The sequence below is a fragment of the Muscardinus avellanarius genome (genome assembly GCF_963383645.1).
Source record: "Muscardinus avellanarius genome assembly, chromosome: 3".
Lineage (NCBI taxonomy): Eukaryota > Metazoa > Chordata > Mammalia > Rodentia > Gliridae > Muscardinus > Muscardinus avellanarius.
In genome coordinates, this window is record NC_137788.1 from 33,540,551 (window position 1) to 33,642,818 (window position 102,268).

A 102,268-nucleotide genomic window follows, 5' to 3' on the forward strand; every position below is an offset into this window, starting at 1 on the left:
AGGGGCATTCCACCTTTGAGACACACCCTCAGATCTATTTTATTCTTTATTTTAAACAGGATCTCATTAAGTTGTGGAGGCCTCACTAAGTTGCTTAGGCTAGTCTCAAAGCTGAGATCCTCCTATCTCATCCAGAATTACAGGTGTGCACCACCACCACGCCTGGCTGTAATTAACTGAATGAATTCCCTGGGTGGTAACTGTAGGCAGATGGGGTGTGGCTAGAGGAAGTAGGTCATTGGAGGTGTGACCTTGGGAACTACATCTGTCCCTGGTCCCTTCTCTCTTTCTATGTCCTGACTTTGTTTTGTACCCTGCCACCATGATGTTCCTGCATTTGGAGTCTGCAGGTCATGGACTGATGCCTCTGAAACCATGAGCCAAATAAGCTTTTCCTCCTCTAAGTTGTGCTCATCAGGTATTTTAGTCACAACAATGAGACACTTACTAACACATTAACTCATATCCTACTGGTAAGAGATTTTGGAAAGTGCAGATCCTAAACTTCCAGTCCTTGTGATATGGGAGAACATAGAAGAGGGTTAAATGGTATGAATTGGCAACAGACAACCAGATGCAGACATGCAGACATTCACCAAAGGAATAACCATAACCCAGTCTCGTGTGTGTGTGTGTGTGTGTGTGTGTGTGTGTGTGTGTGTGTGTTACTGGGGATGGAACCTAGGGACATTCTGGGTTCCATCCACGCCTGGCTCCAGAAAATCTTTTTTTTTTTTTTTTTTTTGGTGGTACTGTGCGTGGAACCCAGGGGGTTTTCTACCTCCGGGCTATACTCCCAGACCTATTTTATACTTTATTTGGAAACAGGGTCTCACTAAGTTCCTGAGAGCCTCACTAAGTAGCTGAGGCTGGCTTCGAACCTGTGCGATCCTCCTGTCTCAGCCTCCCAAGTGATGGGATTAGAAGCATGTGCCACCATGCCCGGTCAGAAAATCTTTAAAAGAAAGAGAAATCAAACCAACATTTACCTAGGTATGGTGGCACACACTTATAATCCCAGCATTTGGGAGGCTGAGATAGGAGGATCCGGGCTCTCGACCAGCCTCAGATACTTAGTGAGGCCCTTTGCAACTCAGTAAGACCCTGTTTCAAAATAAAGAATAAAAAATAGGGCTGGGGGGTAGCTTGGAGATAGAATGGCCAGTTTCATCCCCAGTACCGCAAAAAATTAAATTAAATAAAAATTAAATAAAAAAATTTCAAGCCGGGTGTAGTGATGCACCTTGTAATCCCAGTACTTGAAAGGCTGAGACAGGAGAATCATGCAGGTTTTAAGCCAGCCCCAGCTACTTAGTGAGCCTCTCAGCAATTTAGTGAGACCCTGTTTCCAAACAAAATATAAAATAGGTCTGGGAGTGTATGCAGTCTTGTGGTAGAAGGTCCCTGGGTTTCATCTCAGTACCACAAAAAAATAAAAATAAAAATAAAAATTTTCTGGCTGGGCATTGCCTGACTTCCAGGGACTCACCTAGTACCCACATCTATGTGATCTTCAGGCTAGGCGTGGCAGCAACCTTCAGTTATCTCCCCACAGGCCCTCCTAACTTTTCACTGTCTTATGTTCTTCATTCAGCTCCTGGTGTGCACCTGCATCTTGTAGTGATTTCCTTAGGCTGCAGAGCTGCCAGGCTTGCTAAAAATATAATGAGACGCTGTTTCAAAATTAAAAGTGCTGGCGATATAGCTCAGAGTTAGCATGCCTCTGATTTTAATCCCCAGTACTACAAATAATATATATATATTTTTTTAATGGAACGGGCCAAGCTGTGCATGGTGGTGCATGCTTGTAATCTCAGCATTCTGGAGGCTAAGACCGAAGGACAGCAGTTCGTGGACAGCCTCAACTACTTAGTGAGGTCCTTTGCAACTCAGTGAGACCCTGTTTTAAAATAAAAAATAAGGCTGGGGGTGTAGCTTGGAGGTAGAATGTCCCTGGGTTCAATCCCCAGTACCACAAAAAAAGAAAAGAAAAGAAACTGGCCATAGTGATGCATGCCTATAATCCCAGTATTGTGAGGCTGAGACAAGAGGATCACAGGTATGAGATCAGCCCCCACAATTTAGCAAGACCCTGTTTCAAAATAAAACCATGGGGGTATAGCTCAGAGGTATAATGCCTCTGGATTCGATTCTCAGTACCAAAAAAAAAAAAAAGTTGACCAGTCTTCAAGGCTATGAAATTAAAAATAACACATGTGGAGCAGAAGGCTGGGAAGCCAGCTCAGCCTTCTGTGACTATACATTAGCAGAAATACCAAAAACCCAGAGCCAGACAAGACAAGGTCACTAAAATCAAATCCACTGATATATAACAAGAGGCTGCTCTGTTCTAAAAACAATATTAGAAACTCTCCCAGATGATAAGGGGCAGATTCCGGGTGGCAGGAATAAACACATGCATAAAGGACTCACTAAAGCATCCTGTAGAGAGTTAGAAGCTAAAGAGACAAAACATACACCTCACAGAGAGGCAGGATGGAGAAGAGCAGGAACGGCTAAAACACCACTTCTACCTGTGAGGATACAGAGAGACTGGGTCCCTGCCAACCCTGTAAGTGCCATCAAAGCTGTACACCTGTGCCCTTTGTTTCAGTCAGCCTGAGATTTCTGTCTCCCACATTCTAGCCCCCTCAGCCCGTGTGTGGGAGCCTGTAATTGTAGTAATTGAAAGGCTTAAACTGGAGGTTCACAGCCAGCTTCAGCAATTAGGGAGGCCCTCTGCAACTTAGTGAGACCCTGTTTCAAAAGAAAAAAATAGGAGTAGGGGTGTAGCTCAGAGGTAGAATGTCTCTGGATTCAATCTCCAGTAACACACACGCACGCACGCACGCACGCACGCACGCACGCACGCACAGAGAATAAAGAGTCTTAGCCAGGTGCAGTGGCTCAAGGCTGTGATCCCAGTACTTGGGAGGCTAAAACAGGAGGATTGCAGTTCAAGGCCAGCCTCATTAAGTTAGCGAGACTCTGTTTCAAAATAAAACATAAATCAAAATCTGCTTCAAAATAAAAATTAAAAAAAAAAAGGTCTGGGGAGATAGAATGCCCCTGCCTTCAATCCTCAGTACCAAAGGAGGGGGAATAGAAGAGTATTTTTTCAAGCCAGGCGTGGTGGCACACACTTGTCATCCCAGCATTTGGGAGATTGACACAAGATCACAGTTCACTGACAGCCTCAGCTGCTTAGTGAGGCACTTTGCAAGTTAGGGAGAGCCTGTTTCAAAAATAAAGAATAAAAAATAGGGCTGAGGGTGTAGCTCAGAGGTAGAATGTCTCTGTTCCATCCCCAGTACCACACACACAAAAAAAGTATTTTTCCTCTCTCAGTTGTGCTGCCTCTTCCTCCTCCTCCTCCTCCTCCTCCTCCTCCTCCTCCTCCTCCTCCTCCTCCTCTTTACCCCAGGTTTATTATAGCATAGCAAACAACTCAGATGGCTCCACGCGGTACTTTGATTTTCATCCCATGGAGAGGCTCCCAAAGTCCAAAAGCTTCAACATATTCTTAGTGTCAAGATCTTCTTCAAGGATCTCCTGATCCAGAGCTGAGACCTCAGGACCAGAGTCATCTCTCCTCTCTGTCTCTCTCCTCCTGAATTGGAGGGCTCGCAGGCCTTCTCTGAATCCTCTTCCTCAGATGTGTGACACAGCCTGCGATCTTGTAGCTCAGCTTCTTGCTGGGGATAATGGCGTTTTCCTCACACATGTGCTCCTTGGTGTGGAAGTCATTGCCCAGGCATGTGTAACACTTCTCCATGATGACCCAGGCCGCCTTCTTCACAGTCTTGGTGTGCACCGACCCTGCACACCTCGCTGTGGCTAAGTCAGGAGGCCACAGCGAGGGTGGCAGGTGGGGATCCGCCTCCACCCTGCAGGACTTCATGCCTGCCCGGCCTGCCCTTTCTGATCCTCCTGATAGCGTGAGGACCCATGGAGTGGGTGACAAGGAGGTTTCAGCAGTCCACAGTCATTTGAAGAGCCCCAGGTGTAGGGACTGGCTCAGCCCTGGGAGCAAGGCAAGCGACCATTTTGGGGGGTCAGATGGTGCAGAGGCAGGGGCTCTGCTGGTTTATTCATTCAGTGAGCAACCAGTATACTCTGCTGTAGAACCTCAAAAATGTCTTCCTTGTCTCTACAGGCTCTACTACTTTCTTTTTTCTTATTTTTTCTTATTTTTTTCTTTTCAGATGGATAGTTTGTTAGATGAATTCGGTTCTTATTTCAGATCCCCCCCCATAAGCTAAATCTCCTGAAAGGCCCTGGTCTGACCAGTTAAGCTACCATCCCCCTCTGACTGCACCTGGTCACTTACCTGGGAGACCTGCCCCCTCCTGGTGCCCTTGGCCAATCAGTGAAAGGGACATTCCCCGCTGACCCCAAGCCAATTACCTGGCCGCACGACCCCCTCCCATGGGACTCTAGCCAGTTAGTTCAAAGGGCATTTCTCCTATCCTATTGGCCCCCAATCTGTAACCCCAAGCCCCTATATAACCCTGATCCCAGCACATGCTCTCTCTCTTCCCGGATTCTTCTTTCTCTCTCCCCCTCTGTCTGTCTGTCTGTCTGTCTGTCTGTCTCTCTCTCTTTCTCTCTCTCTCTTCCTTTCATACTGGCCCCTCCAATAAATCTCTTGGCTACAAGGTGGTCCCTGGGTGATCAAACTTTGTCCTTTCATAGTTGACATACCATAATTTATTAAACCTTTTCTGTATTGGATTATTAAGCATTTAAGTCAGACCCACTATCAGACCCACCATCAGATATTAAAGATTTCTAAAATGAACTCTTCCTGCATTAATCTTTTTACTTCCATTGTCTTATTTCTTTGTAGGATAGTGGTTTTGAGTGTAGATTCTGGAAAGATAATTTTTTTAATATATTGGGGATTGAACCTAGGGGCATTCTACCTCTGAGCTACTCCCCAGCCCTATTTTTAAATTTTTATTGTTGAAACAGGGTCTCACTAGGTTGAAGAGAGTCTCACTACTTCCTGAGGCTGTCTTTGAACCTTTATTCTCCTATCCTAGCCTTCCAAATACTGGGATTACAGGCATGCAGCACCACACCCAGTTGAATGTCTGTTTTTTAATACTAGCTTTATGACTAGTTACCTCTCTGTGATAGTTTGGGCAAATTACCTAACTTCTCTATTTCTCAGTATTTTATTTGTAACATAGGGTCATAAAACCACCTTCCTCATAGGAGAGAGTATGTGTGTGTGTGTGTGTGTGTGTGTGTGTGTGTGTGTGTGTATGGATTTTAAATTAAAAGTTTGATTCAATACCCTCAAACATGATACTTAAGGAAGAGTAGAGCTAGCTGCAGTGGTGCATACCTGTTATCCCCATACTTGGGAGGCTGAGATAGGAGGATAAGGGATTTGAGAACAACCTCAGCAACTTAGTGAGACACTGTTTTAAAACAAAACAAGCCGGGCATGGTGGCACACACTTGTAATCTCAGCATTCGGGAGGCTGATGAAAGGAAATAGGCAGCTAGGGAAGAGGCCTCCGTAGAAAAAACTTAATTTCCTGAGGGGTGAGGAATATCAGCTCTTCCAAGGATCAGAGATAAGAAGGACCAAAGCTTCACAAAACCATCTGTTTACTAATCAACAAACCCAGGAGACATCACGGGAGCAAGTCTGACACTCCAACTGAAAGGAGACCCTTCAAAGGACATGCAAATGACACTCCTACTGAAAGGAGACCCCCTCAAAGGACATGCAAATGCCCTATGCAAATTTTGAGAGCTGCTTCCCAGACTCCAACCAACAGAGGACATGCAGACATATATAAACCCCTAGAGCAGTCACCAGGATGGTTACCCACTCTGGGAACCCCTCCCTGTTGGGGAGCTTCTCTCTCTTGCAAGTCGAGTTAGCTTTGAGAAAAGGTGGAGTGCAACTGAAGGCACTTGGCCCGGGCTACACTCGGGTAGTGACCTGAAGACAGCTACTGGACACCAGAGCCCCGATAGCCCTTAGGGGTGTTTGGCCACTTTTTCCTATTCCCTGTTGCTTCCAATAAACCTTTTACTCCCCTTCCTGCGGTCTGCAGGTGTCATTCTTCGCTCACCGCAGACAAGAATCCGGTAAGGAAACGCTGAGTTTCTTCTCAAGAAACTCCATTTCATCTTAAGGAAATGCCGGGTTTCTTCTCAAGAAACCAACCCCGTTTCACTGAGACTGGAGGATGATGGTTCGCGGACAGCCTCAGCTACTTAGGCCCTCTGCAACTTAATGAGACCGTGTTTCAAAATAAAGAATAAAAAATAGGGCAGGGATTGTAGCTCGGATGTGTAATAATCCCCAGACATGTAATAATCCCCAGACATGTAATAACAACAACAACAACAACAACAATAATAATAATAATAATAATAGGACTAGCAGGTATAAATCAGAAGTAAAATGAACCTAGTCTGAATCTTCAGTACCACAAAACAAAAAAACTGGATGAACTTTTTAGGTATGAGGTAACAATTCTTTCACCACCAGGTAGCATTACTCCAAGTCATGCAATGAATGACTACTACATTTCTTAATGTTGCCCTTGTTTTTCTAGGTTAGATTTCATGCCTATTTTTTATGGTAGGGTGATATTGGGAATTGAGCCCCAGAGCATTCTGCTCTGAGCTGCACCTCCAGCCCTATTTTATTTTTATTTTGAAACAGGGTCTCGCTAAGCTAGCTATTAAGGATCTTGCTAAATTGTCCAGGCTCACCTCAAACCTATGATCCTCCTATCTCAGCCTCCCACGTAGTGGGATTATAGGTGTGCACCATCATGCCCAGATGCCAATTTCCTGCCTACTTTAAGTCAAGTTATTACTGTGCTTCTGAGCTCAGTTCACCATCTGTTGGTGAGGATACCCAGAAATTCTCTGAGATGCAATGGTGCCTTTGGTTAGCAAGGTATCATCTCAATGTGAAGGTTCTCAGGAAATTTTGAGTTTTCAGAAAAAGTGGCTTAGGCCGGGCATGGTGGTGCACGTTTGTAATCCCCGCGCTTGGGAGGCAGAGACAGGAGGATTGCTCAGGTTTGAAGCCAGCGTGGCTGGCTTAAGAGACCCTATTTCTAAACAAAAATTTAAAATAGGTCTGGGAGTGTAGCCTGGAGGTAGAAGGGTTTCCAGGAACCCCAGTACCACCAAAAGAAAAGAAAAAAGAAAAAAAGAAAGAACAGGAAAAAAAAAAAGAAAAAGTGGCTTAGATGGCTTACAGGCAAGTACAATAACAGAGATGACACAGGACTCTGACAGTACCCTAAGAGAGGTAAATGGAAGTAATTTTCACATAAAATTGGCAAAAATAAGCATCAGTGGCCAAATTCTGGCAAATGTGGGGAGCCATTAAGGTCTTCCCCTTATCTTTATTAAAAGAATACTTCTGACAGTCCTTCTGCCCAGAGTCAACAAGGTTTGGGGTCATGGAGGTTTCAAAGTAATTAAGACTCTCTCAGAACTAATGATGCTATTGTTCTGTCTGAGCTAAGATTAGGTTTGTGTTGTTTGTGTTGCACCAGGGTACTGTTTGACCTGCCCGGACTTTTGGACTTTTCTTTCTCGTCTGGGGTAACCTGAAGCTAAAAACTATAAATACGACAAGAGAATAAGCCCAATGATCGGCCAGTAGAGATATCGACCCGGGAATGGACTGGTGATCCTTCCATGTTAGAAATAAATATTATTTGAATTAAATTCTTAGAGTTATATTCTTTCATCCTCACTCATCTCTTTGGAACCCGTACTTTTGCCAGCAGGCTCCGGCAGGCAAATAGAAAATTACAGGGGTTGTTGTGAGAATTGGAATAAGTAAATTAGGTGGACATGGTGGTGCATAACAGTAATCTCAGTAACTGGGAGGCTGAGACAGGAGGCTTGCAGGTTCAAGACCAGCAACATCAGCTTAGTGAGATTCCCAGCAACCTAGCAAGATCCTCTTTCAAAACAAAAAATATAAAAGGCTGAGGGTAGCCGGGCATGGTGGCGCACACTTGTAATCCCAGCATTTTGGAGGCAGAGACCAGAGGATCTCGGTTCTTGGACAGCCTCAGCTACTTAGCGAGGCCCTTCGCAACTCAGTGAGAACCTGTTTCAAAAAATAAAAAGACTAAAAAAAAAAAAAATAGGGCTGAGAGTGTAGCTTGGAGGTTCCATTCCCAGTAACACACACACACACACACACACACACACACACACGCACAAAAATTACATATAAACTGCTTGGACCTGAGATAGCACTTAATAAGGGATAATTACTAGTATTATTATTGACTCAAGAGTAATTTTAAGGATATAATTATCTTCAAGGCTGTTTCTAGATTGTGATGATGGATGAATAACTCTGTATAATATACTAAAAGTTTATGGCTATTTCCCCCCAAAAAAATATTTCTATTTTCATTCTTATCCTCAGTTCAATTGTGTCACAATCTCATCAGGCTATTCTTTTATTTTGTCTTATTAACTTAATTGTAGTGCTGAGAGTTGGATCATTGATCTACATCCCCAGTTCCTTTTCTATTTTTTATTGTTATTTATCTTTTATGGTGCTGGGATGGAACAAAGGGACAGTCTACCTCTGAGATTTACCCCTAGCCCTATTTTATTTTTTATTTTGAAATAGGGCCTCACTAAGTTGTTGAGACTGGCCTTAAATCTGAAATCCTCCTGTCTCAGCCTCCCAAGTACTGGGGTTACAAACATGCACCACCACACCCAGCTTAGTCTTCCTATCTTAATGCACCTGCAGCATTCTGCCTTCCTAAAGAAAGGTGAAGCCGAGCGTGGTGGCACACGCTTGTAATCTCAGCATTTGGGAGGCTGAGACAGGAGGACTGCAATCTGAGGACAGCCTCAGCTACTTAGTGAGGCCCTTTGCAACTCAAGAAAACCCTGTTTTAAAGTAAAGAATAAAAAATAGGGCTGAGTGTAGCTCAGAGGTAGAATTCCCCTGGGTTCCACCCTTAGGGCCGTAAAAATAATAATAATAATAATAATAATAATAATAATAATAATAATAAGAAGAAGAAGAAGAAGAAGAAGAAAGGCAAAGAAAAAAAAGCTTGGAACACATGCACACTGCTCCTTTTCCCCTGCTCTTTGTATCTGATGATTGCTGAATCCTGCTCTTTGTATTTGTCCTCTGCCCTTCAGGAAAGCGCAAAGCTCCTCAACCATCTTTGAGAGGCCTGCTCCAGAGGACAACTCCACAGCATGTTCACAAGGGGACCTTGGATTGAGAAGACTCCCACTTAGAGACAACTGGAAAGAAGCCATCACTGCTGTTTCCAAACAGGGGAATGTTCATTGAAAATACAGAATTATGTAACTCTTGCAGTTACATAATCAGGAAAATAACTGTAGAAATAATAGAGGTGCTTCGAAAAGAACTCAGAGAGAGCCAAAAAGAGATAAAGGATGCAATTAATGAAGTAAAGGCCTCAATTCAAAGCACAAACAACTGATTAGACCACATGGAGAACAGAATCTCGCTCTTAGAAGATGATCATTCCAAAAATGAACGCATAGTTTCTAATCTAGAAAAAATATCCAACAGCAGGAATCTGACATTGAAGAAATATGGGCCCATTTTAAGAGAGCTAACCTAAGAATAATTGGAATAGAGGAGGGAAAAGAAAGTGAAACCAAAGGGATCAAGCTCTTCAAGGAAGTAATAGCAGAAAATTTTCCAAACATAGAGCAAGAGGTTGTATAGAACTCCCTTTAGACAGGATCGGAGAAGAGGATCCCCACGTCACATAATTGTCAAAATGACCAATGTGGAAGCCAAGCAGAGAATCTTAAAGGCAACAAAAACAAAGGGCCAAGTGACATTCAGAGGCAAACCAATTAGAATCACTCCAGACTTCCCAAACCAAGTCATAAGAGCCAGAAGGGCTTGGAGTAACATATTCCAAACTCTGAAGGAAAACAACTTCCAGCCAAAAATTTCCTACCCAGCAAAACTTTCTATCAAATTAGATGGAGAAATAAGAAGCTTCCATGACAAACAGAAACTGAAGGAATTTATGTCTTCAAAACCAGCACTAGAGAAAATACTCAGAGATTAACTACAAAGAAGAAATAGGTAACACACACCAGAACCAGAGAAATAAGATTTTCCATCCAACAGACAACTAAGATTGGTTATCTGTGGAGATTCATTATTTATGTTAGTCTTTTACCTATCTCTAAATGGTATTGTTTGCCTTTATTGTTGTTAATTTTTAGGATTTCTAGTTGGAATATTAATATACCTTCAGATATAGCATTTGGAAATATTTTATCCCATTCTATTAGTAACTGTTAACTCTGTTTACATTGTCTTTGGATATACAATATTTTTTTTATTTTTTAGGGAGTTTGTATACTCTTCTGTTGCCTGTGCCATTGAAATCATATCCAAGAAATCACTGCCAATTTCAATGTTGTGAGGTTTTATGACCCAGATTTTCTCCTAAAAGTTTATAGTCTTAAGATTTATATTTAGGTCTTTTATCTATTTTGAGTTAATATTTGTATATGGGATTAGGTAAGGGTCCAATTTTATTCTTTTCCATGTAATTATTATTTTTCAAAAATATTTAGTTAAAAGATTATTATTTCCACCACCAAATGTTCGTGAAAACCTTGTCAAAAATAACTTGACAAAATAGGGAAGAATTTAGCTCTAGGCTTTTATTTAACTCCAATGGTTTATATATCTGCCTTTAGAATAGTACTACACTGTTTCAATTATTGTAGCTTTATATGGTTTGAAATCAGAAAATATAGATCTTCTAGCTTTGTTCTTTTTCAAGATCGTTTTGGGTATCTAGAGTCCATATTCCATATTAGGATAGAGTTTTTTTCTGAAAAATAAATATATAAATATATGATAGTTTCACCTAAAAAAATAGAAAAAAAATATTCTCTGGTAAGAAAGAAAGTAAAAAGAAATATTGAAATATTATCTTTAAGTCATCAAAAGCTTGGTATCAGACAAATGAAACTGTTATGTGAGATTATCATTTTTAATATTGGATAAATTTCTATAATACTAGATGTCAACCACTAAGCCAAGCATGGGAGGGAGGGGTGGGGAGAGAATGGGGTGGGGATCGGGTGGGGGCTGACTGGGCGATGTGTGCATGTATGTCTACAAAAGTTTGTATCCCACTATGATGTATGAATACAGTGCACCGATTTAAAAAATAAATAAATAAATAAAAAATAAAGATACTAAAGACATTTAAAAAATAATAATAATAAATCACCACCCTGTTTGGAGGGCTCCATTAAATTGTCTCTTGTGGATGGATAAGGAAAAATTTGAATTTCTTTTCTCTCTAATTCTCCTGCATCACTTGGGAGCCACTCAGAACAAAACATGCCAATTTATTAATAAATATTCTCTTGATAAGAATGCTCTTATCTGCCGAAGAGCAATCTCAAACACTAGTGGTTTAGCCTTGAAAAGCGCTGGGAGGCTGGAAGCTCAGCTTTGTTGGATGTTGGCCAGAAACATTGACTAAACCATCAGAGTAAAAGAATCTATTCGAGTAGACACTACCAGTTATTTGCTTAAAACAAATAAATGTTTACTTCCAAGCAAGACAGAAAATGAAAATAAGATTATTTCACCATAAGAGCAGTTATCAAGACTTGCAGATTGCATAAGGTAATGGAACTACATGCAACTCACCAATCGCTGGCCACTTGCTCGTTACCTCCAGAGCTGTTTTAATACCAGGTGCCAGAATTTCATAACTCAGCTGTTTGTAATAGTTGGAGGATGGCACATCATACTTAAAAAGATAAACTGAAGCCAGGTGTAGTGGGGCACAGCTCAGTTGCAGCTTGAGCAAGGCTTTATTACAAAGGAAGAAATAGAAAAGGAAGAAAAAAGCAGTGTGTGGGAGAGACACCCAGGAGAGCCAGAAAATCTAGGTTACCAAGTCCATGGGCTAGTAACTCATTTTCTCAGGCAGGTGGTATTAAATTGTCTCTGGTCAGTGCACGCGTTAAGTGCAGGTGTCGATAATCTATTTTTCTGCCTCTGCTGTATCGGTTGCCCATTAATTATTGGTGCTTTGAAGTAACATATGGAGCTTACATCCTGTGTACCAAGGCCAGGTCACAGAGAAAAAGGGAGACAGGCAACTAATTGCAACCGGTACAGCTGCATGTAATCTCTAAGAGCAAGGCATAAGGCTCTTGCTATCTTTGTGGCTTGAAGTGTGCCAGGCAGAGCTACTTGTGATCTCAGGGCTTTTAATTGCATATATATATATATATATATATATATATATATATATATATATATATATATACTAATTGCTTTTACATTCATACTATGGGTTAACATGAGGGCAAAAAAGAAGGCAGGGGAAGTTCTGAAGTGTAACAGGCAAAGCTGCAGTCTTTCCCTGTCTGAGTCCTTGCACAGCACCCAGGCTCTGACTGCCTTTTACATTTTTATTGGAAGTCAGTACCAGGGCAATTTCCCAATACCGGCACAACTAGATCACTGAGAGTCTCATTCCATTGCTTAGGCTGTCTTTGAACCTGTGATCCTCCTGGTTCAGCCTCCTAAGTACTGAGATTACAGGTGTATACCACCATGCCTAGCTAGGAGAAAATTTTAAGCTAAGTGTCATAGTGCATGCCTGTAATCCCAGTACATGGGAGGCTTAGACGAGAGAATCACAGGTTCCTGGCCAGCCTCAGCAATTCAGCAGAACAAATTTTGAAATACACCCCCAAGCTGGGGATGTATTTCCCGGATTCAAAGCCAGCATTAGCAACTTAGTAAGACTCAGCAAATTTGTGAGACCCTGTTTTTGTTTTTGTGGTACTGGGGATTGAACCCAGAGGCTTCTAACTCCGAGATATGCCCCCAGCCCTAGTTGTTGTTGTTGTTATTATTATTATTATTATTATTATTATTATTTACTTATTTATTACCTCTGAGCTGCACCCGTGACCCCCCAAAAAATAGGGCCAGGGTTTCAGCTCAGAGGTAGAATGCCCCTGGATCCATCCCCTGTGCTGGAAAAACAACAACAACAACAAAAAAAAAAAACAGGACATGGTAATACCCCCTCTAATTCCAGTATTTGGGAGGCTGAAACAGGATCACAGGTTCAAGGTCAGTCTCTGCAACTTGGAAAAGCTCTAGCAACCTAGGGAGACTCTATTTCCAAATAGAAATAAAAAATTGGGCCGGGGGTATAGCTGAGTTAGTATGCCCCTGGGTTTGATCCCTGTACCATCCTTCCAAAAAGTAGTCGAGCTTAGTTTTACTAAATTCCTCTCCTCTATAGTAATAGTACGAAAATAATCTGCCTTTACCACATGTAGTATCTGGCTTTCTATCCTCAAGAACAATTCTAGGGTCAGTTTATTTTTCAGGTCTGGGGATGGAACCCAGGGGAATTCTACCTCCGAGCTACACCACCTGCCCTATTTTTTATTCTTTATTTTTGAAACAGGGTATCACTGAGTTGCAGAAGGTCTCACTAAGTAGTTGAGGCTGTCTGCGAACTGCAACCCCCCAGTCTCAGCCTCCTAAATGCTGGAATTACAAGCATGCACCACCATGCCAGGCTTCAAATATTTCCCTTCCCCTCTCCGCACAATTTTGAAGGCAGTGTGTGTGTGTGTGTGTGTGTGTGTGTGTGTGTGTGTGTGTGTTACTGGAGATTGAACCTAGAGGCACCCCATCTCTGAGCTACACCCTAGCCCTATTTTATTTTTATTTTTATTTTTGTTTTTTTATTTTTTGGTATTGGAGATTGAACCCAGAGGCATTCTATCTTCAAGCTACTTCCCCAGCCTAATTTTATTTCTTATTTGGAAACAGAGTCTGGCTAGGTTAGTGGGAGTCTCACTACTTACTGAGGCTGTCCTTGAACCTGTGATCCTCCTGTCTCAGCTTCTCAAGTACTGGGATTACAGGCATGTGCCACCATCCCAAATGCTGGATCACACGCATGCGCTGCTATGCCTGGCTATATTATAAAATTTTGAGAAAAGCAAAGTACTGCTTCCAAAAAAGTGCATATTCTTGTTCTAATTCAGTATTAAGAAATAAATTTGTCATGTGCATTGGAAAGCAAAGTGAAAAAGCTGCCTTATTTTTTATAATAATAACAGTTGCTGAGCAATTACTATTCATCAGGCCCTTACATCAATCCATTTTCTCATTTGATCCTTACAACCCTGAAAGGTGAGAACTTTTTTAGCTCTATTTTATGTGTGACTCAGAAATACTACTGCCCTCACCTATGTTTAACACAAATATATCAGACATTTAGCAATATTCTAAAACTCCAAGCTTTGAACAATCCACTGCATACTTAAGTAGTAGTAAAGCAGACTTTCAAACAAGTCCCCTTCCTGGTTCTCAGAAATAATTCAAACTCCCACACTGCCTCTGCTGCTTGGAGACTGCAGGCTGTCGGTATCTGTGCTGCCCTCTTCTGGACCATTGAGCCCTCCCTCCCTCCCTTCTTCCTTCCTTCCTTCCTTCCTTCCTTCCTTCCTTCCTTCCTTCCTTCCTTCGTTTCTTTCCGGTACTGGGAATGGAACCCAGGGGCTTTTCTACCTCTGGGCTACACCCCCAGACCTATTTTATACTTTATTTGGAAACAGAGTCTCACTACGTTGCTGAGCGCCTCACTAAATAGCTGGGGCTGGCTTTGGTGGTACTGGGTTCCTGGAAACCCTTCCACCTCCGGGCTACACTCCCAGACCTATTTTTTATATTATTTTTATTTGGAAACAGGGTCTCTTAAGCCAGCGAGGCTGACTTTGAACCTGTTTGATCCGCCTCCCAAGCGCGGGGATTACAAGCTTGTGCCACCACTCCCGGCCTGAGCCTGGCTTTGAACCTGTGCAATCCTCCTGTCTCAGCCTCCCAAGCGCTGGGATTACAAGCTTGCGCCACCATGCCCGGCACCACTGAGCTTTTTATCTGTTGCCCAGTGTTACCCTGGGACCAACCCACAGGAATGGTCTTCAGCCCTCCTCTGTATCCAGTGTGTCTGAGTAGGTCACAAAGATCCCCAAACTTTCCTGGGACTCAGTTTGTTGTCCCAGAAATAAAATAAAATTTATCTAGAAGGCAGGGTGGATAAACTACTTGTGTCAACCTAACAAGATATCTCCGCCCAAGTTAAAATTCTATTCCCCAGAGCCAGGCGTGGTGGAGCTCGCTTTTAATCCCGGTACTTGGGAGGCTGAGACAAGAGGATCGCAGATTCACATCCAGCCTCAGCTACTTAGTGAGTCCCCTTCTCAAAATAAAGAATAAGTTGGGCGTGGTGGTGCATGCTTGTAATCCCAGCATTTGGGAGGCTGAGACAGGAGGATCATGGTTCTCATACAGCCTCAGCTACTTAATGAGGCCCTTTGAAACTCAGTGAGACCCTGTTCCCAAATAAAAAGAATAAAAAATAGGGCTAGGGGTGTAGCTCAGAGGTAGAATGTCCCTGGTTCCATCCCCAGTACCACAAAAAAAAATAAATTAATAAAAATAAAGACTAAAAAATAGGGCTGGGGCAGGGGATGGCTCGGAAGTAGAATGCCCCTGAGTTAAATTTCCAGTATCAATAAAAAAATTTTTCCTAAAGCCTCACATGGTGGTGCATGTTTGTAATTCATTCCCCATAATGGATGGGCCCCCTAGCTCAGAGAAGTTAAAAAAAAACACACAACTTAGTCAAGATTTCCAACTAGTCAATAGCAGGTTTAGGATTCACTCGCCCTGACTCCAGAATGACTTCAATTTATTCTGTGGGGCTATCTTCCTAAATAGTCATTAGACTGAAGGGACTAGGGCATAGCCAGTAAATAGTAAGTAAATATATGAGCCAGGAGAAGCAGTGTTCTTTGGGGAAGGCCATAATTAAAACAATTGAGACTACAGGGGATTTTGCTGCTGACAGATCCTGACTTCTGTGCATCACAACCCATTCATTCTGCATGTATTCAGAAAATATTCATGCTCACTCTGGCCTGGCACTGTGCTCAGCACTGAAACGGGAGAACAAACAGGCATGAGTGCTGTCTGCAAGCTTAAGGCTAGCAGGGGATTGAACAAGTAAGTGAGTATTTTATAATAACAGAAAGTGTCATGAAGATTTTTTAAAAAAGGACAGGATGCTACAAGATGAAAACTCAAGAAACCAGCTTTATTTATTTGGTGGTACTGAGTGAGGATTGAACTGAAATGGACATTTTCCTCACTAGGGTTCTCATCTGCGAAGTGCAATGACACTCTAGACAACGAAAGGCGAGCAGGAGTTTATTGTGAAGAGAAGGGGAGGGAGGCAGAGCAACCTCTGACAGTGAGGACCCTGGTGTCCAGCAGCTGCCTCTGGACACTACTTGGGAGTAGCCCAAGCCACTCGCTATCAATTGCAAACTGTTTTCCCCCAAAGTCAACGTGATCTACCGAGGAGAGTTGCAGGCCATTACTAGAGGCCTGGGTCACCCTTGATGTCTTCTACTAGGAGTTGCCCTGTCTGAGTGCCTTCAAGACAGGAGAGAGAGAGAATCCAGCTTTCTTTGTGTTTCTTTCCCTCTGTTGGAGTCCCAGATGCTGTTTCCTGGGATCGCTTATCTTATTGGCAGGAACTGTTTTGTAAACATCTGGTCACTCTCCACTCTCAGGAGATTTTTTTTTTTTTAATCTTGTTAGCACTTGACATTCAGAAGGTCCTGCCTTATCTTCCTATTTCTTTCTAACTTCTCAGAACCTAGAGACATTCTATCTCCAAGCCACACTCCTCCCTGGCATGATTTAATTTTTTTCTTTTTTCTTCTTTCTATTTTTTCCCCCTGCGGTTCTAGGGATTGAACCCAGGAGCATCCTACCTCTGAGCTACACCCCCAGTCATTAATTGGTGGTACTGTGGATGGAACCCAGAGGCTTCCTACCTCCGGGCTATACTCCCAGACCTGTTTTATATTTTATTTGGAAACAGGGTCGCACTAAATTGCTGTGAGCCTCACTAAATAGCTGAGGCTGGCTTCGAACCTGTGCGATCCTCCTGTCTCAGCCTCCCAAGTGTGGGGATTACAAGTGTGTGCCACCACGCCCAGCCCCCAGTCCTATTTTTAACTCTTTTTTTTTTCAGTACTGGGGATGGAATCCAGGGGTATTTTACTTCCGATCTGCACTCTCAGCCCTATTTGTTAGTCTTTTTATTTTTGAAACAGGGTCTCACTGAGTTGCGAAGGGCCTCACTAGGTAGCTGAGGCTGTCCACGAACCATGATCCTCCAGTCTCAGCCTCCTGAATGCTGGGATTACAAGAGTGTGCCACCACTCTTTATTTTGGAACAGGGTTTCACTAAATTGCAGAGGGCCTCACTAAGTCATTGAGGCTGTCCTTGAACCCACAATCCTTCTGTCTCAGGCTCCCAAGTACTGGGATTGCAAGTGTACACCATCATGCCCAGCTTCTTTCTTCCTCTTTCTTTCTTTCTTTCTTTCTTTCTTTCTTTCTTTCTTTCTTTCTTTCTTTCTTTCTTTGTACTAGGAATTGAACTCAGGGACATTCTACCTCTAAGTTCCACCCAAGCCCTATTTCATTTTGATTTTGAAACAGGGTCTTGCTAGGTTGATGAGAATCTCACTACTTGCTGAGGCTGTCCTTGAACTTGCAATCCGTCTCAGGGTCCCAAGTACTGGGATTATAGGTAGGGGCCCAGCCAAGGGGCTGAACAATTTTAAGCAATGAAGTTAAATTTAAAAAGATGAATTTCAGGAAGTAAAGCGGATAAACTAGAAAAAAGAATACCTATTAGGAAACCTTTGTCATAGTCCAAGCAAGAAAAGGTCTAATGGGGGTAGTGCAATAAAAGAATCACTTTTCCCCTTAAATCCAACAAATATAAAATCTTCCTGAGGAGCCGATCTTTGTCAGTGAACACTTGTAATCCCAGCACTTGGGAGACTGAGACTAGAGGATCACAGGTTCACGGCCAGTCTCAGCAATTTAGTGAAGCCCTCTGCAACTTAGTGAGGTCCTATTTCAAAATAAAAAACAAAATAGAGATGGGAGTGAAGCTCAGAGGTAGAACACCCCTGGGTTCATTTCCTAGTAACACACACACACACACACACACACGCACGCACGTGGTAGAGTACAGGAGCATCCTCCAGGGAGAGTCTCTGGTGGGGGGGGGCAGGGCTGAAAGAGCATCTGAGATCTGTGAGAGTTTGTCTCCTCCATTGGGGGTTATCTGATTCTGTCTCATCAAAACACAGCAATAAAGCCTTGGAAATGAGGCTCCTGAGGGAAGAAACAATATTTCTGGGGTCCTAGTAAGGTGGCCATAGCAAGCCAGAAGGAGGGATTCTGGGAGGCAGTGGTGACAGTCATGGAGGAGAATATTTTAAACTGGGGTTCTGAGGCATATACTCTCCTTTCCTCACCTAGCAGCTACTCTCTTTCCTCAATACTTCTCTTACCTTTAGAGAACATATTTTCTTATTCCTCAGGCATGAGTAAGTAGAAACGGGTAAGAGAAAAGATACCTGGGAGCTGGGTGTGGTGGCACACGCTATAATTCCAGCACTTGGGAGGCTGAGACAGGAGGATCGCGGTTCATGGACAGCCTCAACTACTTAGTGAGGCCCTCCGCAACTTAGTGAGACCCGGTTTCAAAATTAAGAATAAAAAATAGGGCTGAGGGTGTAGCTCAGAGGTAGAATGTCTCTGGGTTTTACTCCCAGTACCGGAAAAAAAAAAAAAAGATACATGGAAGCAAAATTCCTGAGGGCAAATTGAATTGATAGGACTTGAAATCTAACCAAAGCAGAGTGGTCCACTGTAGCCTGGGAAATTTAGCAAGATCCTGTTTCAAAAGAAAAAAAAAAGATAATAAGACCCTGTTTTAAAATTTAAAATAAAAGGGCTGGGGTGTAGCTTGAAGATAGAATACCCCTGGGTTCAATCCCTAGTATGTATGTATAAACAGATAGATAGATAGATAGATAGATAGATAGATAGATACATACATACATACATACATACATACATACATACATGAGGATGTGGCAGAGAGAGAGAGAGAGAGAGAGAGAGAGAGAGAGAGAGATATCGTTCCTGTGTTCAATCCCCAGTATCACACACACAAGAAAAAGAAAAAAAAATCTAACCTGATCAACCCGATCAGAGAGAGAGGGAGGGAGGGAAGGAGGGAGGGAGGGAGGGAGAGAGAGAGAGAGAGAGAGAGAGAGAGAGAGAGAGAGAGAGAGAGAGAGAGATAACTGTAAGAGCTAGGTGTGGTGATGCATGCTTGTAATCCCAGTACTTGGAAGGCTGAGATAAGAGGATCAACAGGTTAAAGAACAGCCTCAACAAATAGTGAAACTTTCATCAACCTAGAGAGACCCTATTTCAAAATAAAAATAAATAGGGCTTGGGATTTAGCTTGGAGGTAGAATGACCCTGGTTCCACCCCCAGTATAACAAAAATAAAATAAAATAAAATAGGGCTTAGGTGTAGCTCAGAGGTAAAGTGCCTCTAGGCTCAAGTCCCAGTATGAATACATAAATAAGAGAGAAGCCCAGGTAAGGGAACATGGCAATTTAAGATCTTGCTCCTTTACAGATTCTACCCTCCCTAAGCAACCTTCTGGTGCTAATTTTGTTTCCCAGGCTGACTTTTCTTTAGGGATGCCATTATATTTCTTAGGATAAATTAGTAAATTGGACTCTTGTGACTTAATCACTACCTACGTGAAAAGAATGTAGTCCTTGAACTTGCAAATCGGAAATTCTAACCTAATCAGCTCCTTTAATGATCCACGATATGAATTTTTTCCCTGATCATTTTGTCGCTCACAGGACAGTCATGAAAATAGTTGGTTTTCACAGTCAGTATGTGTGGAGCATCTACAATGGGAGAACTAAAGTTATCCTTGAAACTGAACCTTATAGAAGTAATTGTAATAAAATATACTGATGGTTCACCAGATCTGGCCCTGATCTTGGTACTCTGGATATATCTCATTAGATTTCACAACATTCCTATGATCTACATGCTGTTATTATGACCATGTTAACTTAACTAGCATGTAGATCATAGATGTATATCCCCAGTACTGCAAAAAAAAAAAAAAATGAGGATCCACCTGGGTCCCCATCGCACTCCCCAGGGACTCACTGCTTCCTTTCTCTTCTTGTATTTGTAATGATGTCAGCAGAGCAGATGGGGCCTCAAAGTGCAAAAACATCCTACCACATTTGTGGATCTAAGCCAGGCATGTGTCACCATCTGTGATCTACATGCTAGTTAACAGGAGGATCATGGGTTTGAGGCCAGCCTCAGGAATTTAGGGAAGCTCTCAGCAACTTAGGAAGACCTTGTTTCCAAATAAAAAAATAAAATAGATCTGAGAATGTAGCTTGGAGGCAGAATATCCCTGGATTCTATCTCTAGTATCACACACAAAAATAGAAATAAGAAATAAAAGAATAGGCCGGATGTGGTGGAGCACGCTTGTAATCCCAATATTCGGGAGGTGGAGACTGGAGGATTGTAGTTCGTGGACAGCCTCAGCTACTTAGTGAGGCCCTTCACAACTCAGTGAGACTCTGTTTCAAAAATAAAAAGACTAAAAAATAGAGCTGGGGTATAGCTCGGAGGTAGAATGTCCCTGGGTTCCATCTCCAGTAGGGTAAAATAAATAAATAAATAAATAAATAAATAAATAAATAAATAAATAAAATAAAAATAGGGCTAGAGCATAGCTTGGAGGTTGAATGTCTCTGAGTTCAACCCCTGGTACCCAAACAAACATTTTCTCTCTTTATAAATTGATTGCTCAGGAATTTGTTTCAGTGACAAAAAACTAACACACATGGCACTTTTTTTTTTATTTTTGTGGTACTGGTGTTGAACTCACAATTATTCTACCCTTAAGCTACACCTCCAGCCCTACTTTATTTCTTATTTAGAAACAGATTCTCACTGGGTTGCTGATAGTCTAAATAACAAGCCAGTCATGGTGGAGCTCACCTGTAATCTCAGTACTTGGGAGGCTGAGACAGGAGGATAACAGGTTCAAGGACAGCCTCAGCAAGTAGTGAGACTCACCGGCCTAGTGAGATCCTGTTTCATAATTTTTTTTGGTGGTTCTGGGGGTGGAACCCAGAGGCTTTCTACCTCCGGGCTATACTCTCAGACCTTTTTTATATTTTATTTGGAAACAGGGTCTCACTAAGTTGCTGAGAGCCTCACTAAGTAGCTGAGGCTGGCTTCGAACCCGTGCGATCCTCCTGTCTCAGCCTCCCAAGCGCGGGGATTACAAGCATGCACCACCACACCAGGCCTGTTTCATAATTTAAAAAAAAAAAAGTCAGTCGTGGTGAGACAGGAGGATCGCCCTCTGCAATTTAGTGAGACCCTTTTTTAAAATAAAGAATAAAAATAGAGGGGTAGGGGTATAGCTCAGAGGAAGAATAGCTCTAGGTTCAATCCCCAGTACCGGAAAAAAATTTTAAATAGGGCTGGATGTGTAGTTCCAAGGTAGAATGCCCCTGGGCTTAATCAGTACCGCCCCTCCCCCACAAAATCTCACTAAGTTGCTGAGGCTGGCTGCAAACCTGGGATCCTCTTGTCGCAGCCTCCCAAGAACTGGAATTACAAGTGTATGCCATGTTCATCTAGGCCTTGCCATTTTAAAACAAGGCAAAGACATCCCATGAGTTTTGCAGCTGTTGTTCTTTGCCAGAGAAAGGAAAAAGTACTCTTTTCATTTTCAAGGTGTTTAATCCATGTTAACTTTATTTTTGAATATAGTTTGAGATAGAAATCTAACTTTTTTCCTTTTGAAAAAAATGTCTCAGCCGGGCATGGTGGCACACGCTTGTAATCCCCGCGCTTGGGAGGCTGAGACAAGAGGATCACACAGGTTCGAAGCCAGCCTCAGCTACTTAGTGAGGCTCTCAGCAACTCAGTGAGACCCTGTTTCCAAATTTAAAAATATAAAATAGGTCTGGGAGTGTAGCCCAGAGGTAGAACACCCCTGTACCCACCCAGTACCATAAATAAATAAATATCTCAGCGTCATTTATTGAAGTGTCTTATTTCCCCCACTCATTTGTAACACCATCTGCCATAATTCAAGTTTCCCTGGAACTAGTTTTTGCTAGGAAGAGGTTTAGCGACGCGGCTGGACAGCAGAGAAAGCTTTAATTGTAATCTTGGAAGGGACCTTCTCCGGCAGAACAGAAAGAGCCACCTGTACAGTCTAGGATGGACGTTTGTATGTCTTGGGGACGGAGATGGGGTGGGGGTCGGGTCATAGAGGGCCTACTTGAGGACTAGCTAAGTTAGGTACTGATTGGGTAAAACTGCTGCAGTTTTCAGTCCTTCATTAGCAGGTCAGGTTATCAGGTCATTTCTTCTGGTTGGGTCAGTGTGTCAGTAAAAGAGATAATGGCCCTCTGTCTTATCAGGCGTGGCCAGATGGTTGTCTTTGCTGCGGTGGCTTTCTCCTTATTCCTTCAGTTATTTGAGTAAAGTTCCTTCAGTGTTCATCTCGGCCTAACAGCCTTTGCTTCTCATTTCCCTTAGACCCGGGATGCTGTTCTCTAGGCTCCTCCCAGGGGTATCTTCCCTCGTTCTTCAGAGCGCAGCTCGGCTGTCACCTCCTGGACCTCTGCATTGTCTCTAGGAATTTCCGGCTCCGTGGCCGCACTTCTCCGAAGGGTCTGCAAGAACCGAGGTGGACTAGATAGAGCTTCGGCCAGCGGTTGCTAGGCTGTCGCTAGGGCGGCCGCGGAGCGGGCGGAGGAGCGGACCAGCCCTCGGCGCCCCAATGACGGAATCAGGCGGGCGCCGGCGTCGCCAGGCGGTGCGTCACCGCGCGCGGGCGACCGGGGGCGGGGCCGGGCGAGTCACGTGGCTCGGTTGCCTACGCGCTGCTGGGCCGTGGGAAGATGGCGGACGGAAAGGGAGACGCCGCCGCCGCCTCCGGGGCCGGGGCTGAGGCTCCGGCGGGAGCGGGAGCCGGAGACGGAGCCGAGACTGAGTCCATGGCTCGCGGTCATCGCCCTGCATCTCCGGCGCCGGGAGCCTCGGGCTTGCGACCGTGTCTGTGGCAGCTGGAGACAGAGCTGAGGGAGCAGGAGGTGTCGGAGGGCTCATCTTTGAACTACTGCCGGAGCTTCTGCCAGGTGAGGGGCAGGCTGGCTGGCTGAGGGCGGCGGGGTGGGGAGGCCAGGGGAAGAGGCCCCGCATCCCCCCCGGCTGCGCCGAGCCTGGACTGAAAGCCACCACCCCCGTGTCGCGCCGCGCCGCGCCCCCGGCCGGGAAGGCCCAGCCCCGCAGCCCGATCGCGGGCCCCCTCCGCCCAGCCCGGCTCGGGTCACTGTTGGGGCGGGTAGCGCTGGGCGGTACTGAGCCCCAGGAGCGCCTGCGGCTCCCGGGAAGGGCCGTGCCCGATTGGCGTTGCCCGTGTCCTGGCCGGGCGGTGGAAGCGCCACTGCCCCCTGAGGGACTGACTGATCGTTTCTGCCCGGAGGTGCTTCTTTGAGTGGTGTGTCGATCTCCGAACCGGAAAGCCCAGGTTTTCCTGAATAATCCCGAGAGGTGTATTGGGGGCAGAGACTTTCCTTTGGAGTCAACGACCCCTGGCCCCTAAAAGATATGGTAGTTGGCGTTCAAAGGCATTTAGGGCTTTCTGGTTGTGGGTCCGTTTGGTTGGTTGGTTTTTGCCCCTTTTGGAGAGGGAGGAACATGTTTACGCCGTTCTTTAACCCCTTTTGAATTCGTTTGAGGATCGTGCTTCCAGGAACGAGGCTGGGGAGCCTTGTGGTGGTGATTAAAATCTTTGAGTAGAAGAGGATTGGAAGAGAGAGATGTGGTGTGGTCTCTTTTGGCAGTCGTTTGATCCATCATTTCTTTGCCATGTTGGGCCCAACCTATGATTACATATTTTTGGGATGTGTTTAGTTTGAGCTCCACGATCAAGATTTTTCTGTGTGTTCAAGTCTCTTTACAAATATAAATATTTGCCTTTGTTATTTCTACTTCTGGTCTTTGTCCTATCAGGTTACAGCCCATTGCTCCTCACCTGTTATACCTTAGAGAATACAAAATAGCCGTAGTACATTGGTACTTGAACTCTTAATAAGCAGTGGAGTGGGCTGAATAAATTGTGGCATTCTAAAGTTATAATTTAGCGGGATGGTTTTTTGCTGGATTGGTCCAAAGCAGAATCAAAAGTTGTTTAACAGGGCATGGTGGCGCATGCCTGTGATCCTGGTATTTGAGAGACTAAGAAAAGAGGATGGCAGGTTCAAGACCAGCCTCAGCAATTTAGTGAGGCTCTTCACAAGTTTGACCCTTTTTCAAAGTAAAAAGAGAAAAAAAATATGGCTAGGGGGTAGCTTCAGAATGCCTCTGAATATAGTACCCTGTTAACTAACACACACACACACACACACACACACACACACACACACACACGACTTGCTTTAGAGCTTCTCCTCCCCCTCTGTCTGCCAGAAGCAAGGATCTCTTTGAGTAGAATTTTGTTTTTGCTAATCTATTCCATACATTGTATCACTCCAGTTATACAACTCCAGCATTTTCCTGCACTATTTTATATCAAAGTGTAATTTTTCCCTGCCTCTTTCCTAGTAATAGTAATGACCATTCTTTTGGGTATGTGTGTGGTACTAGGGTTTGAACCCAGAAGTGTTCTCTGAGATACACCTCTAGCCTTATTTTTAAATTTTATTTTGAGACAGGGTCTTGCTAAATTATACAACTTGGCCTTGAACTTGAGATCCTTCTGCCTCAGCCTCCCTAATAGCTGGGATTACAGGTGTTCCCCAGGACACCTGGCTAATAACCATTCTTACTTAGGCTCATTTATTCTACAAGTATTTATTCCATAGAATAGTGTCAGGCACTTTCTCAAGTGCTGAGGAAACATGAATAAGACACATTATTTACCCTTGATGAGCTTATAGTTGAGTTAGTAGAAATGACAGCCTTTCTGGTGCCATTTCGATAATGTTGTAAAAAGAGGATATTGAGACAGTGGTGAGGAGAGAACCCTCATGAGACAGCCTAGTGGAAAAGACAGTTACCTAGCAAAAGTAAATTTTAAAAGGTTAATTATAAGCTGGATTTGGTGGCACATGCGTGTAATCCCAGTATTTGGGAGGCTGAGAGACAGGAGGATCCCGGTTCCCAGCCAGCCTCAGCTACTTAGTGAGGTCCTCCACAACTTAGTGAGACTCTGTTTCAAAATAAAGAATGAAAAATAGAACTGGGGGTGTAGCTTGGAGGTAGAATGCCCAGGGTTCAATCCTAGTAACACACACACACACACACACACACACACACACACACACACACACACACACTAATTATTGAACATAATATGTGCTTAGAACTGTTCGAAACCATTCTAGATAGGATAGGCTTTATGGCTGAAAGTATGAAAATGTGTCATGGAAGGTCTGAGGGGAACAGCATTTAGATACCAAAGGTAGAGATTAGAAGGGACACAGATTTCCATTGAAGAAGAGGGAGCTAATTGTGGGGGAGTATGAAACAGAAGAACTGCAAGTTTTGACTAAGGCTTCTAAGCTTGTGTTACCTTCCTGAAAAGATAACAAGAATGAATATGGCCAGTCAGAATGAGGCTTGTCAAATATATCAAACGTATGTATTCTGCTTTGTTTCCTTTTTGGGGGTATTGAACACCCCCCCCCCAGGCATTCTACCTCCAAGTTTACTCCCAACCTGATTTTTTTTTCTTATTTGGAAACAATCTCACTACATTGTGGAAGGCCTAAGTTACCAAAGCTGGCTATAGAACCTGCGATCCTCCTGTCTCAGCCTCTCAAGTACTGGAATTACAAGAGTGTGCCATGATGCCTGGCTATTCTGCTTTATTTCTAGTGCTTGCAGCTGGCATTTTATTATTCAGTTTTTGGTACTAAGGATTGAACCCAGGGGCATTCTACCTCTGAACTACAGTTTCAGCCCCTTAAGTACTGAACTAAAAGGCATGTGCCACTGATCCCAACTTAGATTTTTAATTTTTATTTATTTTTTGGTGTGGCACTGATAGTTTAACCCCGGGGGCATTCTACCTCTAACTACATCCTCAGTCTTTATTATTATTATTATTATTATTATTTATTTATTTATTTATTTATTTGGTGGTACTGGGGTTCCTGGAAGCCCTTCTTCCTCCGGGCTACGCTCCCAGACCTATTTTATATTTTTGAAACAGGGTCTCTTATGCCAGCGCGGCTGGCTTCGAACCTGCGCGATCCTCCTGTCTCCGCCTCCCAAGCGCGGGGATTACAAGCGTGCGCCACCACGCCCGGCCCTTTATTATTATTTTTTAATAGTGTCTCGCTAGGTTGCCAAAAATCTCACGATTTGGCCAGGCGTGGTGGCGCACGCTTGTAATCCCTGCTCTTGGGAGGCGTAAACAGGAGGATTGCGCTGATTCGGAGCCAGCCTCACTGGCTTAAGAGACCCTATTTCCAAATAAAAAAAATGTAAAATAGGTCTGGGAGTGTAGCCCGGAGGTTGAAGGGCTTCCAGGACCCCAGTCCCACCAAACAAAACAAACAAACAAAAAAATCTCACGATTTTCTGAGGCTATCCTTAAATGTGTAGTCCTCCTGGCTCAACCTCACAAATACTGGGATTACAAATGTGTACCAGCATGCCTGGCCTCCAGATTTGTTTTATTGTACTGGAGATTGAACCCAGGGGCATTCTACCCCCAACCTAAATGCCTAGTTTGGTTTTTATTTCTTATTTTGAAACAGGGTCTCACTCTGAGGCTGGCTTCGAACCTGTGATCCTCCTGTCTCAGCCTCCCAAGTACTGGGATTACAAACATGAGCCACCATGCTCTGCTAGCTCTATTTTATTTTTATTTTGAAACAGGTGGATGAGAGTCACACTACCTGTTGAGTTTTTTGTTTTTGTTTTTTGTTTTTTGTTTTTGTTTTTGTTTGGTGGTACTGGGGTTCTTGGAAGCCCTTCTACCTCCGGGCTACACTCCCAGACCTACTTTTACATTTTTATTTGGAAACAGGGTCTCCTAAGCCAGCGGGCGCAGCTGGCTTCGAACCTGCGTGATCCTCCTGTCTCTGCCTCCCAAGCACGGGGATTACAAGCGTGCGCCACCACGCCCGGCTTTGTTTTTAAACTGAGGGTGGAACCAGGGGCATTTTGCCTCCAAGCTACATCCCCAGTCCTGTTTTTTAGTCTTTTTTTTTTAACTTGTTTATTTTTGTGGTACTGAGGATGGAACCCAGGGGCATTCTACCTCTGAGCTATACCCACCCGTCCTACTTTTTATTCTATTTTTTTATTTACTTATTTATTTTGTGGTACTGGGGATGGAATTCAGGGGCATTCTACCTCCAAGTTATACCCCCAGCCCGATTTTTTATTCTTTATTTTTTGAAACAGGGTCTCACTGAGTTGCAAAGGGCCTCACTAAGTAGTAGTTGAGGCTGTCCGCAAACCATTATCTTCCTGTCTCAGCCTCCCAAATGTTGGGATTTCAAGAGTGCGCCACCATGTCTGGCTTTCTTTTTGTTTTTTGAAACAGGGTCTCACTGAGTTGTGAAGGGCCTCGCTAGTAACTGAGTCTGTCTGTGAACCGTTATCCTCTGGTCTCTGCCTCCCAAATGCTGGGATTACAAGCGTGTGCCACCATGCTCAGCCACACATGTTTTAATGAATGTTTTAATATCATAAGTCTTGATAACACTTGAAGATATGATGACCCAGATGATTTTTTTTTTTTTTGTGGTACTGGGGTTCCTGGAAGCCCTTCTACCTCCGGGCTACACTCCCAGACCTATTTTTACATTTTTATTTGGAAACAGGGTCTCCTAAGCCAGCGCGCGCAGCTGGCTTCGAACCTGCGTGATCCTCCTGTCTCTGCCTCCCAAGCGCGGGGATTACAAGGGTGCGCCACCACGCCCGGCTGACCCAGATGAATTTTTAAAAGAAAGTATATGTAATTTGTTTACTCAGTGAAGTTTTTTCTCTTGAGAATTTTCCAAAAACATTTTTGCGGGGCGTGGTGCTGCATGCTTGTAATCACGCTTGGGAGGGGGAGACAGGAGGATCCCACAGGTTTGAAGCCAGCCTCGCTGGCTTAAGAGACCCTGTTTCCAAATAAAAATATTAAAAAAAAAAATAAGTCTGGGAGTGTAGCCCAGAAAGGCTTCCAGGAACCCCAGTACCCCCCCCACGTGTTCTTGTATCATTAGGTTGTAATAGAAGGCACATTGGATTGAGAGTTAATTGGGTCCTAATTGTGATTATTACTTCTTAAAAATCTTGGGTAAAATGTGACTGAGAAATTATATCTTTTTAATTGACCTTTGTCCTTTTTCTTTCTTTTTTGCGGTAGTGGGGATGGAACCCAGGGACATATTACCTCTGAGCTACATCCCCAGCCTGATTTTATTCTTTCTTTCTTTCTTTATTTATTTGGTACTGGGGGTAGAACCCAGAGGCTTTCTACCTTCAGGCTATACTCCCAGACCTATTTTCTATTTTATTTGGAAACAGGGTCTCACTGAGTTACTGAGAGCCTCACTAAGTAGCTGAGGCTGGCTTTGAACCTGTGCGATCCTCCTGTCTCAGCCTCCCAAGTGCAGGGATTACAAGCGTGCGCCACCACGCCTGGCTTATTCTTTATTTTGAAGCAGGGTCTCACTAAGCTCCAGAGGGACTAAGTAGCTGAGGCTGGCCACGAACCCAGATCCTTCTGTCTCAGCCTCCCAAGTACTGGAATTACAAGCATGTGCCACCATGTCTAGCCCAGCCCTATTTTTTTAATTCTTAATTTTTTTGAAACAGGGTCTCACTGAGTTGCAAAGGGCCTCACTAAGTTGTAGCTAAGGCTGTCCACAACCTGCGATCCTCCCGTCTCAGCCTCCCAAATGCTAGGATCACAATGCCAGGCTGACCTTTATCTTCTTATAATGCTTTTTATAAATAATAAAACAGAAGGCAATGTACAGTTCTTTACAAAAACTTCATAATATTTTGTTACATTTTTTCCAGTAGCCCAGATAAAATCAACTGTGTCCTTGATCACCAGACACACAAGAAAATTAAAAGTTTTAGGTTGGTTGAATGAATAGCTTTTGAAAGGCAGATTATAATTCATTTATTCACTTAATATACACTGATTATAACTACACACTGAAGATGGGAATCTAGGAGTAAGTAAAAGGTAGGGATGCTGTATTCCAGGAATGTATTGACCTGTATTCAAGGGATGTTTACTGCTACAAATGTATTTTCAGCAGGTGTTTAGTTGGAAATGTCCTGAAGAAGATTGTACCAAATAGATCCCTTCTGCAACCGGCTGGGACCATATTCCTTCCATTTCTTGCAGCACTTAAATAGCTTTATCTTTGGAACTGCAGGAACACAAGAAATAAACTAACATATGTGTGGATAGAGAAACGTCTCATTTTAGGCACATTTTAAATTTTCTTGAGTTTGTAAAGATGATAAATAAAACTCTACAAATGATAGTTGCTAAGAAAATGGTACTTAGATCAAGTTGTATTCAATAAAAATGCGTATTCAGTGACTGGGATGTCGGCTTTTTTCCCTTCTCTTTGTCACTCGGTTCCTATTCTGAAAACATTGTCAGATAGTGTGGATAATAAATATTAACATCACAGGCCAGGTGGGGTGATGCTGCCTGTAATCCTAGTACTTAGGAGGCTGAAACAGGAGGATCACAGGTTCGAGGACAGCCTTAGCAAATAGTGAGACTCTCTTCAACCTAGCAAGACCCTATTTCAAAATAAAAATAAAAAATAGGGCTGGAGGTATAGCTCAGAAATAGAATGCTCCTGGATTCAATCCCCAGCGCCACACACACACACAAAATTTTTATTCTGTTGAAAAATTGGTGATGTCTCCTCAAATTTTTCTCTGTTTTGGGAACCAAGATTCTGAAAGGTTTACAACTATGGGCTCTATTTTTTGCACAAAGCTTGAAGACTTTCTTTTTGGTGGTACTGGGGATGGAACCCAGGGGCCTTCCTCTGGGCTATACTCCCAGACCCATTTTATATTTTATTTGGAAACAGCGTCTCGCTAAGTTGCTGAGAGCCTCACTCAATAGCTGAGGCTGGCTTTGAACTTGTGCGATCCAACTGACTCAGCCTCCCAAGCACAGGGATTACAAGTGTGCGGCACCATGCCTGGCTGACGACTTTTTTTGTGTGTGTGTGTGTGTGTGTGGTACTGGGGTTCCTGGAAGCCCTTCTACCTCCGGGCTTCACTCCCAGACCTATTTTATACTTTTTATTTTTGGAAACAGGGTCTCTTAAACCGGAGGGGTTGGCTTCAAACCAGCACGATCCTCCTGTCTCCGCCTCCCAAGCTACAAGCATGTGCCACCAGGCCCGGCCCGGCTGAAGACTTTTTAAAGTAAACTTTATTAACAAATTTTAAAGTACTTGATGAGTGACTACTTTGAGAATACCAGACAAATGAATTTTATAAGTAAACCATGTTTATATGGGACACATTTAGGTACTAGACTCACTGTGACTGTAGTGGTTTTTTTGTTTTTTGTTTTCAGTACTGATAGTTGTACCTCTACAGGTAATTTACCTCTGAGCTATACCTTTAGCCCTGTTTTTTTTTTTTTTTCTTTCTTTTTTGCGGGTCTGGGGATGGAACCCAGGGGCATTCGACCTCTGAGCTACACTCCTTACCCTATTTTTGATTCTTTACTTTGAAACAGGGTCTAACTAAGTTGCAGAGGGCCTCACTAAGTAGCTGAGGCTGTCTGCGAACTGCGATCCTCCAGTCTCAGCCTCCCTAATGCTGGGATTGCAACTTTTTTTTTAATTGAAATAGTGGCTCACTAAGTTTCTGGGGGCCTTGCTAAGTTTCTGAGGGTGGCCTTGAACCTGTGATCCTCCTAACTTAGCCTCCCAATTACTGGAATTACAGGCATGTGCCACTATGCCTGGCTGACTTTGTAGATTTTTATGGTTAAAGTAGGTACTGCATATGTTTGTTTTTCCTTTATTAGTGATTGAATACAAGGACTCTGAGTCAAGCAGGCTATACAGTAGTCCCCCCTCCTTAAACATGAGGTACATTCTGAAATCCCTGTAGATGCTTAACACTGCTGATAGTACCAAAGTCATAGTGGTTTTTCCCTATACTTACCTAATTTATAACATTTATAAATTAGGCACAGTAAGATATTAACAACTAATTATAAAAAAGAATAGCTCTGACAGTATATTGTAATACAAGCTATATGAATGTGATTTTCTTTCTTTCTTTCTTTTTTTTTTTTTTTTTTTTGCGGTACTGGGATGGGACCCATGGGGATTCTACCTCCAAGCAACAACCCCAGCCCTATTTTTTATTCTTTATTTTAAAACAGGGTCTCACTGAGTTGCAAAGGGCCTCACTAAGTAGCGGAGGCTGTCAGCGTACAATGATCCTTCTGTCTCAGCCTCCCAAGCGTGGGTATTACAAGCGTGCACCACCACACCTGGCCTTTTCATAATATCTTAATGTTGTACCCTTCTTGTGATGATGTGAGACGATGCAATGCCTAAGAGATGAGATGAGCTAGAGTAAATGACACAGACATTGTGACTTCATATCAGGCTTCTCTGGCTCTTGAGTGACTCTAGTGGCTGATAGTGTATGCAGTTTGGACATTCTGGAAAAAGGGATGATTTATTTATTTCTGGAATTTTTAATTTATTATTTTTGGACTACCGTTGACCTCTGGAACTGAAACCACAGATTAAGGGTGCTTCGGGACTGGCTTCACCTTGTAAACTACCTCAGTGAACTTGCACGTTGTCTTTTTCTTTAAATCTTATTAGCTCATTTGCAAATGGAATGATGACTAGTTGTTCTCTGCGTAAATACATAGTTTTGAGGACTGAATGAAACAATCTCTGTTTAAAAAAAAATGGCTTTGAAATTGAGTTACCCCGATCCCTTAGCTTTGGAATAAAAGGTCTTTTACAACCTTGGCTCCAGTTGACTTCAACTTTTAACCAAGCCAACTACATCACCCCAGGCCTACTCTTAATGGCATTCAGAGGTTCTTTACTTGGAGCCCATGGACCAAAAGTGTGATCTCAGTTATTCCTGTGATCAAAATTTTGCCTGTGAGCTAGGTGTGGTGACGCACGCTTGTAATCCCATCACTTAGGAGGCTGAGACAGGAGAATCACACAGGTTTTGAAGCCAGCCTCGGCTACTTAGTGAGGCTCTCAGGAACTTAGTGAGACCCTTTTTCCAAATAAAGTAAAAATAGGTCTGGGAGTATAGCCTGGAGGTAGAAAAGCCTCTGGGTTCCACCCGCAGTACCACAATAAATAAATAAATAAATAAATAAATAAATAAATAAATAAATAAATAAAATTTTGCCTATGAATTTCCAAGTACATTTTGGGAAAGATTATTTTTAAATTTGTATTTGATTCCTCAAGATCCTAGGCATATTAAGTTTTCAGTAAATAATTACCAACTGGCTGATCTTAAAAGAAGAGAATTACTACTTTAACAAGATCTCAGGTCATCAGACATTCTTAGGTTTTTCCCTCTCATCGTTGAACATTTTCCTCTGTGTCTATCTGTGTTTCTTTTTGGCATGGCAAAATTTCCTTCTTTAGTACAAATGTCATCTCCTCTCTGAAGTTTCCTTGATTTCATCAGACCCTTTACTCATTACTTTTTGACACTTTATACATAGTTGTGTTTGGGGGGTACTGGGAATTTAACACAGGACATTCTACTTCTGAGCTATACCCTATTTTATTTTTTATTTTGAAACAGGGTCTTGATATTGTTGAGCCTGGTATGCAACCTACAGTCCTCCTGGATCATAGGTGTGCGCCACCACTGTCCGTTGCATGTAGATTTAACTTATTTTCTTGCTGTAATTGTCTTAGGTCAGGCTCCCAACTATTGCAGCAACCTCTTTGCTAATCTTCGTTTCCTTCTGACTGGCTTTATCTACAATCCATCTTGTGTTCTTTACAAATTGTAAATATTGTCTTGTTCGTAACCTTATTCCTGGAAAACTTCAATAGTTTTTTTCCTCAAAGGCAAGATAAAGTTCAGACTTATTAGCCAGGCTACTAAGCTTTTTAGAATCTGGTCCACTGTCCCACTCCCATCTTTCCAGCCTCATTTGTTTGCTTATTGATCTCCCTTCACCAGTGTCCATTTCTCTTGGTGCCTGATTAAAACCCCTAGGACCCTCCCTTCTCCACCTACCTATTCATCCTTCAAGACCTGGCTCATATATTACTGGCTTTCAGAACCTTTTCTGGATTTCAGCATAGAGAATAAGGTGGTTCTTTCATCAGTGCCTTTTATTAGCAAATTGTACATGAACATGGTGCCTAAATATTTGTGTCCATGTTTGTCTCTTATATTGACTATAAGCTAACAAAAGCAGAGATCTTGTTTATTCTTCTTTTGTATACTTTGTCCCTAGCAATTAGTACAATGTCTGGCACACAAAATTAGTTTGTTGAGGACATCATATTGTGGGGACTGCACGATACGCTCTAGAGTTGAGTACTTCAATACAAACACCTAACTAGGGGTATAGCTCAGTGATAGAGTGCCTGCCTGCTTAGCTGAGCAAGGCGCTGGTTAAATCCCCAGCATAAAAAGGAACACCACATGTAAAATCTAATATGTAAGAAACAATTTTACCATAGGAAACTAAAGGAGCAGTAAAAGAGATTTTGGTCATCTTGAAGACATCATTTGCCAACCATAAAGAGGAGCAATGTTGATGGAAAGAGAAAATGTGATGCATTATTGTATGGAGAAGAGTTAGCCACTGAATGGGACAGCAGTTTGAAGATGTTGAGATGGTTTTAATCTCCCCAACTCAACTCCTTGAGATAGATTATCTCTCTATATATAGTGGTGCTGGAGATGGAATCCAGGGGCATTCTACCTCTGAGCTACACCCCCAGCCCTATTTTTTATTCTATATTTTCAAGCAGGGTCTCACTGAGTTGCAAAGGGCCTCACTAAGTAGCTGTGGCTGTTCGGGAACAGGGATCCTCCTGTCTCAGCCTCCTAAATGCTGAGATTACAAGAGTGTACCACCATACCCGGCTATTTTTTATTTATTCATTTTTTGCGGTACTGAGGATGGAACCCGGGGCATTTTACCTCCAAGATACACCCACGGTGTCTTTTTTTTTTTTTTTTTTTTTTTTTGGTAGTACTGGGAATGGAACCCAGGGCCTTCTACCTCTGGGTTACACTCCCAGACCTATTTTATGTTTTATTTGGGAATAGGATCTCTCTAAGTTGCTGAGAACCTCACTAAGTAACTGAGGCTGGCTTCAAACCTGCCAGATCCACCCATCTCAGCCTTCCAAGTACTGGGGTTATAAGCTGTGCCACCATGCCCGGCTTCCAGCCCTATTTTTTATTCTTTATTTTGAAACAGGGTCTCATTGAGTTGCAAAGGGTCTAAGCAGCCAAGGGTGTCCACGAACCACGATCTTTCGGTCTCAGCCTCCCAAATGCTGGGATTACAAATGTGCGTTACCACGCCCAGCTGTCTTTAATATATTTTAAGGACGTCGGGCGTGGTGGCGCAAGCTTGTAGTCCCGCGCTTGGGAGGCGGAGACAGGAGGATCGCTCAGGTTTAAAGCTAGCCGCTCTGGCTTAAGAGTCCCTGTTTCCAAATAAAAAAGTATAAAAATAGGTGCCCGGAGGTAGAAGGGTTTCCAGGAACCTCACATTAGCTTCTCTTAATGCTGCCTACTCTTGGGAGATGTCACAGTAGAAAGTGTATAACAAGTAGTTACCATAGCAAAAGTTTGATTTGTAGTGCATGTGGGCCAAACAGTACAAATGTGACTTGTGAGACATCTACCATGGTATCACCCTGCTTTTGCTGGAGTCTACTGGTAAAATAGTCTAAACAGAAAGCACCACTAAATGCAAGGCTACAAAAACATTGCTAAACTAAAATGTACTTTGTCTTCATTCAGGTCTAGACACCTGTTAGGTCTCCCAGAGGCCTGCCCTGGCTATCTTATCACAGTTGCCTTCCACCTCCTCAACACTTTTATTTGTCTTCAGATCCTATTATCTGGATGTCTTGTAGGTGTTGACTGTTGTTTATCAAGGACCTAGGGTCCCTGGCACTTACCTAGTGGCTATTCAATAAATACTTTCTGATCCTTATGTCTTTCTTTCCTTAAATTCCCTACTTTTTCGGTGCTGGAGATGGAACCCAGGGGCATTCTACCCCCGAGCTACACCCCCAGCCCTAGTTTTTATTCTTTATTTTGAAACAGCATCTCACTGAGTTGCAAAGGACCTCATTAAGTAGCTGAGGCTGTCTGCGAATTGTGATCCTCCTGTCTCAGTCTCCCAGATGCTGGGATTACAAGTGTGTACCACCATACCCGGTTCTCCAGCTCTTTCTTTCTTTCTTTCTTTCCTTTTTTCTTTCTTCCTTTCTTTCTTTCCTTTTTTCTTTCTTTCTTTCTGGTACTGGGGATGGAACCCAGGGGCTGTACTACCTTTGGGGTATACTCCCAGACTTATTTTATACATTATTTGGAAATAGGGTCTTGCTAAGTTGCAGAGAGCCTCACTAAGTAGCTGAGGCTGGCTTTGAACCTGTGTGATCCTCCTGTCTCAGCCTCCCAAACTTGGGGATTACAAGTTTGGGCCACCATGCCTGGCTTATTCTTTATTTTGAAACGTCTCATTAAGTTGCAGAGGGCCTCTCACTAAGTAGCTGAGGCTGTCTTCAAACTGTGATCCTCCTGTCTCAGCCTCCCAGATGCTGGGATTACAAGGGTGCGCCACCACACCTGGCAATACAATACATTTCATATAAACAAGTATAGCAGATAAAAGTTTATGTAGTAAACATTTCATTGTTGGCACAAAGCTAACATGTAAAACATTATATGAAAAATTAGGCTATTTAACTTAGTGATTATTTTTGTGACAGGCAGTCAGGTGGGTAGTATTATTTTCATCTTACAGATAGAAAACAGGCTTAAAGGAGGTATTAAGTAACTTTCCTAGGGTCATACTATAGTAGCTTGTGACAGGTGTATGTATGTGTATGTGTGTGCTATTAGATATTGAACCCAGGAGCATTCTACTTCTGAACTACACGCCTAGCCCCCCCCCCTTTTAAATAGGGTCTCTAGGTTGATGAGGATCTGCAGCCAGGTTTTTAGACACCAAAACCTGTGCCCCTGTATTTCTTAAATTGTATTTTGTGCCTCAAGATGTATGAATTAGAAATCCATGTTTGTATGACATACTGGAGATTGAACCAGGGACATTCTACCTCTGAGCTACACCTCCAGCTGTATTTTATTTTTTAATTTTGAAATAGGGTCTCACTAAATTGCTTGGCTAAATTGCTGAGGCTGTCCATGAACCTAGTATCCTCCTGTCTTAGCCTCCCAAATACTGGGATTACAGGTGTGTGCCACCAGGCCCAGCTGGTAACTCAAGTTCTTGAAATAAGGTTTCTGTGTTCATGTAAAGTAGGATAATGATGGGATAAATGTTTCTTAATGTGTCTTTTATATTCAATGTGAGTCTCCTCAAGAGACATCATGTATGTATGTATGTATGTATGTATGCATGTATGTACATATTTATTTATTTGAGGTACTGGGGATGGAACCCAGGGGCGTTTTACCTCTGAGCTACACCCCCAGCTCTATTTTTTAAATTTATTTTTATTTTATTTATGTATTTATTTATTTATTTTGCAGTATGGGGGATGGAACCCAGGGGAATTCTACCTTTAAGCTATACCCTCACCCCTATTTTTTGTTCTTTATTTTGAAACAGGGTCTCACTGAGTTGCAAAGGGCCTCACTAAGTAGCTAAGGCTTTCTGTGAACCACGATCTTCCTGTCTCAGCCTCCCAAATGCTGGGATTACAAGCATGTGCCACCATGCCCAGCTTGAATTTTTAAATTATAAAAAGCAAAGTTTGTGGCAAACAAATAAAATGGTATGGAGGTCTAGAGGCTCCCTTTTTTCTTCCCTCTCAGTCACTTCCCAGAGGAAACAATTAAATTCCACATATATCTCCCATACTTGGGAGGTTGAGGCAGGAGGATAATGGATGAGAGGTCAGCCTCAGCAATTTAGTGAGGGCCTCAGCAATTTTAGCAAGACCCTATTTGAAAATTAAAAAATAAAAAGGGCTGGGGGTGTAGCTTGGAGGTAGAATGTCCCTGGATTTAGTCCTATTACTAAAAATTTCTTATATATTCTTAAAAAAAATTAAGTACATTAGTAGCCAAGTGTGAGGGTTCAGGCCTGTAATCCCAGTACTTGGGAGACTGAGACAGAAGAATATAGGAGTTTAGCCTCAGCAATTTTGTGAGACCCTGTTTCAAAATAAAAAGTACTATGAGTATAGTTTAGAGGTAGAATGCCCCTGGGTTCAATCCCCATTGCCAAAAAACAAGCAAAACAAAGATTATTTTCTGTCATCTTCAAACATTGTCTATTGTATCCTTATTGAAGTAAATGAATAACTGTTTTACTTATACTGTTACATTGTATAAATTACTAAGCAAACCAGTATAATTCTCTAAAGCTTATTTAAGGAAGGGGAAGGGGGTATTGGAGAATAAAATTGACCAAATTATATTACATGCATGTGTGAATATATCACAGTCTATCCCAGTATTATGCATAATTATAATGTACCAATTAAAAAAAACTTACATAGCCAGGCGTGGTGGCACATGCTTGTAATCCCAGTGCTTGGGAAGCTGAGACAGGACTATCGCACAGGTCTGAAGCCAGGCTTAGCTACTTAGTGAGGCTCTCAGCAACTTAGGGAGACCCTTTTTCCAAATAAATTATAAAATAGGGCTGGGGGTGTAGCCTGGAGGTAGAAAGCCCCTGGGTTCTACCCCTTAGTACCACACACACAAAAAAAACTTAGATAAATGAAAGTGTTGATAGGGTATTTCTGTCCCTGATGGACTATCATTTACCCCTCTAGGGTAAATGCTCATCCCAATGGAAGCCACACTACTAATTTGAAGTAACATTATTTGTTTATATTAGTTGTTATGCTCACTCTCTGTATTTGGCTTTCCTTTGTAGAGAAAGAAGTCTTGATTTCAGGCTTTAAAGGACTTGCTAAAAAAAAAAAAAAAAGTTAAATCTACAGCAAATTATCCCGTAAACGTCTAACAGTGAATGTAGATAATCATTTGAATTTCATTTTATTGTTGAATGAAATGGAGAACATTACATGTAGAATATGGAGATTTTAGTTTAAATCCTCATTACAATATCCTATAACCTTAAACCTTGCCTTGGTCTATATTCTTATCTATAACATTGGGAGTAATAGGAAACTAACCCATAGGCATTTGGGAGGATCAAATAAGACAGTGTAACATTGACCTTAATGTTGCTTTTGATAGAAAGTAGGTGTCCAGTATGACAATTTCTTTATATCTGTTCTGTTCTACATATGTATGTATATTTGCAGTTCTGGGGATTGAACCCAGAGGGCATTCTACCTCTAAGCTACACCTCCAGACTCTATTTTATTTTTTATTTTGGAACAAGGTCTAGTGGGTCGTGGTGGCGCACACTTGTAATCCCAGCATTTGGGAGGCTGAGACCAGAGGATCACGGTTCGTGGACATCCTCAGCTACCCTCTGCAACTTAGTGAGACCCTGTTTCAAAATAAACACTACAAAATAGGGCAGGGGGTGTAGCTTGGAGGTTGAATGCCCCTGGGTTCCATCCTTAGACCTGCAAAAAAGAAAAAGAAACAAGGTCTTGCTAGATTGCTGAGACTGGGAGGGAACCTGTGATTCTGTCTCAGCCTCCCAAATGCTGGGATTACAAGCGTGCGCCACCACACCCTGCTCTATATTGTTTCAGTTATATTTTTCATGTAAAGCAGTTTTCCTGTCAATGTATAGCCAATTGAAAATACTTTCTGTTTTTTGTTTTTGTTTTTGCAGTACTGGGGATTAAACACAGAGGAATTCTATTCCATGCTACACCTCTAGCCCTATTTTCTTATTTATTTATTTATTTATTTATTTATTTATTTATTGTACTGGAGATTGAACCCAGGGGCATTCTACCTCTGAGTTATACCCCTATTTATTTATTTATTTATTTATTTATTTATTTATTTATTTTTGCGGTACTGGAGATGGAACCCAGGGGCATTCTACCTCCAAGCTATACCCCAGCCCCATTTTTAATTCTTTATTTTGAAACTGGGTCTTATTGATTTGCAAAGGACCTCAGTAAGTAGCTGAGGCTGTCTGTGAAACGTGATCCTCCAGTCTCAGCCTTCTGGATGCTGGGATTACAAGCATGTGTCACCATGCCCGGCTCCTATTTATTATTCATTCATTTATTTATTTATTTTTGTGGTTCTGGGGAAGGAACCCAGGGACATTCTGCCTCTAAGCTATACCCCCAGCCCTCCTCCTCTCTCTCTCTCTCTCTCTCTCTCTCTCTCTCTCTTTCTTTCTTTCTTTCTTATTTATTTTGTGGTACTGGGGGTGGAACCCAGGGGCTTTCTACCTCCGGGCTATACTCCCAGAACTATTTTTTATTTTATTTGGAAACAGGGTCTCACTAAGTTCCTGAGAGCCTCACTAAGTAGCTGAGGCTGGTTTCGAACCTTTGCAGTCCTCCTGTTTCAGCCTCCCAAGTGCGGGGATTACAAGTGTGCGCCACCACACCTGGCTTTTATTCTTTATTTTGAAACAGGGTCTCACTTAGTTGCAAAGGGCCTCACAAAGTAACTGAGGCTGGCCAGGAACCGCGATCCTCACGTTTCAGCTTCCTGAATGCTGGGATTACAAGCGTGCACCACCATGCTTGGCTTCTTTTTTATTTTTGAAACAGAATCTCAAATTAGGGCCTCATTTAAGTTTCTGAAGCTAGCTTTGAACCTGTGATCTTCTCATCTCAGCCTTCTAAGTGCTTAGGATTACAGGCATATGTATGCCACATTTTGCCCAACTACCAGCATAACTTTTTTTTTGGTACTGTAGATCAAACCTAGGGGTATTGTACCTTTGAGCTACACTCCCAGCCCTATTTTAGTTTTTCATTTTGAAACAGGGTCTCACTGCATTGGTGAGAGTCTCACTACTTGCTGAGACTATCTTATATATGATATGGTTCATGGTCTGAGGGGATACATGGTGTCTTTCAGCACCCCTTTAAGTCCTGGGTTCTGTAACTTTTTAGGTCTCAGTGTCCATTTATCTTATCTTGTTGCTATGCCAACAGGCCAGTAGCCCACTTTTTTATCTTTGCTGTACCATCTACCTACCAAATACAGGTGCAGACAGAGCCCACTTTGTAGCAGCATATGGATTGCATACCCTGCATATCACAGCCAAGGTCACAGAGAAAAGGGGAGGGAGAAGCATTGAGGTGCAGTAGGCAGGGCTGCCTGTAATTTCTTTGTCCAAATGCAGCACATGGGGCTTCAGCTACTTTTGCTTTTTTTTTTTTTTTTTCTGAATATTAAGCACTGGGTCACCACCACACCTGGCTATATGTTAACCTTTAAAATTACTTAAATTAAGCCGGGCGTGGTGGCGCACGCTTGTAATCCCCGCGCTTGGGAGGCGGAGACAGGAGGATCGCGCAGGTTCGAAGCCAGCCATGCGCTGGCTTAGGAGACCCTGTTTCCAAAATGAAAATGTAAAAATAGGTCTGGGAGTGTAGCCCCGAGGTAGAAGGGCTTCCAGGAACCCCAGTACCACCAAAAAAAAAAATAATAAAATAAAATAAAATTACTTAAATTACTTTTCTTTTTATTAGTTTTTATTTCAGTACTAGTCATTACCGTCCTCCCTAGTTGGATCCTCTGTTTCCTGTCTTATTTTGGGGGTGGGTGGAGGGATACTTTCCAGTTGCTGCTTCTGTTTCTTCTCTCTTGATTGTGTTGAGCTGTCCAGATAAAGGAATCTAGGTTGAAAAATCAGGTATGCTCAAAACTTTGAAAGTCATATTACTTTTATTTATTTATTTATTTATTTTGGTGGTAGTACTGGAGTTCCTGGAAGCCCTTCTACCTCCGGCTACACTCTCAGATCTATTTTATACTTTTTATTTGGAAACAGGGTCTTTGAAGCCAGTGCGGCTGGCTTCGTACCAGCACAATCCTCCTGTCTCCGCTTTCCAAGTGTGGGGATTACAAGCGTGCGCCACCACGCCCGGCCATATTACTTTTTAAATAATTCAATATACCGGATGTGGTAGTACAGGCCTGTAATCCCAATACTTGGGAGTTTGAAGTGGGAGAATTGCAGGCTCGAGTATGGCCTCAGCAAGTAGTAAGACTTACCAACCTAGGGGAGACCCTATTTCAAAATTTAAAAAATAGGGTTGAGGGTTTAGCTCATAGGTAGAATGCCCCAGAGTTCAGTCTGTAGTAAGACACACACACACCCCAAATATTTCTTACATCCAAAATAGTAAAGCATGTATTATAAGCCAATTATAGTGGTGCAGACCTGTAATCCCAGTACTTGGGAGGCTGAGACAGGAGAAAAGCGGACTTGAGGACAGCCTTAGCAATATAGCAAGACTTTCAAGCAACCTAGCAAGACCCTGTTTCAAAACAAAAGTAAAGAGGCCTGGGGGGGATGGCTTAGGTAGAATGGTCCTGAGTTTAATCCCTCTTACCATTACCAAAAAGGGGGGAGTGTATTCTAATGAACACAGTCTAAGAATAAAACAATTAACAGGCTGGGTGTGGTGGCGCAAGCAAGCTTGTAATCCCAACCGTTGGGAGGCTAAGATCGGAGGATCTCAGGTTCAAGGCCAGCCTATGCTACTTAGTGAGGACCTCTGCAACTTAGTGAGACCCTATTTCAAAATAAATAATAAAAAATAGGGTTGAGATGCAGATTGGAGATAGAATACCCCTAGGTGCCATCCCCAGTACCATAAAACAAACAATTGACAGTACCTGTGTATCCTCTCATTGATATCATCTGCCACTGTAACGTTGAAATTGAGTTGGGCGTAGTGAAGGAGGCAAACACCAAGTTATTAAAGGCCTCTTTAATCAAGCAGCCTCTTTGGGCGAGGTCTGTCAACCATGGGGGAAGGGACCGATGGCTGAGCAGCAGAGCCATGCGGTCAGCAGAGTCCCTGCTGGTTGGCAGAGTCACACAGTCAGAGGAAGTACGGATATTTATAGCTGGGGTCTCGGGGTGGAGCTAGCAGCCCATCCTCGCTGCATCTGGAGTTTGCCTTGCGATGTCCGATGTCCGTAGTCTCATGACACCTGGAGTCTTGCAACATCTCTGCTTCTGGCTTCTGGGGTTCTGCCTCCTGTCCCCGCTGCAGGGTCCCATGGGGGAAGGAAGAGACCCTACCTATCAGCCACATTCATGCAAATTTTGATGTTTAATTATTCTCTTGAATCTTTTTGTATTTGTGCATTTTTAAATGACATGTATTGGCTTGGCATGGTGGTGCACGCCTGTAATCCTAGTACTTGGGAGGCTGAGACAGGATGATTGAGGCCAGCGAAGACCTTCAGCAACTTAGTGAGACCCTTTAAAAAAAATAAACAACATATATTATTTTACATATTTTTCACTAAATATCTTTTTGTGTGTGTGTGGTAGTGGGGATGGAACCCAGGGGCCTTCTACCTCTGGGGTACACTCCCAGACCTTTTTTTTTTTTTTTTTTTTTTAAACAGGGTCTCTTAAGCCAGCTCAGGCTGGCTTCGAACCTGCGCAGTCCTCCTTGTCTCAGCCTCCCAAGCGCTGGGATTACAAGCATGCTCCACAATACCCGGCTTCGTTTTCTTATTTTATTTTTTGGTACTGGGGTTTGAACTGTGGACATTCTACCTTCTTACTACACCCTAGCCCTAGGGGCCTTCTACCTCTGGGCTATACCCCTAGGATTAATTTATTTTTTATTTGGAAACGCTAAGTTGCTGAAGCTGGCTTCAAACTCATTTCTTTTGTCTCAGCCTCCCAAGTACTGGGTTTAGAAGTCTGTACCACTACATCCAACTTTTATTTTTCGTTTTGAAAACGTCTTGCTAGATTGCGGAGGGTCTCTCTAAATTGCTGAGGTTGGCCTTGAACCTGCGATCTTCCTGTCTCATCCTCCCAGACTTGGATTAAAAGCTTGTGACACTATGCCTGGCTATTTGTCTGTATAAATTGCTATGTAATCTAGATATTTCTTATAGGTCATATGCTTTGTATTTATCTTCTCAGTTTTATCTTTATAATTTTATACTAACTTGATATATAGAAGTTTTACTTTTAATTATAATAAATGTACATTTGTTAATTGAAATGCAAGGTTTTTTTTTTTTTCAATCTGTAGCCCATATCTTTTGCGTGTGTGTGTGTGTGTGCTGGGGATTCCATATAGCGGTTTATTTTGAACACTGTCTTGCTAAGTTGCTGGTGGTCTCTTCAAGTTGAGGCTGCCATTGAATTTGTGGTCGTCCTGTACTCTTCAGTACTGAGATTACAGGTGGGTACCACTTTTGTTTTCTTGAACACTGATAGTATAAAATCTTGAGACTCGTAGTTAGCTCTTGCTTTATATGCGTAGTTTTTTGTTGTTGTTTCTTTGTTCCCTTTTTTTTTTTTTTGCGGTACTGGGGACAGAACCCAAGGCATTCTACTTTTGAGTTACGCCCCCAGCCCTATTTTTTATTCTGAAATAGGGTTTCATCGAGTTGCAAAGGGCCTCACTAAGTAGCTGAGGCTGTCCTCGAACCATGATCCCCCTTTCTCAGCCTCCTAAATGCTGGGATTACATGCATATGCCACCGCACCTGGCTCGTGTGTGTGTGTGTGTGTGTGTGTGTGTGTGTGTGTGTGTGTAGTTTTTATTGTAAAATGTACATTCTATAAGCTGGGTACAGTGGTATATATATATGTTTGTGTGTATATGTATATGTGTGCATAGACGTGTGTGTCTATATATGTGTGTATTACACACATATATACATAACATAAAATTTATGATCTTAAATTTTTTTGAGATGGGAAGAGTCCTGAAATGTAGCCCAAGCTGACTTGAGATCCTCCTCCCTGTCTTCTGAGGAGATGGGACTACAGGTGTGCATACTTGTACCTGTCCTCAGTCATTAAATGTTCAGTTCAATGGCTTTAAGTACAATCACATTGTTGTCTAACCATCACCTCTATCAATCTATCTCCAGGGCCTTTTTTGGGGGGGGCACTGGGGATGGAACCCAGGGACATTCTACCTCCAAGCTGCACCCCAGCCCTATTTATGATTCTTTATTTTGAAACAGGGTCTCACTGGGTTGCAAAGGGCCTAAGTAGTAGCTGAGACTGTCTGTGTGTGTGTGGTACTAGGGGTGGAACCCAGAGGCTTTCCTACCTCCGGGCTGTACTCCCGGATCTTTTTTTTTTTTTTAAACAGGGTCTCACTAAGTTGCTGAGAGCCTCACTAAGTAGCTTAGGCTGGCTTTGAACTTGTGCAATCCTCCTGTCTCAGCCTCCCAAGCACTGGCATTACAAGCAAGTGCTACCATGTCCGGCCTTAGTAGGTATCTTATATAAATGGAATTACAGTATCTCTGTAACTGGGTTTTTTTCTTAGTGTAATGTCTTCAAGGTCCATTCATCTTGTATATATCAATTGTTTTCTTTTTAAAGCTGAATGATAATGGTAACATTGCTCGTTGGTTCTCATTTGTTCGTTCATCCATCCATCCATCCCTGGACACCTTTTGGCTCTTGAGAGGATGCTGTGTTCAGATGCAGTGTGTTTGTGTGTCTGTGTATCTGTCTGTGTCTGTCTCTTTCACCTGCAACTGAACCGAGGGGCAATCTACCTCTGATCTACATGCTTAGCCCAATTTTTTTTTTTTTCCGTGAGAGTCTGGGAAATAGAACCTGGGCATTCTACCTCTGAGCTACACCCCCTGCCCTATTTTTTATTTTTTTGAAACCAAGTCTCACTGAGTTGCAAAGGGTCTCATTAAGTAGCTGAGGCTGTCCGCAAACTGCCGTCCTTCAGTCTCAGCCACCCAAATACGGGATTACAAGCGTGCACCACCACACCCAGCTTTTTAGCCCAATTTTTTGTTTCTTATTTGGAAACAGGGTCTCACTAAGTTGTGGAGGGCCTCTAAGTTTCTGAGGCTGGTTTCGAACCTGTCTCAGCCTCAAAATACTGGGATTACAAGTGTGGGCTACCACACCCAGTTTCAAGTCTTTGAGACCCTGCTTTAAATTATTTTCTCTAAGCCAGGCGTGGTGGCACACACTTGTAATCCCAGCATTTGGATGGCTGAGACTAGAGGTTCGCGGTTCGTGGACAGCCTCAGCTACTTAGTGAGACCCTTTGCAATTTAGTGAGACCCTGTTTCAAAATAAAGAATAAAAAATAGGGCAGGGGGTATAGCTCGGAGGTCAAATGCCTCTGGGTTCCATCTCCAGACCCGCAAAAAAAAAAAAAAAAAAAATTCTGTAAAGCTGGGCATGGTGGTTCATGCTTTTAATCCCAACATTTGGAAGGCTGAGGCAGGAGGATAAAGGTTAGTGAGGCCCTTTGCAACTCAGTGAGACCCTGTTTCAAAATAAAGAATAAAAAATAGGGCTGGAGGTGTAGTTGGGAGGTAGAATGCCCCCTGGTTCTATCCCAAGTACCACACACAAAAAAATTTTTTGGTGAATATACGTGAAGTGAAATTGTTAAAGCACATGTTAATTCCAATTAATTTTTGGAAAGATCATCCTATTTTCTACAGCAGCTACACAGAGGTTTCAATTTCTCTACATTCTTGGCCACTACATATTTTCTATTTAATAATAGCCATCCTAGTGGATGACAAGTGATTTCTCATTGTGCTTTTGATTTGTATTTCCCTAGTTACTAGTATTGAACATCTTGTCATGTGCTTTTTGGTCATTTGTGTATGTTTGGAGAAATGTCTTTTCACGTCTTCTGTCCATCTTTAAATTTTTTAGAGCTGGGTGTGGTGGCACATACTTGCAATCTCAGTACTTGGAAGGATGAGATGGGAGGATTCAGGTTTGTGGCTAGCCTCAGCTACTTGGTAAGGCCCTCTACAACTTATTGAGACCTTGTTTCAAAATAAAGAATAAAAAATAGGGCTGGAAGTGTAGCTTGGAGATAGAATTCTCTCAGGTTCAACTCCTAGTACCATCAAACTCAATGAGGCCCTGTTTCCAAATAAAGAGTAAAATAGGGCTGGGGGTGTGGCTCAGAGGTAGAAAGCTCCTGGGTTCCATCCTCAGTACTTCAAAAAAAAAAAAAATTTTTTTTTTAAGCCTTCCATAGTGGCAAATGCCTATAATCCCAGCATTTGGGAGGCTGAGACCAGAGGATTGCGGTTTGTGGACAGCCTCAGCTACTAAGCTAGGCCCTTCCCAACTGAGTGAGACTCTGTTTCGGATTAGAAAGAATAAAAAAATAGGGCTGGAGGTGTCACTCGAAGCTAGAATGTGCCTGGGTTCCATCCCCGGTACCACACACAAAAAAATTTGTTCAGTTTTAGGAGGTTTTTTTTTGGTATTTTAGATATTAAATCATTTATATAATGTATACATATGTATATACATATAATTTTCAAGTACTTTGTACCATTTTGTGGGTTGCCTTTTTACTCTGTTGATAGTGTCCTTTGATGCAGTTTTAAATTTTAATGTAGTCAAACATCTATTTTTACTTTTTTGCGTGTGCTTTTGGTATGCTATCCAAGAAATCACTGCCAAATCCAATGTTACAAAGCTTTCTCTCTGTTTTCTCCTAAGATTTTTTTAAAATAGTTTTAGCTCCTATATTTAGATCTTCAATCCATTTTTAATTGATTTTTGTCTGGTGAGGGGCATTGTACTTAGGAGCTATACCCCAGCTCTTATTTTGTATTTTATTATTTTTATTGGTACTAGTGATTGAACCCAGGGATACTCTATCTTTAAGCTATACCTCTAGCCTTTTGTTGTTATTTTGTGGTTGTGTGGTACTAGGGATTGCACCCAGGTCTATTCTACCTCCAAGCTACAACCCCAGCATTTTTGTGGTTTTGTTTTGAAACAGAATCTCATTAGGTTGCTGAGAGTTTCCCTACAATGTTGAGGCTGTCCTAGAACCATTGATCTTCCTGTCTCAGCTTCCCAAGTACTAGGATTATAGGCCTGTAACACTACACCTGGTTTGTTGTTGTTGCTGCTGCTGCTGCTGTTGTTGTATGTGAGTGTGTTTCATTTCTGGGGATTGAACCCAGGGGCATTCAACCTCTGAGCTACACCCCCAGCCCTATTTTTTATTCATTTTTTTTGGGGGGGGTTACTGGGGGTGGAAGCCAGGGGCTTTTCTACCTCCGGGCTATATATCCAGACCTGTTTTATACTTTATTTAGAAACAGGGTCTCACTAAGTTGCTGAGAGCCTCACTAAGTAGCTGAGGCTGTGAGACTGGCTTCAAACCTGTGTGATCCTCCTGTCTCAGTCTTCACAAACGTGCATGTCACCACACCCAGCTCTTTTTTTTTTTTTTTTTTTTTTTGTGGTACTGGGAATGGAACCCAGCAGCATTCTGCCTCTGAGTGACACCTCAGCCCAATTATATATATATATATATATATATATATATATATATATATATATATTTTATTATATATTTTATTGGTGCATTGTAGTCATATATCACAATGGAATACAAGATTTGTGAGGATATACAAGCACACATCATCCAGTTAGCCCTTATCCAATCCCCATCCCATTCCCTCACCCTCCCTCGATCCCATGCTTGATTGGTGATTAAGTTTGATACATTTGTTTACATACATTATGAGTTTTAAAGCGATTCCATCCTTCCCCATCCCATCCCCTCTGCTTGATCACCTTAATTGCTCCTCTATAGGGCCCTTTCTTCAACTAGATCTCCTCCTATTACCTATTTCTTCCTAGTTTTTGCATATTAGGGAAAACATCTGGTTTTTTATTTTCTGTGATATTTCTCTGTGTATGCAGCATTGCAAGTTCTGATCTCACTCTTGAAGGCCCTGGCACTGGCCTGGCCACCCGGCAGACTCTGATCCCAGCCTCGCTGGCTCCAGCACCAGCCTTGCCTCATGACAGGCTCCAATCCCAGCCTTGCTGGCCCCAGCACCGGCCTCACCCCTCGGCAGGCTCCGATCCCGGCTTCACTGGCCCCGGCATCAGCCTCACCCCTTAGCAGGCTTTGATCCCGGCCGCAGAGGCCCCAGCTCAATTTTTTATTATTTATTTTGAGACAGGGTCTCACTGAGTTGCAAAGGGCCTCACTAAAGTAGCTGAGGCTGTCTGCAAACCACTATCCTCCTGTCTCAGTTTACCAAATCTTGGGATTATAAGCATGTGCCACCACACCCAGCTCTATTCTTTATTTTTTTTAAAATTTCTTTCTTTATTTTTTGGTGGTACTGGGGTTCCTGGAAGCCCTTCTACCTCCGGGCTACACTCCCAGACCTATTTTTACATTTTTATTTGGAAACAGGGTCTCCTAAGCCAGCGTGCATGGCTGGCTTCGAACCTGCACGATTCTCCTGTCTCTGCCTCCCAAGTGCAGGGATTACAAGCGTGCACCACCACGCCCGGCCTATTCTTTATTTTGAAGCAGGGTCTTGCTAAGCTGCAGAGGGCGTCACTAAGTAATTGAGGCTGGCCACGAACTTGCAATCCTTCTGTCCCAGCCTCCCAAGTACTGGGATACAACTGTGTACCACTGAGCTACACCCCAGCCCTAAATTTTTGAAACAGGGTCTCACTGAGTTGCAAAGGGCCTCACTAAGTAGTAGCTGAGGCTGTCCACAAACCGCAATCTTCCTTTCTCAGCCTCCCAAATGCTGGTATTAACAGGCATGCGCCACCACACCACTTTTTTTTTTTTTTGTGTGTGTGTGTGGTACTGGGGTTCCTGGAAGCCCTTCTACCTCCGGGCTACACTCCCAGACCTTTTTTTTATATTTTTATTTGGAAACAGGGTCTCTTAAGCCAGCGCGGCTGGCTTCGAACCTACGCGATCCTCCTGTCTCAGCCTCCCAAGCGCGGGGATTACAAGCGTGTGCCACTATGCCCAGCTCCCACGCCACTTTTGATGTTGAAAAAAAACTTTACAATAAACATATCACGAGTCCATTAAAATACTTCAATATATTAGCTGGGCATGGTGGCGCTCGCTTATAATCCTAGCATTTGGGAGGCTGATACAAGAGGATCTTGATTCTTGGGCAGCCTCAGCTACTTAGTGAAGCCCTTTGTAACTCAGTGTGACCCTGTTTCAAAATAAAGAATAAAAAAAATAGAGAGCTAGGGATGTCGTTCAGAGGTAGAATGCCCCTGGGTTCCATCCCTAGTGCCTCAGAAAACAAAACAAATTAAAAAAACCTTCAATATACAAGTTAAAGAAATTGTCAGTATTACCTATTAACCATGGTCTTTTTCTGATTGGTGATATTTTAAGATACTAAAGTTGTTACATACATATTTAACAATAGTGGTATAACTGTTATGACAAAATACCAAAAGATTTTTTAAGTGAAATGAAGCTGGAAAGCATACTAAAATCTTATGTCAGAATCTAAAAATAAGCCGGGCATGGTGGCGCATGCTTGTAATCCTGCGCTTGGGAGGTGGAGACAGGAGGATCGCGCTGGTTCGCCAGCCTCGCTGGCTTAAGAGACCCTGTTTCCAAGTAAAAAAAAATAGAAAATAGGTCTGAGAGTATAGCCTGGAGGTAGAAGGGCTTCCAGGAACCCCAGGATCCCCCCCAAAAAAATCTAAAATAATCTTGGTAGGCTGGGATGTACTGAATCCAGTGAAATTTAATCAGTGTGGGGGGAAAAATGTAGATAGATGGAGTAACAAGTAAGTCACATTTGTGGCTTTAAAAAGTTAACTCTAAAGGCCAGGTGTGGTGCTGCAGGACTATAATTCCAGTTCTTGGGAAGCTGAGAAAAAAGGAACATAGGTTTGAGGACATCTTCAGCAAGTAGTTAGACTCTCATCAACCTAATGAGACCCTTGTTTCAAAATAAAAAAATACAGGTGGTGGTATAGTTCAGAAGTGGAATGTTCCTGGGTTCAATCTCCAATACCAGGGGAAAGATGGATAGATAGATAGATAGATAGAGAGAGAGAGAGAGAGAGAGAGAGAGAGATCACTGTCCTCAAAGAAATTCTCCTTTCTAGTTTCAGAGAATACTCAGGATGCTGCCAATCTTTTTGAAACCATGTAGTAAGGAATATAGATGGAATTGGGGTTTATTTTGTTATTTTTGTTTTTGTTTTGCAGTACTAGGGATTGAACCCAGGGCATTTTACCTCCAAGCTACACCTTCAGCCCTAATTTTTATTCTCGTGTGTGTGTGTGTGTGTGTGTGTGTGTGTGTGTGTGTGTGTGTGTGTGTGTGTGTGTGTGTTAGTAGTGGGGGTGGAACCCAGGGACCTTCTGCCTCCAGGCTACACTCCCAGACCTATTTTATGTATTATTTGGAAACAGGGTCTCACTGAGTTGCTGAGAGCCTCACTGAAGAGCTTAGGCTGGCTTTGAACCTGTACTGATCCTCCTGACTCAGCCTCGCAAGCACTGGGATTACCAGCCTGGGCCACCATGCCTGGCTTTTTATTCTTTATTTTGAAACAGGGTCTCACTAGTTTGTGGAGAGTCTCATTAAGTAGCTGAGGCTGACTGGGAACCTGTGATCCTCCTGTCCCAGGATTACAAGCGTGCACTACCATGCCCGGCTGGGGATTTTTTTTTTTCCCCACCTTTGTGAGTTTAGTAGTCCTTATTAAGAAAAATTGGAAGTTTAGAAAAGCATGACAATGACCAAAACAACAAACAAACAAAAAAACTAAAAAACTATGACCAATGCTAGCCAATCATTAGCTTTTTAACTAAGCATCTGGTTTTTTTACCTTGTGCATTTTTTTCAGGCACAAATATTTTGTGATTATAACCTACATAAAGAACCGGAGGGTATTTGGCCTACAAAAGTGAACTGTTGAAGTGGTCTGGATGAGATGTTGGGTTTGGGGCATTGCCAGTAGAGGTAAAGTATAGAATAGGAGACTATGTATCTCTGAGATAGACACATCAAATTTTGTTGTGTTGATTTTAAAGATAATTTTTAGCTCTGGCTCCTGAAAGGAGGCAGATGGAACATTGGAGCAAGATGTTGTTTGCTTGGGAAGATGTTTAGTTTTGGAAATGTTGGCTTTGTGATTTGAATTAGGACATCCAGATAGCAATGTTTAGTAGACACTTGAGGTGTAACCTGTCTGGGATATGAATGAGTGTACTCCCATAAGACTGTTTAGAATAACTGAACACAGTGACTAACTGAACTAATTGTTTAATAAACATATCTGACTTCTTAGTGTCCATTCTTTAAGGGTAATGATAGTCTCCAGCTCTGGTACGTAGAATAACTCTGCCACATAGTAGGTGTTTGTGGAATAAATAAGTTTATTGAAACAAAGATAAGGGGCCATTGATTTTCTCTGTAGAATGCCACTGAACTTGAGTGTCATTATTGCCCCCTTTTTTGTTCAGTTTTACTAATGTATTCAAGAATTTAAAAGTAAAATGTGAGGCCTCCATTTTTTCTTACTTCTTCTGATGGGCTTTGTTTACTTGTGGTATTTAAAATGTTATTTGAGCCGGGCGTGGTGGCGCACGCTTGTAATCCCCGCGCTTGGGAGGCAGAGACAGGAGGATCGCGCAGGTTCGAAGCCAGCCGCACGCGCTGTCTTAGGAGACCCTGTTTCCAAATGAAAATGTAAAAATAGGTCTGGGAGTGTAGCCCGGAGGTAGGAGGGCTTCCAGGAACCCCAGTACCACCAAAAATAAATAAATAAAATAAAATAAAATAAAATGTTATTTGAATAAAATGGTAAATGTATTCTGCAAATATTTACTGAGATTTGAGAATGTCCAGTAGAAGTGGGTCAAGTAGGGCTATAAAGATAAGACATACCAGACTTCAAGGAACCTAAAATCTGATGTCAAGCGGGCATGGTGGCACATGCTTGTAATCCCAGTACGTGGGAGGCTGAAACAGGAGGATCGCAGGTTCACAGCCATCCTCAGCATCCTAATGAGACCCTGTTTCAAACTAGAAAGTAAAATAGGGATAAAAGGATAGCTCAGAGGTAGAATGCCCCTGGGTTCCATCCCCAGCACCAAAAGAAATCTGGTGTCAAGGGCTGGGGGGTGGCTCAATGGTAGAACACTTGCCTAGAATGTGAAAGACCTTGAGTTGGATTCAATTCCCAGTAACACACACACCCCTTTTCTACCTCTGGAATATACTCCCTGACCTATTTTATTTGGAAACAGGGTCTCACTAAGTTGCTGAGAGCCTCACTAAGTAGCAAGGCTGGCTTTGAACCTGTGTGATCCTCCTGGCTCAGCCTCCCGAGCTCTGGGATTACAGGTGTGCGCCACCACGCCCTGCATACACACAATTCTGGTAACAAAAAAAAAATTTTTTGTGTGTGTGGTACTGAGGGTGGAACCCAAGGACATTCTACCTCCCAGCTACACCCCCAGCCCTATTTTTTATTCTTTATTTTGAAACAGAGTCTCATGGAATTGCAAAGAGCCTCATTAAGTAGCTGAGGCTATGCTCAAACCACTGTCCTCCTGTCTCAGCCTCCCAACTGCTGGGATTACAAGCGTGTGCCACCACACCAAGCCCACAATTACAAAATTTTAAGGCTTCTTGATTGTTGGATTAAATAGTACAAACAAGTAATTTGTGTGTGTGTGTGTTGTGTGGTACTAGGGATAGAACCCAGGGGCTTTCTACCTCCGAGCTATACCTCCAGCCCTATTTTATTCTTTTTTATGAAATAGAGTTTCACTAAGTTGCAGAGGGCCTCACAAGTTGCTGAGGCTGGCCTTGAACCTGTGATCCTCCTGTCTCAGCCTCCCAAATCCTGGGATTACAAAGTTACACCACCACCACACCTGGCTCACAAACGAGTAATTTAGTAGCAGTTTTAATACTTTCTAAAGGGAGGTTAGAAAAAAATCTCTTTCACATAATAAATACACATTCAACATCTTTTTTCTCTATTAATGTAGCTGGGATGCAGGATTGTTTGGGGGTCAGTTTTATGAACTTCTTTTATTCCACTTTTTCTTGTTTTATTAAAATTTTGGATTTGATTTAAAGGTGATGTGATGCTAGTCTGAAGATAGAGAAGGCAGTCACTTATTATAAGTGACATTAACCAAGTATGGAGATAAGTACTGAACGAGTATACTAAAGTAGCTGAAACGATACCCAGGGTGCAAAGAAGAGATGATCCAGTGTTAGTTGAGAGCAATTTTACTGCATATGCTGTAATGCTGTGTCACATATCTCCATGTAAGGGTTTTTTAATATTAAAATAACTAAGACTATGTTAACAATAGTTCTCAGTGATCAGAATTGATAATAGGGACCAGGATTGTGGAAATGAAAGCTGCAAAAACTCCAGTGGAATCCTGCAGTTCTACCATATGTTTTTGTGATGTTTAGGCAGAAAAATCAGAGTAAAGTCAGGAAGTTATAAATCTTTGAAGAAATTATTCCAGGGGTAATGAATTCAGATAAGATAGTTCATTCAAGATAAAGCTGCTCTTTAAAAATAAGGCTTAAGTTGAGTGTGGTGGCACATGTTTGTAATCCCAGTACTTGGGAGGCCGAGACAAGAGAACCGCAGGTCAGTGCCAGCCTCAGCTATTGAGATCCTCCGTAACTTATTGAGACCCTGTTTCCAAATTTGTGCGCTCAAGTCCTCAAGCAAGAATTCGGCAGTAATTTTTCATCAGTGTCTAGGGAGACTATAACCCAGGTTTCCACATCATTTGGACAAATTCTTAGTGCTGTGACAAATGTAATTTATCACAGTTCCATTTTCTTTATAGATTCCATACTGGTCAAGTAATGTCTCAGATACCACAGTAATGAGAACGGGGGTCATTGCATAGTTACATGATCATCTATTGTAAGCAAATAGCAACAGGCATTTGGCCTTTATGTTGATATATCTATACGTGTGTGTCTGTGTGTGTGTGTGTGTGTGTGTAGTAGTAGTAGTAGTAGTAGTAGTAGTAGTAGTAGTACTGGGGATTGAACCCTGAGGTATTATACCTCTGAGCTACATCACTAGAACTATTTTATTTTTTATTTTGAAACAAGGTCTTAATACTAAAATAAAGATGGGGCCGGGCGTGGTGGCGCACGCTTGTAATCCCCGCGCTTGGGAGGCGGAGACAGGAGGATCGCGCAGGTTCGAAGCCAGCCGTGCTGGCGTAAGAGACCCTGTTTCAAAAATATAAAATAGGTCTGGGAGTGTAGCCCGGAGGAAGGAGGGCTTCCAGGAACCCCAGTACCACCAAAAAAAAAAAAATAATAAAAATAAAATAAAATAAAGATGGGTGTGGTGGCACACATTTGTAATCCCAGTACTTGGGAGGCTGAGACAGGAGGATTGCAGATTCATGGCCAGCCTCAGCTACATAGTGAGGTCCTATGCAACTTAGTGAGACCCTGTTTCAAAATGAAGAATTAAAAAATAGGTCTAAAGGTGTAGCTTGGAGGTAAAATGCCCCAGGTTCAATCTCCCCTAGGAAATATATTAAAAATAAATTAAAATTGACCTTTTATAAGTTGGTTAGCATAAATGAATCCCCAGACAACTATTCAATTCTTTGTGTGCAGAAAAAAGGTGAATTTTATGGAGTCATAGAACTGATGGCCATACTCTGAAATAAGTCCTTCCCTCTTTTCTTCCTCCTGCCCCTTCTCTCCTTTCTCCTCCCCTCTTCTGTTTTAATGTTGAATTAATGAAACTCATTATTGAGTTTTCAGAGATTGTAACTCCAGAACTATAATTGGAACAATGAACAACTGTAGGCATTATATGGCTGTACACTTAAATTTATTCTTATGTCAGAAGAATGGTTCTGCCTTCTCTTTAACTCAACAGAACTCATTAAATGATGAAAATAGAATCCTATAAACCAGAGCCTAAAAAGACAAAAGGTATATGTAGTTAGTACTGTGGTTTATGCCTGTAATCCTAGTACTTAGGAGGCTGAGACAGGATCTCAGGTTCATAGCCAGCCTCAGAAATTTAACAAGACTTTGTTTCTAAATAAGAAATAAAATAGGGCTGGGGGGTGTAGCTCAGAGGCAGAATGTATCTATTTGAAGGGGGGGGGGGTGTCGGGCAGTACATTTGAGAAGAAGGACAGATTGTTTCATTTTTATTTTACATATAATTAAATATTTTTCTTTTTTAGACCTTATTGCAGTATGCAAGCAACAAGAATGCATCAGAACATATTGTGTATCTTCTGGAGGTATATCGACTTGCCATCCAAAGTTTTGCCAGTGCTCGTCCATTTTTAACCACTGAATGTGAAGATGTCCTCTTAGTGCTTGGCAGATTAGTACTGTAAGTTTAAGAATTTAAATTACTAAAATTGAGTACCCTTTGTTATAATGTTTGCCTGACTTCTTTTTAGATTAACATTACATTTATTCTTCAAAGCACTTTTAGAGTCATAGAACTTTGAATGAAATGTTCTTTGCTCTGAGCCTTCATCTTCAGGTTCCCAGGCTTCAGGTTCCAGTCTAAGTGAAATTTTCATTGTCTTCAGAGTTTCTTTTCCTATTCAGGTTTGGAATCCAAGAATTGCACATTTTCTCTCTATTCCTTAGGTATATATTGATTCAAATGACCGATTGATTTGCAAGCTTATGGTAGTCTTTAAGGAACACTGTATACTTTGGGGGGAGAAATGTCATAATATTGTGCAATATTATATTATTTGAAGTAGGAATAATTTTATAGCAGAAAAAAACCAGGTAATAGTGTAATGTCATCACCCTAAGAGTTCATTGTCATTAAGCTGTTGTTTTAATATTTGTCTGTCTTGTAGCAGACAAAATTATACCCTTATTGTATTGTTCATCTGCAAATCGAAAATGTACAACAGCCACTCAGGATTAGGTCAGCATTACCTTGTTCAGTTTATAGATTGTTTAGTGGGATGACTTCTGGTCTGTTTTATTTTTATTTTTTATTTTTTATTTTTTGGTGGTACTGGGGGTGGAACCCAGAGGCTTCCTACCTCCGGGCTATACTCCCAGACCTTTTTTATATTTTATTTGGAAACAGGGTCTCACTAAGTTGCTAAAAGCCTCACTAAGTAGCTGAGGCTGGCTTCGAACCCGTACGATCCTCCTGTCTCAGCCTCCCAAGTGCGGGGATTACAAGCGTGCGCCACCATGCCCAGCTTCCTGGTCTGTTTTAGATAGTTCATTTTATTTCTCTCTGGTCTAACCTGTTTTTCTTCCTGTTCCCCAAAGCCCAAACCCGTAATATCATACCTTCATGGAACACAAGCAATTCTGGTTTTATAACCCCATTGTTTCTCCTACCACGTCCCATTTTTTCTATCTTAATCCCTAAGGGGTAAAGTAATATTCTATAAGAGTTTAGAAAGGTATTCGTCAATTGATATTTTGAATTGTTCTTTATTCAAGTTGTTATTTAAAAAATTCCTCTTGCCAGGCGTGGTGGCACACGCTTGTAATCCCGCGCTTGGGAGGTGGAGACAGGAGGATCGCGCAGGTTTGAAGCCAGCCTCGCTGGCTTAAGAGACCCTGTTTCAAAATAGAATATAAAAAATGGGTCTGGGAGTGTAACCCGGAGGTAGAAGGCTTCCATTCCCAGTACCATCAAAAAACAAAAAATTCCAGCCGGGTGTGGCGCTTGTAATCCCTGCACTTGGGAGGCTAAGACAGGAGGATCGCACAGGTTTGAAGCCAGCCTCAGCTACTTAGTGAGGCTTTTAGCAACTTAGTGAGACCCTGTTTCCAAATAAAATATAAAAAAGGTCTGGGAGTATAGCCCGGAGGTAGAAAGCCTCTGGGTTCCACCCCCAGTACCACCCGCCAAAAAAATTCTTATTTCTCTCTTATGCTTGGGTAATATTTAGGTTAGAAAAAAGAAACTCTTTTTCTTGCTTGATTTGTTAGTTATGAAGAAATGACTATTGCAAATCACTCTGCTTACACTATAAGTGACATAAACCTATGTAGATAAACAGTTACATATTTTTTAATTTTATCAACTGCATTAGCAGTGATAGCTTGACCTCCTGTTTTTTATTTATGGAGTTAAAATTGCTGCCCCACACACCTAAACACACTAAATAAAACTGCTGGAGATAAGATTTCTAAAAGGTTTGTATTCTTGCCAAGTCTACTAAAGTGACAATGTAATTTAAAGCCTCATGGTCTTTCTTCTTTAAAGTTGAACAATGTAACAACTTTTAGAGGAATTTTTGAAGAATAAAAATTTTTAAATAGTTGAAACAAATTTAAATGTGTATCCAGTATTGCTTTCATACTATATTTAATTACTATACCCACCTTTATATACTAACTTAGTTATTTGTGTTGTAGGAGTTGTTTTGAATTACTACTTTCAGTGTCTGAGAGTGAAGTGCCATGTGAAGTCTGGGTACCATTCCTTCAGTCTCTACAGGTAAGCTAATTTTAGGTAAAAAAAAGTTCCCTGTGTAGATGGCAAAGACGCCTTCTTGTTTTGCCCCCCCCCCTTGGTTCATTTGATTTTGGTTTTGTTTTACATAGCTTAGAAATTGACCAAAAGGGTTGTATTTAAAAAAAATAATAATAATGCAGCTGGGCGTGGTGGCACATGCTTGTAATCCTAGCATTTGGGAGGCTAAGACTGGAGGATCACAGTTCAAGGACAGCCTCAGCTACTTAGTGAGGCCCTTTGCAACTCAGCGGGACCCTATTTCAAAATAAAGAAAAAAGGGGGCTGGGGGTGTCGCCTGAAGGCAGAATGCCTCTGGGTGCATTGTAATTTTATAGAATACTGGGGTACAGTGACAGAAAATTACATGCATACAACTCTTGGTGGTGTTATTTATTTATTTATTGGTTTGTTTATTCATTTATTTTTGCAGTACTAGGGATTGAACCCAGAGGCATGTTTAATTCTGAGCTACACCCCTATCCCTATTTTTTATTCTTTATTTTGAAACAGGGTCTCACTAAGTAGCTGAGGCTGACTTCAAACCTGTGATCCTCCTATCTGCACCACCACTAACAGCTGGTGTGTGTGTGTGTTTTTTTTTTTCCTTCAGTATTGGGGATGAAACCCAACCTTTTTTTAATTATTATTAATTGACAATATCATTTTCTCATTGGGAGTGGTACATGTCTATAATCCCAGTGTTTGGGAAGCCAAGATAGGAGGATCACAAATTCATGACCAAACTCAGCAATTTCAAGATGCTTTCTACAACTTAATGAGATCATGTTTCAAAACAATAAAATAAAATAGGGCTGGAAGTCAAGGCCAGAGGTAGAATGCCCCAGGGTTCAATACCCAGTACTACCACCACCACAATAAAATATTGTAAATAAAAATTTATGTTTCTATTTAGAGAAATTGTAGAGAATTTCAGAAGCTTAACTTAATAAAGGAAACAAGTTAAATTTTAGGACATGGGAACAACTTCACTACAATCAGTAATCCTTGTTAGTAATAAAGGACAGTGAGACATAAAATTAATCATTTATAGCATGTCAAATTTCTGACCCAGCTGGGCATAGTGACGCACACTTGTAATCCCAGCGCTTGGAAGACTAAGACAGGAGGATCTCACAGGTTTAAAGCCAGCCTCAGCTACTTAGTGAGGCTCTCAGGAACTTAGTGTGAGACCCTGTTTCCAAAGTATAAAATAGGTCTGGGAGTATAGCCTGGAAATAGAAATGCTCCTGGGTTCCACTCCCAGTACCACAAAAAAAAAGTTAAATTTTTACCCATTTTCTTCATCTCTTGTGTATAAATACTTTAAAGAACAAAGTAGCTTGGCGTAGTAGTATATTCTTGTAATTCCAGTATGTGAGAGGATAAGACAGGAGGATCACAGGTTCAAGGCTAAACTCAGGAACTTAATAGGACCCTGTTTCAAAATAAAATGTGCCATGGTTGTAGCTCAGTTACTTAGTGAGGCCCTTTGCAACTCAGTAAGACCCTGTTTCAAAATAAAGAATAAAAAATAGGGCTGGGGGTGTAGTTCAAAGGCAGAATGCCCTTAGGTTCCATCTCCAGTACCGAAAAAAAGAAAAAAACCAGGGTCTCACTGAATTGCTGAGATCTTCTTGTCTCAGCCTCCCAAGTACAGAGGTAACAGGTGCATGCCACCACCTCTGGTTAAAATATTTTCATTTTGAAACAGTGTTTCAGTAAGTTGTAGAGGGTTTTGCTAAGTTGCTTAGGCTGGCCTTGAACTTGGCAGTCCTCCTGTCTCAGCCTTGCAAGTACTAAGTACAGGCATGCTCAACATAGGGCACTCCAAATATCCAGTAGTAATTCAAGGACCCAACTTCATTGTGGTGATAATTTTATCTGAGGGAAATTCCCTGTTGAGGGAACTTTCTTTCCTCCCTTTTTTTTTTTTTCAGTACTAGATATTGAACCTAGGGCCTCACACATGCTAGGCAAGTGCTAGCACTTACTACTGAGTTACATTCAGCTCTAAAAGTACTCTTTAACTCAGTGAAAATATCCTACTTTTGTAACAACAGCAAAAGTGGCAACAAAATTACACAAAACTTTGAAGGTAGTCTTTTATATTTTTAGGAAATCCAAGGCATAGGTCCATTGAATTCATAAGTGTTTGGATATATTGAAAAGATTAAACTACATTTTGTATTAATAATTGGACTTGTGTTCTAAATATGATGCTTTTGTTTTAGGAATCACATGATGCATTGTTGGAATTTGGAAATAATAACCTACAGATACTGGTTCATGTGACCAAGGAAGGGGTGTGGAAAAACCCCGTTCTTCTTAAAATTCTTTCTCAACAGCCAGTAGAAACAGAGGAAGGTAAGACTTAAAACTTTATTGGTGCCGGGTGTGGTGGCGCACACTTGTAATCCCCACACTTGGGAGGCTGAGACAGGAGGATCGCACAGGTTCCAAGCCAGCCTGAGCCACTTAGTGAGGCTCTCAGCGACTTAGTGAGACCCTGTTTCCAAATAAAATATAAAATAGGTCTGGGAGTATAGCCCGGAGGTAGAAAAGCCCCTGGGTTCCACCCCAGTACCACACACATACACACAAAAAAAACTTTTTATCGGCCAGATATGAGGAAAATTTAGTTATAATTGAAATCGATCATGGGTTAAAATTTTGTGGCTTTCACCTGTTATGCCCAGTCATTCTGTCTCATTTGAGTAGTAAAAATTAACTATTTACATTTAAGTTTTCAGTTATTTAAGTAAAGATTATTAGAATTTTTTTTAAGGTAATGTTTTAAATATTTATTAATGCACTGCTGGGGGTCCAACTGAGGGTCTCACACATGTTAGATCCTTTTTATTTATTTTATTTATTCATTCATTCATTTTTATTTTTTGTGGTAATGGGGATAGAACCCAGGGTTCTTCTACCTCCGGGATACACTCCCAGCCCTATTATATTTTTTATTTTGAAACAAGGTCTCAGTAGTTTACTGAGGGTCTCACTACATTGCTGAGGCTGTCCTTGACCTGCAATCCTTTTGTCTCAGCCTCTCAAGTACTGAGATTATAGGTAGGCATCACCACACCTGGCTCTTTTCACTTATTTTTAACTGGTACTTTGAGTATTAGTATTCATGCAAAGTTCCTGAGATAGAAGGGATCAGTCTGCTTGTGCTTTTCTTATACTTTGTTCATCAGTTGCAATAGCTGAAGGCTATATATATACATTTTAGTTTTAATATATATTGATGTATAATTGTGCATTTTATTATTTTATTTTATAGTACTGGAGATTGAACCCTCCAAGCTACACCCCCAGTCCTGTTTTATTCTTTAGTTTGAAACAGGTTCTCCCTAAGTTGCATAGGATCTCACAAGTTGCCAAGACTGGCCAGGAACCTGAGATCCTCCTGTCTTCGCCTCCCAAGTACTGAGATTACAAGCATGAGCCATCACACCTGGCTTTGACTTTTATACTTAATGAAGTTAGTGGAATTCAGTGCTTTTAGAGAATGCAAAGAATGAAAAAATTTTATCTGTAACATTTTCAGCTTAGTACCAGAAAAATTATTCATTGAGTTGACATTTGCATTTTAAACACAAAAGTATTTGAAAAAGTTAACAGTTTTAACTTCATTTGCTTCAAGTTAATGGAGAGTTCAAAGGATCACATTCTGTTTCTAGGATAAAAACAAATTTCAGAACCATTGTTTTACTTTTGAACTGAGCATTAGTTTATAGCTTAGAACAAACAATATGTAGACATTGATGCCTTGAAATATTGCAGTTGGCTAATGTATTCACCAAGTTTGACCATGATATACATCTGTTGGGGACATTCTGTGTAGTGTTTAGATTTTTCTTGGTCCTGTCCTCTGATGACTTTACTGTTATCTTTACACACATGTTCCACCACCACCACCACCACCACCACTCAGCACAGGAAAAGAGCTGTCAGAGATTGGTGTTTATTGTTTTGAGGTCCTCAATGAATGGCATCCTACCCCTCCTTTTCTTTTGCTAGGAATATACTGGGAATTGAAAATTCTGGGGATTAAACCCAAGGGTATTCTACATCTGAGCTGCACCCCCATCCCTATTTTATTTTTTATTTTGAAACAAGGTCTCATTAAGTTGCTGAGGCTGGCAGAAAACTTGCGTTCATCCTATCTCAGCCTCCCAAGTCCTTGGATTACAAGTGTGTGCCACCATGCCTGGCTAATGGAATATCTTTGTAAATAATGACAGGTGGAGGCTAAAGCATCACCTTTATAATTGAGAAAAGCTATTAGAGGACAGAGCCAAGAACAGTCATGTCCCACTAACTGATAGGGATATTTTCTGAGAATTTGTCATTAATAATTTCATTGTATAAACATCAGTATGCTTACATACTGTCAGTCATTTTAAGTGGCCTTTTTCAATCAAGAGGTGCAGTAAATATGAAATTAAGAAGCTGCTGCTGGCATAACACAGTATACTGTTTATTATAGTAAACAATTTTTTTTTTTTTTTTTTTTTTTTTTTGGCCATAGTGGTGATGGAACCCAGGGGTATTCGACCTCCGAGCTACACCCCCTGCCCTATTTTTTATTCTTTATTTTGAAACCGGGTCTCATTAAGTTGCAGAGGGCCTCACTAAGTAGCTGAGGCTGTCTGCGAACCGCGATCCTCTGGTCTTAGCCTCCCAAATGCTGGGATTACAAGCGTGCGCCACCACGCCCGGCTTTTATTATATTATTATTAATAAGGCTATTTATAAGACTATTATTATTTATAAGACTGAATAGGTATATGATCCTACATAGCTAAGGAACTATACTGAGAGCCACAGTGTAAGGGGTGGGCAGCCTGTGGCCTGGCTACTTTTACAGTTGGTCCTTTGCCTAATTTTATATCAGAAGACTGGAAAGGTTCCTTTTTATTTCCATTATCCCTACAACTCAGATATTAACATATTTAACATCAGAAAGCAGTTGTGCTCAATAAAATAGTAATAAGCATAAACTACACATTTTTAACTCCATAAATTCAATAAATGCATTTCAGCTTAGTTTATTAATTTAAAAAGGCCTATAAACTTTTTTTTTCTATCTTGAATTTTGTGTGTCCTTCCCACAAATAAGTTTATAATTGAAGTATGTAATAAGTGTCAGCTGATGCTTCTGCCTGGCTTAATATGTAAAGGCATTGTGAGAAAGCTCTCTTTCAGCTGAGCCTTAAATTTTTACTTTTTTTTACATGATGAAATATATTACAGGATACAGTGTCATGATGTGTGCAAATTTATTTTATTTTATTATTTTTTTATAGTGGGACTTGAGCCCAAGTACATTCTGCCTTGGAGCTACACTTTCACCCCCATCCTTTTTTTTTTTTTTTTTGGTGGCAATGGGGCTCCTGGAAACCCTTCAGGCGACACTCCCAGACCCATTTTATACTTTTTATTTGGAAACAGGGTCTCTAAGCCAGCGCAGCTGGCTTCGAACCTGCGCGATCCTCCTGTCTCAGCCTCCCAAGCGTGGGGATTACAAGCGTGCGCCACCACGCCCGGCTTATAAGGTGGATATTACTAACTTACAGGTGAAGAAATTTGAACCTCAGATTTCTTCTTGAGATTAACTGTCGATTCTGTCAGTTAATTTGTCCAGGGGTTTCACAATTGTGTGTCAGAATCGGGCTAAAACCTTAGATCAGTGAAACTTAAGGTCTTTACTTTTGTACATTATAATCCTTTATTACTGTACTTACGGAGAAAACTACCTGATGAAAGAGGTAAAATGCTGTGGGAAGGTAAAAGGGACTGAGACTGTGTAGATAGTATGCCCTATAGGTGTGTTACCTTTTGTGGGGGTTTGTAAAATTGCTTTCAACCTTGTAGAGCAGAGTCTGATATTAAATAGAATAGGATATAGAGGAGACAGATGTGACAGGAAATAATGAGGAATGAAATTAAAATTAATAAAGAAGCAGGACATGGTGGCTCATGCCTGTAATTCCAGTACTTGGGAGGCTGAAACAGGAGGATCACAGGTTCAAGGACAACCTCAGTAAGTTGTAAGATTCTCAGCAACCTAGTGAGACCCTGTTTCCAAACAAAAAATAAGAAGGGCTTCAGGTTTAGCTCAGAAGTAGTATGCCCCTGGGTCAAGCCTGAGTCACACATGCATACCACCACCACCACCAACAACAACAAAGAATTGTGAGGACACACTAGCTAAATTGATTTCCTTGAGGAGAGGAGGTAGCAAAGAAGAATGATGCCAAAATTTTATTTTTGTATAATTGAGAGGATACCATTACTGAAACAGAGTGAGATCTATTTGAGTGGATGGTATAATAGCGAGTTCACTTTGTGGACTTTAGTAACTATAGGCCTAAAATGAAAAAATCCAATTAAATGTTGTCTGTTATCCTTTCATGCCTTTTGACCTTTGCTACATATATTATGGAATTTAAAACCAAAAAGCCCATACCAAGCTGGGCATGATGATACAAGCCAGTATGTAATCCCAGTACTTCGGAGGCTGAGACAGGAGTCTTGCATGTTTGAGGCCAGCATCAGCAACTTAGCGATACCTTGTTTTAAAATAAAAATTAAAATAGGACTGGGGGGTGTAGCTCAGAGGTAGAACACCCCCTTGATTCAACCCCAGCACCAAAAAAAAAAAAGGAAGGAAGAAAAAATAAAAATTCGAGGGCTTGTCCAGAGCGATTTACACTTAATTCTCAGAGCAGCATTTTCCAAAGTGTGTACTAAACCAGGAATATATGTTTTAAAGGGTATTAATAGTATGTGCAAAAGGGTTCTCTGGTCAAATCAGTTTGGGAAACATTGGGTTAAATAAAAGTGAACAGTTTTCTTTATTGCAGGACTGTTCAGAGATTTGACCAAGGAATCCTTTTTTTTTCTAGGACTACCTCTCAGGTCTTTTGGTCGGTGGAACACACTTTGAGAAATGCCTGGTTTAGAGGAAAGAGCACCACTGGCTTTGGAATCCTTGGCAAGTTACCTAACTTCTCTGAATATTAATTTTCCTAACCTTAAACTGGGGACAATAACTTGCCTTGGTGGTGGTGTGAAGAATAAATGAGAGGTATATAAGAACATTTAGCTTAAAGCTTGGTATCTCCTAAGTGTTCAGTTAGTTGTTAATATTAGATAGGTTGTTTCATCTTCTTTAACTTATGCTTTAGTTCATTTCACTTCTTTCTAGTCTCATGAAAAAGTAAAGGAGGAAAAGGTCAAATGATCAATTTTAACAAAATATTGGTAGCTGTATTAAAAGGTTTGGTATTGAGAATAAAACCACTAGTTAAGCTGGGCGTGGTGGCACACGCTTGTAATCCCAGCATTTGGGAGGCTGAGACAGGAGGATCGTGGTTCACGGACAACCTCAGCTACTTAGGCCCTGTTTCAAAATAAAGCATAAAAAACAGGGCTGGGTGTGTAGCTCGGAGGTAGAACGCCCCTGGGTTCCATTCCCAGTACCAGAAAAAAACTAAAACAACAAAACCACTAGTTAATGTGGAAATCATTAGCAAGTTATTACCCTCTCATCTCTAGTAGATGAGATTGAGGCCAGAATAATAAATAAATGGAAAGAATAAGCTTTCCATTTATATATCAACTGAAATTTTTACCAACTGAAAACAAACCAAAAAAAAGCATGAAACGTTCATCTCAAGTCTGATGTGTTATGTTATTTTTCCTTTTTTCTAGTCAATAAATTGATTGCACAAGAAGGACCTTCCTTTCTGCAAATGCGAATAAAACATTTGTTGAAATCTAACTGCATCCCCCAGGCTACTGCTTTATCAAAACTATGTGCAGAATCTAAAGAAATTTCACATGTGTCATCTTTTCAGCAAGCTTATATTACATGTCTGTGTTCCATGCTTCCTAACGAAGATGCTATAAAGGAGGTAAGTAAATAACTGTTCTCATTCATACTTGTTGCAAATTTAATCAACTAGATCAACTAGTAAAAATGTTATGTGGTTTATTTTTTCCATTGGTGAATACCAGGATTTATTTATTTTCTGGCTACTGAAAAGTATTGCTTTAATCGTATATGTAACTGTTCTGCAGATTGAGTATATAATTAAATTTTATACTGGATTTGAGGAGTAGGTAATTAAAGAATACACAAAGAATGTTTATATGTGTGGGTGGTGGATTGTTGTGAAATATTTAAATGTGAAAGTTGTCTTTTTTTTCCCCTTTCTTTCTTTCTTTCTTTCTTTCTTTCTTTCTTTCTTTCTTTTTTTTTTTTTTTTTTTTTGTGGTACTGGGGTTCCTGGAAGCCCTTCTACCTCTGGGCTACACTCCCAGGCCTATTTTATATTTTTGAAATAGGGTCTCTTACGCCAGCGCGGCGCGATCCTCCTGTCTCTGCCTCCCAACCGCGTGGATTACAAGCGTGCACCACCACGCCCGGCTTCTTTTTTGTTTTTTGGTGGTACTGGGGTTCCTGGAAGCCCTTCTGCCTCCGGGCTACACTCCCAGACCTATTTTTTAACTTTATGTGGAAACAGGGTCTCTTAAGCCAGCGAGGCTGGCTCCGAACCAGCGCGATCCTCCTGTCTCTGCCTCCCAAGCGCGGGGATTACAAGTGTGCGCCACTACGCCGGCTGAAAGTTGTTTTTCTTTACAATAATTTTTACTATGGGAAATGTAGAGATTATTAATCGTGGTGTCAAGGGATAAAGAAAATGGGACTAAATTTTAGCTTAGTTACTAGATACCATGGAAAATAATAATTTGGTTGTTTTGAACTTTTAATCATTCACATTGCACCTTTAAAAAATAAAAAGCCTAAGCCAGGCATGGCGCACACTTGGAATCCCAGCATTTGGCAGACAGGGATTCTGAGACAGAAAGATCACGGTTCGCAAACAGCCTCAGCTGCTTAGTGAGGCCCTTTGCAACTCAGTGAAACCCTGTTTCAAAATAAAGAATAAAAAAAATCGAGCTGGGGGGGTGTAGCTCGGAGGTAGAATGCCCATGGGCTCCATCCCCAGTACCCCCCCCCACACACACACAAAAAAAAAAAAACCTAAATCATTATTTTCCTTAGAAATTCGGAACTAGTTTTCTCCAGTAGTTGTGCCCAGAATGCCCTTCCATAGAGGGAGGGGAGGGGGGGGATGAGAATTGAGATTGGTTGTAAATTAAATTGTTTAAACTAGGATTCAAACATGATTTTTGGTATACAACCAGTAATATTATATATTATATTAAAGATATAAGATAATGCTATCCTTTTTTTTTTTTTTTTTTTTTCTTTTGCGGTACCAGGGATGGAACCCAGAGACATTCTACCTCTGAGATACACCCTCAGCCCTAGGTTTTTGTTTTTGTTTTTTTTAAACAAGGTCTCACTGAGTTGCGAGGGGCCTCCTTAAGTAGCTGAGGCTGTCCGCAAACCTTGATCCTCCGCTCTCCGCCTCCAGAATGCTGGGATTACAAGCATGGGCCACCACACTGGGCAATGCTATCCTAAAGAGTTTATATATCAACTACTGTTAGGCATTAGGAATGCAAAGATGAAAACAGAAGCCTCTAATCTTGCACATTTGTGTTCTCTCGTGGCCTTTATGGCCTTTTCTCTTTAAAAGTAGCCAGTGGTTATGCCACTCTTCTGCTCAGAACAATCCAGCAAATTTCCATCTTTCTCAGAATAATCCAGAAATCTTTATTCTATTTGTCGTGGCCCCTGGCTACTTTACTAAGCTGACTCTTTCTCTTAACCGCTATTTCTTTTTTTTTTTTTTTTTTTTTTTTTTTAGGGTCTGGGGATGAAACCCAGAGGCATTTGACCTCTGAGCCAAACCCCCTGCCCAATTTTTTATTCTTTATTTTGAAACAGGGTCTCACTAAGTTGTGGAGGGCCTCACTAAGTAGCTGAGGCTGTCTGCAAATCATGATCCTCCAGTTTCAGCCTCTTGAATGCTGGGATTACAAGGGTGCACCACCATGCCCAGTTTAACCTCTATTGGGGGGGGGGTCCTGGAAACCCCTTCTATCTCCGGGCTACACTTCCAGGCACCTATTTTTTAATATTTTTATTTGGAAACAGGGTCTCTTAAGCCAGCAAGGCTGGCTTCGAACCTGCATGATCCTCCTGTCTCCGCCTCCCAAATGCCCGGATTACAGTGTGCGCCACCACGCCCGGCTTAACCTCTGTTTCTTTTTCAACTGAATACTCACTGTTCTCTTGTCTTTTGTTCTTAAATCTAATCAAGCTTATTCTCTTCTTTTCCTCTCCTCTCTTTTCTCCTATTGTTCTAGAATTGAACCTGAGGCACTCTACCACTGAGCTACACTCCGAGCTTTTATTATTTTAGTTTCAGACAAGGTCTCACTAAATTCAAGAGGCTGGCCTACCCACCAAGTTAAACATTCTTCTCTGAGAGCTTTATATTTACTATTTCTAGTGTCCAGAATACCCTTCTACAAAAATAATTTTGAGGTTTCCTTTCTTGCCTTCTATGTCTTCCATATTACCATATCAAAGAGAGCTTTATCTGTCCTATTTAAAATAATATTACTAACTGGGTGTGGTGGCGCTCACCCCTGTGATCCTAGTACTTGGGAGGCTGAGACTGGAGGATTGAAGGTTTGCAGCCAGCCTCAGCAACTTAGTGAGACAGTGTTTCAAAATAAAACAGGGCTGGGTGTGTAGCTCAGTGGTAGAATACCCCTGGGTTCAATCCCCAGTACCACAAATACATACATACATACATACATACATACATACATACATACATACAATCACAATAAAGCTGGGTGTGGTGACGCACACTTGTAATCCCAGCATGTGGGAGGCTGAGACAGGAGGATCGCACAGGTTCAAAGCCAGCCTCTGCTACTTAGTGAGGCTCTCAGCAACTTAGTGAGACCCTGTTTCCAAATAAAGTATAAAATAGGTCTGGGAGTATAGCCTGGAGGTAGAAAAGCCCCTGTGTTCCATCCCCAGTACCACACACAAAAAATTATATCACTATATTCATATTCTACCCTGCTTTTAGTAAATATCTGCTATATTATAAATACATACTAACCCATCTAAAATGGCCTCTACTACTCTCCACCCTCTTATCTAGCTATATTTTTTTTCTTACACATATCAATTTCATGGTGGCAACATATTTGCTTATTCTCTTATTTTTCTCCCACTGGATTATAAATTAAGGACAGAGACATAGTTTTTTCAATTATATCCCTGCATTCTAGAGGAATGCTTTGCCACATAGGCACTCAATGAATGAATGAATGAATGAATGAATGTCTTACCCCTTGTGGGGTTTTTTTTTTTTTTTGGTACTAGGGATTGAACCCAAGAGCCTTCTACCTCTGAGCTACAGCCTCACCCCATTTTTTATTCTTTATTGTTTATTCTTTATTTGGAAACAGGGTCTCACTATGTTGCGGAAGGCCTCACTAATTAGCTGAGGCTGGCTGCAAATCTGCGATCCTCCTGTCTCAGCCTCCCAAGTGCTGGGATTACAAGCATGGGCCACCACACCCAGCTTCCTTGATGTTTTTTTAATAAGATTTCTAACTTTCATTACATGAGTTATGACCAGGATGTCAAGCAGAAACGTTCCCCTCATGTTTTGTGAGTTTTAACATTTTGCTTTAAGGTCATTTTGTATCCTAAAGTTGTGGTTAATATTTTTTTCCTCAGCTTTATTTCATTTGTATATATATAATACTCATGTTGTTCATGTATTTGTAAAAATATAAATGATGATGAAGACAAATATAGTGCTAGGATACAGGCTACTATATAGGTTAGTTGAATCATAGATCAAGCTAGATCAGTAGTTATTTCAAGACTAAAATCTCTTTTGACCCTAGTCTTCCCTTCCCATTGTGAGAAGCTTCTACCAGACTCCTTATTGATATAAGATACTTTAATTTCTTAAATGGCCAAAACAGTGACTACAGGAATTTCTGATTCCAGGAACTTATAATTCCATGCTGGCCTTTGCATTTCTGCCTTGTTTTATCAAGTGCTTATTAACTTTTTCTGGGATTAGTGGGAAACACTACTTGGATTGTAATGGGAAAGAACATAGCCTGGATATTGACCTTCACTACTCATTTGAATCTGAAAAGACTGGCTCGGTATGTAATGTGTAAAGACCCAAGAGTCATACATGGTAGCACATGCCTCTAAGTTCGTTTGGGAGGCTGAGACAGGAGAAATACAGATTTGAGGTCAGCCTCAACAATTTAGCAAAACCCTGTTTCCAAATAAAAAATAAGAGCTGGGCATGGTGGTGCACACTTGTCCCAGCATTTGGGAGGCTGAGACCAGAGGATTGCGGTTTGCGGACAGCCTCAGCTACTTAGTGAGGCCTTCTGCAACTTAGTGAGACCCTGTTTCAAAATAAAGTATAAAAAATAGGGCAGAGGGTATAGCTCTAGGTCGAATGCCCCTGGGTTCCATCCCCAGACCCACAAAAAATTAAAATAAAATAAAATAGGGCTGGGGGTTTAGCTCAGAGGTAGAGCACCCTGAGTTCAGTACCTAGTACCAAATAAATTAAGACTCAGGATGGTTGTCATCCTTGTTCTGAGATAGGATCCTAGAGAGGAGCCCCAAATACAGGATGCAGAGATGAAACATCCAGTTGGTGGCTTGGGAGATTTTTTTTCTTCCCTTTTTTTTTTCTTCTGGGTTTGGGGATGGAACCCAGAGGCATTTGAACTCTGAGCTACACCCCCTGCCCTATTTTTATTCTTTATTTTGAAACAGGGTCTCACTAAGTTGCAGAGGGCCTCACTAAGTAGCTGAGGCTGTCCACGAACCGTGAGCCTCGGGTCTCAGCCTCCCGAATGCTGGGATTACAAGCGTGCACCACCACACCCGGCTCAGAGGGAAAAGTTAAACAGTCTCACTTCTGTAAAGTCAGAAAAAATGAGATTAGCCAGATGTGGCACTTCCTTGTAATCATTGTATCTGGGAGCACAGGTTCAGGACAGTTTCAGCAAATAGTAAGATTCTCAGTAACCTAGCAAGACCCTGTTTCCAGATAAGAAATTCAATGGGAATAGGGCTGTAGCTCAAAGGTAGATAACCTCTAGATTTAGTCCTCAGTACCAAAAAAAAAAACCAAAGGGAAAAAAGAAATAGGGCTGGGGGTGTGGCTTGGAGCAGAATGTCACTCATTTCAATGCCACTCATTTTTTTTAAGTGATAAAAAAAAAATGAGATCAGCTGTAGATCTCTGAGACTTGTGGACAGCTGATTACTGGATTAGATTGACTGGGAAGCATAGGTAGAATGTGTTTTTCACAAGATATCTGGAAAAGTGAGAGCAACAGTCACAATGTATAGAATTGAATCCTGCCATCGTCATTTACTAGCCCTTGGGCAGGTAGCTTCAATATTTTCAGCTGTAAAAAATTATTGTGGCCGGGCGTGGTGGCGCATGCTTGTAATCCCCGCGCTTGGGAGGCAGAGACAGGAGGATCGCTCAGGTTTGAAGCTAGCCGCGCGCGCTGGCTTAGGAGACCCTGTTTCCAAATAAAAATGTAAAAATAGGTCTGGGAGTGTAGCCCGGAGATAGAAGGGCTTCCAGGAACCCCAGTACCATCAAAAAAAAAAAAAGTTTTATTGTGATTTGAATTAATTTTTTAAATATTATCAATGCAAAAACATTTAGCACACATAAATTCCTACCCCCCCCACCCGCTGCTTGTGTTAAACCCAGGATCTTGCCTAGAATAGGCCATCACTTTACCACTGAGCTACATTCTCAGTCCCATAAAAGTGTTTTAAGAGCCAGGCGTGGTGGCGCACGCTTGTAATCCCAGCATTTGGGAGGCTGAGACCTGGAGGATCACAGTTCGCGGACAGCCTCAGCTACTTAGTGAGGCCCTCTGCAACTCAGTGAGACCCGGTTTCAAAATAAAGAATAAAAAATAGGGCAGGGGGTGTAGCCCGGAGGTCAAATGCCCCTGGGTTTCATCCCCAGACCCGCAAAAAAAAAAGTGTTTTAAAATGAAACACTGAGGTGGGCATGGAGACACATGCTTGTAATCCCAGTATTTGGGAGACTGAGACAAAAGGATCACAGGTTCATAACCAGCCTTAGTGAGAGGCCCTCCACAACTTAGTGAGACCCTGTTTCAAAATAAAGATAAAGAATAAAAAAATAAGGCTGGGGGTGTGGCTCTGCGGTTATGCCCCTGGGTTCAATCTCCAGCACTGAAGAAGAAGAAGGAGAAATAGGAGAAGAAAAAAGGAACACTAGTATCATCATAATTAGTCTTTTATCTAGTTGTTTTCTTTTGTAATTGGCAACAGAATTAAAGAGTCTTTGCTTTGTAAGAGTAGTAATTAGCCGGGTGTGGTGGCACATGCTTTGGAAGCTGAGACGGGAGGATCGAAGGTTCACAGCTAGCTTCAGCAACTTAGTGAGGCTTTCTCTGCTTCAAAATAAAAAATAAAGCCGGGCATGGTGGTGCACGCTTGTAATCCCAGCATTCGGGAGGGAGGCTGAGACCAGAGGATCGCGGTTCGCGGACAGCCTCAGCTACTTAGGCCCTCTACAACTCAGTGAGACCTGGTTTCAAAATAAAGAATCAAAAATAGGGCAGGGGGTGCAGCTCGGAGGTTGAATGCCCCTGGGTTCCATCCCCAGACCCGCAAAAAAAAAAAAGAATAAAATAGGGCTGGGGTGTGGCTTGGTTCCATCCCCAGTACTGAAGGGTGGGGGGGAGAATAGTAATAAATAACTAGATAATCATTAATTAGAACAGGATCGGATGTTCTAAGATAACATAGTAATACATTTACCATCTTCACCTGAGTTTAGGAGAAAAGTTAAATTAATGAGCAACAGTAGAAATAAGTACTTTGTATATTGGCACCTGTGAGTATCCCAGTAATGGGTGTATATAATGAGAAAACTCTGCTGAGGACAGTTTTCCCAGACACATAGAATTAACACGAATTGGCTGGGTCATGCCACTCAGAAATCTGGAAGGCCTAGAAGACAGAAGTCTTAAAGGAATCCTAAAGTCTTAGATTGTAGTACTTCATTTATATAAAATTGAATTAGTTTACATTGCTATTAATTTTACACATGAGGGGGCTTTCATGAAAATTATAGACTTGACAATGGCTAAGTGGATATTTTCTGTATTTTGTCATTAATGAAAGAAGAAATCTTTGGTAATGTTTTAAACATTAAATGGTTCTGTTGTTTTCTGTCATCAGAGTTTTGGGCACAGCATAGGGATCCATTTCAGTCAGGGTCCTTGAATGAACTGCGTCTTCAGTGCCTAGTGTGGTTGACAGACACAGTAAAAGAGACTGATTTCTTCTCTTGCCCAGGAAAGGAAGACAGACAGGATCTAATTTACTCACCAGTCTAACACTATTGGGACTTGAACAGTCACTAGGAATAAATTATAAACAGAACAAATACATTTAAACAGGACCCAGTGGGAATTCAGCTTGGGAGTAGAAGAAAAAGTAAACAAGAGCATAGAAATTCCAGGTAGAACTTAATAAGAATCAAGGTTAAGGTGAATCCTGAATAAGGAATAGTTAGAAAATGTCTAATAAAGTTTAAAACCACAGCCGGCGTGGTGGCACACGCTTGTAACCCCAGGATTCGCGAGGCTGAAACCGGAGGATCGCGGTTTGCGGACATCCTCAGCTATTTAGTGAGGCCCTCCGCAACTCAGTGAGACCCTGTTTCAAAATAAAGAATAAAAAATTGGGCAGGGGGTGTAACTCGGAGGTCAAATGCCTCTGGGTTCCAGCCCCAGACCCGCAAAACACACACACACACACACACACAATCTTAATTAGTCATTACTTTGTCCTTATTATGTGGGGAAATGAGATGTACATTCAAGAAATTAATGGGACTGGGCACAGTGGTACACATCTGTAATCCCAGTACTTGGGAGGCTGAGACAGGAGGATCACAGGTTTGTGGCCAGCCTCAGCTACTTACAAGTATGTGCCACCATGCCTGGCCTGGAGTCTTAAAAATGAAATATCGAATCGACTCTTCAGGTGTCTTCTCTGATATAATCATACATTATTAACCAAAACACCCACTCATGTCCCATTAAAGTGAGACTAGAAGTGAAATCCAGATGCATATCCTGGGAAGATAGCTTTGCAAAGCTATTTCTATGTTACTGGAATTTAAATATTTCAATAGGCAACTCTTCATTATCTCCACACAGCCTTTCTACCATTAGGGTATTCTTTCTACTTTCCCTTCCTCTGCTCCTCCACCTCTCAGCCATGCCTACTGTATATATACTATATATACCACCATACTCAGCTTATATTTTTACATTTTGAAATTTGAAACAGGGTTTTTCTGGTTTGTTTGTTTGTTTGTTTTTGTTTTGTTTTGTTTGTGGTGGTGGTGGTGGTGGTACTGGGGATTCAACCCTGGGGCATTTTACTTCTGAGCTACACCCCCAGCCCTATTTTTTATTCTTTTTTTTTTTTTTTTGGTGGTACTGGGGTTCCTGGAAGCCCTTCTACCTCCGGGCTACACTCCCAGACCTATTTTTACATTTTTTATTTGGAAACAGGGTCTCCTAAGCCAGCGCGTGCGGCTGGATTCGAACCTGCGCGATCCTCCTGTCTCTGCCTCCCAAGCACGGGGATTACAAGCGTGCGCCACCACACCCGGCTTATTCTTTATTTTGAAACAGGGTCTCACTAAGTTGCTCTCACTGAGATACAAAGGGCCTCACTACATAGCTGAGGCTGTGAACCATGATCCTGTCTCAGCCTCTCAAATGCTGGGATTAAGTCAGGCGTGGTGATGCATGCTTCTAATCCCAGCATTTGGGAGGCTGAGGCAGGAGGATTGGGGTTCGGGGCCAGCCTCAGCTACTTAGTAAGGCCCCTTGCAATTCAGTGAGACCAGTTTCAAAATAGAGAATAAAAAATAGGACTGACGCCAGGCATGGTGGCGCACACTTGTAATCCCCACGCTTGGGAGGCGGAGACAGGAGGATCGTGCAGGTTTGAAGCCAGCCACGTGCGCTGGCTTAGGAGATCCTGTTTCCAAATAAAAATGTAAAAATAGGTCTGGGAGTGTAGCCCGGAGGTAGAAGGGCTTCCAGGAACCCCAGTACCACCAAAAAATAAAATAGGGCTGGGGTGTAGCTCAGAGGTAAAATGCCCCTGGGTTCCATCCCCAAATCTACAAAAATATAAAGAAAGAAAGAATAACACAATGCAGTTTTACTCAGCCATAAATAAAAACACAATTACATCATTTACAAGGAAGTGGATGGAACTGGAGAACTTTATGCTAAGTGAGATTAGTCACAAAAGATAAGAAATTGGATGCTTTCCCTAATATGTAAAAGCTAGGGAAAAATGGGTCATAGGAGTAACTAGATGAAGAAGGAGATACTATAGATGAGCAAATAAGGTGAGCTAACTGAGGGGATGAGGAGGGGAAGAGGGAAATTCTGTAATGTTCATGGTATACATTACCAGACACATCAAAGTCAATCATTAGGGCAAATATATGGAGCAAGGGGGAGGGAATGGGATGGGAATTGGGTAAGGGCTATTTGGGTGATGTGTGCATGTATCCCTCTACCATCTTGTACTCCATTAAGATGTATGACTACAATGCACTGATAAAAAATTTTAAAACATAGTGCTGAGGGTGTATCTCGGTGGTAGAATGCCCCTGGGTTCCACCCCCAGTACCATAATAATAAATAACGAATGTAGCCAGGCATGGTGACACAGTGCTTGTAATCCTAGCATTTGGGAGTCTGAGTCAGAAGGATTGCAGTTTGAGGACAGCCTCAACTAACACTTAGTGAGGTCCTTTGCAACTCAATGTGACCCTGTATCAAAATAAAGAATAAAAAAAAAGGTCTGACACTGGGCATGGTGGTGCACGCTTGTAATTCCAGCATTTGGGAGGCTGAGACAGGAGGATCTGGGTTTGTGGACAGCCTCAGCTATTACTTAGGCCCTTTGCAACTCACTGAGACCCTGTTTCAAAATAAAGAATAAAACTAGGGCTGGGGGTGTAGCTCAGAGGTACAGTGCCCCTGGGTTCCATCCCCAGTACCGCAAAAAATTTTTAAAAAAGAATAAAATAGGCTGGGGGTGTGACTTTGAGGTAGAATGTCCTTGTGTTCAACCCCCAGTACCAAAAAAATTCAAAAAGCTAAAACCCTCTCTGTGCATGTGTGTTTGTGTGCGTGTGCGTGTGCGTGTGCACATGTGCATTTTGTCATACTAAACCATTAGTCAATAGAAAAACATTATGTGCCTCTTAACTCTTCATAACAATGTTTACAGGAATGCCAGACTTTTCTCTAACCTTGTCTCATTCTTGATAGATTGCAAAGGTGGACTGCAAGGAAGTACTAGACATCATCTGTAATCTGGAATCCGAAGGTCAGGATCACACAGCATTTGTACTTTGTACAACTTACCTTACCCAGCAGCTCCAGACTGCAAGTGTATATTGTTCTTGGTAAGTATAATCAGTTCCTTTATTCTTTCTCAGTATATAGTAGAGCCTTTAGGATTTATGAAAACATTAGTTTGTTTCAAATTTAAAGTCTTAGCAAATTAAATAATAATAATGTGAATAAAATCTTGCTCCCAAGTGAAATCATTTAAATAAATATCACTGGCTTAATCTAGTTAAGAAACAATGAAAAGTTGCTCTTGATCTTCCCATAGAGGATTGATGACTCAATATCGGACTCAATATCGGCTCTATACCTTAAAATTAAATTGTCAGTATGAAATATATTGGTGTTAGATTGTTTCCTTTTACATTATTAATACTTTCTGATAGCCTTTTACCTCTCTCACTTAGAAACCCACTAATGAAAAGAATCAAATTATCTAGGTTTCTAGGTCAGTGTTGAACCACAAAAAGAAATCTATTTGAGTACTAATCTCTTTTGCAACTTTGGCACTGTATATCTGAATTACATTATTTTGGTTTTAATTCAATTTACATATTGTTTGCCTAAAGATATTTAGTTGCTAAGAAAAGAAACAGTAAATGTACCCATGGTTCTTTAATTCTAAATGTATTGGATATTTTTAGGCCAGAGGGAAAAACCTGATACACAAGAAAACTCTAAAATGTAACTAACTGTAAGCGTCAGACTAATAGGACATTAGAGAAAGATACTCATACTTTAGCCGGGTGTGGAGGAGCACAATTGTAATCCTGATTCGGGAGGATGAAATAGGATGAGATAGGATTGTGGATTTGAGAACAGCCTCAGCAAGAGTTAAGACTCCCATCAAGCTAGTGAGACCCTGTTTCAAAATAAAAATAAATAGAGCTGGGGTTGTAACTCAGAGTAGAATGCCCCTGGCCTCAATCCCCCAGCGCCCCCCCCCACACACACACACAAATTGGAAATGGCATTTCATGTGTAGGAAAATCTTAAAGCCTTTCATGTACTTTAGCCCTCCTTAATCGCCCTCTGAAACAGTCCTGGCAATTTGTATAGTTTTGTTGTTCTTAGTATTTTATATGTTACTCTATTTCTTTTTGCTATTTTATATAGAAATGTTATTTATAAGCCAGGCTTGGTACACACCTGTAATCCCAGTTCTTGGGAGGCTGAGATAGCATGACAGCAGGCTTGAATATAGTACTCAGTACTCAGTACTTTAGTTAGGCCCTTTGTAACTTAGTGAAATCTTAATTTCAAAAAAACATAGCATAGTGCTAGTGGAGGAGTGGCTCAAAGGCAGAATGCCCCTGGATTCCATTCCCAGTACCACACACACACAAAAGAAGTGTTATTTGTATGCTGTAAATCATTTTACCAGTCTTCATAGTAATCATTTCATAAATGAAGTAGTAAAGGATAATGGTGACCAGATCTTAGAGTCTAAGTATAAGGTAGTAGAATAGAGATCAGAGCCCCAGGTTTTTTTTTGTTTTTTGTTTTTTGTTTTTTGTTTTTTGTTTTTTGTTTTTTTTGATGGTACTGGGGTTCCTGGAAGCCCTTCTATCTCCGGGCTACACTCCCAGACCTATTTTTACATTTTTATTTGGAAACAGGGTCTCCTAAGCCAGCGCGCTCGGCTAGCTTCGAACCAGCTAGATCCTGTCTCTGCCTCCCAAGCGCAGGGATTACAAGCGTGCGCCACCACGCCCGGCTGGAGCCCCAGGTTTTTGATTCCTACTCTAATTAATGCTATTCTTTTATATGCTTGTTTTCTTGGCATAGTCTAAATTTCACATGGTACTCTTCTGCCACCAAGTCTACTGTGCCTGATTTATCTCTCATAAGAAAGGAGGCAACAGAGCCAGGTGTGGTGGCACAGTTTATAATCCTGATACTTGGGACGCTGAGACAGGAGAATCACAGGTTTGCAGCCAACCTCAGCTACTTATTAGTGAGGCCCTCCACAATTTATGGAGATCCTGTTTCAAAATAAAGAATAAAAACTTGGGCTGAGGATGTCCTTGGATGTTGAATGGTCCTGAGTTTAATCCCCAGTATTGAAGGAAAAAAAAAGGTGGTAACAGGATATAGATACTTAAATATATTTTTCAATAATCATTGCAGTTACTTTGTTAGGAAACAAACAAACAAAAAAAAAAAGGTGAGCCAGACGTAGTGGTGCACGCTTGTAATCCCAGCATTCGGGAGGCTGAGACCAGAGGATAGCAGTTCACGGACAACATTAGCCACTTAGTGAGGCCCTCTGCAACTCAGTGAGACCCAGTTTCAAAATAAAGAATAAAAAATAGGGCAGGGGGTGTAGCTCAGAGGTTGAATGGCTCTGGGTCCCATCCCCAGACCCACCAAAAAAAAAGGTGATATAAATAAAATTGTTGCCGGGCATTGTGGCGCACACTTGTAATCTCCGTGCTTAGGAGGCTGAGACAGGAGGATCCCACAAGTTCAAAGCCAGCCTCAGCTACTTAGTGAGGCTCTCAGCAACTTAGTGAGACCCTGTTTCCAAATAAAGTATAAAATAGGTCTGGGAGTATAGCCTATAAGTAGAAAGCCCCTGGGTTCCACCCCCAGTACCACAGATAAATAAATAAACGAATGAATTTTTAAAAAATTATGAAACATGCATGGTGGCACACACTTGTAATCCCAGCATTTGGGAGGCTGAGACAGGAGGATCGCAGTTCGCGGACAGCCTCAGCTACTTAGTGAAGTCCTTCGAGAACCTGTTTCAAAATAAAGAATAAAAAATAGGGCTGGGGATATAGCTCAAAGGTAGAATTCTGCTGGGTTTCATCCCCAGTACAAAATAAAAATAGCCGGGTGTGGTGGCACACACTTGTAATCCCAGCATTCAGGAGGCTGAGACCAGAGGATCGCAGTGTGCTACTTTATGAGGCCCTCCACAACTTAGTGAGATTCTGTTTCAAATTAAAAAATAAAAAACAGGCAGGGAGTGTAGTTCAAAGGTTGGATACTCCTGGGTTCCATCCCCAGACCTGCAAAAATAAATAAATAAAATAAAAATAAAATTGTTTAGTGCAGCAGCCTGGCTCAGTTGGGAATAATAAATCCAGCACTAAATATGCTCGAGATCGATTTTATCTCAGAAAGGTGGACAAAGATTAGGGTGGTAGTTCTGCAGCCACTTATCTGCAGCAATTCTTTCCCTTTTATGAAATAAATTCCTTTAAGTTCCTATTAAAGGCGCTAAATGTGGAGATTACTCTCCAGGAAAGAGTCTGACATGGATCCATGCTTCTTGTGCAATCGAACACTTTATTCTAGACACAAGATTTTTTATATTTCCCTAATTCCCCGTGATTCCCTAGTAGAAAAGTGCACACACCCAAAATACAATAGTGAGATACACATGCAAATTACCAACCCTGAACAAGACAAAAGTAAGGCCTGTGACATCACAGGTCCTTGTGATTGAAATCAGTCCCATGACCCTACAGGTGGGTTTTGTACTTTGAGTCATCCCCTTTGGCCTTGCAGCTGCAGAGGCTTTTAGTGGGCAAATTCCAGAGGAACAAGTCACACCCCAAATCACTTAAAGAATCCAGTTTTTAAAGAGTTTTTCAGTATTCCTAGGGCTTAGTCCAATGTCCTTCTCTATCTAGCAACCTCCTTTGAGCTGAATGGGGGATGAAGTCCAAGATTCCAGCTTTCATACATGTAGAGGTCGATACACAGGTCCAGGAAACTTATAGAACTCCCTTTAGACAGGATAGGAGAAGAGGATCCCCACGCCACATAATTGTCAAAATGACCAATGTGGAAGCCAAGCAGAGAATCTTAAAGGCAACAAAAACAAAAGGCCACGTGACATTCAGAGGCAAACCAATTAGAATCACTCCAGACTTCCCAAACCAAGTCATGAAAGCCAGAAGGGCTTGGAGTAACATATTCCAAACTCTGAAAGAAAACAACTTCCAGCCTAAAATTTCCTACCCAGCAAAACTTTTCTATCAAATTAGATGGAGAAATAAGAAGCTTCCATGACAAACAGAAACTGAAGGAATTTATGTCTTCAAAACCAGCGCTAGAGAAAATACTCAAAGAGATTTTTTTTTTTTTTTTTTTTTTTTTTTTTTTGGTGGTACTGGGGTTCCTGAAAGCCCTTCTACCTCCGGGCTACACTCCCAGACCTATTTTTACATTTTTATTTGGAAACAGGGTCTCCTAAGCCAGCGTGTGTGGCTGGCTTCGAACCTGCGTGATCCTCCTGTCTCTGCCTCCCAAGCGTGGGGATTACAAGCGTGTGCCACCACGCCCGGCTCAAAGAGATTAACTACAAAGAAGAAATGGGTAATACACGCCAGAACTAGAAAAACAAGATTTTCCATCCAGTAGACAACTAAGATTGGTTGTCTTTGGAGATTCATTATTTTAGTCTTTTACCTATTTCTAAATTGTATTGTTTGCTTTTATTATTGCTAATTTTTAGGATTTCTATTTGGATTATTAATATACCTTCAGATATAGTATTTGAAAATATTTTATCCCATTCGATAAGTAACTTTTAACTCTCTTTACATTGTCCTTGGATGTACAATATCTTTTTATTTTTTAGAAAGTTTGTTTATTCTTTTGTTGCCTGTGCCCTTGAAATCATATCCAAGAAATCACTGCCAATTTCAATGTTGTGAAGTTTTATGACCCAGGTTTTCTTCTAAAAGTTTATAGTCTTAAGATTTACACTTAGGTCTTTTATATACTTTGAGTTAATATTTGTATATGGTGTTAGGTAAGGGTCCAATTTTATTCTTTTTCATATAATTAATATTTTTCAACAATAAATAAATAAATAAATAAATAAATAAATAAATAAATAAATAGAGCTGGGTGTGGTGGCCCACGCTGTAATCCCAGCATTTGAGAGGCTGAGACAGGAGGATCAGCAGGATCATGGTTCACAGACAGCCTCAGCTACTTAATGAGGCCCTTTGCAACTCATTGGAAGAAATCATTTTTAGTATGTGTATTTCAGTGTGAGGTGTATGTGTGTATGTTACTGTGGATTGAACCCAGGGGCATTCTTATGGTGTGTGTGTGTGTGTGTGTGTGTGTGTGTGTGTGTGTGTGTGTGTGTATGACTGTGGATTGAACCCAGGGGTTTTCTGCCTCCACGCTACCTCCCAGGTCATTGTGGGTATGCGGGCATGTAATGTACTGAAGATTGAACCGAGGGGCATTCTACCTCCACACCACAGACCGCCCTATTTTTATTTTTTATTGGGAAACAGAATCTCATGAAGTTGTTTAGAACCTTGCTAAATTGCTGAGGCTGCCTTTCAACCTGTGGTCCTTCTGTCTCAGGCTCTCAGTTACCAAGATTACAGGTGTGCACCACCACACCTGGCTTCCCACAGGACCTCTTCCCTTTATTTCCCTAGGGATAAAACCCAGGTGCTTTCTACCTCCAAGCTACATTCCACCCCCCTACACTTTTTTTTTTTTCCAATAGCTCTGAGCTACACCCCTAGCCTTATTTTATTTTTTTAAATTTATTTATTTTTATTTGTTTATTTTTGCAGATGAAACCCAGGGGCATTCTACCTCCAAGCTACACCCCCCCGGTCCTATTTTTTATTCTTTATTTTGAAACAGGGCCTCACTGAGTTGTGGAGGGCTTCACTAAGTAGCTGAAGCTATCCATGAACTGCTATCCTCCTGTCTCAGCCTCCCGAATGCTGGAATTACAAGCATGCACCACCACGCCTGGCTCCCCACCTTATTTTTTATTTTTTTTATTTTTTTTTTTATTTTGAAATAGGTCTCACTGAATTGCAAAGGGTCTCACTAGGAAGCTGAGGGTGTTCATGAACTGTGATCCTCCTGTCTCAGCCTCCCAAATTCTCGGATTACAAGCATGCAGTCACCTCGCCCGAGGCAGGATTTTTTTTGTACTGGGGATGGAACCCAGGGACTTTCTACCTCTGCGCTGTTCCAGACCTATTTTATATTTTTATTTAGAAACAGGGTCTCACTAAGTTGCTGAGAACCTCACTAAGTAGCTGAAGCTGTCCTCAAACAGAGTCCTCCTGTCTCAGCCTCCCAAATGCTGGGATTACAAGCCTTTGCCACCACACCCGGCTCTACGAGGTAGGATTTAAATGAGCTTTTAAAAAATGTTATCATAAAGCTGGGCATGGCGGCGCACACTTATAATCCCCGCACTTGGGAGACAGAGACAAGAGGATCGCGCAGGTTCGAAGCCAGCCACACTGGCTTAAGAGACCCTGTTCTCAAATAAAAAGTATAAAATAGGTCTGGGAGTGTAGCCTGGAGGTAGAAAGGCTTCCAGGAACCCCAGTACCATCCCCCAAAAAAAAAAGTTATCATAAAGCCGGGCATGGTGGCGCACGCTTGTAATCCCCATGCTTGGGAGGCTGAGACAGGAAGATCGTGCAGGTTCGAAGCCAGCCTTAGCTGGCTTAAGAGACCCTGTTTCCCAATAAAATATAAAATAGGTCTGGGAATGTAGCCTGGAAGTAGAAAGCCCCTGGGTTCCATCTCCAGTACCACCTAAAAAAAACAATAAAAAATAAAATAAATAAAAATGTTATCAGAGACCTGGGCATGGTGGCACAGGCTTGTAATCTCAGTACTTGGGAAGCTGAGACAGGAGGATTGCAGATTCAAGGACAGGCTCAGCAAGTAGTGAGATTCTCATCAACCTAGTGAGACCTTGTTTCCAAATAAATAAAATTGGTCTAGAAGTGTAATGCAGAAGTAAATGCCTCTAGATTCCATCACCAAGACCACCCCAAAAAAAAAAAAAAAAAAAAAACTCATCATAAAGGAAACAATCTTGTTATTTTCCCCCAGATACAAAGAAGAAAGAAATTGAAATTTCAGGGGGGATTCTTAACAAGGTTATCGATTTATTTTTGTGGTGCTGAGGATTGAACCCAGCGGCATTCTACTGTGAGCTCTATCCTCAACCCTATTTTTTATTCTTTATTTTAAAGAGGGTCTCACTAAGTTGCTGGAAGCTTCACTAAGTAGCTGAGGCTGGCCATGAACCTGAGGTCCTCCTGTCTCAGCCTCCCAAGTACTGGGATTACAAACGAGTATCACCACATCCGTCATTATTTTTTTATTCTGAAACAGGGACTTTCCGGGTTGCTGAGAATTGTGTTAAGTTGCTGAGGCTGGGCTTGAACCTGTGATCTTCCTGTGTGTGCCACTGTACCTGGCAGCTGAGATATTTTAACATAATTTTTTTTTTTTTTAAACAGGGAACTGACTCTCTTTTGGAGTAAACTGCAAAGAAGAATTGACCCTTCTTTAGATACTTTTTTGGAGCGCTGTCGTCAGTTTGGTGTCATCGCTAAAACGCAGCAACATTTGTTTTGCCTCATCAGAGTTATACAGACTGAAGTGAGTGATCTGCTTTCTATGTTGATTTTGGCTAGAGAGGGAAAACGAGTAGCACAGTCACTTCTCAGGCAATTCCTATTATTAAGGGCCAAATACAAATAATGGAGTTTAATAAATCTTAGAATTCACCGTTTCTAGCTCTTTCTGCAGATTGACTTTTTAGGAATCCACAAGTTGGGAGGGTTTTCTTTTTTATTTTCCTGGTACTGGGGATTGAACCCAAAGGCATTTTATCTCCAAGCTATATCCCTAACCCTATTTTATTTATTCTTTCTTTGGAAACAGGGTCTCACTGTGTTGCAGAGTGCCTCACTAAGTAGTTGAAGCTGTCTACTAACTGCGATCTTCCTGTCTCAGACTCCCAAATGCTGGGATTACAAGTGTACGCCACCACACTCATTGTTTTTTGTTGTTATTGTTCAGTACCGGGGATGGAACCCAGGGGCATTCTACCTCCAAGCTATACCCTCAGCCCTATTTTTTATTCTTTATTTTGAAACAGTATGTCACCAAGTTGCAAAGGATCTCACTAAGTAGCAGAGCCTGGCCACAAACCAGGATCCTCTTGTTTCAGCCTCCCAAATGCTGGGATTACAAGCGTGTGCCACCACGCCCGGCTTTTATTTTTTAAACAGGTTCTCAGTAAGTTGTTGAGGTTGTCCTCAAACCTGCAATCCACCATGCTCAGCTTAGTTTTTGTTTTAAAACAGGCTCTCAGTAAGTTGCTAAGACTGGTCTTGAATCTGCAGTCTTCCTTTCTAGCCCTCAAATCTGAGATTACAGATACGGCCATCATGCTCAGCTTTTTTTTTTTTTTTTTTTTTTTTTTTTTTGGTACTGGGGATGGAACCCTAGGGCATTCTACCTCTTTGCTACCCTTCCAGCCCTATTTTTTAAATTTATTTTACAACAGGGTCTCACTGAGTTACAAAGGGCCTCACTAAATAGCTGAGTCTTTCATTGAACCACGATTCTCCAGTCTCAGCCTCTCGAATGCTGGAAATATAAATGTACGCTTGTAATTCCTGGCTCCTTTTTTTTTTTTTTTTAATGGAAAATAATGGAATAAAGACCATCGCTCCTGACAGAAGAGTAGATTATGTTTATTGGCTATCACCCTAACCAGCCAGTATCATTTCCTAGAACAATGCCTTTTTTGTTGTTGTTTTGAAACAGGGTCTTCTAGGTTGCTGAGAGTCTTATTACATTGCTGAGGCTGTTCTTGAATCTGTGATCCTCCTATCTCAGTCTCCCAAATACTAGGATTGCCCATACTGGGTTCAGTCCCCAGCACCACAAAAGGGGATTGGAGGGGGGAGGGGTTGGATATAGCTTAATGGTACTCAGAACCACAAAAATAAATAAAAAGGAGCCATTTGCCAGGCGTGGTGGCACATGCTTAATCCCCGCACTTGGGAGGTGGAGACAGGAGGATCGCGCAGGTTCAAAGCCAGCCTCGCTAGCTTAAGAGACAGACCCTGTTTCCAAATAAAATATAAAATAGGTCTGGGAGTGTAGCCTGGAGGTAGAAGGGCCCTGGGTTCCATCCCTAGTACCACCAAAAAAAAAAAAAAAAAAAAAGGAGCCATTCATGATGGCACAAGCCTATACCACTGGGGTCAATCCTTAGGCAGACTTTCTATGACTTAGCAAGACCCTGTTCAAAATAAAAAGGGCTATTGGGTCGGGCGTGGTGGCACACCACTCCCAGCATTTGGGAGGCTGAGACCAGAGGATCACGGTTTGTGGACAGCCTCAGCTACTACTTCTTAGTGAGGCCCTCTGCAACTTAGTGAGACTCTGTTTCAAAATAAAAAATAAAAAATAGGGCAGAGAGTATAGCTCGGAGGTCGAATGCCGCTGGGTTCCATCCCCAGACCCGCAAAAAAAGGGGGGGGGGGCTATTGGTATACCTAGAGGATAGAATACTCCTGGTACCATCTCCAAATTGTTTGTTTGTTTTTGTGAGTTTGGGGATGGAACCCAGGGGCATTTGACCTCCGAGCTATACCCTCTGCCCTATTTTTTATTCTTTATTTTGAAACCGGATCTCACTGAGTTGCAGAGGGCCTCACTAAGTAGCTGAGGCTGTCCTCGAACCGTGATCCTCCAGGTCTCAGCCTCCCTAATGCTGGGATTACAAGCGTGCGCCACCACGCCCGGCTTCCAAATAGTTTAAAAACTGACCTTTAAAGAATTTTGTTAGCCAGGCCTGGTGGTGCATGCTTGTAATCCCAGCATTCAGGAGACTGAGACTGGAAGATCGTGGTTAGAGGACATCCTCAGCTACTTAGACCCCATTTCAAAGAAAAGAATTTAAAAAATAGGGCAGGGGGTATAGCTCGGAGGTCAAATGCCCCTGGGTTCCATCTCCAGACCTGCAAAAAAAAGAATTTTATTGTTTTGTTTTTTTGTCTCCCAGATCTATTTTATCTTTTATTTGGAAACAGGGTCTCACTAAGTTGCTTAGAGCCTCACTAAGTAAGTAGCTGAGGCTGGCTTTGAACCTGTTCAGTCCTCCTAGAGTTTCAGCCTCCCAAGTACTGAGATTAAAAGCATGCACCACCATGCTTAGCTTTGTTTTATTTTTAAATCTGTAACAAAGGTATTAATTTTTCAGTGCTGTGTAACATATTACCACAGACTTGGCATTTGAGAAAATATCTTATTGTTAGCTTACAGTTTTGTAGATCAGAAATTCAGAATGACGTGGCAGTTTGTCTTCTCATAATATAATAAGGCTAACATCAAAGTCTTGGCCAGGGTACGTTCTAATAGGAGTTTTTGTGGAAAATTCACCTTGAACCCATTCTTGTTGACAGAATTTATTTATTTATTTATTTATTTATTTATTTATTTATTGTGTGTGTGTGTGTGTGTGTGTGTGTGTGTGTGTGTGTGTGTGTGTGATACTGGGGGTGGAACCCAGGGGCTTTTCTACCTCCAAGCTATACTCCCAGACCTATTTTATACTTTATTTGGAAACAGGGTCTCACTAAGTTGCCAAGACCCTCACTAAGTAGCTGAGGCTGGCTTCGAACCTGCACAATCCTCCTTTCTCTGCCTCCCAAGTGCCGGGATTACAAGCATGCACCACCATGCCCGGCTCTGACTTACTTTTAAACCTATATATATATATATATATATTTTTTTTTTCAGAAGCCTTCTACCTCTGAGCTACACCCCCAGCCCTATTTATTTATTTATTTATTTATTTATTTATTTATTTATTTATTTATGGTTTTACTGGGGTTCCTGGAAACCCTTCTACCTCCGGGCTACACTCCCAGACCTATTTTATATATTTGTTTAAATTTGGAAACAGGGTCTCTTAAGCCATCTAAGGCTGGCTTCGAACCTGCGCAATCCTGTCTCTGCCTTCCAATCGCGGGGATTTCAAGCCTGCACCACCACACCCGGCCTTAAACCTAGATTTAAACAGCTTAGATGATTAGCTGAGACCCACCTGAATAATCTGCTTTATCTTTATTTTTATTTCTATTTATTTTTTGGTACTGAGGAGTGAACCCAGGGGCATTCTAACCTACAAGCTATTATCCCCAGCCCACTTTGGTTTGTGTGTGTGGGTGTGTGTGTGTGTGTGTGTGTGTGTGTGTGTTGCTAGTGATTAAAGCCTAGGGCATTCTACTTCTGAGCTACACCCTTAGCCCTATTTTATTTATATATTTATTTATTTATTTTTGTTGGTGGTACTGGGGTTCCTGGAAACCCTTCTGCCTTCAGGCTACATTCCAGACCTGTTTTATACTTTTATTTGGAAACAGGGTCTCTTAAGCCAGCAAGGCTGGCTTCCAACCTGCGCGATCCTCCTGTCTCCAGCTCCCAAGTGTAGGGATTACAAGCGTGCGCCACCATGCCCGGCTTTTATTTTTTTATATTGAAGCAGGGTCTTGCTCTGTTGTGGAGGGCCTAAGTTTCTGAGGCCAGCTGCAAACCTGCCATCCTCCTTTCTCATACTCCCAAGTACTGGGATTACAATCATGTGCCACTACTTCCGGTTTATTTTTTTATAGCAACCTTAGCAGAAAAATTTAATATTATGATTCCTATTTTTATTTTATTGATGAAGAAACTGATTCTAAGGGATCTGTTAAAGGATTTGAGAGCTCATCCCTGCAGTGAATCTAGGACCTAAAGGCCATCAGATTCTGGCTTTTAAGTCTGTCCTCAGCCAGGTTTGGTGGTACATGCTTATAAACTCAATACTTGGAAGGCAAGTCTGTGCTCTTTGCTACTGCATTTTAGGTAAGCCACTCTGCCATGCTATTTCCACATTCCATTTGAGCCTCAAAGATGAAAGAATTTTTTTGTGGGCACTAATCTTTGTGTGTGTGGATTGAACTCATGGGGCACCATACTGCTATACCTTAGCCCCTTTTTCTGTTTGTTTTTGTTTTGTTTTGAAACAGAGTCTCCCTGGGTTGCTAAGAGTCTTAAATTGTTGAGGCTGGTCTCCAGCCTGCAATCCTTCTGTCTCAGCCTCCCCAGCCCTGGGATTACAAGCATACTCCACCACACAGGGCTAAATTCTTTTTTTTTTTTTTTTTTTTTTTTTTTAATATGGTGCTGGGGGCGCCAGGCGTGGTGGTGCACGCTTGTAATCCCTGCGCTTGGGAGGCAGAGACAAGAGGATCACGCAGGTTCAAAGCCAGCCGCTCTGGCTTAAGGGACCCTGTTTCCAAATAAAAATATAAAATAGGTCTGGGAGTGTAGCCCGGAGGTAGAAAGCCACTGGGTTCCACCCCTAGTACCACCAAAATATATATATACTGCTGGGGTTTGAACCCTGTGGCATTCTACCTCTGAGCTACCAGGATTCCTGGCCTATATCCTTTTGAATTCACATATATTTATTGTTTACACATTTGACACATAGATAAATTTATTGAGGGTCAGAGACTGCTTTAATACACTGTATCTTTTACAATCAGATGCTCTAACTATATGCTGTTATTCTTCTTTTTTATTTTTTATTTTTTTGGTGGTACTGGGGTTCCTAGAAGCCCATCTACCTCCGGGCTACACTCCCAGACCTATTTTATATTTTATTTTTGGAAACAGGGTCTCTTAAGCCAGTGCGGCTGGCTTCAAACCTGTGCGATCCTCCTGTCTCTGCTTCCCAAGCGCGGGGATTACAAGCGTGCGCCACCACGCCCAGCTTATGCTGTTATTCTTTATGGTTGTATTGTCTAATGTCCTTTACATCTTGAGATGTAACTTGGATGAACTGAGATTTAAAATGAATTTGGGAGGCTGTGACAGGCATATTGCAGTTTGAGGACGGCTTTAGCAACATAGACTCTCAGCAACCTAGCAAGACCATGTTTCAAAAAATATATAAAGCTGAGCATGGTGGCACATGCTTGTAATCCCAGTGCTTGGGAGGCTGTATTGGGCATATTACAGGTTTGAGGACAGCCTCAGCAAGCTGATGAGACTCTCAGCAACCTAGCAAGACCCTGTTACAAAATAAAGAATAAAAGCCAGATTTGGTGGCAAATGCTTGTAATCCCAGCATTTTGGAGGCTGAGACAGGAGGATCTCAGTTTGAGGGACAGCCTTGGCTACTTAGTGAGGCCCTTTGCAACTCAATGAGACCTTGTTTCAAAATAAAGAATTAAAAAAATAGGGCTGGGGGTGTAGCTCGGAGGTAGAATGACCCTGGATTCAATCCCTAGTACTGCAGAAAAATTTAAAGAATAAAAAATAGGGCTGGTGGTGCACGCTTGTAATCCCAGCGCTTAGGGAGACTGAAGCAGGAGAATCGCACAGGTTTGAAGCCAACCTCAGCTACTTAGGCTCTCAGCAACTTAGTGAACCCTGTTTCCAAATAAAGTATAAAATAGATCTGGGAGTATAGGCCAAAGGTAGAAAAGCCCCTGGGTTCAACCCCCAGTACCACACACACAAAAAAAGAGGGTTGGGGATGTAGCTCAGAGGTAACATGCCCCTGGGTTCAGTCCCCAGTACCGCATAAATAAGTGTGTGTGTGTGTGTGTGTGTAAGTGTGTAAATAAAGGGCTGGGAGTATTAGCCAGAGGTAGAGTGCCTCTAGTATCACTGGGAATTATGCAATCTCTGTATATTAAAAATGGCTTCTCTTTCCTCTTTTTTTATAGGCACAAGATGCTGGTCTTGGAGTGTCGATTTTACTATGCGTCAGAGCGCTTCAACTCAGATCAAATGAGGATGAGGAAATGAAGGCATCAGTTTGTAAAACAATTTCCTGTCTCTTACCAGAGGACTTAGAAGTTCGACGAGCCTGTCAGCTCACAGAATTCTTAATTGAACCCAGTTTGGATGGATTTAATATGTTGGAAGAACTGTATTTGCAACCAGATCAAAAATTTGATGAAGAAAATGCACCGGTTCCAAATTCCCTCCGATGTGAGCTCTTATTAGCTTTAAAAGCCCATTGGCCTTTTGATCCTGAATTTTGGGACTGGAAAACTTTAAAACGACACTGCCACCAACTCCTAGGACAAGAAGCCTCAGATTCTGATGACGATTTAAGTGGCTATGAAATGTCTATTAATGACACTGATGTTTTAGAGTCATTTCTCAGTGACTACGATGAAGGTAAAGAAGATAAGCAGTATCGAAGACGAGATTTGGCAGATCAGCATAAGGAGAAGAGAGACAAAAAACCCATTGGTTCTTCTGAAAGATACCAGAGGTGGCTTCAGTATAAGTTTTTCTGTTTGTTATGTAAGCGGGAGTGTATAGAGGCCAGGATTCTTCATCATTCTAAGATGCATATGGAAGATGGAATATACACCTGTCCCGTTTGTATTAAGAAGTTCAAGAGAAAAGAAATATTTGTTCCTCATGTGATGGAACATGTTAAAATGCCACCAAGCAGAAGCTCTAGAAGGAGATTACTGTTGAAAGGCTCTCAAAAGGATATTTGTCCCAAGAGCCCCTCTGCAGCCCTGGAGCAAAATCAGTCATTGAATGAACAAGCCAAAGGAGAGTCTCATGAATATGTTACATTCAGCAAATTGGAAGATTGCCACCTGCAAGACAGAGATTTGTACCCTTGTCCTGGCACAGACTGTTCCCGTGTGTTTAAACAATTTAAATACCTAAGTGTGCATCTTAAAGCTGAACACCAAAATAATGATGAAAACGCCAAGCACTACTTGGATATGAAAAATAGAAGAGAAAAGTGTACTTACTGTCGACGACATTTCATGTCTGCTTTTCACCTACGAGAACATGAGCAAGTGCATTGTGGTCCTCAACCTTATATGTGCGTATCTATAGATTGTTATGCCAGGTTTGGATCAGTGAATGAACTACTTAATCATAAACAAAAACATGATGATCTTCGTTATAAATGTGAATTAAATGGCTGTAACATCGTCTTCAGTGACTTGGGACAGCTTTACCACCATGAAGCGCAACACTTTAGGGATGCATCGTACACGTGCAGCTTTCTTGGCTGTAAAAAGTTCTATTATTCCAAAATTGAATACCAGAATCACCTCTCAGTACATAATGTTGAAAGTTCAAATGGAGACCTAAAGAAATCAGTAAAATTGGAGGACCCTGCAGCAGGTGAAAAGCAAGATCATGTTGATCAGCCCCATCTACTTGACCAGACTGATAAGTCACATTTACCTGAGGACCTTCTTTTCTGTGCAGGATCAACCACTTCTCAAATAGACACAGAAACTGCAGAAAACCTGAAAGAAAACAGCGACAGTAATTCTAGTGATCAACTAAGTCATAGCTCTTCCGCTTCAATAAACGAAGAGTTAATCGACACACTGGATCACTCCGAAACCATGCAGGATATATTATTATCTCATGACAAAGTCTTTGTGTCCTCGAGTTTAAAAGAAAAATGCTCCAATGTGGCAGTTTGTTTTGATGGGACTAAGTTTACCTGTGGTTTTGATGGCTGTGGTTCCACGTACAAAAATGCAAGAGGGATGCAGAAGCATCTACGGAAGGTACATCCATACCATTTCAAACCCAAAAAGATAAAGACAAAAGATCTCTTTCCCTGTTTGGGAAATGAGCATAATCAAACAACTGAAAAGTTTGATGGAGATCCTAAACCCAACTCAGATACAAGCAGTGATTCCCCAGATGAAAGTCTAGATCACAACGTCCACAATAAATGTAAACGAGAGCATCAGGGGTATTCCTCAGAAGCTTCCATTTGTGCTTCTAAAAGGCCATGTACAGAGGACACCATGTTGGAACTTCTGCTACGCTTGAAACATTTAAGCTTGAAAAACTCCATAGCACATGGATCTTTCTCAGGGTCATTGCAGGGGTATCCATCCAGTGGTGCTAAAGCTCTTCAGTCAGTTTCATCTACTATCTCAGACCTTAATTTCCAGAATCAAGATGAAAATGTGCCGAGTCAGTACCTTGCACAGTTGGCGGCTAAGCCTTTTTTCTGCGAGCTTCAAGGCTGCAAATATGAATTTGTGACCAGAGAGGCTTTGCTAATGCATTATCTTAAAAAGCATAATTATTCAAAAGAAAAGGTTCTTCAGTTAACCATGTTTCAACATCGGTATTCCCCATTCCAGTGTCATATTTGCCAAAGGTCGTTTACAAGAAAAACACACCTTAGAATTCATTATAAAAACAAACACCAAATTGGCAGTGACAGAGCAACTCACAGACTGTTAGATAGTGAAAAATGTGACCATGAAGGCCCATGCTCGGTAGACAGGTTGAAAGAGGACTGTCCTGCAGAACTTGGAGGTGATCCCAGCAGCACTTCAGAGAAGCCACACTGTCATTCTAAAAAGGATGAATGCAGTTCAGAAACAGATTTGGAGTCATCTTGTGAAGAAACGGAAAGTAAAACATCTGATATTTCGTCACCAATAGGCAGCCACAGAGAGGAAGAAGGGAGAGAAGGGAGAGGGAGCAGGCGAACTGTTGCTAAAGGAAACCTGTGCTATATTTTGAACAAATACCACAAACCATTCCACTGTATCCATAAAACTTGCAACTCCTCATTCACCAATCTAAAAGGTTTGATTCGCCATTATAGAACTGTACATCAGTACAACAAAGAGCAATTATGTTTAGAAAAAGACAAAGCAAGAACCAAAAGGGAACTTGTAAAATGTAAAAAGATATTTGCTTGCAAATACAAGGAATGTAACAAACGCTTCCTGTGTTCCAAAGCTCTTGCTAAGCACTGTAGTGAGTCTCATAACCTAGACCCTATTGAAGAGTCTAAAGTACTTTCAGAAGCCGAATCTGCAGCAAGGTTTTCCTGTAACCAGCCTCAGTGCCCCGCTGTTTTTTATACATTCAGCAAATTGAAGCACCACTTGATGGAACAGCATAATATTGAAGGAGAAATACATTCAGATTATGAAATTCATTGTGATCTTAATGGCTGTGGGCAGATTTTCACCCATCGCAGTAATTACTCACAACATGTGTATTACAGACATAAGGACTATTATGATGATCTTTTCAGAAGCCAGAAAGTAGCAAATGAAAGACTGCTCAGGAGTGAAAAGGTATGTCCAACTGCTCATACTCAAGGGCACGTTGAACTCCAGACTACCAGGAGGTCATTTAATGCTAAAGCTAAAAAATGTGGCTTAATCAAAGAAAAGAAAGCTCCGATTAGTTTTAAAACAAGAGCCGAAGCCCTCCATATGTGTGTGGAGCATTCTGAGCACACACAGTACCCCTGTATGGTGCAGGGATGCTTATCTGTGGTGAAGTTGGAGAGCAGCATAGTAAGGCATTACAAACGTACCCATCAGATGAGTAGTGCCTACTTAGAGCAACAGATGGAAAACCTCGTCGTTTGTGTTAAATATGGTACCAAAATTAAGGAGGAGCCCCCTTCTGAAGCAGAGCCCTGTGTAAAGAAAGAAGAGAGTGGAAGTGAGCCGGAGAACACAAAGCACAGCCTTCCCCCTGGCGGCAGCAGTGCAGCCCTCCAGAGTGCTGACTCTTCGCTTCTAGGCGAAAGGGGTGGAGGCCAGAAAGGGTGTGCAGAGCACAGCCCAGCATTCGAGGCGGACACTCTGCTCTACAGGGAGACTTTGAAATGTAACCATGGTTCAGAAGCCACTTGTTTGGAACAATGTAATATAGTTCAGTCTCCTCCCTGTAAAATAGAAAATTCCGTACCTAATTCTAGTGGGACTGAAAGTGGGACTTACTTCTCAAATTTCCAGCTGCCTTTGCCAAGGATTAAAGACTCAGAAACTGGGCAGCATAGTTCAGGGCAAGAAAACACTGTAAAAAATTCAACCCATATCCTAAAAGAGAATTTTAGGAAACATTCACAGTCCAGGTCATTTGATTTGAAGACTTATAAACCTATGGGATTTGAATCTTCATTTCTGAAATTTATTCAGGAAAGTGAAGAGAAAGAAGATGATTTTGATGATTGGGAACCTTCAGAGCACTTAACATTAAACAGTTCTTTACCACCCAGTAATGACTTAACAGGGAGTGTTATGGTGAATAATATGGTGAGTGACAATAACTCTGAAGTCAACATACCTCATACATCCAGTGACCCTTCAATTCATGAGAACCTAACCGAAATCCCACCTTTAATAGTAGCTGAAACAACAACAGTTCCCTCCTTGGAAAACCTAAGGGTCGTATTGGACAAAGCATTAACAGACTGTGGAGAGCTTGCCTTAAAACAGCTTCATTATCTTCGGCCAGTAGTTGTCCTTGAAAGATCTAAGTTTTCCACACCAATTTTAGACTTGTTTCCAGCAAAAAAGACAGATGAGCTTTGTGTAGGAAGTTCCTAAATACCAACTTTGTTTGAGAAACAGACTGGCTCCAGCACTGCAACATGGGGACAGTTGCCAACATGAACAAAGGCTGAGAACCAGCCATACCGTTGTTTAGGGTAGAATAGACTGTGTATTTACATGAATGTATAATATCTATGTCAGCAGTATTGGCTGAGTCCATTAGCTCTCCAGTTGGTTTATTGATTGGGGTTTTTTTGTTTGTTTGTTTATTAAAAAAATGGAACTGTACTCTTGTTTGGTGCTAATTAATACATCAAAATATACTGGGGCTTCCTTTTTCAAATTAAGTGTGCATGATTGTATATTGGAACAAATACTAAGGTCCCAGGGTGGGAGGGCTAGGGAAAGGGATATGGAGTTCTTACTTGACTTGAATGTGCACCTAAGGGTGCTTTGTGTAATATATTGTACACTACAGCATCTTATATTTTTTGAGTTGAGTTTCAATAAATTACAATTTTTCACCCATTTCTTGTTTACTCCTAGTGAGTTTTCATGCCACATGTAAACTGGAATTGCACTTGTATTTTCTGGAATGTGCACTCAGATTTTACTCCAGTGATTTTTTTTTTTTTTTTTTTATTAAGCAAGGTGGTTCTTGAATGACCCTCATCTTCAATTTTTTGGAAAGAAAATTCTGAAATTGAGTAATTAGCTCTGGGATTCAAGATAGCTCAAAGGAGGTCCAAAAGTTGGCCAAATTAAAAAAAAACGGTGCTCTAAGCAGAAGATGAAGTATATAACAAATTCAAAGGCATATTTTCAGGAAACTACAAATAATTTGATATGCTAGCAATAAAAGAGGATGAGGTTATTGAGGTAAGTAGATGGGAGCTTGTGAACATTAAGGAGTTTGGACTTGAGTCCAGGCAACTGAAAGCCTTTAAAGGATGTTAAGCAACACATTCAAATTAATTTATAAAGCCGGCCGGGCGTGGTGGTGCATGTTTATAATCCCCACACTTGGGAGGTGGAGACGGGAGAATCGTGCAGGTTCGAAGCCAGCTGTGCTGGCTTAAGAGACCCTGTTTCCAAAAATAAAAACAAGTATAAAATAGGTCTGGGAGTGTAGCCTGGAGGTAGAAGGGCTTCCAGGAACCCCAGTACCACCAAATAAAAATTATAAAGCCGGGCGTGGTGGCGCACCCTTGTAATCCCAGCATTCGAGAGGCTGAGACTGGAGGATCACAGTTCGCGGACAGCCTCAGCTACTTAGTGAGGCCCTCTGCAACTCAGTGAGGCCCTATTTCAAAGTAAAGAATAAAGCCGGGCATGGTGGCGCACGCTTGTAATCCCCGCGCTTGGGAGGCAGAGACAGGATCACACAGGTTTGAAGCCAGCCCCACGCTGGCTTAGGAGACCCTGTTTCCAAATAAAAATATAAAAACAGGTCTGGGAGTGTAGCCCGGAGGTAGAAGGGTTTCCAGGAACCCCGGTACCACCAAAAAAAATTAAAAATGAAAAAAATAAAGAATAAAAAATAGGGCAGTGGGTATAGCTCGGAGGTTGAATGCCCATGGGTTCCATCCCCAGACCCTCAAAAAAAAAAAAAATTTATAGTAGTGGGGTGTGGTAGTACATGCCCCTGTAATCACAGTAGTTGGGAGGTTGGGTTTGAAGCCAGCCTTGGCAACTTAGCAAGACCCTGGGGTCTTTTGTTTCATTTTTTTGGTGTGTTACTGAGGATTGAACTCAGGGACATTCTACATCTGAGCTATACCCCCAGCCATTTTGGTTTTTTTTTTTTGTTTGTTTGTTTGTTTGTTTTTGCAGTACTAGGAATTGAACCCAGGATCTTTCTATTGTGAGCTATACCCTCAGCCCTATTTTTTCTTTTTATTCTTTATCACAGATTGGGGGGGCAGGTCAGCTTCTTTTTATTCTTTATTTTGAAGCAGGATCTCACTAAGTTGTAGAGGGCCTCACAGGGTTGCTGAGGCTGGCCTTGAACCTGCAATCCTACTGTCTCAGCCTCCCAAATACTGGGATTACAAGCATGTGCCACCATGTTGGTCCTAAAACCTTGTTTTAAAATAAAAAGTAAGCCAAGTATGGTGGTGTACAATTGTTATCCCAGCGTTTGGAGGCTGGGACAGGAAGATCGCGGTTCGTGGACAGCCTCAGCTACTTACTGAGGCCCTCTGCAACTTAGTGAGACCCTGTTTCAAAATAAAGAATAAATAATAGGGCAGGGGGTGAAGCTCAGAGGCCAAATGCCCCTGGGTTCCATCCCGAGACCCGAGGAAAAAAAAACATATAAATATATATCCCTAGTACCAAAAAAGAAAAAGAAGGGTTGGGAATGTAGCTTGGAGGTAGAATGCCCTGTGTTCAGCCTTCAGTACTAAAAAAAAATCCCACTAATTTTAATAGTTAACTTGAAATGTAGAATGTGATTTGAAAATCTGAGAATGGAATAGGAGATAATAAAACTTGAAAAATTAATCAGAGCAAAGAGTAGATGAAAATATATGGAATGTAAAATTTATAAAGTGATAGGATTGTTGGGATTTGGAAAGTGAAAAAAAGGATTTGAGGGAAACGAAAATTTGTCAATAATGGCAAACAGTTAAGATATGAACACAAAAAGGGATAGGTATTTGGGTAGAGGGTGGAAAGCCACAATGAGTTTGATTTTTGTATGTGTTGAGTTGCTGTGGACTGTGGGGCATGTTTAATGACAAGGATAGCAATCTTCTCACAGCAGCTTTATTCTTGGCTCTTAATGATTTTTCAGCCGTTTCCACTAGCCAGTAATGAAATACTACGACCCTAACATCCTCATCCCTGTGGTTAGGTTTTCTTTTCTTTTTTTTTTTTTTTTTTTTTTTTTGAGTGGGGTTTGGGGAAACAAGGTCTTGCTAGGTTGATGAGTCTCACTACTTGTTAAAGCTGCCCTCAAATATGAGCTCCTCCCGTCTCAACCTCCCAAGGATTAAAGGTGTGTATCATCACCACGCCTAGCTTGTGGTTAAGTTGTTTTGTCTGTCTGTTTGCAGTACTGGGGATGGAACCCAGGGGCATTCTACCTCCGAGCTACACCCCCAGCCCTATTTTTTATTTATTTTGAAAGAGGGTCTTGCTGAGTTGCAAAGGGCCTCACTAAGTAGCTGAGGATGTCCGCTAACCACGATCCTCCTGTCTCAGCCTCCCAAATGCTGGGATTACAAGTGTGTGCCATGTGTGGTAGCACCCGCTTGTAATCCCAGCTCTTGGGAGGCTGAGACAGGAGGACTGCACAGTTTCGAAACCAGCCTCAGCTACTTAGTGAGGTTCTCAGCAACTTATTGAGACCCTGTTTCCAAAACAAGTATAGGGCTGAGAGTAGAGCCCGGAGGTAGAAAGCCCATGGGTTTCACCCCCGAGTACCACAAAAAGAAAAAAAAATTCTATATACTAGAGATACTAGTACAGAATGAGAGAAAGCTGCTAACTTGCTTAATTCAACTACATCCATTCTACCACTCAACTCCTACCCCTTAGGAGACAAGTGAGTCCAGTTGCAGTGGAACTGTACCCAAATTTTCAGAATCCACGGGACAGTGCACATATAAGCCTAGTTGATTAATTCTAAAACCACCTACTCCAGTAGTAGTAGCTTGCTTCATTTGAATTTGTGTTTAAACTACCATGAGAGCCGGGCGTGGTGGCACACGTTTGTAATCCCCGCGCTTGGGAGGCGGAGACAGGAGGATCGCGCAGGTTCGAAGCCAGCCGCGCTGGCGTAAGAGACCCTGTTTCAAAAATATAAAATAGGTCTGGGAGCGTAGCCCGGAGGTAGAAGGGCTTCCAGGAACCCCAGTACCACCAAATAAATAAATAAATAAATAAACTACCATGAGAGATTATATGATAATACAGAAAGTCAGTGGGTTATTTTTGTAGCTCTTAGAATTATTTCAATTTATCTGGGTGTGGCTGTGCATGCTTGTAATCCAAGCATTTAGGAGGCTGAGACAGGAGGATCTCAATTCTCTGACAGCCTCAGCTACTTAGGCCCTTTGCAACCCGTTGAACCCTGTTTCAAAATAAAGAATAAGCTGAGCGTGGTGACACATGCTTGTAATCCCAGCATTTAGGAGGCTGAGACAGGAGGATTGCAGTTTGAGGACAGCCTGAGGTACTTAGGCCCTTTGCAACTCAGACCCTGTTTCAAAATAAAGAATTAAAAATAGGGCTGGGGTATAGCTCGTAGGTAGAATGCCTCTAAGTTCCATCCTCAGTACTGCAAAAACAAAACAAAAAAAAGAATAGCCGGGCGTGGTGGTGCACACTTGTAATCCCTGGGCTTGGGAGGCTGAGACAGGAGGATCACGCAGGTTCGAAGCCAGCCTCAGCTACTTAGTGAGGCTCTCAGCAACTTAGTGAGACCCTGTTTCCAAATAAAATATATAAAAAAAAAATAGGTCTGAGAGTATAGCCCGGAGGTAGAAGGCCTCTGGGTTCTACCCCTAGTACCACAAAAAAAAAAAAAAAAAGAAAAGAAAAAATAAGGCTGGGAGTGTAGCTCAGAGGAAGAATCCCCCTGGGTTCCATCCCTAGTACTGAAAAAAAAAAAAAAAAAATAGGCCAGGCGTGGTGGCGCACACTTGTAATCCCCGCATTTGGGAGGCTGAAACAGGAGGATCTCACAGGTTCGAAGCCAGCCTCAGCTACTTAGTGAGGCTTTCAGCAATTTAGTGAGACCCTGTTTCCAAATAAAATATAAAAAAGGTCTGGGAGTATAGCCCAGAGGTAGGAAGCCTCTGGGTTCCACCCCCAGTACCACACACACAAAAAAAATTTATTTCAACTTGATAGCTGGAATTTGTCCCAAACTTGACACAGATACAAAAGTGTTGATTTAGTTGGGTATGGTGGTGCACACTTGTAATCTCAGCATTTGGGAGGCTGAGACAGGAAAATGGAGGTTCACTGACAGTTCAGCTATCAGTAACTCAGTAAGACCCTGTTTCAAAATAAGAGCCAGGCCTGATGGCACACGATTGTAATACTAACATTTGGGAGGCTGAAACAGGAAGATCACGTTCAAGGACAGCTTCAGGTACTACTTTTTTTTTTTTTTTTTTTTGGTGGTGGTACTGGGGTTCCCCGGACTACACCACTTCCAGACCTATTTTATATTTTTATTTGGAAACAGGGTCTCTTAAGCCAGAGAGGCTGGCTTCAAACCTGCATGATCCTCCTGTCTCAGCCTCCCAAGCGCAGGGATTACAAGCGTGTTCCACCATGCCCTGCAGCCTCAGATACTACTTAATGAGGCCCTATGCAACTCAGTGAGACCCTGTTTCAAAATAAACAATAGGGCTGGGAGTGTAGCTCAGAGGTACAGTGCCCCTGGGTTCCATCCCTAGTACTGAAAAAAAAAAAAAAAGTTGATTTTGTCTTCAAAGCCATTTTCAATTGAGAGTGCTGCCTTAAATGGTGAGTAGGAACCAACAGTACCAAATACTTTCCAAAATATTAATATACTCATTCATAGTCATTCATTCTTACTTATTCTCTCTCTCTCTTCCTTCTTCCTGATGCTATAAGTTGAACTTGAAATTGTACCTATGGGCTACAACCCTAGTCTATTTTTGTTTTTGTTTGTGTTTTTTTTTTCTTATTGGTGCATTGCAGTTATACATCGTGAAGTGTTCCATATTTTGGGGAAGGAATGGGAGAGGAATTGTGGAAGGGCTAAATGAGTGATGAGTCCTCTTTTACGTTTTGTGACTAATCTCATAATGTTCTTCAGTTCTATCTGTTTCTCTTCAAATGACATAATTTTGTCCTTTATGGCTGAGTAAAATACCACTGTGTATATATATCCCATAGTTTTGTAATCCATTCATTTGTTCATGGATAGTTTGGCAATTGTGAATTGTGCAGCTATAAATATAGATCTGCATGCATGGAAAGACCTTCCATACTTTTGGGGAGACAATAAATATAATCAAAATGGCCATTCTTCCAAAAGTGACCTACAGATTCAATGCAGTACCCATTAAATTACCAAGGTCATTCCTCACAGGCAGAAAAAAAGTCTTTAAATTCATTTGGAACAACAACAACAAAAAAAACCCCAGAATATTCAAAGTTTCCAGCAACAAGAACCATGCAGGAGGCATGACAATATCTGACTTCAAACTATACTCCAAAGCCAGTAATAAAAGCAGCATGGCATTGGCACAAAAACAGACCAGTAGAGCAGAATAGAAGACTCAGAAGTCGCACTAAGTAGCTGAGGCTGTCCGTGAACCAAGATCCTCCGGGTCTCAGCCTCCCAAATGCTGGGATTACAAGCATGAGCCACCATGACCAGCTGTCTTATTCTTTATTTTGAAACAGGTCTCAGTTCGGGAGGGCCTCACTATGTATCTGAGGCTAGCCAGGAACCGTCTCAGCCTCTCAAGTACTGGTATTACAAGCCTGCACTCCACACCTGGCTTAACTGATTCTTTTTTCTTCTCTATTGTGCCCTTCCTCTTCTTGTTGCAAACTCTTGGGTTTTTGTTCTTTGTAATCTGACTTCACAAGTTAAATTATATACTTGTGTGTAAAATATTTTTCATGGAAGCTTTATGGGAACAGGACATAGATTTTCTATTTCATACCTCTTTTATGATAGGTTCTAGTCAGTAAATAACTGATAATATGTCCTATAAGTTACAGCATGATACTGTTTAGAAATGCTTTAGAGCAGGCTTGGTGGTACAGGCCTGTAATCCCAGTACTTGGGAGGCAGAGACAGGGATCGCAGGTTCAAAGCCAGCCTCAGCAACCTAGCAAGACCTTGTTTCAAATAAGAAATAAAATCAGAGCCGGGTGTGGTGGCGCATGCTTGTAATCCCAGCATTTGGGAGACTCAGACAGGAGGATCACTGTTTGCAGACAGCCTCAGCTACTACTTAGGTCCTTTGAAACTCAATGAGACCCTGTTTTAAAATAAAAACTAAAAACAATAGGGCTAGGGGTGTAGCTTGGAGGTAGAATGCCCCTGGGTTCCATTCTCAATACCGCAAAAAAAAAAAAAAAAAAAAAAAAAAGAAATAAAATCAGGCTGGGAGTGTAGCTTGGAGGTAGACTGCCTCTGGGCTTAATCCCTAGTTCTGTGCGTGCACACGCGCGCACACACAAAAGCCTTAAAAATTATTTTTAACACTTGTTCCTAATACACATCTTGTGAAGGCAGAATCTCCATCTATAATATATAAGCAAGATAAGGTTCAAATATATGAAAACCCTTCCTAAAAATTCCAATTTCTACCAGGCATGGTGGTGCACACCTTTAATTAAAGTACTTGAGCTACATCTCCAACCTTTTTTACTTTTTTGTTTTGATACAGAGTCTCACTAAACTGCTGTGGCTGACCTTGAATGTGCAATCCTCCTGTCTTAGCCTCCCAAGTACTGGGACTACAGGCATGAGCCACCACACCTATGCAGGTTCAAAGCCAGCCTCAGCTACTTTCAGGGTCTCAGCAACTTAGTGAGACCCTGTTTCCAAATAAAATATAAAATAGGTCTGGAAGTATAGCCTGGAGGTAGAAAGCCCCTGGGTTCCACCCCCAATACCACGAAAAATAAAAACTAAAAAGGGCTGAGAATGTAGTGTAAAGGTAGAACACTTCTCAGTCAAACTCCAGTTCCAAAAGCTGGGTGTGGTGGCGCACGGTTGTAATCCCCACGCTTTGGAAACGGAGACAGGAGGATCGTGTAGGTTTGAAGCCAGCCTCAGCTACTTAGTGAGGGTATCAGCAACTTAGTGAGACCCTGTTTTCAAATAAAATATAAAATAGGTCTGGGAGTATACTCCAGAGGTAGAAAGCCCCTGGGTTTCACCCACAGTGCCACCAAAAAAATAAATAAAAAGGTTAAAAGCCCCAGGGTTCCATCCTCAGTACTGCAAAAAAATTACCAAAAAATCCAGT

At 41.7% G+C, this 102,268-nt stretch overlaps 1 protein-coding gene across 1 annotated transcript; it reads left to right on the forward strand.

The window, feature by feature from the left end:
• Positions 1-22,966: 22,966 nt before the first annotated feature.
• On the forward strand, positions 22,967-94,346 carry RLF (RLF zinc finger; the record flags this gene model as incomplete). Its single annotated transcript, XM_080691820.1, has 8 exons — positions 22,967-23,203; positions 55,415-55,569; positions 57,588-57,669; positions 59,919-60,051; positions 65,413-65,615; positions 76,063-76,199; positions 83,415-83,556; positions 89,697-94,346. 8 exons carry the CDS (start codon positions 22,967-22,969, stop codon positions 94,344-94,346), a joined length of 5,739 nt encoding a protein of 1,912 aa, XP_080547946.1.
• Between the last annotated feature and the right edge of the window lie 7,922 nt (positions 94,347-102,268).